General features: G+C 38.9%; 5 protein-coding genes and 1 long non-coding RNA gene across 11 annotated transcripts; 1 reads left to right on the top strand and 5 right to left on the bottom strand.

Annotated features, from left to right (window-relative positions):
* Window positions 1-22,865: 22,865 nt before the first annotated feature.
* LOC135479541 (tumor necrosis factor ligand superfamily member 15-like) lies at window positions 22,866-36,557 on the bottom strand. 2 transcript variants are annotated; one of them, XM_064759420.1, is made up of 5 exons: window positions 36,518-36,557; window positions 26,609-27,632; window positions 25,279-25,321; window positions 25,026-25,097; window positions 22,866-24,346 (listed from the first exon to the last, which is right to left on the bottom strand). In XM_064759420.1, exons 2-5 carry the CDS (start codon window positions 26,957-26,959, stop codon window positions 23,937-23,939), a joined length of 876 nt encoding a protein of 291 aa, XP_064615490.1. In that variant the 5' UTR covers window positions 26,960-27,632; window positions 36,518-36,557; the 3' UTR covers window positions 22,866-23,936. The 2 variants fall into 2 exon arrangements, with proteins under 2 accessions (XP_064615490.1, XP_064615491.1); XM_064759421.1 differs by lacking the exon at window positions 36,518-36,557 and having other exon boundaries at window positions 26,609-27,701.
* A 31,494-nt stretch (window positions 36,558-68,051) lies between these two features.
* LOC135479420 (uncharacterized) lies at window positions 68,052-74,339 on the bottom strand. Its single transcript, XM_064759247.1, has 4 exons — window positions 74,214-74,339; window positions 73,724-73,802; window positions 70,133-70,265; window positions 68,052-68,238 (listed from the first exon to the last, which is right to left on the bottom strand). Exons 1-4 carry the CDS (start codon window positions 74,244-74,246, stop codon window positions 68,052-68,054), a joined length of 432 nt encoding a protein of 143 aa, XP_064615317.1. The 5' UTR covers window positions 74,247-74,339.
* Window positions 74,340-75,693: 1,354 nt separating this feature from the next.
* On the bottom strand, window positions 75,694-77,564 carry LOC135478984 (uncharacterized). Its single transcript, XR_010445797.1, has 3 exons — window positions 77,082-77,564; window positions 76,638-76,701; window positions 75,694-75,770 (listed from the first exon to the last, which is right to left on the bottom strand). It is a non-coding gene; the product is annotated as an uncharacterized LOC135478984 (long non-coding RNA).
* Window positions 77,565-88,031: 10,467 nt separating this feature from the next.
* LOC135479524 (uncharacterized) lies at window positions 88,032-102,787 on the bottom strand. Of its 4 annotated transcripts, none has more exons than XM_064759398.1 (5): window positions 102,671-102,787; window positions 97,899-98,159; window positions 91,147-91,204; window positions 90,587-90,729; window positions 88,032-89,718 (listed from the first exon to the last, which is right to left on the bottom strand). In XM_064759398.1, the coding sequence occupies exons 1-5, from the start codon at window positions 102,776-102,778 to the stop codon at window positions 89,452-89,454; spliced, it is 837 nt and encodes a 278-aa protein (XP_064615468.1). In that variant the 5' UTR covers window positions 102,779-102,787; the 3' UTR covers window positions 88,032-89,451. The 4 variants fall into 4 exon arrangements, with proteins under 4 accessions (XP_064615468.1, XP_064615465.1, XP_064615467.1 ...); XM_064759395.1 differs by lacking the exon at window positions 102,671-102,787 and adding an exon at window positions 99,918-100,475; XM_064759397.1 differs by lacking the exon at window positions 102,671-102,787 and adding an exon at window positions 99,918-100,475 and having other exon boundaries at window positions 90,629-90,729.
* Window positions 102,788-111,362: 8,575 nt separating this feature from the next.
* LOC135479419 (variant surface antigen E-like) lies at window positions 111,363-112,511 on the top strand. The gene is made up of 2 exons (XM_064759246.1): window positions 111,363-111,369; window positions 112,141-112,511. Exons 1-2 carry the CDS (start codon window positions 111,363-111,365, stop codon window positions 112,509-112,511), a joined length of 378 nt encoding a protein of 125 aa, XP_064615316.1.
* An 8,964-nt stretch (window positions 112,512-121,475) lies between these two features.
* LOC135479585 (uncharacterized) lies at window positions 121,476-130,224 on the bottom strand. Of its 2 annotated transcripts, none has more exons than XM_064759474.1 (7): window positions 129,605-130,224; window positions 127,627-127,711; window positions 126,349-126,386; window positions 124,822-124,882; window positions 123,963-124,034; window positions 123,483-123,625; window positions 121,476-121,975 (listed from the first exon to the last, which is right to left on the bottom strand). In XM_064759474.1, the coding sequence occupies exons 1-7, from the start codon at window positions 129,905-129,907 to the stop codon at window positions 121,730-121,732; spliced, it is 948 nt and encodes a 315-aa protein (XP_064615544.1). In that variant the 5' UTR covers window positions 129,908-130,224; the 3' UTR covers window positions 121,476-121,729. The 2 variants fall into 2 exon arrangements, with proteins under 2 accessions (XP_064615544.1, XP_064615545.1); XM_064759475.1 differs by having other exon boundaries at window positions 123,498-123,625.
* Window positions 130,225-140,826: the final 10,602 nt, after the last annotated feature.

The following is a 140,826-nucleotide window of genomic DNA, read 5'->3' as shown; positions in this document are numbered from 1 at the left end:
GTTGTAACCTCAAAGACTCCGGTAATTCAACCCCTTTATCAGTTGTTTTTGAAGGCGGGGCTTCAGACGTCTGTTCTCGTAGAACAAATAAATCGAGTGGCTCTTTGCTATAAAAAAAGTTGTTTGGATAAGTTCACAACAGAGAAAACACATCCCGATGTGCGCATAAGGCCTAACAGCACAGCAGTAGACCCCAAGCACGCAAGCACGCACAGCAGTAGTAATACTTGGAGTCTTTTCTGGGGAATGACTACATTTAGTCGGGGTAAGTCCTGTATGTTAATTCGGTCTCTACTTTCACTAATGGGGTTTACAAATCTGAAGCCATTTCCCAGGATAGACTATTCCAGCTGTACATGAGGTGATGCCTTATATGGCTGAAACAGATGGATGAAGGGATTTCTCATGCAGATTGCTGAGCCACATCGCTCGTGCAGGTTTCACGTTCAGAAGGTTCTTATATACCGTTTTGTTTTTAATGCAAGGTGGAGTGTAAGTCGCTTTGTATGTAAAGACAGTCAGTCTGTTGGTGAAACTTTTGCACTTTTTTCTTGTTATTATTTAAGCCACTGCAAAATATTCAAATGTAAATATGCGTTTGGGATTAGAGGGTATTCTACACCATGTATCATGAAGAAAATCGACGTCTGTTGTGAACAATGCTTGGCCTTTCTTGTAATTAGAACACTCCAGTTACGACATTTTAAAAGCCCTGACGCAAATACTATTAAAGATGTACAGCGTAGGGAGCAAATCCAGAGCAACGACGACAATATGATAGCTGACAAATGGACACAGGTAACCGGTGAAATACGACTCTAGTCAGTTAATAACACAATTTTATATACAATAACATTAATGTGATTATTGACGTACACCACAGAGAGTGAAATCAGAGCAGCGTCGACAGTGCGATAGCTGGCAAATGACCACACGTAACCGGTGAAATACGCCTCTCAGTTAACTTATTAGTTAACTGAGTTAGGGTTTTATTCTAACTGTTCAGGTAAATGCATCAGTAGTAGCAAATTACACGGTTTAGAATTCCTCAAAATACTGTGTTGTCATCACATTTATCATACAATCAGATTAATATAATTAAAGACGTACGGCATAAGGAGTAAAACCAGAGCAACGACGATAGTGTGATAGACGTACAGCATAGTGAGTAAAACCAAAGCAGCGACGACAGTGTGATAGTTGGCAAATGGCCGGTGAAATACGGCCTTTTTATTCTTACTGTTCATGTAAATGCGTAAATAGTAGCAAATTACACGCCCCTAGCAATATGGCTTGAGCAGAATTAGGGGGAAAAATGCAGTGATGTTAATTGAAATTTATTAGGCGTCACTCGTCTAGAAATACTCAAAATGTGTTGTCATCACATTTAACATACAATCACATTAGAATAAGACTAAGGTACCATGCCCCTGGGATACATAGCCTACCAGGATAATCATGGTTTATGCAAGAATACAATACTATAAAAGACGTACAGCACAGAGAGTAAATCCAGAACAGCTACGACAGTGTGATAGTTGGCAATAATCAGTGTTGGATATATTGTCAGTTGTAATAACCAACTGAAAGAGCCAGTCCATTTAGAAATTCCATGCCATAATCCAATCCTGAAACGAAACCATCATATTGACAATTTCATAAAACAATATTTTTAGGCCATTCCATAAGCATATTAAATCGGAAACCTAGCGTATCAGCTCGACACAATGGCCCAGGAGTTTGTTACCAATTACCTGTGGATTCAAGTCAGCTCGACACATTGTCCAGGAGTCTGTTACCAATTACCTGTGGATTCAAGTCAGCTCGACACAACGGCCCAGGAACCTGTTACCAATTACCTGTGGATTCAAGTCAGCTCGACACATTGTCCAGGAGTCTGTTACCAATTACCTGTGGATTCAAGTCAGCTCGATACAATGGCCCTGGAGCCTGTTACCAATTACCTGTGGATTCAAGTCCAACTCATGATGACTTTCTCTCCTGTCGTTCATCGGAAGGTCATGGATAGATATTAAATATGGAAGTCTAATGTTGATATGAAATATGAGGCAGAAATGGGGAATTCTTCCCACAAATCAAGGAGATACCAAATGAGCTATGTAAAGACATTTCGGACAAATACGATATGCCTATGTACCCAAGGGTTCTGCTGGCTGACTAAATCTCTGGGGTCTTGTCCCCATTGCTTTTTCTCATGCAATTGTGTATTAAATCTGATGACAAGACAATATATTGACTAATTCTAGATCACAGTGTAATTAACGTCACTGTATCCTTTTTTTTGATCAAATCCTGCTTAAATAATGGTGTAATGGACGTGTGTGGTACTACTTTATAAGGATCTGCATGAATGATTCTTCCGGTTTTAGGTGACCATATCTCAAGTATCACACTGTCGTCGCTGATCTGGTTTCACTCTACATGTAGTATAATCTAAGGTTATACTGCTGTTCTGCGTATTACGTCACTACCAAAAGGAAAACATACACTAAACGAGCAATCTACAACAAGAAAAAAAAAAGCCAAACATTCGTATACCAGCCGTATACCAATAAGAACGTTCCAGGTCAATAATCGCAAGGCCAATTCCCAAAACGACATATAACACAAACCACTAAAGAACTAGGAAAATATATTCAGTGCGAAAATAGGACGGAATCACCCAAAGAGAGTCAGTCAGCAGTTTTCAGCGATGTTGGAGAGGCGCAAGGTATGTTAAAGGCGACTGAGTGAAATCAGTACCATACTGGAATATCATTTGTTGGTAAAAAATATGTATCAAAGTTGGACATTGGTGCGCAGACGTCTCATGGTGGCATTGATGCGCAGACGTCTCATGGTGACATTGGTGCGCAGACGTCTCGTGTTGACATTGCTCCTGTAATCTGGAAAAACCTAGTTAGTCAGTTGAATGCAAATTGGAGGAAACAAAGGAAACGTGTTTTGTTTCAGGATTAAGCTGCAAAATATGAAATAAATTTTATTTCGGCATTTTAGATCAAGACAATTAGATGCCTTTTCAGCTCACATAGGTATATTATTGTTACTGGTTTAATTTGGTTACAAAATGACTTACTATGTTTTACCTGATCTAACCAATCCTTCAACTAAAACATTTTATCAACAAAAGCCTAGTATGTCAACAGCAGCGTGATAACTTCACTTTATTGCCTAACACATGAACAATTATCAGAGAAATAACACCAAGTGTAGTTTGAATACATAAAACAAGTGTTTTAACTAATCAACAAGATCATGATTTGCTGTGATTTCCAGCCAGAATTTTATCTTAGCCGTGGTAAATAAATCTACCAGTCTGAGACATTTTCGAGGAATAGCAGCAACTGCAGCTTGATTACATATTTAGGAATCACCCAAAGTGTTCAACAAGGTCATCATTGTTGTCATTTACTGGAATTTCCTGCCAGAATTTCCTCTTAGCAGCGGGGAATGAATCGGCCAGTTTCAGAATATTCTGGCGTTTCACGTTAGGAATTCCTCTTGGTTCATTCTGTGTTGGTGTAAAGTCCAGTCTGAACTTTGGTTTAAGAAAGTCAACTTCCTGGTACATGTAGTCTCCTTCAAAACCCTCCTTAAACCACATTGCGCGTGAACCTTTACGAAATTCTGCCACTGATATGGAGCTGAGATGAGGTAGCGTTACGTTCTTGGACTTTCTATTACCGTGACCGTCCTCAAATTCATAAAAGTCATGGTATTGCATTGTGATTGGCTTGATCTTAGTTCCCGATTTGTCACACAAATCTACGAAGTCCTGGAAATTACAAATCTCGGGACATTTCTTCATTTTCCTTCCAATGCAGCCATGGACGCTGTCTGCATGCATAAAAGTGTGTCCCCTTTCAAAATACTTCATTGTGATACTTTGTGGGCCCCAGGGTTGATTGACACACCAACACAACACCGTGTAAGGGACCCAGTTTTTGTTTTGTCCCGTGCAGTTGTCTGCCCAGAATATCACAAAATCTGTCTCACAAAGGCACAAACACTTTATATACGTGGAGGCAATGTCAACTCCTAATCAACCCCTGATAGCCTCATGCCACAAAATAACAAAGTCACCGTCTTCTTTTACTGATGCAAATGTCTCATTGAAGACAACTAATCTGCTAACAAAGAAATGTTCTTTGATGGTCATTTTGGGAAGGAGGATAACCTTTTGCATATCTACAGTAAATATACTGGTGTTTTCCTTATCAACAGCACCATCGTGGTCTTCTCGATAATGGGTACAGAAAACGTGAGAACATCCTGACTGAATTGTCTTTAAAAAAGTTGTCCAATTTGTTGTGATCACATGACCAGAATTAGGTAATGTGATTGGTTTAACTCATATGAGAAATAATTTGACTTGCTATGTTTTTCCCTTTCAATTGATCCAGGTAAAAAGTGTGAAAGCGATTCCTGTTGAGAGCTTTTGATCTTGTAGAACCTAGTAAGTGACATGTAGTCGTACATTGATCTGGAAAAACCTAGCAAGACGAATTACTAGGTTTTCCCAGATGACTATGTGGTATTTTTCCACATGATATTGACTTACTAGGTTCTTCAAGATCAAAAATTCCCAACAGGAGGGACTTTCACACACTTTACCTGGATGAAATGAAAGAGAAAAACATAGCAAGTCCAGTTGTGGGCCTAACTCATTTTTCACCAAAATTTGACTTACTAGGTTTTTCCAGATGACAGGAGATTGGTGCGCAAACGTCTCGTGTTGACATTGGTGCACAGACGTCTCGTGTTGACATTGGTGTACAGACGTCTCGTGTTGACATAAATGCGCAGACGTCTCGTGGTGACATTGGTGCGCAGACGTCTCGTGGTGACATTGGTGCGCAGACGTCTCGTGGTGACACTGATGCGCAGACGTCTCGTGTTGACATTGGTGTGTAGACGTCTTGTGGTGACATTGGTGGGCAGACGTCTCGTGGTGACATTTTTGCAACATAAGAACAATTAGTATCTTATATTCTTTCGAAGTGACGAAGAACATTGTTCATTTTGTTGACGTTGACGGAAAGGATACGACGAGAAATCATTAGGAGTATGTCCATTTAATACTACTGACAATTAAAGCTGCTCCCAGATAGGATGACCAGGTGCTTTCAGTCTGGAGCGCACAATTACCCAGCCTGGATTTGGCGCCATTAGAACAGCGGTGCGGTGTTTCATAGCCGTCTGTGATTTGGTGATGAAAGGATATACTATCAGTCTGAATTCACGGAGGTTCAGATAATGGATGAGTACTTCTGTGTATTAATGTGTATTAATAAACCTGTACGCTGCAATAACAAGTTTAATACGTCTCAGGTGTTCATCAATGTCACATTATGAGGTCAACAAAATTAATCTTCGTCTGCACCCAGGATCTCTGTGAGTTAATATTTCTGCAAATAATTAGAAGAAAAAAAAATAAATGCCGGTGAAAGGAAAACTATTAGTTGGGAAATATATATTTAATTTATTGATGTATTTGATTTTTGTGTAAGGACATGGTCAAGATATGCACACAATACTTCTGAGAGACAAGTGGTCTTCAAAGAACGCTGCGCTGCGCAAACGGCTACACGAGTCTCGCGTGTTTTAATGACGAAGGCTTCACGAACAATAGGAGTGAGGCAATCCACAAGTTCCTTGTCCTTAGTTTAAGTGTGCAGTTTTAGTTCTAAATGTATAGTTTTGTAAAACCTATGTTGAGAGTATCACGCAATATTGTATTGATGTATATGATAAAAATTACATAGCCATAGTAAAATGTAGGTATGTGTACATAGCCTTCGTTAATGAGTTATTGCACCATTAATGACGCACCATTATTAATAACATCCTGTTCGTACTATTTTCTATCAGCTAGAACACCAATCCTGTATCAGCCGACCTTATACCAGCTAGAACACCAATCCTGTATCAGCCGACCTTATACCAGCTAGAACACCAATCCTGTAACAGCAGACATTATCCAACCAGAACACCAATCCTCTAACCTCAGACACTGTATCAGTCAAAACACCAGTGCTGTGAAAGTGGACATTATGCCAGCTAGAACACCAATCCTGTAACAGCAGACATTATCCAACCAGAACACCAGTCCTCTAACAGCAGACATTGTGCCAGTCAAGACACCAGTGCTGTAAAAATGGACATTATCCAGACAGAACACTAATCCTCTAACAGCAGGCATTGTCAGGCCAGAACACCAGTCCAGTAACAGGCAGTCAGAACACAAGTGCTGTAAAAGTGGACATTATGCGAGCTACATGTAAACAAAAGTTCTATGACAACTGACGTAATAAAAGCCAGCAGGGTAAGTGCCAAGTGTTGCCCTCTATACATCCAGTTAAATGCCAAATGGTTATCTCTGTTCGGCCAGTTAAATAAAAAAGATTACAAAAACTAAAAGAAGTAATTATAATGTCGATGACGCGGAGCTTTAAAAAGTCTTTGGATTTCTTTTTTAAAAAGTCTCTGCTTTGAAGAGAGGAAAAAGTTTTTTCATCTATTTAACTATTTGATTAGTACTTTACACTGCACTCACGAGTATTTCACTTGTACGACGGCGGTCAACATAATGTCGGGAGGAATCTGGGTACTATATTTTTAAGATCCGGCGCAACAAGAAAAATGTTCAATATTGTGGCGCCCCGAAATCAGAAAAAAATGTGAGATTGGATTTTTGTACATGAGCTATAACTGAGTGACTGAGTATCCAAGTGAAGGCCAGTAAGCTGGGACGGGGGGTTCGATCCCGAGACAGGTTATATCTGAGACAATTAGATAAAAATCTTCGTATTGCCCAAGCTTAGCGCATATAATAAGATAATAGACAAAGTGAGAATACATTTCTGGGTAATTGTGTAATGTGTTACAGTGAGATAGCACAATAAATATATCAGCATTGGGTACTTTCTGCTACAATTATATGACCGAAGTAATGCTGAAGATTTCCACCCATTAAGACAATTTCCCGCTTTGAAAACAATCCTGTGAAACATGGCCGATGGTTTAATGAAGGATTTACCAAGAGACCATCAACCAAATATGGATAAGAAACACAGTTACCACATGGCCGGATTCACCAAACTTGTATGAAACAAAGGTTATAAATTAGAATGGACTGTTTTTGTGAACAATTACGCCTTTTTGTGCTAACATAAAGTAAAAATTATCTGTCCAAAAGCAAATAGATAAAAGACATTGTCCTGGATTATCTGCATTTTTTCTTGTTATCACCTTAGCTCATTCTTCGTTGTATGTCACCAACTCTACAAGTCAAAGACATAATGTATGTAGAAATCATTTTTAAGATCTGATTGATGAAAGGCTTTTTTCCTTGCCACTTCGATATTAAACAGTTGACCAAGTAAAACACTTTCTGAACGCATGTAGTGGAAGATGAATTAATTTTATGCACGTCAACAGGAAATAAGTAAAAGATGCGATCCTTTCGGACTAAGGATTCATTTGTTTTCCAGAAAAGTCATCGCCATTACTTACAATTAATTCCTCACAGAGAGCATACAGAAAACAAGTCGGTCCGAGTGGTCTGCTCCTTTATTCTTTTTGTAATACGGCACAGCTTTTGTTAGACTGCGCGTGTCAAGCAAGGAGGTCTTTCACAATCACTGTATCGAATGATGCGTTTTTAGACAGCTTGGAACTGGCTTAAGTAGACAGGAAATGTTGAGCGATCACCACGCCCATTTTTTGGGGTAAATTTTTTCCTTGACGTAAACCCTTTTTTCCTGGCCACTTTAAGAGCTAACGATAAGAAGAAAAATGTTGAGAAATCACGAACAGGAGATTGATCCCTTCATGTGCGTCTTTTTGTTTCTGTGAAAAGTTACAGCCAATTCATTATTCTCAGACCGAATTGGTTTCGAACACCTTACTTACAGTGGGTCGGGTTCATACGTTCATATGATGTGCGTGGTTACCTTTGAACCGCAGCCTCGATATTTCCGCGTATTCATTGCTCACGTAATATTGGTGACAAGAAGTGGGCACCTTCGCTCGTCTGACCGTTTTGCTGGTTTTTGCTTAATGTTCGTTAGGGGGCTTTTACCCTTCATGTGCTTTCTTACATCTTTGATGCCTTGTGTGGGATGTTTTTTTGGGAAGTGACCTTGCTGTTAATTACCTGGAATCTTAGCTGACAATTAGTATACAAATGTCTGTTCTGACGCCTAGGTGCAAGACCATTTTCAAGACTAGGATGTGGTTTATGAGACTGCTCGCTCGAATCTAACCATTGCTTCTTTCAATACCCCTCTAAGTCAGGAGCTTTGTATATTGCATGGTAAAAGCATGTTCGTTACTCTGGCTCTCTCTTTTCATGAAACTTTATACGGTATTAAACAATGAGCAGTCCAACAACCAATCAGTCAGTCTGTCCGGCAAGCCTAAAAAAGCCGTGCACATGTGACACAGCCTTCGAATTCTCCTCTCATTTTAAAAGTTAGATCCAGAATCTTAGATATAATATAAAAGCCAAGCACATTTTGCCTCCTGTGAACAATAAACGAAGACCAGGGAGAGACATTTCAGAATAAAATACCACGTTTTTGTGCAACCGCAAGATTCTTAGCTTAAAGAAAACCATGAAGATATCTATTTTAGGGTACAGTTTGCTGTCAAGACCAGTCCAGCTCCTCTTATCCCTTCGTGGAATTGGAAATGCCATAGGTACCCCGGAGCGTTTCGCCTGTGTTATCTCAGAAGACTTAGACAGAGACGGCATTGTACTGCACTGCTCATGTCTGATGGATATCCCGTTGTTTCTCGCTAATGGATGGCACCGTGAGGTGGATCAGTGACCAGACAGAGACGTAAGCCTCAAGGTCCGGCAAGATATGTTTCCTGAACATCGTCTGTAGCCGAAAGCAATCTTGATACCACTACTGTATCTTGTGTCTGTTCTGCATTATACTCGTCTGTATAGGCGTATTGCGTACAGTGTGGTTGCTTCCTCTTGTTAAAGAGAAAATGTCGGTCTTTGATGTTGTGGGTTGTTAGCTCTATACAGTTGATAAGATCTCAGCCCATTAGTCCTATTACCCATTATAAGTCCATGGGCAATTTGGCTTACTGGTTCTTGATGAGTATGTTAAATTATTAATCAGAGTATGTAAGGATTGGTAACCTTATAGTGGTTATCATATTAACGTACTTAGTAACTAGACATATATCACCTTAGGCAAAGTATCTCAATATCAAATATATCTTATATTCTCTCAGACAACAGAGCCATAAACAAAATTGATCAAATAAGAGACAGCATCGTATTAAACAATAATTCAAACTATCTGTCTCTGTGTCTGTATGTCTGCCCATCTCCACAACCGTTCATTCGATCGACTAGTTCCAGGGTGTATTGCTAAGAATCCATGCAAGTGCAGTGTAGGGCATTTCCCAAAGCAAATTGGGCAATTATGACGTCATAAATATTTTCAGTGGAGAGTGACATGTTTCTGTGTTAAACTTTTGCTCATGTTATGACATAGCATTACAATAATATGTAACTGACATGATACACTTCACTCACATGTGTACGATTGTGAGAGAGAATATAGCAGGTTCGATTGATTGGCTATTTCGGTCAGATCACGACTGTAGTGAAAGCATGCTGACACTGTAGTGAGATCGGACCGACCAGTACCTGGCCTCTCGCCTATTGCTTCAGTGAAGCTCGCGATACGCCAAGACTGACAATTTCACAGCCTGAGGCATGACTTGATCCTCACTTGGGCTTCAGTCAGGGAGGTGAACACGTGATTTCTGTATCACTTCAGTTTTGTTTCTTTCAACTTTTTTCTTCAACTCTGATTCTAAAGCTATACAGTCAAATAACACACGGCAAATATTTTAGTTGCTACATTCTACATTTTCTACAAATTGCAGTAGCATGCGTGGGCCGTATTATCAGGAAAATGCAACTGACGTCAAGGGTTAGATACTGCAGAGGTACGTCTTCATGGTAGTTTACGTTTAAGGTGGAATTGCACTCTCTTCGAGGGTCCCCTGCCAAGCAAACATGCAAATTCGAGATTCATTCTAGTGTTGACCTAACACTTTACAGTCCATACCCCTTGCAACTTGGTCCAGTAACGTTCAGCAATGGAGACAAAAGTACCAGTCGACTTGGTGACAGCGAAGTGTGATTAGTTGGGGCGATGTTTTCGGTACTGCGTTCCACTGAGGAAGTATTATGAATCTGAACTTCTAATTAACACAAAAAATTTGGGTCCGTAACCTTGATACCAGTTCCACTGACGTTCAGCGTAGGATAGAGGACAAGTACTGTGACGGTGTAGTGTGATTAGGTGGGGTGTTGTGTGTGGTGTCTTCGGTATTGCGTTCCAGTGAGGCGGTATTATAAATTTGAATTCATAATCAACACAAGAATTTTGGGTGAAAAACCTTGATACCAGTTTCACTAACGTCAGCATAGGAAAATGACCAAGCACTAGGCAGTCGGGTGTCAGCATAGTGTGATTGGGTGGAGCGTCGTGTCTGGTGTCTTCGGAATGGCGTTTCAGTGAGGCAGCATTATAAGTATGAATTTATTTGTCCTACATATATATCAGGTCAAACGCACCTGCCTGAACACAACGTGCAGTAAATTAACATATTTTGCTACCAGATAAAAACACGCTAGAAAGATGTCGATGTGAAAGGCAAAAAGCTTAATCTAGGGCGTTAAGCTGCCCTCGACAGCGGTTACGCTGTATTGGCTTCCAGCACAAAAATCAACTGAGATTTCTAACGCATTTTTATTATTTGGTTTTCCTCTCCAATCTCGTGTGGGGAACTGGCGATGTAATTGAGTTTTATATCGGCAGACTGATGGAACGGCTTATTGGATTGGCCAATGTAGAGATCAGAAACCGTGTGGCTAACACAGTATCTAACATCTAAACCTATAAAGATACTGATTTTAGGAACTCCTTCTTTGTGGATATCGTGACCCATCAAACCTAGGCTTTAGTGGTACATTTTTCATTGGTAGTTGTCTTTCGTTTTCAATGCGTGTTGTATATTTACATATGTACAAGAGTCACAAATTTATAATAATTTTTATGTCAATATTAGCAGCTATTGGCTTTAAAAGATTCCAGTGCTAAGAGCTTTTGAAACAAATGTTATATTATTACGTTACATTACCTTACCTTACCCTACTTTACGTTACATTACATTATGTTACGTTACGTTACATTACGTTACATTAAGCTACGTTACGTTAGTTATGTTACCTTCCATTACATTACATTATATTACGTTACCTAACGTTGCATTACGTTGCTTTACATTATATATGCATAGAAAACAACAGTGATGATATTGGTGGGTTGACAGGTAAATAGTTTCCTTGCTCCGTATGTGCTAAGAGGTGTGGGGTTCTATTGCTTCCTCCCGAAAGCCGTCCAGGTAAAACCAGAGAGCTGGAAACCTTATGTGGCAATTTAACTGTATCCTCATGGAATAATTACTAACAGTTCCATAATTCTACCTTTATAAATAAATGTATCCACTGAAATGTTTATTAGAAAACCAAAGGAACATAATCTGATTGAAATAATACGAACAGAATGCAGGCAAATGTATTGTTTGTACCTCAAATGGGGTCCTTCTGATGAATTTATTTCGTTCTCGTGACCTTCTGAATAAATAAATGTATATACTAGTCAACTAGAGGATTCCTCCTCATTAATTTGGAACATATCTTGATACATTGATACACATATCTGCATTCACCTAGAATTCAAAATAAGCACCGATCGGCTTTTACGATAAACGGTTACCCGGGGTTATGGAACTTGACTACGCCACCCAAACTCTTCGAAATAATACTGTTGTAACATAAAGGCCACACAACTACAGCATGGCGGTGCGTTATGTGGCCTTTGATTGAGCTCTGGCAAAAGGTTTCGTCGATAATGGCATAAAACTAACACACTGGAGGAAGTGAAATTAAACTCTCAGCAAAGTTTAAATACTGCTCAATAAACCCGCTATAAATTCCTTTTATTGAGCCCAATTTTTCTCAAAGGGGTCAGAAGAACCATTAACCAACCAAAGCGCGCTTATAGAACACAGGCTTCAATGGTTGCTGGAGTTCGGTGATTGTTTCACAAATGTGTCAGCGAAGAAGTCTTACTTTTCTAAGAGTACCGACATCAAGCAGAATTTCCAGGATGACGTAAAATGTTTAGATGAGCGGTAACAGTGACGTCTGGGACAGAAATCTATGTCTGAAAAAAACATTATTTAATCGTTGTTTTCACATGGGATGGCCATAATGGCCCGGTGGGGAGTCAATATTCATTTGTGTGAACTGAGACAGTCTGGACCATATGGCACGTGAGAGTTCACACGGCCTGGAGTCTAGGAGTCAAGGCTCTGAACCGAGACAGTCTAGACCACGTGGCACTCCAACACTCACACGGCCTGGAGTCAATAGTTAAAGCTCTGAACCGAGACAGTCTAGACCACGTGGCATTCCAACACTGACACTGTCTGGAGTCAATAGTTAAAGCTCTGAGCCGAGAGAATCTAGGCCACATGACACTCCAATACTCACACCGTCTAGAGTCAATAGTTAAAGCTCTAAACCGAGACAGTCTAGACCACGTGGCACTCCAACACTCACAGTGTCTGGAGTCAATAGTTAAAGCTCTGAGCCGAGAGAACCTAGGCCACGTGGCACTCCAACACTCACAGTGTCTGGAGTCAATAGTTAAAGCTCTGAAGCGAGACAGTCTTGACCACGTGGCACTCCAACACTCACACTGGCTGGAGTCAATAGTTAAAGCTCTGAGCCGAGAGAATCTAGGCCACATGGCACACCAACACTCACAGTGTCTGGAGTCAATAGTCAAAGCTCTGAACCGAGACAGTCTTGACCACGTGGCACTCCAACACTCACACTGTCTAGAGTCAACGGTTGTGTGCCTGAACTGAGACAGTGTACGCCGCGTGACGTTCAATCACTCACATGATCTGGTGTCAATGGTTATGTGTCTGAACTGAGGAAGTGTACGCCGCGTGACGTTCAATCACTCACGCACTCTGGAGTCAATGGTTATGTGTCTGAACTGAGGCAGTTTAAACCACATGGCCCACGAGCGTTCACAAGGTCTGGAGTCAAAGGTTATGTGACGGAACTGAGACAGTCTAGACAACATGACCCAAGAGCACTCTGAAGTCAATGGTTATGTGTCTGAGACAGTCACATGGCTCGTGAGTGGTCACTCTGTCGGGAGTCAATGGTCATGTGTCTGAACTGAGAAAGTGTACGCCACGTGGTGTTCAATCACTTACACGGTTACACGGTGTCAATGGTTATGTATCTGAGCTGAGGCAGTTTGGACCACACGGCTCGTGAGCGTTTACACGGTCTGGGGTCCGTGCTTGTGTGTCTAAACTGAGACAGTCTAGACAATATGGCCCACGAGCGTCCTGAAGTCAGTGGTTATGTGTTTGAACTGAGAGAGTCCTGGAGTCATTGGTTATATGTCTGAACTGAGGCAGTCTAGATCACATGGCTCACGAGCGGTCACTCTGCCTGGAGTCAATGGTCATGTGTCTGAACTGAGAAAGTGTACGCCATGTGATGTTCAATCACTCACACGGTCTGGTGTCAATGGTTATGTGTCTGAGCTGAGGCAGTTTGGACCACACGGCTCGTGAGCGTTTACACGGTCTGGGGTCCGTGCTTGTGTGTCTAAACTGAGACAGTCTAGACAATATGGCCCACGAGCATTCTGAAGTCAATGGTAATGTGTTTGAACTGAGAGAGTCCTGGAGTCATTGGTTATATGTCTGAACTGAGGCAGCCTAGTCCACATGGTTCGCGAGCGGTCACTCCCTGTGGGGTCCATTGTTATGTGTCTCAGTTGAGATAGTCTAGGCCACATGGCCCTCTCACAAGGTTCCGAGCTGTACCTGTCTGGACCTCATGACGGTCAGATATTAACACGGTCTGGAGTCAATGGATATGCGTCTGAACTGTGACAATCTAGACCTCATGACGCTCAGATATTAACACGGTCTGGAGTCAATGGATATGCGTCTGAACTGTGACAATCTAGACCTCATGACGCTCAGATATTAACACGGTCTGGAGTCAATGGATATGCGTCTGAACTGTGATAATCTAGACCTCATGACGCTCAGATATTAACACGGTCTGGAGTCAATGGTAATGTGTCTGGACTGAGAGGATCTAGATCTGTCTGGAATCCATGGTTATTTGCATGAACTGAGACATTCTATACCACATGGTGCTCAAACGCTCATTACATGTCTCAACTGAGACAGTTTAACCGACGTGGCCCATGTGTCTGAACTGAGAACACAAGCGTTCACACGGTCTGGGGCTGCTTGCACATGTTAAACACCTTTTGCGGTGGTAGTTACAATACTACGATCGCATTCTGTAAGACACATTCTGGAGTCAGTCTCGAGTCGTCACACGGTTTAACATGAAGTTCAAAATTAGTCCGCGTTAAAGCCCGCTTTTGTTGTGAATGCGACTTTCAAAACCCTCGAAACGTGTGAGTGAGTGAGTGAGTGCTTGGGGTTTAACGTCCTACTCAACAATTTTTCAGTCATATGAAGGAATCCTTAGGGTGCATGTACGAAACGTGTGAACAACTATACCAAGAATGAAAACGATCAGGTTTTAGAGGTAGAAATTTATTTTCCTCACGTAAGGAAAAATAGTTCCAGCTAGATTCGAACATGCAATCAACAATGAAAAAGGTATAGGTATCCTGGAAAACGATATAGATATACTCAGTCTTAATGCCAATAACTGATCGGTAAATCACCTGAATAACAGGAGCCTGACAACGATTTGTTTTCGGTTGTTTCCTTGATGGCGGTCAGGGTGTTTTTTTTAGTCTAATTGGTAATTGGTTCCTTTTCAGTCATATTGATTGTAATTAACTAATAGCTTCACTTTTGAAAAGGCCGTGAAAACAAATTGTTATCAATCGTTTCCCGACGCCGATTTAGTGATTTATTTACTCGGATTTTATTTACCGCCCTCTTTCAGTGATATTGATTGTAATTACTTAACGTCCTTTTGCGAAAAACACGTCAGATAAACAAATTTCAGCAAATTACGTCTGGGGCGAATTTCAACTGGCTAGTTCACCGTAAGTGTGAGCAGAAATGTTTTTATCTTCCAGGGTGAGGCTGGTAGGCCATTTCTGTAATTGGCTATTAGGCGGTCGACTGCCAGGAGGAAAGCTTTTAGTTGTGGATCATTGACGCAAACCTACGCTAAAAGGTTGTCGTATAAATCTCTCGCCATTTCCCGTTGACCTCTTGTGGGGCAATGTACGAGGTGCATTTGTCACATAATGACTCTGGACCAGGCTGATTAATATGGAGTTAGCTTAGTATAGAAAAACTACCGCATGCATCTGTATCCAAATGTTGAACATTGTTAGACGTTTGTTAGGACTGTCTTTGTATGTCATGAAAGTCTTCTTGCAATATTGGTAGACTAGGCCTATATGGTTGGACATAGGCCTATATGTGTGTCTGTCAGGTATACATTCACTCTGCTATAATGTAAAATTTTCAATCCTGGTTCAACACAACATGTAAATATACGCGCATAGTGTGCTGTCAGAGCTGTACGTGCATATTGTGAGGTCACAGATAAATGTACGTGCATGCTGTCCTGACAACGACAAATGTACGTGCATGCTGTCCTGAAACGGGTAAATGTACGTGCATGGTTTCCTGACACAGATAAATGTACGTGCATGCTGTCTTGACACAGATAAATGTACGTGCATGCTGTCTTGACACAGATAAATGTACGTGCATGCTGTCCTCACACCGACAAATGTACGTGCATGCTGTCCTGATTTCCCCCAGGTTTCATTGATTTGACTTTTACATTGTCTTTTACTTCGTATACTCAAGGATATTTCAATAATACCACCGCGGTCAGCATTTTGATGAGAGGAATGCGCCCAAATGAGAAAAACATGACCATTCTAAGGTTGCTGTCAGACCTTACAACATGCGACCGGAGAAGAAGCCAGCATGAGCTGACTTGAACTCACCGCGATCGCACTGGTGAGACGCTCCTGGGTCAATACGTCACGCCAACATGCTGTCCACTTCGGCCACGGAGCTCCCTCTGTTACAGATACATGTACACTTACACTTAATTACATAAAAGGATGTCACAGGGACTCTACTCTGGTGTCACACACACGTATTTATATGCATGCTGGATGTCACACTTGCTTATTTGCTTCACATGCTTGCTTATTCAGATACTTGCTTACGGACTACATAATAGGCCGCTTTATGTGACTTTAAGTGGAATCTGTAAACCACCATAACTGCTGGCCACCGTCGTATAAGTAAAATATTCTTGAGTACGGTGTAAAACACCAATCAAATATATAAATAAATACTCTAGAAACTTTCTCTGTGTTTTTTTGACTGTTGTTTGTCATACTAAATATTCTGAATGGTGGTAATGAATTATAAACGTTCTTACTGTCCCAATAGCCTTGATGACAATAAGCGGTGTGACCGCTCATGTGGCCGTTTGAACAGTCTGGCGTACGTGAAAGACCTTTTGTCTTGCATCAGTATGGTGTAGACATTTGTGCGTCACATGTGGGAAAGGTTGCCAGTTACTTGACATAGGTCTGTGGTTTATGACGGGTTTCCTCCCAAACTGTCCGCCATCGTATAAGTGAACAATTCTTGAGTGTGACGTTAAACCCAAACCAGGTAAATACCGGTGCATCAGATCAAATTAACTAAATAGCTGGGTAATTTAGAGATTATAGATTTACCTGTGCAGATATATTTTGCTCAGCAACAGTTTTATAAAGCTCCTCACCCCCTATCCTCATACCACACTCACAAACGCATACGATTCCTTCTACTCCTCCCTTCGGTGTAAACCGACTATGATATCAATACATCAATCAAAATTACATATAAAATACTAGATATTATATGCAGGTGGGCCTCCGTGGCCGAGGTGGTTAGCGTACCAGGGCGGTGTAATGACCCAAGACCCCCTCACCAGTGCGACCGCTGTGAGTTCAAATCCAGTTCATTATGGCTTCCTACGTTGGGACATCTGCCAGCAACCTGCAGATGTCATGGTTCCTCCCACCATAATGCTGGCCGCCGTCGTAAAAGTGGAATAGTCTTGAGTATGGCGTAAACACCTATGAAATAAATGAGGAAATAACCATATGCTGAAAAATGTGCTGCATATTAAAAGAAACGACAGTAGAAGGGAGGTAATTTGATAATTATTTTTACGATACTCTGAAGAGTAGTGTCCCTTGTTTTGCACATTTTCTTTTTGTGCATTGGTGTATTTTACAGTAGACGTGTACATTGTCTTTCGGGCGACTTAAACGCTGGTTACAGCAGAACATGCGATCGAATACCAGCTATAAGTCTATGAAAGACCCGTTAATATCACTGTGACTAAACTGATGTAGTGGTAAATGTAACTTAAACGAATTATTTATTTGGCTGTTTGTGTAGTAGACGGTATTGTTACTGGCGCGACAACGATCAGGTTAATGGTTTGTTGAAAGCCGGAATGAGTACAGAGAAAGTCACAGTACCTGCAAAACAGAGGCAGGGGAAGTGTGTGTATGGGTGGGGAACGTTGCTCAGTGGTTCGCGTGCCAGCGCGGCACAATGACCCAGGTGCTTCTCACCAATGCGGTCACTTTGAGTTCTTATCCACCTCATCCTGTCTTCCCCTCCGGCTGTATGTGAGAAAGTCTTCCAGCAACCTGCGGATGGTCGTGGGTTTCCCCCAGGCTCTATCTCCCACCATAAGTCAGTATCGCCGTCGTATAAGTGAAATATTCCTGAATACGGCGTAAAACACCAGACAAATAATTAAATAAGACCACGCCATGCTCTAGGACACCCCAGCTTTGAAATGTTACACCCCTCACGACATGAAAAAATAATAGTATTATTATTTCAAATTGTTGGGACCGTCCCCGATAGCACAGTTGGAAGAGCGTCCGCAGTTGGAACAGTAGTTCTATGATCAATCCTGGTTCGAGTCACACCTAATACTTTAAAAGAGGAAGTTGAAACTTCAGCAGGGGCTGGTTGAACCGCATCAGTATAATGGATTCGGGCGGGGCAGCTTACTTGCCTTCGGTAAGTCTTCTCAGTGAAGCATCCTAGATGAAATCCGTCCTGCGACAAGGAGGCACTTTACATACACCCTAATGATTCCTCCGTCGTCATATGACTAAAAAGTTGTTGAGTACAAAGCCCAAACACTCACTCAGTTATCAATAAAATAACTGATGACCATTATCAAAATTGCCTTTAGTCACTGAAGCGTAACTAAAGGGCTTTAGGCCCTATACATTAGTTTTCTTCACATCTGTATTATTAGAAAGAAAATGCAATTACGACACTTTTACTGATTCATAATGTTAAACTCCATAAGCTCTTTTTAGACACGAAGACTTCATTGTCTCAAATGACGTCATAATTATTCAAACACGACTGGCATGCCAGAATCCAGTGTTTGACGGAGAGCGACACCAGTCACCTGAACCGTGATCGACTTTACACTAAACCCTGTTTCTGAGGCTACCATTTTTGAAACTGTTTAAAGTTTTAGAACAATATAACATTAGTAAATGTAATTTATTTTATCTCTTGTGGCTATATGATCTCATGTCAGTTTGGATTTAGAATAAAATGGGATGAAATTTTGCTGTAAAAGAAACAAGACCCTTTAAGAATGTAGTTCATACTTTGTTACTGCGTGGAGTATTTTCTAACCGCGTGCAGTGCTGCTATTGTAAAACAAATTACTCTCCTCGCCCATTGTCCATGTATAGTATTACGTCTGGCGAAAAAAAACAAAAACGAATTTAGTACACATTCTAAAAGTCATGTGGTCGTTCGGAATTTTGAAAAGTAGTCAGTTGGTTCGGAATGTCTCGTGACGGTGGGACTATTAGTCTATATCGCTGTTTCTCATTGACTGACAGTTGAGTGTTGTTATATTTTATACCTAATAAGATTACATTTACTTATATTTGATACTCTATTTGTTACTTATCGTGTGACAAATCATTAATGGCACAGAGTAGTGTTTTTGATCGTTAGACGGCCACGGGTAAACACCCTGCCACGTGTCACTCTCTCATTGGGCATTGGTTGTCTTGGAGTCAATATTTTGTGATGATCTCGGCATGAATTATTCATGAATTGACGTTCGTCAGCAGATATACCATCTGGTTGGAAAGGTTTCTGAAAGAAACGATATATATCTTAACTGCATGTATTTATGGGTTATATCTCAATAACTGTATTTTTAGGAGTTGAGTCACAATTACTCGAATAGGGATTGGCTAGCGTCGCTAGCTTAGTTGGACCAATTACAAAAGGAAGTGAGAGAAATACCCCATCCGACTGCTTAGGCCAGATTGGTAACACCGCGGTATTTCCACATTACCGTAAATGACCATAATTTTCATTTGACCATAATTCTTTTGGTTTTCAGGAACAAAAAGAAATAGAAAGGAAACTGATATATTATTTCCTTTCTCGTTAATCACACATCTTTAAAGCCAACATAGTCCCAGCATCTCATACCAGTGACGTATACAGGGCTACACACAGAGCAATTATGTTGTTTTATTTATAACTCGATCAGCCATTCATACCAAAGACGTAGAACCTAGTACTAGGGTTCTGCTCCAGTACGCGCGAAATCTTCGTCTGAGGACATCCGGGCTAGGAAATGTAATGCCCTTCACTACAGGAAAGTCGTATAATCTGTAAAAATCGGTGGCTTAAAGGGTTGTTTGTTTCTCTCCCTCGGCCAAATTTGAATCTATTTTTAGACATATTGTTAACTTGGATAGGTTATTTTTATATCTCAATCAACTACTTATACCAAAGACGAAGAGCCTGCTTGGGACTAAAGAGCCGTTATTTTTGTATTGACTTGGTCAGTGGATGTTCCAGGATGTAACAGTTACTGTGTCAATGACTCAGTACGTCCTGCGTAAGTTTCAGTTCCACGGTGAAGGGTGCGGAGTGTACCTTTTACAATCACGCCCCACCATCGGATAAATGCACTGTATTTATTTATTTGATTGGTGTTTTACGCCGTACTCAAGAATATTTCACTTATAAGACGGCGGCCAGCATTATGGTGGGAGGAAACTAAATGCACTGTAAAAACTGGTATAAATTTAGAACCAAAAGTGCTCTAAATGTATGTATCTTATTTATTATTTGATTGGAGTTTTACGCCGTACTCAAGAAAATTTCACTTATACGACGGTGATCAGCATTATGATGGGAGGAAACACGGCCGAGACCGTGAGAGACACACGACCATCCGCAGGTTTCTTCCAACTTATACGACTGGAAAGGAAGCCACCATGAGCTGGACTTGAACTCACAGCGACCACTTTGTGAAAGGCTCCTGGGTCACTAAATTCGTCTGCATACATCTGTAACGATGTAAAATAAATATGTAGCAACTGTCAGTGTATATACAAAATAAAAAATTGGCGTATATATTATGTAAAATGATTTACGAGTCCAGAGTTACGCCAATTTTTCCTATGTATTCTGAGACATGTTTATTTTACACCACTGCTGTAGACATACAATCGAATCAGGTAGTATCAACATTCCCAACAGTTAGCTTTAGGTCGCTAAATGTACAGCTGTCTTCTTCATTTTTTTTACAGTGTGGCGGTATTTTGAATCGGCAAGACTTTAGTGGGGATAAAACTAAAACTATGCGATGTAAAAGCTGTAAAATAATGAAATGTTTCACCGTGGCCATTGAGTATATAAGTTAAATGCGATCCTAATCTATCCTCACCAGATGTGATCATGCAATGTTACTCTCAGTCCGTAAATGTGTACTGTTTTTATGTAGCTCTCAGCGTAAGGAGGTATGTGTACCACAGATACACAATTTGGTACACAGTTAAGGTGTAGGTACACAAAGAAGAAGTATGCATGCTACACACTAAATGTGCCTTGAGATATTTTATTTACATCTTGTGTGTGTTTTGTCCATAGAGAAAAGGACCGCAGTTCGCAATGTAATAAAATACCTACAGCACAGAGAGTAAAACCAGAGCAGCGACGACAGTGAGACAGATTTTTTTGCATGTAAATGCTAAATTTGCACCAAATTACACGCCCTGTAGCACCATAGCTTAAGCAGGTTAACTGGTCTAGACGTCCAGACATCACTTGTTTATAATTACTCAAATTCATTGTCATTACATCTAAAGGAGAAAAAAAGGATCCGGTTTCAGATGAAAGAGCATGAAAAGTTATTTGCAAATATGGACTTTTTGACGAGAAAAGGGTATTTGAAAATATTTCAAAATATCCCCGCAATCAAAACTAGGGTATGCAGCATCTAGTTTTAACTGATTCTATATATGAACTTAAGATCTCTGTATACATTTACTTATTAGTTTTTATTTATTACATTGGTGATAGTGGGAAAGTACCTGACACACCTCCGGACTTAAAGCCACAGCCGATACAGCGAGTAATACATTCGAACACGCGACCTCTTTGGCTAAGGGTCTGATGCCGGTCACAGGATCTAAGCCTCAAATCCTACATTCCTACAACACTCACAGACCATGAAAGGGTAATCCTGGTCGACAATCGATCATTCAGAGACTAGATATTACTTTATTTGTTTGACTAGAGTTTAACACTTGTACTCAGGAATATTTCACTCATACGACGGTGGCCAGCATTATAGTGCGAGGAAATCTGGCACAGCCCGCGCAAAATCCACGACCATCCGCAGGTTTTTGACAGAACTTCCCACGTACACCTGGAGAGGCAGCCAGCATGAGCTGAACTTGAATTCACAACGATCGCATTGTTGAGAGGCTCCTAGTTCATTGCGCGGCGTTGACACGCTAACCACTCGATCACGGAGATCTACGTGTAACATAAAACCTGGATATACGAATAAATACATGCTACTTTATTTTTTTTTTAACCAAACGCCATACAAATGCTAAATAGACGAGTTATACACAACTCACAAAATACATCGTATTCACTGTTGGTCAACAGATTCACTTGAGTCGCCCGCGGGTCGACAACAAATGAACTGTTTCAAAAATGGAAAAACTGTAAAAGAGTTAGTAAGTGACTGTGAAAAATAGTTAAAACAGCCAAGCTAAGAAGTAATTGCAAGAGCTAGTGAGAAAGGAAAGTGGAAAGCAATCGCTGCGATCCGGTGAAATCAATTGCTTCCAGAGGTTTTCATAAAACTGAAAAACATTTCATAAATGGTGTCAACACCACAGCGTGTTGGGGTATATTTAGTGTATTAACATAACCCAGCCCCTAGGATCACGAAGCTGTGTTTAGACTTAAGTCATATTACTCCTGTATATATATATATATATATATATATATATATATATATATATATATATATATATATATATATATCTGTTTTGGTATCTATAAATAGGAGAGCAGGGTGAGCTGTTTTATCTACCTTGGTGAAGATATTCGCCTGGCTTACTTAACGTTTAATGCTGGGGAATACCCTCCACTTCACGTCGATATACTGCTGGGCGACACAGGCGGATATTAATACCTAGTACCTATCCCTTATTTTTAGATATCTAGGTAATGTTTGTGGATACAAGATAAGCCCATTTATATAACACATAAAAGTACAGGACTTTCACGTGAAAATGAAATGAAAATTCAAATGAAACTGACCAGAACAGGCATACCAACCTATTATATATATGTGTGTGTGTGTGTGTGTCTCTCTGTGTGTGCGTTTTTAATATCGTATATGCCCCTTGATGTCTACCACATCAAACGGCATATGTAACTGACCACAGTAGCATACTCTCTTGAACATTTCCAGTTTCCAATACAAATATTCTCCATTGTTTACAGCAATATAAAACCTATACGAGTCAGTAGAAAGTCCATTAAAAACTGTTTCTGAAAATATCTTCACTCCTTTAAATAGACTACTTTTAATTAAGCTACTATCAAATAAATAAATATATACATAAAGCTGTAAGAAGACTTTCTCCTTAAAATATAAAAGCATTCTGTACACATTCTTGTTCAGCCCATACTTCAATCATAAATAAGTATATGTATACATGTATGTAAACAATTCTTTAAGGAATAAATTAAAACAAATCCACATTTATAACCGAGAACGAACATTATTAAACTCCGTGCACCACCTAAATATTGAGTGTTGAGAGAAAAATGTCCTCGTGTTTCTTATCAGAAAGTTCGTGGATTGTACAATCGCTTAAATCGTAATGTAAAGGTAAATGTCTCGTTCACTCGTACTCGCTTGTCGCATTTTCACATTCCTTAAACACTGCGGTTTGGAACAGAATTAATATTGTAGATGCACCCCCTGTAGTTAAGCACATATGCTGCATGAATACATTTGGCACATCGAGAAGAAGCTCAACGTTTCCGGCAAATCACTGGTATGGACTTCTTTGCCCTTTTACGGGTTTATTCTTAGTGTATCACAGATCTTCTCTCCATACCTTCAGGGTTGACTTTGTCATTTGGTGGGTACTTCGAAGTTCCGTTGGAATACACGAAGCACCAGGCCGAAGGAACTGCTGCGACCAATCAGAGTGCTCGTCCTAAGTGTACATGGCTAACTTAAAGTCTCATCATCACTTGACGCATAATAGGAAAGATAGCCAGTGTGATCATCTCATTGGATGACGTACTGAAGACGGGACAGTGACTGGCTCGAACTACATGTAACTACAACGTTGAAAGCAACCAAGAGATCGTCAGCATCGAGGAGGAAAAGAACCTGAACATTGTGAAGGCGCTTACTGTTTTGACAAGCCGAAGTAGCTGTCTCCATAGGACGAGAACACAGATGAGATGTCAGACACGTTCACAAACAGCGTATCACCGCTGTTGACGTTGATCTCCGCCTGGAAATACGACGGCTGGAGGGTTCTGGCGTCGGTGACGTTCATCTTAGTGGTCTTCGAACAGATGACGACTTTTCCCTCTTCCTGGTGCGCGCGCAAAAGGAACAGACAGTGTATGTAGAGGGTGGGACCGGATGCCCTGGGTAACTGGCGAAATGTCACCTGACTGTATACCTTGTACACGCCGTTCTCTGGGACGATCAGTCCACCGTATTTTCTGTTGTACTTTAGAGAGTCAGACAAATGACCGGTGCCTTCGGAAAATGGTGTCTGTGTGCTCCAATGCATTGTATCACCCATTTCTGTAACATACAAAAAGTTAGCAGTCAAATGGATTTGAAATCCAAATCTGAAATCACTGCAATATGCCTCAATGTCATATTGTACTCCAGTGAAGATTTAGTTCAAGACAGCTGTTCTAATAAAGATCTGATAGGCCGTTCACGGATAGAGAATTCCACGCTAGTCTTTAGTCTTAGGAAATTCAGATTCTGGAGTTTTTTATTGACAAAGGCAAAATTTAAAACCTCTATACAAAATAAAAAAAAACTACAGCATAAAGGGTAAAACAAGAGAAGCGACCACAGTGTGATAGGAGGCAACTGGTCAGACGATAGCGGTGAAATCCGGCCTCTTGTCCGTTTACCTCAGTTAGGGTTTTATGTTAGCTGTTAAATACAGAAATAGTAGCAAATTACACGCCCCACAGAACCATGACTTAAGCAAAATTATCTAAAATAAGTATGCAGAGATGATAACTGCAACACATTAGATGTTACTGGTCTTGAATTACTCACTGAGTACGGATTACGGCTAAAAACCCAAAGCCGTACGGCTACGGCTTTACATCAGGGGTTACTATCAGTTACAAGTTGATGTGCGGTAGATTCTTCTTAGTAAACAAGAGACCATTGTTCAGCTAACTGCAACCATTGTTCAGCTATGAATTTGTTTATTCCGACGTGAAAGTAGTTTTTTTACCTCCTGTTTTTGGGTAGTCCAGAAACAGAAAAGCTGACGGCCTGCTGGAAACACTTTGATGGCATGGTCTGTCTGGAATAACATAAAAAATATCATGAAATGAAATGTAAGAAACCTGAATTTCAGACCGTTATTTCCGAGTAAAGGTAAAGGTACATAAAACACAGTCATTCCACCCACGGCATAGCATTTCGATAAAACAAACTGTTAGCACAAATCCAGTTATTTAGAAATCATATGAAACCAAACTTACCTTTCTTTTCTTGTTCAAGAGCCTGAGCTGCTTTGCTGGAAAACTATAAAATAAAATAAAAAAAAAACAAACAAAAAAAAAAAACAAAACAATAAAAATACAGATAAAAAGAAGGCTGTTATCATGGAACAAAGAACAATTAAAGACCATTATGTTCACAACTTGTTTCAATGACATTTACAAGTTGAGTTGGATAACAAAAAACAAATATATGCATTATACATGATATCGATATTAGTACCTGTCATAAAACGTCGCTCTCTGAATAAACAAAAGTTGTGATCGACATAATTATTATGTTATAAGGTTTTTCAGGAAGTATTACGGTATAATATCATTACAGGCATAAATAATCACGAAATTATTATATATATGGTATAACTGTGTATCTGAAAATGCGATCGGTAAATGGTTCAGGGACTTAACAGAGTATCACGTCCTTTAATAGATTTCTGCAAATTAAGGTTTAACTAATCAGGCACCCCCCCCCTCCCTCTCCAACGTAAACCATAGCAACACGTTTAAACGGCATTGTCATCAGAGTGGGAAAGCGTGGGCATACCATTTCTATGATAATGAATTAAGTAGTTGTTAGTATTTATAGTATTGAAATGACTTGGGGGGAACCCTGATGATCAAACTCCAAGGGTCGATTCCACGAAGATTTTTTTATGACTCTTATATTTAGTCGTTCGGTACTGGAAATTGCTTAGTTTTTGGTACTGGGAATTCAAATTTGGCGCATTTGTATAAAGATATATTTATTTGATTGGTTTTTTTACGCCGTACTTAGCAATATTTCACATATACGACGGCGGCCAGCATTATGGTGGGAGGAAACCGGGCAGAACTTGGGGAAAACCCACAACCATCCAGAGGTTGTTGCACGGCCTTTCCACGTACGGTCGGAGAGGAAGCCAGCATGAGCTGGACTTGAACTTACAGCGACCGCACTGGTGAGAGGCTCCTGAGTCATAGTGAATGTGTATAAAGATAACACTGGAGAGGTGGCATGACGAAAGAGTAAAAAATAGGCTCTAAAGTCATATTTCAAATCCTGGCTTAAATCTTCAGTAAAGTTCAATAAGCAGTTTTTGATCCCAGCTGTTCAAAATTTGACGGGTGTCATAAGACATCGTACGAGGGGTGGTTAAATCACATTGTAACTTTAACTTTACAACTGCCTTTGTGTAGTCGACACCAAGTCGCTCTAAAATGTATTTGTTTACTATTTGATTAGGGTCATACGGTTTTCAATAAAAGGCTCACTTATTTAACGGCGCCGAGATCAACGTAGACAAATTACCTCACTCTCTAACTATTTACTTACCGAAGTATAAGGAACTTGGCTACTTCCTTTGCTGAAGCAACACAACGGGCCCTGTACATGATGCCGTTTATGTCCAACTGCCTCTGGGAGTGTCACCCCTGCATCCTTACACGGTACACACATGAGGTTTTGAGGTGCCGAATAGGAGTCCGTAGGTCCGTGGGACCTTCTAATGCTTTGAAAGACTAGAAAACCAACAACGCCAGCCAAGAGCATCAAAACCAACGTCAGTAAGATGCAGCGTACACTTTTGGTGTACCAAGGTTTGTGTCTAGGAGTTCTTCTGCCAACACGGTCTTGTTCCACATCGGTATCTGCCGACAACGTCTGCTGTCTATCATCCATTTCCATATAGAGGAAAATAATTAATTGCCTCAAACTATACTTTCGTCAGACTTTTCCTTCCGAAAGCGAAACAATTTCGTGACGGTTCAACGCAGTCTACCTGGCCTTTAATCCATCCACAACGTAAGAACGGGAGTTTTATCCGATGGCTTTCTCTTACCGGATCGAATCTTTGGAGTGCTGGGCTGCGGGGCTGCTCTGGCAGATGAAATCCTTGTTTATGATCCGATAACACCTTCAGCAGTATTTTACTGTTATGTGCCACACTATATATAACTGAAACAGTTAGTCAATTACTGACCAATGGCGGGCCTTTCAGGCGATTACGGATTTGATGAGCCCTTTCAGTATGTAATTGCGAAACGTTAATATCGTTGGTGTAAGTCAGTTGATGATGACACTTCCATGCAGTTCCTTGTTTATATCTGGGGGATTACTCCGGCATATGTGGGTATTTCTGTGACAAATCACCGTATAAATGGAATAATTGTAAACGTGTTAGTCTTCTCCTTCCTCAACATTGTAAAGGTAAACTCCTGAAAAGCTCCAGTTATTCGCCAATGTGCCAGCGTATGCCCCACTGAACCTCTGTGGTGCTCGGGTGGTATATATAGTCCGCTACCAACAATCTCTAGCGGGACGATATGACTGCCCGGCCTCTGTTAGTTTTGACAATTTACTGCAACAATATCAAAAGTCGTGCGTAAGTGACAACACGCGAACGCGTGGGAAATTCTGAAGATAACCTTATTATGTGATCACACCAAAGGACACAAATGAGGGGATAACCCATCTCACTGCTATATTTATAACTTAGTAGGGAAAAAAGGGGGGAAGCCGGAAACTACATTAGTTTTTCTCTCAGGGCATTCCTTTCTTCAAACCAGTCAATTCATCCTCGTCACTGCCTTACGGCATTAATGTTTCTACCCAGTGTAGATAGACGTTTAAACATTTAAATCTTGTTTCGTTTCTAAAATGAGAGTTCGCAGACAGTAATTTTGATTACGTTACTCCGATACGCTCCGCAAACACCTGACAGCAGCCAGTTAAGGCGTTTACCACTTATCAAATAAATACCTAAATATTTTAAGCAATGACTATTAAAACAGGGTAAAACTGACCTTCAAAGATATATAATGATGTCATATGTGTACCCTTTCTTTACATAGCATGACTCTGTGATCAGGCCACTGCCTGTATGGTATGGAGCCTATCAACTCACTTCCTCTTAATGTATACTATATTCCGTCGATTTTTAAATTATGGAATGTTTAAAACGAGACGCCCATCGCGAGGGAATTTTTTTGTCAGATTTGTAAATATAGTTCAACCTGTCATAGACTTATTTTTAGGCTCCTTAGTAACACCATTTTTGAATGACAAAACAATTCGTGTTTAAGAAGCTCTACCAATTGTAGCATTCAGCATTTACTAAAAAAAAACGAAAAAAAAAACGGCACGAATTAAAGCTATAATAGTTAAAGATTAATTTGAAAATCAAATAAAATATTTATGATAATTTATCTACATAAACGTCATACCCATATGACCACTTCCTGATATGCTGTCTGAACGAATTGAATGTATTGTCTGCCATGTATACAATGTTAAAAAAATGTTGGAAAGTTTGCCGAAGCTTAAGTCAGATCTAGCACAGAATATAAACTGTAAAAGATTAACATAAAAAAGACAGCATCAGCATGGAGAGCAAAATCAGAGCAGCAAGGCGTGTGATCTTTGGCAAATAGCCATGCAAACGTAACTGATGAATTTCTGCCTCTAGTTAGTTTACCTCAATTAGAGTTTTATTGTTAAATGCTTACATAAAATACAACCCTTAGAAAATCACCATGAATTCAAAAACGTAAGTAACAATTCGAAGTACTATATTGTAATAAGAATTTACATGAAAACAATGTAAAGGGAAAACTGATTTTTTATCATGCTATTAATCTTATTCTAAAGAAATGATCTACTAAAGAAGAATACCACGTGACTAAACAAGAATACCACGTGACTAATTTGGTACTAAATGGTCCCATAATTATTTCACGTTGATATATGTCGGCGGAACAGCACGCTTACATTTGATTTTTAGTATGAAAAACTAACCATAAATGTCAAAAAATGTAAATTTTGTCATTTAAAGCAGACATGGTAATCTAAATGAAAAGTGGCTTGTTTAACGCAAGCTCACATTTCTATATTCTACTCTATATGGATGGAAATGTTTACATTCAAGGTAAGATTCTCATTTAGGCATGCGGGTTTTACTTTAAGTGAAAATAATTGTCCACTTTCAATCTACGAAATTTATTATAAAAATTGTAATATAAAAAAACGATGGACTCACGTAGCCGGTGAATTTCCGTCGGTCAGTATACCACAGTTACCACCCCACTAATAACCAAAAAGTGTTCAGGCGAGTTTATAAGTAAATTTAGCGGTTGACGTCGATCGCTGGTAGTGCAGTTTGACTGTGAACCATATGACTACGTAATTAACTGGCTCTAAGGCATTTGAGCTAAATCAATTGCCATTTAATAATTTTCATTTTTAATGATTTTACTCGCCAGACAATATATTTTATTCGTTCGTTTATCTATTTGATTGGTGTTTTCCGCCATACTCGAAAATATTTCACTTGTACGACGGCGCTAAGATAACGTTTAATTTTGAGATATTGGTTATTTCCCAAAACATCTTGTTCGAATGATTCTTTGTTGGATTTAAACACAAAGTAAAACACCTGAAACAAATTAGTTAATTACTGTTTTATAGCATTGTGTTAAAGTACAGGAAGCATGTGCGAGAGCATACAGGGATGAGCTGTCATGTTTAAACCCTGAAGTAATTACCTCCATGACGTGTCGATTGGTAAAAAATAATCGGCAATTAGTTTTTGTGATTTTAATTTATTTGTGGTGTTGGGTCATTCTATTCAATACACAGGTTTTCAATCCCTATAGATAAAGCATAACTTCCGCAAGTGCTCAGCAGACTACAGCGCCGTGTGGCAGTGGCTGGATTTACATCGTGCGGCATGTGACTACCTCAGGAAAATATTTCTTCCCAACTTGTTGACAAATTGTCATAAATGTGAAACATCAACAAATTTTCCTGCCCAGTTACTTGATCCTATACAACTCGTAAACCAAAGAAAAAAAAAAAAAAAAAAGAACGTTTCAAGTCAGTAACCACAAGGCCCATTTCCAAAACAATCATTAACTCCTTTATCAGTATAGGAAATATAGAAAGCTAGTAAGCTCCAAAAAATTAATCTTTATATTTGTATTCTGCTCTAACAGCAGATTATTCTGTTAAATGTAACACACATATTCTGTTAATTCAACACAAAGATTCTGTTACACTAACAGAATATTATGTTGAATACGACATAATACTGTGTTATAATAACATAATGCATTCGAGTATCACTCACACAAAAGACTTTCTGTTAAAAACAACAGGGGGCCTCCGAGGCTCAGTTGGTTAGCTCGCTAGCGCAGAGTAATGCCCCAGGAGTGAGTGAGCTCAAGTCCACCTCATGCTAGCTTCCTCTCCGGCCGTACGTGGGAAGGTCTGTCAACAACCTGCGGAGGGTCGTAGGTTCCCCCGGGCTCTGCCCGTTTTCCACCAACCATAATGCTGACCGCCGTCGTATCAGTGAAATATTCTTGGGTACGACGTAAAACACCAATCAAATAAATAACATAGTTTGTATGAGTGTAACATATAAGAGAGAGGCATTCAATTAGTTTTCAACCTTGAAGGAAGGATAGTTGGCATTTTAAGCTTGAATTCCGAATAAATTTTCAGGATAATGGTGTTTCAGACACACTCTGATCATACAAGCACCGCGCTGATGTAATACGCACGGATACTTCCATAGCCCTTATTAGAATAGAAATAAAAGTTTGATATTTTACTTTTACTGCCAAACGTTTATGTATTAATTTTACCACATTGCATCGATACGTAATGTTCTATAAAGAAAAACATTAGCTTCACTGTTTCTGTGATCGCACGCACCAATCAATGTGTATTAAGGTGCGTATAGATAAGGCAATCCGGATATAAAGAAAGCATGGTATACTTTCCTCTATTTATGTACTTCTGGTATTATTAATGAGAAATTACAAGTAATAAAAAAACAGCGAGACTTATATTCGAACACACAACCGCACTGGCCAAGGACTTGATAGTTGTAGTGGACCAGTGCCAAGCACCTTATGAATGAAAGTCTGTAAAATAAGCATTTATTGACTCCCTCGTTAATCTAACGGTGACTAGTTTTAGTGTACACTAAAACAATTAATGACGAAATTCTGTCAATTAAATCTTTGCTAAGAACTGTTGTATGAAGTGTGGAAAGAAGAATGATATATTATATTCTACAAAGATAATGAAACAAATGGAGATTTAACAACAAAAACAAATAAATAAATAATTATAAGAGGAAATAACAAAAAAAAACCCATGAAGTCTCATGTATGATTGAAAATGCAAACATAAGGATAAACTTCACAAGGAGGTTTAACTTTTAATTAAGTTTCTTTATGATCTTTAAATAGGTTATATCGGAGATTTGTTTGCAAAAATCAATCAGTGCAGATCAAATCGAATCTTTGCTATTATTTTAGAATTACTCAAATAATGACAAAAATAATTACTTTTTACAAAAATATCAGCCTCGTCTGTGCACCGTGTTACCGTTCAAAATCGGTAATAAAGTTCCCAAAATGTAATAACTTTCACACTTTATAATCATCTAACAGTACAGGTTGTAAAGGTAAGAATCTGATATTTACTAAAAGGCAATAATTTGACATATTCTTGGTAAGCAGAGAAAATCTGATTAGATTAACGAATATGAATTGTTTGCCAAAAATATCCGGTGTACAGCCTCTTTAAATTTATTTTCATGATATTTAGGTTTCTGAGTAGTACCAGGTGTTAAAATAAAGAGATCTGTATGAATAATCCAGTTGATACCGGGGAAACTCATTTGATTCTAAGACATGCTTTAGGAAATACTGTCAGTCGAAAACAACTGAAGTAAATGGTTCCTGATTTTGTAGAGTGTATATACATTAACGTTACACAGTATATACATACATGTCTCTTAGAGTCTAAGTTGTCAGAGAAATAGCTGTGTCAGAGATCATAATACCATCGTCAGTCTAACATAAAATAGGGTGTGCTGACCTTCTTTCTCTCCTGCAAATTGCCAAGGTCAAAACTTGAATTCAGATTCAAATATAATAAAAGACCTACGAGTAAAACCAGAGCGGTGACAACAGTGTGTAGTGAATACCAAATGGCCTCAACTATTACCACTTGTCAATTTATATATTCACCTCAGGGTTTTATTATAACTACTGATGTACATGTGTAAAGAGTAGTAAAGTACACACCCTCTAGCACTCAGTGAGCGTTTTATTTGGCAGTTTCGCTGAACAACAGCCGTGATAAGCGATGTATAAAAGAGTTATACACGAATGCAGATCACAAATTCAGGCCATACCGTTGAGACGTAAATCCCATGCTTTCTGGCATATACTGCCAAAGGAAATAAAACAAGTAGAGAGAGATAGTAGGCTTAAATTATTAGCGTCTTTCACACAACCGACACTATTCCTTTTATAAAGAACCAATTTGCACCTTTCCTCATATCCTCTGGAAAATCTGTAAATGACCCTGCAGTCTGATACGTAGAATTAAGGTATTTAAGCGTTGCCTAATCTCACATATATTTTGTATTCTATAATAATTCTGTGAAAACCTAAAAATAATATAGATGCACTACCGCAAATGTACACAACATATATAAATCCATGAGGCCGTGAGTTCAAGTCCAGCTCATGCTGGCTTCCTCTCCGGCCGCACGTGGAATGGTCTGTCAGCAAACTGCAGATGATGGTGGGTTTTGCCCGGGCTCTGCCCGGCTTCCCCCCGCTGTAATGCTGGCCGTCGTCGTATAAGTGACATATTCTTGAGTAACAAATCAAATAAATAAATAAATAAATCCATAAGTATTTTCAATTTCTGATAGGTATAAATGACCATATAGAACATTCCTGTGTCTATCTATGGCACTACATTTGACAAAATGTTACCGAGCTAACAACTAGCTAATGACTTAAAATTGCCAGAAAAATCCAAAATGCTCGTGTAGGGATGTAAAATTAGGCTTGTTTTATGTACGTAGTCGTGATTCTGTGTATCCCATGTACTTTGATGGTCATTTTAATGGGTAGGTTGCTGTCCCATTGTCTGGCAAATGTGGATATTCTTACTCATAATTTCATTTGTCATCGGGTTCCATCTATACTGATAGCTTCAGAGTCCCTGTTCTTCTCTTAGACTCCTTGCATAAAGGTTTTGAATTTGGTGTCGCATTGCTTACATCATTTCTGTACATACCTGACGAAGCCAAACTGCCTTCCTCTAAATAAAGCTTATATTCAAGAATTCGAGATTATTTCTCATGCAAACGCATGTCCTAAAAACTGTCCCTAGAAAATGGGCAATTTTGCATAAGAAAACACATCAACGGCGATTAATAGCATCGTTTTGCAAATATTCTTGAGGTATTTGATTTCGGTTACACGCCTGGTAAGCGATAACACAATAGACCTTGGGGCTAAAGCGGAGGTAAACAGCTTACCAGCCAGGTGCATAGCAGCGAGGAAACGCATGAAGCTCAGGCGATAACACTTACACTCCGCCTAGAGACCCGTCCACAGTTTTAATCACATGTCGTGCCGAACAGCTTACATGCCTTCACAAAGATAATAATAAAACGGCTGTCACTTCACGCGCAAATACAGAAGAAGGAAATGTTTGTATTATGTTCGTCGTGATGTTCGGGCAGTCAGGCGATATCTATTGAAGCCTTTGGCTGTGGTTAGTTTGTGTACTGCCGTTTCAAATGTAGGTCAGGGAATCCCACTAAAGCTAAAGGTTTCAGATTCGACCTAGTTGTGTACTAGCCTAGATATGACGTCATACGGAAAAATTCGGATCTGGTGACCTCGTTATATGCAGTCCCCTTCACTTTTACTCACGACCCTGGAACGAGGCGACCTGGATGACGTCACAGCCATTAGCAGTTCCGAGCCAAAGCCGGTAACATCTTGTAGCTGCCTGATCATGGACACATTACCTCAATATAGTAATGCTGCAGGTTTACAGAGGGAAGGGTTAGGCTTAGGGTTATTTCCCTCCCTTCGCAGAAGTGGCAAATGACTAAACCAACGTAATATATAATATCTGTCCCGATAAGAGAAATTACTAATTACTAATTAATTTACCCATTTCAACCATAGACAGAGGAAGTCAGCAGATACACAAATAACAGCACGAATCGTAATATATTTTTCCGGGTATTTCTCAACAAACTGTTTTGGGTTATAATATGAAATAGCTAAATATGATCACGAACGTTGACAATAAAATGTGACGTCATTAGAGGGAATATCATGACAGGTAACAGCGCAAATACTGACAAAAATACATTTTTCATTCTCCATGGTGGAGTACCACACGACTTGGTTCTTGCTTCCATTCAGTTTCTTACCGACAAAAAGTACATCACCACTTCCTTCGGGTTATTACATTTTGGTATCTTTATAGTAATGAGGCCAAAGTCAGTATGGCGTTTAAAACCTAATTATTGTCTAAGGCTGTAGTGTGAGGTAAACGTGTGTCTTAGAACACATATGCACTCGATTAGGTCAACAAAAGAAGAATTTAGTCACTTATTATTCGATTATGCGATGGTTGTTTAAACGCAATATTCTTTAAAAAATCTTTATGCGCAGGTGATCATCGTTTCATGGCCTTAGAAAACCTGGGTGTCGGGGTTAAACCATGGACTGGGTAAACTTCAATGCCGTGTTACTGGAAGACACGTGGTCTTCAAAGAAAGTTTGACTGCGCGAACTATCACTCGAGCGAGGGTTTGACGGACATTGAGAAAGGGGAAATCCACAAATTCCCTGAAAATGAGAAAAACCCTGACCATTTGGATAGATCTACCTACTGCTGAAGAATTACTAAATCACTTAATATCTATGGAACCACTTCCCAAAGGGAGTTTTCACTTAAGTAAAAACTTGAAATGTGATTTAAACTCAAGGCTAAAAAAGCCAAAGCGCACTTGATCAAAGTAGACTTTTGTGAAATCAGGCCTGGTCATATCATAGAATCTCCATAACAATAGTTGTAAGTTGTGAGATAAGTTGTAAGGTAATGTGTAAGATAAGCTGTAATATAACTTGTAAGCTAAGTTATAAGTTAAGTTGTAAGATAAGTTGTAGGATAAGTTGTAAGAGCAGATAAGCTAAAGTGTACGAGATGTTGTAAGGTAAGCTCTAAGATAAGCTGTAAGGTAAGTTGAAAGATAAGTTGTAAGATAAGTTGTAAGATAAGTCTTAAGTAAGCTGTAAGATAAATCGTAAGGTAAGTTGTAAGATGAGTTGTAAGGTAAGTTGTAAGATTATTTGAAAGGTAACTTGTAAGGTAAGTTGTAAGATAAGATGTAACATAAGCTGTAAGATAAACTGACAAGACTTTGTAACATTTACAATGTGAAATGTGTAAAATGTTTAATTTGTAAGGCTTTAGAAAGTGTTAGCCTGACATTATAAGTGCTGTCTGTCCACCATGGTCAAAACGTTGGATTTAACATCAATAAAGTTACTTATAATATTTTAGTACAGTCAATCCCAACGACACTTCATGTAACCGTCATCGCGATTTTGTAAGGTAAGGTACGCCCCTCCTCCAAATAAATTTGATCGGATCCCTAAAAGTCCCTGAAGTAAAGTCGATCGGATCCCAAAAATGTTCCGCGTCTGACCGTTCCACATGTTTATTTTGGAGCAAGAGCGATAGGTACTTGATGCATTTTGGTATGACAAAAACGAAAGAAACGTCACTGCTGACTATGTTAAAGCTGAAATACTGAACATGTAGAGTGCTTTCATTGAAAGTAATTTAGGCCAAGACAAACGAAGTTACATCGTAATACTACGCAACAATGGAAACGCAATGCAACCACTCGACAATAATAACATAAGAAGAAGCCAAAACAAATGGAGACAGGACAAATTGCGGAAACAGGCTTCCGTAAATATGTACATTATACCGGAAACTTAGGGATACAGCAAATGTAGCCAGTATAAGCTAAAGATATGACCTTAAGTTTATGTATTTAAGATATTTGACAGTCTAATGGCACTAAGGAAAATTAAAAGCTCACGAAGCTATGTAATAAAACTATTTAACAGCTGAATTACATTTCTAAATAACGTTCGAAGTCCATAAGTTTTTGCCGCAAAACTACATGAATTTTACACTTCAACTGCATCTCTCTGGGACGCTAAAAGTTCATAAAATTATGTAAATATAAAAAGACGGTTCAATTAAAGTTCGAAGAAAAACTAAAAGTACTGAGAGTTATATAGTGAAACTATCTCACAGTTCAAATACATGTCTTCGGCAAATTAAAATTCCATATATTAAGAGCAGCTTGTAACTTAATATCCAGCTTACCTGACTATCATCAGGTTCGGAGCAAGTCTGTCAGTTATCATCTGAGTATTGACTTTGTAAGCCAGAGCTGGTCTGTTATATGAGCTGTGTGATTCCCTCCTCCCCCCAACTTCCTCTTCCTTGGAATGGGTCATAGTCGCTCATATGAAGTCGATGTTAGCCATTAGCTGAGAGAGAATAGGCGGAATTCCCTATCGCGATACACACGACTGTTCTCAGGCAGTCATTGGCGGCTCTGTTAATAAGCAAGAGCGCTGGTTTCTGAAATTCCCGAATCAGAATAAATTTCAACGGATGTATAGGGATTCTGGAAACCATCAGAAGCAGTACCCACAAGTTTCCATGGTATCACGGAACTATCACGTATCAACCAGTGGGAATGCACATTGCTTTCTCTTCCGAAAGTACCATAGATTGCATATCTTGGGCGACAATTAGTCAGTATACATGGATACTCGCAGTTTCACTTTTGTTTTCTCCTCTTTTCAGATAAATATCAGAAACTTTCACTTCTGTAATAAAGTATCCGTATAGTCTCTGTATGATTATTGGTTCCGATGATTTAGTCATAACAGTCGTATGTATAAGTTTGCTTCGTCTCACGGTATAATCGCATAAGCTCAAAGTGCACTGGCGGGTCCAAAAAAAAAAAAACAAAAAAAAACCCCCCAAAACACATGTTTCATATATTGTCAAGGTACTCATCACATTCAAGAAATGCATGCCAATAAAAATGTACCTGGAGGTAGTTACCTTTTAAATTTTTATAAAAACATACACTTAAAGCTGTCAAATGTAAACATAAAATGGAGGGTTTTACTGACCATCTTGTTTTCTTTCTACGAACATATTCACGTGTGCATTACATTATTGGGATTCGTATTCATTTTGTTTACATCTTCCAACGTACAACATGTTTTTTCTGTCATTAAACCGTCTGCTGGGGTGGCCAAAATAAAAAAGTGAACCCCATATACAGTTAATTTTACTACATTTCCTTTGGTGAAACAAAACAAAATAAAAAAAGATATTTTGAGACATAGTTTTTGTTAATTCAACCAATTTGAATGGTATTTTCCCTACAACGGCATCGCACTTTCTTCGAACTTTAACATTTGAACTCATTTAAAATGGATAGACCTATAGCGATGCGCAATCATACCATAGTTCTGGTCATGGGAAGTTTTGATCAAGCAATCAAGGTTATGGCGCAGTTTTAACTATTGTGCAGCCCTGATTTTGGAGACGTTTTTGTCTTGGCGCAGTTCTCAGTGTGGTTTAGTTCACATTATGCCACAAACTTGGTCATGGCACAGTTCTGGTCATGGCACAGTTCTGGTCGTGGCACAGTTTTGTTACGATGGAATTTGGATTATGAAGAAATTTTGATCATGATACAGATGGTGTCATGGTACTGTTCTCATTATGGTGCAGATTAGATAATGGTGCAGATGGTGTCATGGTACTGTTCTCATTATGGTGCAGATTAGATAATGGTGCAGATGGTGTCATGGTACTGTTCTCATTATGGTGCAGATTAGATAATGGTGCAGATGGTGCCATGGTACTGTTCTCATTATGGTGCAGATTAGATAATGGTGCAGATGGTGTCATGGTACTGTTCTCATTATGGTGCAGATTAGATAATGGTGCAGATGGTGCCATGGTACTGTTCTCATTATGGTGCAGATTAGATAATGGTGCAGATGGTGTCATGGTACTGTTCTCATTATGGTGCAGATTAGATAATGGTGCAGATGGTGTCATGGTACTGTTCTCATTATGGTGCAGATTAGATAATGGTGCAGATGGTGTCATGGTACTGTTCTCATTATGGTGCAGATTAGATAATGGTGCAGATGGTGTCATGGTACTGTTCTCATTATGGTGCAGATTAGATAATGGTGCAGATGGTGTCATGGTACTGTTCTCATTATGGTGCAGATTAGATAATGGTGCAGATGGTGCCATGGTACTGTTCTCATTATTGTGCAGTTTCGATCATGGTGCATTTCTTGAATCACATTTATACTTATGATTTAATTCAGATGGTGAAGTCTAGAGTATAAATTATTTTGATTATTATCTACAATTGGCGGCAGTGTCAACGGACATGATATAATTAAGCAGGATTGTAATTGTGATATATCCTCCCACCATAGTGCTGGCTGCGGTCGTGTAAGGGAAATATTCTTGAGTGTGGCGTAAAACACCAATCAAATAAATATTATTATATGTTATCTGAACCGTTGAAGACATTGTCTCATGTGCTATAGTGGTGGGAATCTAAAACCATTCTGGGGATGCATTTGTAACAATGCTCTTCCCACGCTGTAAACGTTCTCCAGAAGGTTAAGTGGGAGGTCACTCATATATTTACCTTTAGTCAGAGCTGGTGATTGTCTCACTAAACTCTACTGCGGCCTTCACATTCAAAACATATTTATTGTAAGTCACAGAATGTCTGTCTCTTCCGCAAGAGCATATGTCACAGAGATTGACATGGGAATAAAGGCATAAATCATCTAGCAAGTACGAAGTACATGTGGCATTCCGATTTGAGTCTTGGCCAGTCAGGTCAGTTATACATTCAGTCAGTCGACTGTTGCTTCTACGGTGTGTGCAGCGTTAAACGTTATCGCTTTGATTTCTGAGAAATATAGGCAGTCGTAGAACAGCAATTTAATGAGGTTATTTCCGCTAAAAAGATCTGAAAGCAAAAATCTGATAATAAATATGTTAATAGTTTAAACAATGCAGTGAAATAAGTAGTAAAATTGCCTCTTCATTCTCAGCAAGTGAAGGAGACACGTGATGCGAGTTCAAACCATGGTCAGGAATTTTGCCGATTCCCACGCTTCTACTGTTTGTACGGCCTGAATGATACTACGCCGCTGACGACGGCCTTAAAAGATCACATCTATCAGTGTGGTGTGCAAATCTGTACGTCAAAAGCGGGGAAGATCATCGGTACCATGCTGTAGAACCTGCCATACCCATTGGTTTTAACCACGCATAAAACTGATAGCCTTTAATAAAAGTTAATAATCCTTGAATATGGCGTCAAGGACAATCAATAATGCTATATTGTGGAGGACACTCGATATGACCTGGATGAGTCCACCGCACATAGCTGATGAATCTCACATGACTTAAAGCCGCAGCCTATGTCGGCAATGTTCACAATGAATATTTGTGCGCATTGTACTGGGATCGTTTAATTTCTTGCTAATCAACTACGAGTCTACGAGTGTAGTATATTTAATTCGACTAGGTCTTTCTAAATCGCGTTCACCGGTAGCGACTGTTCTATTTCATACGATTTGCAGCTTTAGGGCTAAAATGTTCGTTAGTGACATACGATTTCAACTGAATTTGTGATTGTTTTCCCCTTTTGTTTGTACCCGCAACGCGCAGCACGTAATTTGCTACTATTTTGGTATTGACACGAACAGTCAGAATAAAACCCTGACTGAGATAAATTGACAAGACTCCGTCTTTCACCAGTTACGTGCGACCATTTGCTAACTCGTACATCATACTCGTTGCTGCTCTGGTTTTATTTATTTATTTATTTAATTCCCAGGAGCCTCTAACCAATGTGGTCGCTGCGAGTTCAAGTCCAGCTCATGCTGGCTTCCTCTCCGGCCGTAAGTGGGAAGGTCTGCAGCAACCTGCGGATGGTCGTGGGTTTCCCCCGGGTGGGAGGAAACCGGGGGGAAACACACGACCATCCGCGGGTTGCTGACAGACCTTACCACGTTCGGCTGGAGAGCTCTGGTTTTTCACTCTATGATGTATGTCTGTTATATTCTACATATACATGCTATTAGGGCCACTTGACATTATATTAGCATAGCCAGTCCATCGGCTTTTAACACAAAAAAAAAATTACATAGAATACTAACTTTTTATAAACAAAATGATTTTTTACATAGGAAATTATTTTATTATTCAAAAAACATTTTTACCGCTGTGGAAATAGGTTTCTTCGCGATTGAAATGTTTCCATCGATGTTAAAATATTTCACTGCGATGAAAATATTTTCGTAGGCAGTGGACGTAATTTTAAGATGCTATACCCGGTCCAGAGAGTTTTGGCGAAAATTCCATATTTGCTAATGAAATCAAATTTTCTGTAATTACCAAGAAAAACTCAAATTATTGCGTTTCACTAAATTTCACTTACCATTTCAGAGTTAAAATGAATTTAAAATGAAGTTTAAAAAGAAATAATGGAGCCCGCCATATAAATATAAGGAACTTTATTATCGATTCTACTGATGAGGCTAATAGTTAGTGAAAGGCTTGATTTGGGCTATTCTAAAATAACAGCAAAAATTTAATTAGACTTACGATGATCGAGTTTTTACCAAAAATTTGAATCCCGGTGAAAATAATTTCAACTGTGTATAGTTATACTAAGGTGAAAATATGAGTTTCACCTGTACAGTAAGATTTTCTGTGTTGAAACAAACAGACAAAAAAAAAAAAAAAAAACAATAATGAGAGCGTTTGTAGAAATAATTTTCTCTAAAAAGCTAATTGATAAACTTTACCTATAAAGAGTTTTGTGAAATGTTGGAATGTATATATATATATATATATATATATATATATATATATATATATATATATATATATATATATATATATATATATATATATATATATATATATATATATATATATATTGTATATATATATATTGATATATATTGTTACTTTTATATTCGTATTTCCACATGTATTATATATCAGTTCGTTTGACTCGTTATATAATCAGTTATATCAGGTTTGTATTGGAAAAAAAAACTAAGAAGGGCCCCTTTTCCCCCGAGTATTTATAATCGGTATCAATGCTTGTTTCTTTAAATATGGGCTATTCGATTATATGCTCTGGAAATTTCCTTTCATCGAATAGGGAATGTATATGCTGTCTAGATTTGGACACTACTGCACTCAGCATTTAGAAAGTTTCCTACTAAGAACTAGATGAGTTTTCAATTGGTGAGAGAAAATATAGGGTTATTGACTATCTACGAGATTGATGAATATACACGGAGCTGTGAACCGCAGCTATCTAACACAGACACACATTGTGTTTCAAAGAGTTCACAAATCCATTTATCAATAATTGCTTTATTATGTACATGGCACAAACCAGAACAACGATTTAGACTGAAATGGATAGTCATTAATTTGCACAACACACAAACAACCAACCCTGTCTATGCATTGAGCCTCGCTGCGTGCTTATTGGCTAACACCGTTTTATAGTTAATTATTACGTCATGTTTGGGATTCCATGGTGTGATTATTTTTAGTGGAGGTATAAGGTATACACCCGAAGACTTTTTTGCGGTGCAGGATATATGATGCTGATTGGATGGTGGGGGTGGGGGGGGGGAGGAAGGGGGAAGTGTTGATGGGTGTTAAGGGAGGGGGAAGTGTTGATGGGTGTTAAGGATACCAAATCTACGTATGAGAGAAGTTACTAAAATTAGTTCACCATTTATTTCAGAGAAATTTTCTCCTTAAGACCCCACCCCCTCCCTCCGCCCTCAAAACCCAGATAATCATGGTGATTTTGTAACAGAGATGGTTACTAGACATCAGGCTAGGAACTAAAATAGAAAATTATAACTGGTATACTAAAAAAAATAAACATTTACTATGTTGACCGTGATAGTTTATCACCGCAACGTCAACGTAAAATATATTATTTTTCCAGTAGTCCAGTCTTATAATGTTTTATTATAGTGTTATAGTGTTCATAATACCTGAAATACAGAATGTATGAGGTTAATAAAAAAGTAAGCCAAAGGAGACAGTGTTTTTCTTATGTTCTAAACAGTTCACTACGACATGAATTTTGGCGTCGGAATAACAATCTTAATTTTGTACTAAATGATTCGAATCTGTTTCTCATCTAATGAAAAAGAATGATGGGGAAGTTGAATCCGTAATACATTTTGTGACTAAACGTGTCTGAATCCAAAGATCCGAAGTGCAATTTTTGTTTATACCACTTGTAGACCATGAAAGGGTTATATTCAATATATAAATAGTAAGTAACCAGGTCAAATATAAATAAAAAAGGCACACTGATGTAATAAACGTGAACGTTTAGACAGATAATTGACATAGTGAATAAGACAAAGGCCCATTTACAGCCTTCAACCCACATTGGGAATTAAAGACAGAAAAATGTCCAAAGTTTCCAATGAAAATCTGTGGATACCTTATCCGACATCCAAATCACATCAGCAATTATTTTTCAAATTTTAACCAAAAAGTCTGAAATAAGCCAACTAGAGTAAGAATTCCTCTTTCCTGATATTGTCACTATGTTGAGTAAGACACCATTAATATTGAGCAAGACACCATTATACTGAGCCACACACCATTATATTGAAACAATCTCCATTACACTGAACCAAGTACTATTATATTCAGCACAACACCATTATATTGAGCCAAACACCATTAAAATGAGCCAGACACCATTATATTAGCTGCCGGCCATACAACTCAGCTGTGTCTGCTGCCATCATTTATAACTTGAGATGACGAAAATGATATTCCGAAGTAAATCTTGTTTTCACATAACAGTGATAGTTACCCGGATGTTTGTTCTGATGCTATATATATACCATAGCACAGCATTTAACCTGGAGCTAAAGAGGCGATACATTAATATTGTTGAAGCGAATCTGAGATATTTTACTTAACAACTACTTATGCACTAAAATAATACACGAGTTGGAAACTGATTAAATTTTTTCGTCTAGATTCCATGCTTGCCTCTTTTCTTTACAACTGAAAACAGCTGACTGCTTATCGTAAAATGAACCTGTCCTAATTTCTTACTGTATAGTCTTTCTTAGTTCCTTGGTGGTTTGTGTGCAGTGTTGTTATGGGAATTGGTCTTGCGATTATTAACCTAGTTCCGGAGTGGGATAACTCTCAATTCAGCAACTCATTTGCGATAGTTATACTATGAAAGACAGCCCCTAACGGTTGGGATTTACTGTGGGGAACATTTACCACTGTCAAGACGTGCATGAAAAAACAATATGCGCATGACTAACTTGCAGTATGAGTCCCAAAACAGATGTGACGAGAGAAAACCGTTTACACTCTCTTCGTGGAATTGTCTTCATCATTGCCCTCGTCCTTCGTTGTGTTGTCTGCATTGCACAGCCGCCTCAATCATCTGCGCCCCCAATTGCATCGGTTTATTTTCATAACACAAGACGATATATTTGTCCTTGCCCCTGTCCAACCCGGCATGCATTCTGTCCCATGAGACAGATTAAAATATCGAAGAGCACTTGACAGAGCCACAGACGTCTCCCATAGGACGTATAAAAATCTCACTGGGGATTTCACGGTGAGAAATGAGCATGGGTTCGGCTGACGTCATTTTTCTCTTGGGGGACGCTACGTTTCCTGATGCGTCACCCCACATCAACGCTGTCTCAAACGGATATCGGCCGTAAGTGGGAAGATCTGCAGCAACCTGCGGATGGTTGTGGGTTTCCTCTGGCCCACCATAACGCTGGCTGCCGTCGTATAAGTGAAATATTCTTGAGTATGGCGTTAAACGTCAATGAAATAAATAGATAAAATAAATCAAGTGGATATTCTGTGCTTGATGGCTCAGCTCAAATTTATAAGTACTAAAAAGAGTTTTCTGTTTGATAATATAACATGGATGAAATCGACACCCGAGTTGTGATAAAGTGTTAATCCCCATACACTCTTCACAACACGCGGTTTGTCACCGAATAACTAATATTCCAGCTCTCGGCTTGTACGTAGGATGGTCAACTAACAGCCTACAGATCGGGGGTGTGGGGGGGAGGGGGGGGGGGGGTCTGCTCGACTCCACCCCCACACATTCCAGTGCTGGTCGTAAAACACTAATCAGATAGTAAGTATACATGTACATATATCCCAAAGCGGATGTTTCCTTTACGGAACATGCGAGAATGGGGACGTTACCCGGACTTTCGTTATAAATCGTTATGACGTTATCTTTTCTAAGCGTGGCCTAACCTATACATAGCAATTCTAACCTGATTAATAGCCGTATAAACTTAGCACAATTTTAATATCACTGCTGTGTTTTATGAATAATTGCAATAAAAGCGTAACTAAGACTTTTTCTGACTTCATGTCATGATATTTTGTGTAATACAAATAAGAACCAATGTTTAAACATAATGCTTTTCGGACTATATATTCCATTTGACGCGTTTGTTGTCTTTTAGACATCATTTAAAACTGCCGACGACTTATTCGTCCATGTAATTATCTTTTGTTATGATTTGTATACGTCTCTTACATCATTTTAAATTTGACTGGCATGATCATCCTGCATTTCAGTGATCAGATCCGGAGATAAAAACGGTATCCACGGTAGTCTTTTGGAATCCAGTGGGTATCAGTAACATCAGATTTGTATTTTTGGCTCGAATTAGCGGGTTTCAAGCTTATTCGGTGAATGTATGTATATGCGCTGTAATGCAGAAAGTCTAATAGCCTGTGTGCATGAAGTGGGACACGTTTGATGTGACGTCACAGGTGCCAATATGACCAGGAAAGGCAATTGCAGAATCCAATGTTACAAATGTTAAAAATCACCCAGCCGAAAAAAAAAATATTTCCCGACTCATGCTCAGTTCACTGGGCCTCCATCTGACACATACTTCGTGCCACAAGTTTTCTTTGCCCTGAAGGGCTTGTAACTCCCCACCGCCAAACGGGTGTGTAAGCTCTCATAACAACATAAAACACCAAAACGGCACAAACCAGGCGATAACCCGGAAAACAAAAGCTAGGCAGAGTGTTCCCCAGTTATCTAGAAGTTTAGAATCATTGCACACAGCATTTCTGATTTGTAATCGGAACAGTGTCATTTAGCTCAACGAGTTTGTTTCATTTCTAGGAAATTTGATGAAGAGAAGTATACGCTTAATTCCTAAATGTTTATTGCAGTTAATCTACACGCATGAACCTATATTATGGTAACAGCAATAAGTCTGGTAAAGTGTAATGAGTATTACATGAATTTATGTGTCGAAACACACATTCGTATACCAGCCGTCAACGTTCCCAGTCACTAATCGCAAAGCCAATTCCCAAAACGACGTTCAACACAAACTACCAAAGAACTAAAAAAGTGTGTAAAGTACGAAATTAGGGCGAGACTACACAATAAAGGACGAAACCACGCAATAAATGCTGCATTTGCGCACAACAGACACCAACCATCGGCATTTGTATATTACAATATAAACTGGTTTCAGAAGCTAGAGCGCAATATAGTTAATGGAAGCTTTTGCTCCATACAGGAATATACGGGCCGCGATAGCTCCGCTGGTAAAGAGCCGGCCTCGGGGGCGGCAGGTCCAGGATTACTTCTGGGTCAGGGTCAATTCTGGGTCAGGGTCAATTCTGGGTCAGGGTGACACCTAAGAATGTAAAAGAGAAAGTTGTAGCTTCCTCGCCTGGCGTTAAGCATTTAGATAGTGCAACAACTGGTTGACCCGAATCAGTATAATGGCTCGGGCGGGGCGGATTACTTGCCTTCGGTAACTCGCCTCAGTGAAGCAGCACTAGATAAAAGAGCGGTGGAAATCCATCCTGCAACAAGGAGGCACAATACATGCATTTTAAGGACTCCTTCATCGTCATATCAATGAAAAATTAAGTACGACGTTAAACCGCAAGCACTCCCTCACTTACTCCAGACCTGAATATTGCATGAAATAATAATGGCGACCCCGATTATTTGCGGGTAGCTCACGAAAAAAATTAAATAGTGATACAAAATGTGAAATACGTTATTTTTCTTGCTCCTGGTTGTCATTTTAAATGATTTGGTATTAGCATGATCATCTTGTATTTGGTCCGGTACGGGAATAAAAACTTGATGCTCTGTTTTTTTGCCATCATCATGAATGTCTCTTATTGTTCAGCACGGTAATTTGCTTTTATAAATTTATCAATAACGGAACTTATTTTCACAGGTTTAAACAAAAAAAGAATACTAACATGAAGTAGTCCCATGGCATAATCCGTTGGATTCCAGTAGGTATCAGTGGCATGAAATTCGTATTTTGTACTTGGTTTTAAGTTCATTCTGTGAAGTTTTTTATACATACATGTATGTATAGGCATTGTGAATGCAGAATGTCGAGTATTCTGTGTTAAATGGCAAAAGAATGACATGTGACGTCACATATGTCAATATGATGAGACTCCAATCATTCAAAAGCATTTTACTCAACTGATAAAAAATGAAATAATATGCTGGCTTCCTCTCCGGCCTTAAGTGGGAAGGTCTGTCAGCAACCTGCGAATGCTCTCCCCGGTTTCCACCCACCATAATGCTGGTCGCCGTCGCATAAGTGAAATATTCTTGAGTAAGGCGTAGAACACCAATCAAATAAATCAAATAAATTAAAGGTCGTTTATCTGACACGTGCTTCATGCGATGTATTTTCTTTGCCCTTTAATAAGGGTTTGTAATTTCTCCCTGTCATAATTCATATTCGTTAAAATGACACAAACCTGGCCATATCACAGGCAGGGTTGTCCCAATCCTCTAAACGTTTTGAATCGTTATACACTGCAAATATTGACCTGAAATCGAGCACCTGCTCCTAGGTTAAAAACAAGCTTAGTTACTCAGAACAAAAAAAAAAAAAAAAAAAAAAAAAAAATCCGGCAAGGAAGTTAATATAAAAGTTTCTCTTTCATCAGTTTTCCTTCCATGGAACTATGACGGTGTTACGCAATGAGTCTGTTTCATTTCTAGGAAATTTGATAAAGAGAAATATACCCGAAACTTGGCCTATTGATTTACCTATTTCCTAGGTGTTTAAATCCGCTGTATTAGTTGGGACTTATTACAAGTGTTCAACATGCTTGAACCTAGGCTTGGGTAACAACTATGAGGCTGGTAATACACGAGACAACAACAATATGGTCTGTCTCTATGTCCGCAGACCGCGGGATCAAACTCGGGTCGAGTCATACCAAAGATTTTAAAAATGATACTTGTTGCTGCCTCGCTTGGTGCTCAGCACTGAGAGGTAAGACCAAGGAAACAGGACTGGTTGACCCGGTGTCAGTATAATGTGATTGGGTGGGGTGTCATGTCTGGTGTCTTTGGCGTGATACTTCAGTGACGACAGCTCTTTGGCGGCATGAGCTCGCTTTGCCACAAGAAAACACAATATATGTACACACACCTAATGACTCCTCGTCGTCATGTGACTGAAAAATTGTTAAGTACTGTGTTAAACCCCAAGCATCCATACATACATGTAATAATAAAAGGTTAAGCTTTCGCACAATAGACACCAACCATCGGCGTTAGGGGTTGTATATTACATTATGAACTTGTTCCAGAAGCTAGAGCGCAATATATTTACTGATTTTGATTTTGCTGCACACATGAATATTTCATGGCATAATAACGGTGGTGCGCATTATATGCGGGAAGATCACACAAAACAATATATAGCGATATGAAAAGGAAAATGGGTTTTGTTTGTTTCTGCTAATTGTAATTTTATGATGTGATTGAATTGGTCTATATCGCTACGTTTACAATTAAAGCAGGCATTCCTTTCGAAATGCAAATGACAACATTCAACACAAAAAAAGACAATGTTGGCCCACAGGTAACCGGTAAAGTCAGGACTCTTCTCAGTTTAGTTCAGTTAGAGTTTTAGTTTAACTATTCATGTAAATGTTAAATTAACAGCAAATTACACGCAACCGCCATCAAGAAATAAGCAGAATTAGTCACAAAAATATCCCACTTGCAATTCGTGACATCACTGGTCTGGATTTCTTCAAAATGCTGTGCTGTTCACACAATTAACGAAAAAGAAAATGAAAACAATGCAGTCATTTTAATGCAAAAAATGAGTTCGAAAAGTCCACTTTATAGTTTGGTGGAATACGAACAACTAATTGAAAGTTTACAGTAATTTATAACAAGCACAAATTTAGTTATCGTCAAGGGGTTGCCACTTTAAATAAGTAGTCTTTAAGTAGTTTCGCAATTAGCTTAAGGACCAATTATCTGAGAATATGAACGTTGCGTCGCATAAGAGGTCGTTATGCAACGGAGTATGGTTCAATTCGACCCAAGTGCTAAAAATGTGTTGCTTGGCAACTTTGTGTATCTTTACCGAGGGTGGTCGAGGGTGTTATCACGCCAGCACGGAACAATGACCCTGGAACATCTGACCAATGCGATCACTGGGAGTTCAAGTCCAGCTCATGTCGGCTTCCTCTCCGGTCATAAATGCTTTCCCACCATAATGCTGGCCGCCGTCATATAAGTGAAATGCTCTTGAGTACGGCGTAAAACACCTTTCAAATAAATAAGTAAATAAAATAAATTTTAGAAACCTGTTGTACTACTCGCCTAGTCATAGTTGTGAACCCTGGAGAAATAAATAAATAAATAAAATAAATTTTTTAGAAACCTATTGTACTACTCGCCTAGTTATAGTGGTGAACCCTGTCGACAGTACCAATATAGATTATCAAGGACTGGGCTATTATGTATGAAAAATCTTTCAAACATTCTAGCAGTGTTTTATTTTTTCAGTCGTTATTGCAAAAACTCCTTACGATGAATTGGAAATGTTATCTGATGGCAACAACACACCTGGGTGGCTTCTGAAACTTTCTTCCAAGAAAATAAATCTTGTGAACCCACTGGTGGACCATATACCTTTTCTAATGCAGCAATCAACATTGTTTCAGTTTTATGATTTTTTTTTTTTTTTTTTTTTGATTTGTGTTTTACGCCGTACTTAAGAATATTTCACTTATACGACGGCGGCCAGCATTATGGTGGGTGGAAACCGGGCACAGCCCGGGGGAAACCCACGACCATCCGCAGGTTGCTGGCAGACCTTCCCTCGTACGGCCGGAGAGGAAGGCAGCATGAGCTGGTCTTGAACTCACAGCGACCGCATTGGTGAGAGGCTTCTGGGTCATTACGCTGCGCTAGCGCGCTAACCGACTGAGCCACAAAGGCCCCTCAGTTTTATGAAGATGGTCTGATTTATGAATGAAAGAAGCTTGAGTTATCGGAGCGCTCAAAACTGCACGACGAATGACTCTTAAAGACTTATAGAAAAACACACAATATTTATAACAATTGAAATGTATTAATCGAAATATAATCGCTATTTGAATTTCAACGATTTGCTTTATCATACCCATGTACATCCTCATCTTGCTCAAAACGGATATGGTTTGAGGCTAAACATAATGAATAATGTACTAATAAAGTACTTTAACTAAAAATAAAATAAAATGTTTATTAAGCACATGTAGTGTTACAGTTTAAAGGTAAAATAAGCATTTGCAATGTTTAGAGGCTTTTTTGGGGGAAAGTAATTGACACCAAAGTTTTATAATTTCATTTTTAATTATAATTATTTAACATAATATTCAAAATTTCTGATCTTCAGTGTCATTTAAAAAGAACAAATACTTTTCATATATCATCTGCCGCTATATACATACATATATATCCTTATTTTAGCCTCAATCAATCAATGTTGCAACAAGGTGAGATACTAGCTGAGGATATTAATATTTTGAGGCAAAGTTGTAGCCTCTGTAACAACATTGAAAACTGCTGACTGCTTCTCTTTGTATGATTCCGTCCTATTTTCGTACTTTATATACCTTCTTGGTTCATTGGTGGTTTGTGTTGTATGTGAATGTTGAAAGAGGTGTTGAAATTAGAACATAGTGCGAACGAATGGGATGCCGCATTTCTATTTATCCGAATATTTTACACCATATTTTCGGAAAGTTTAGATCTATGTACCCAATTATTAATCTCAACTGATTTGATAGGAAAAGGTGACCTATTTCACATGATGTGCGAAATGCGAGAGATGAAGAGAGCGATCGCAGGAGTTCGACAACATATGTTTATTTATTTATTTATTTATTTGATTGGTGTTTTACGCCGTACTCAAGAATATTTCACTTATACGACGGCGGCCAGCATTATGGTGGGTGGAAACCGGGCACAGCCCGGAGGAAACCCACGACCATCCGCAGGTTGCTGGCAGACCTTCCCACTTACGGCCACTTTCCAGCATGAGCTGGACTTGAACTCACAGCGACCGCATTGGTGAGAGGCTCCTGGGTCATTACGCTGCGCTAGCGCGCTAACCGACTGAGCCACGGAGGCCCCGACAACATATGTGGTCAAAAGTGAGCGATGTGAGCTATACTTTATTGAGTGTATTCGGGACTGGAATATGTTACGATGCCTTGAAACTAGAAACCTTATATTGACGGATCAAACTCTGGCATCAAACATGCGGGCGGCTCGATAATGTGCAAACGCATTAGCTAATTAGCGTATAGACTTGTTTCGCGGGTTGCCGTGCCGTGTTACATTTATTTGCGTTGGATTCAGAGATTAATATGGAAATGTGATATATTATACAAACGCGACAGCCACCGCATTGCCCAGTAAAGCTTCTACTTTACCCACCAAACGATGGCCAACAATAACACAAGTCCCAAACGCCCCTCCGTTTGAAAATAAAGAGGCATCAAGACGGCCCAGATAATTGGACTGGAGCTTGGTGTAGTTTGCTTTTAAGGCTTAGGCTAATCTGGTGACTTTCGCGAGGTAATTTTAATAATCGCAGATCATTTGGAAATATTCACATATTAACTTGCGTTAGATGGGAGATTCACGGCCTGATTCGAACGGAAAACATCAGATCAGATGGAAAATTCTTCAAGTTATCAATTAAGAAACTTTTGGATAAATGGCCTTGAAACCAATGACACCTCAGCAACTGAATTTTTATCCGAGGGATAAATTCAGATCCGACTGTTTGTGCGGCAAAATTTAAACGATTATATGTGAAAGTAGAAACCTTGCCAAGGAGAAAGACTGCGACGAGTATAAATCTTTTCTTGATACGGTCGTTCAGTTGAAAAACTGCCTTTTCGCACATTGCATTTGTTTGGAGTATGAAGAAATTGGACATTGCGAACCTCTTATTGTCATCGTACAGGCATCTTGCCCAAAGTACCAAACAGATCAGGAAGAAAAAAAGGGGAGACATCTCAAAGGTGGTGAAAACATAAAAATGACATAAAGTTCAGATGAAATAGTGCGAAAAGTTAAAGCTAAATATAGCTGTATGGTGTGTATTTGGGACCACCTTTTGGTATTTATAATCTTTGTTTAATAATGTCATTATTGAGGATGTAACACAGGTTTAATAAATATTTTTGCACTAGAATTTGTTTTTTTCAGCTAACAAATGTGTCAAACCTCAATTTGGATCATGTTTGTATTTTTAATTTATTCATAAATATTATAATAATTTAGGTTAAACGCATATGTTGATATGAACAACAAATTTACATTCAAATAAAATTAATTAAACAAGCATCACATTCTTTTTTAGAACATTATTATGCAACAACGATAAATACCAAAAGTCCTAAATATCCACCATGCAAAAATATTTTCAAATACCTTTTTCTCTTGAAAAAAAAAGATCATATTTGCAAATAAGTTTTGACCCTCTTTCATCTGATTTTGGCATCATTTTTATGTTTTCTTTTCCATTAAAGACAGAAGCATACAGCAAGTGAAAATTCCACTTGTTGGAATCAGAACAAATTCAGAGAACAGATGACTACCTAAAGACACTTAAAGCAGCTTGTGAAGTAAAGAAAACGGGAGTGGTTTACCAAGTTCAGTGTATTGCACAAGTCTCTTTAAAAAACCAGAGTAGAGCGAAAATAACAACAACCCCCCCCCCCCAAAAAAAACAAAAAAAAAACAGAGACACAGTTAAAATAAATGCGGATAATAAAGGTTTAGGTTTACAATAAATCCAAGGACAGTTGCATGCTGCTACCAGAAAGATACAAAAAAAATAGATTGTGAAAGTCACCGTATGGTCATTCACAGGACGATGTCGCCATTTAAATTTTCCGAGTACATATGTACCATGCTGAACCCGCACAAAAATAGAGCAGACTACGTTCATTACTTGCAAAGTATACTGCATACAATGTAAAAAAAAAAACACTGTTTGCAAATTACAGTAGTCAAATCGCTATACCCAGCAAAGTACATAGACCTACACGTAAGTAGCGCGGGAATCAGTGCGTTGTATCCGTATACTAGCCGTCAAGCAGGATGCTGTTTCAGGTCAGTAACAGCAAGGCCAATTCCCAAACACGACGTATCATACAAATTACCATAAAACTATTAAAGAAAGTATATAAAGTAAGAAAATAGGACGGAATCATGCAAAGAGAAACACCCATGAGTAAGATGTTCGTCTTGAGAAAGATATGAGTCATGTTTCCCAGGAAAACAAGTCAACTACCGGTACAGAGTATAAACCCTATGAGTGACGTGTGTGTTGTTTGAATGTCTCTGGTATGAGGAAGACATGTATATTTACGCAAATATATAGAGCGCACCTGCCTCCTCACTGGTCAGTGTACGCCCATGCAGTGTACGTCTTGGCTGAGCGTTACTTTGTTTTTACACAATATACATGCAGCATACGCATTCCGTTGTGTCTCCCGTTTTAGAAATTAGTAAATTGATCCCTAGTGTTAAAAATGATTTAAGTGAGCGCGGTGTTTCAAGGAAACCACAAACTCTCCAAGTAGCACATCTTACCTGGAGTTTCATGAGAAGTGTACTTGAGCCCGTATCGGAGTTCGTCGTCAAATGCAATTCGTTCTATATAATCAACGAGAATTAAGTTAATGATTCTTCGGTCCGTGTGTGGTATATAGTCTGGGATTTACTTACATATGTCTGTGACTAATTGAAAATGTTCTTAGTTGCTTGGAGCAGGTGCTGGAAGATCATGTTTCCAAACTAGAGATCTCTTTTCCAAATGCGAAAAGCTTTCACACTCCTTCCGAACTGTAATACCTAAAATCCCTTTACTGTGGCAAATTCTCTCCGTGTATCTATTGCCTCTTGTAAAATAATATGCTTCAGATTAGTGAGAAAGTGATCGCCTTTCAGAGAAAGAAGGTTTGATTTGTAAGCCAGTTTATCCAGCCACACAGTGCCGGTTTCCACCCAGGGTTTGGCCTCAAACTCCTTTTAATTTTCCATAAGCGACAATGTTAACGTTTAGCGCTATAGCTCAGACCCAAACATTCCGTGGCCAACAAGCACTGGTGCCTACCTTGCCCAGCCTGATGAAAGCAGCCTTTAAAATCTTCAGAATGGTAGAACGACAAAATCTGGACCCCTTCCCATGCCTTGATGGTTGGTTGAGACTTATAGATTGAGCTGGGAGGGGTAGCTAGCAACATCAAGGGTACGTCACTCACAGTCTCATCACTACCGGGCATCTCAAGCTTCTATCAGTAAAACTCATAGTTTGTACACCAAAAATATGGGAGCAAAAAGACTTTATACCCTAAACTACACAGAATTACATTCTCCTCCTGAAAAAAACGGACGTTGTAATAGAGCAATGATTTCAAGTATTTACTAAACAACTAAGTGGCGATTACGACTTAACCAAAACACGTAGAGATGTCATACTTGGTACCCAAAGACTAGTAAGCAAGCAGTATAAAAAGGTTTCGAATGTCATGGCGTCTAAGGTCATGTAATTTTTGTGAATTTCAAATTTAAGTAGCCAGAAAACATTATTTTTATTTTCGATTGTAGACAAATTTTAAGCCTTTTGACTTAACCTAATTGCTTCCTGTAAAATGTGTTATAGTTTACAGTCAAACATATCACGTTGACAACTAAGGCACACTTAGAGATGCAGTCACAGTCAATGCGTATTTACAGCTAGCCTGTTAGATCTGTTTTCTGGCGACAGGTGCTACCCAATCAATGGCATACTCCTTACACATAGGTAGAACTTCACATACGTCACTGGAAATAAGGTCAATTTACTTAGAAAATTCACCAAGTATATACATTCACAAGAAAACAGATTATTTCAAGAAATGTCACTTCATGAAAAGGTTGGAGGGTTTTCTGAATAGGATTGGTCATGGTTACAGTCATTATCGGCAGTGACTGCAACCACAGCGAATGATATACCGGTACGTGGCATAGACCTTTCCTTCTCCCTTACACTGCAGCGACACAGCCCGCATCACTGAGAGTTGATCACGGCAACATTTGCTCCGGTATCGGAAAGGCACGTGAAGAATTGGATTAAACGAGACCAGTGGGACTGTCTTTGATTTCGGGCAATAGCCTTCGCATTTGGACATCAGTACGTTCTGAAAGTAAACAAGTTCACAGGTTTATTTATTACCGTAAGCGTATCGCTCATCGAATACTAAAATCATAAATGTAGTTATACAATGGCAGAAAAGTAGTATACAATACGACCTCAACCAAAAACACCTCGTAGGTGAGATTTACATATCTTGCTGAGAATCAGGCGCTGGAGGAGAGAAGAGTTACTTTCAGGGTTTACCTGCAGCAAATAAATGTTTCAACAATGTGAGTAACACAGATACATTATTGCTGGGTAAAAGTTGTACTAATGTGAAACTGGATAGTTTGGTTTGATATATATATGCATATTTCATGTTCGATGACCTTAAGCAAAATACAAGACCTCACACGATAAGCCACGTTACATTGTTCAATATGTCTCATTATAACGCCTCTCTGAAAACCAAGACGATGATAAATTGGAATACTTCATTCGCCCTTATTATCAGGATATTTGACAAATGTTGAGCATTCCAGTATCGATGTCGACCTCCGGTGTGAGTATTTATTCATTTATTTATTTGATTGGTGTACTCAAAATCTTTCCTCTATGTGACATCCATAAGCCTTTCCGCCTGAATATAAGTAACAAAAATACTCTTGAGCACATGCTTTAATGCAATTCAGTGATGATACTGATAGTGATGATTATGAAGTGCTTTCAATGTTTACCTATTCTTGAGACTGTTTTCTTGTGACCTTTGGCATACAGTGACACTTGCCACAGTCACTGGCGGCACACCGAACTCCACACGACGACGAGGAGTCGTTAGGAGTGTGTACATGTACTGTGCCTTTTTTGTGGTGGGGCGAGTCTATGCAACCATTGAAGAAGTATCATGCTGAAGGCACCGGCCATGACACCCCAGGCAGTCCTGTTTCCTTGCTCTAACCTTGGTGTTAAGTGTCAAACAAGTGTCAAACGTTTTTAAAGTTTTTGGTATGACATAGGTACGATCCCAGGTCTTTCGACTTCGAGGTTCAGATGAATTGAGAGACATCAGCTGTAAATTTTGGTACTGAGCAAACCATCGGAAATGGAGAGTGTCGTTGTCTACATCAGTTAAGTTCCGCTTTTGCGTGTACAACGGCTGACAAATCAATCTATACTATGACGGCACTATTATGTGTGCTCGACGCTGAGTACTTCATATGTGTTTGTTTTGCGCTCTAGTATTTGCAGACAGCATGTATTGTGAGAGCGAGTGAGTAAGTGCTTGGGGTTTAATGTCGTACTTAACAATTTTTCAATCATATGACGACGAAGGGTGCATGTACGTGTATGTACTTAGGGTGCTTAATTGAGACGACTTACCGAAGGCAAGTAAGTCGCCCCGCCCCAGCTTTTATAATGCTACGGGTCAATCAGTCGTTGCACTATCCCCTTAATGGTGAACGATAAGCGAGAAGCTACAACTTGCTCTTTTAAAGTCTTAGTGTGACCCGACCCAGGGTTGACCCTGGATCTACCATTCCCGAAGCGGACGCTCTACCAACCATGCTGAAGGGGCCGGTCGAATGTATTTCCTGAAGAGGAAATCTCAAAGCCGAGTATATGTTTTACTTTTAAGCGACAAAGATATAATAAAACAGCCTGGAGAGTAAATCGAGAAGTGACAACACAGTGATAACTGGCAGATGGTTACAGGAAACCGGTGAAATACGTCCTCTTGTCAAGGGTTTTACTTCCCTTGTTGTCGGGATTGTAACTTTCTCACTTGGCTCGGGCGGGGCGGTTTACTTGCCTTCGGTAAGTCGTCTCAGTGAAGCAGCAATAGATAAAAAAGTGGTGAAAATCCGACCTGCAAAAGGGAGGCACATTACATGCACCCTAGGGATTCCTTCGTCGTCATATAACTGAAAAATTGTTAAGGACGACGTTAAACCCGACTCACTCACTCACTAAATAATAGTGACTTAGAGGCCTCTAGTACAATGGTATTCCCCTTTTCTTTGTCCATCCCCTTCCCCACCACTGAAGCATTAGTTAGTGTTCAGTGCTGTTTTATTATCAAAGGAAGTCTGCATATTCTGCCCAGATACTACTTTACACCCACATCTCCAACCTGCTCTCTCTCCACTTAAGCTATATCTTTTATGTCTGCATCAACAGCAACCGTTTTAGTCATTTGCTCGTTTGACGAGAGTTGTATTCACAGCGACACACTTTATGGTTTTACTTTACACTCAAAACCAGATGTGAAATGGATTAAATGTGAAAAGGTAGACTCGTTAACAAGCTAAGAACTTTGCTAGCTTACCCCACCAGCTTTGGAAGACTGAGTTCCACTGAGTTCGCATTTGTATCAAATATATCATAGTTCTGTCATTAAGCAAGCGATGACGCTACTACACGAGCTATCAGAATGTATATCACGACATTGTTATTCTCGGTGTCTTTTAACTCGTCACCTAAATGAAGTTCACTGCAAAACAGCTCTTACTTATTACCAAAATCGCCTTCCGTCGGAGTGACATGAAAACACGCGATCTACACATCGATATGTTTGGCATCCACATCATTGCAAAGGAGGAATAATTTTTTGTAATTAATAATGTTAACCTCGGTTAGATTGCTTTCTAGATAAAGACGCTATTGCCGTGGGTGACGTAATAGGCGGAGTACAGTATGTTTTGGCGGACGGTGATACTAGTTTCCTAATACGTGATCGTCTGTACTTGTGAGCCCCGTTTCTAACATTGCCATGTATTAAATGTTCTCAAGCTTTGCTATAAAAAAACCTTAACGAATGAAACCATTTTAATGTGCTGTAGTATGTCTTTTGAGCGATGTTGTTTTGTGTTTGGAAAATTCTTACAATAAAAATAACAGAAACAGTAGTGTTGTCTTTGTTACTTCGTGGAGTTTGTTTTGGCCTTGGAGTGCTGCTATAATAATAAAAAAAAGACAACGCCCATTATCCAGTATGCCACTTCTTTTTGAATAATCATGATTTCACGCGAGGCTACGAAATCGCCGTCCCCAAAACAAGACAATGGCGTATAACGTAACAAACGTGGTTGTCAGTACTGTAGCATTGGAACTCTATAGGAAAGACTATCATAAAGAATAAAACCAATGCAGCGACACCAGAGTGGAAGCCCTTCCAACTGAAACATATACTGAGAACTCAATCCCACAAGAACTTATCCAATCCACCTATCTAATAGGAAGAAAACACCCCAAATAATGGCTAATCAAATTGTCTCTTTGTTGCAAGCTTTCAGCTTTTGAGTTCTGTTGAATGAATACTATAATTGAGTCTCATCTTGTAAAATCATGGAGATTTTTATATGTCGATATTAGATGAGAACACCCTCCTGTACACACAGAAGCTTTGATTTGGTATAAAATGCAGTTCACTTACAGTTTAATAATTAATCTCCTACCGGTACCAAAAGTATATAAAGGGCTTATTCCGCGTATGTCAGTCCGTCACGAAGGAGTTTTCTGGACATTTTTCATATAACGGTTATCGTTTTTAACACGAAACATTGAAACTTTGTCAATGGTTCAACACACCGTGATTGACAGCGTCTTGAGTAATTCTAGACCAGTGAGGTCTAATAAATTGCAATTAACATCACTACATTTATTTTTCTTACCTAATTCTGGTTAAGCTATAGCTATAAAGGTGGGTGTGTAATTTGCTACAATTCATGCATTTACATGAAAAGTTAGGATAAAGCCCTAACTGAGGTAAATTGACAAGAGGCCGTATTTCACCGGTTACGTATGACCATTAGCCAGCTATCACTCCGTCGTCGCTGCTCTGGTTGTTATGTCTACGCTGGACGTTTTAATTATATTTGAAAATTTGTGGACTATGGTGAAAATGGCTTGACACAATGAAAAGATATTTGGTAGGTGGCCGTGACAATAGCAGGAGAATGTAAAACCAGGGCACTGACGACAGTGTGACGGTTGGCAAAAATGGTCACATGTACACCGGTGTTATTTTGCCTCAGTTACTACAAACCAAGCAGAACTAGGTAAAAAAAAGTGCAGTGATGTTAATTACAATTTGTTAAACGTCACATTTGTTAAGTTTCGCGTTATTTTGGTTATTTCCACGGTGGGCCAGTGTGGGATTGGCGAGGATTTGGCCCACTTCAGATAAGACGTGGGCTCAATTTTATCATGAGACTGATAATGCTGATAATGCAAAACTACTAGTATATGACATTGACGGCTGCCACGCATGTACCAGCATTTCGAAAATGCACCTCTCGTTCAAACTGGCAAGAAGCAAACAAGAAGGATTCCTCAATGACAAGAACGTCCTTCTGCAGGGATGCTTGTCGCTGACAAAAAAGAAGCACTGTCAAGTGCCTAAAATGTTTTACAAATGGGTTAAAAGCGAAATTTGCGAAAAATACATTTGCATTTCCAAGAAAGAAACCCAATCCACCTAACCTGTGAAATACAGCCCCTAGCTCCTGTCTGCAGCTACCATGTGCAGCTTGTGGTTAAAATATCTAGCTTGTGATTTCCATGCCGAACTTCTTACAATATCCACATCGTGATTACTATCTATGCGTCGAATGAATAAACCATTTGCTCTTGATACATATAAAAACTTTTATGCGTCGAAACAGACATTCGTATACCAGCCGTCAACCAATAAGGACGTTCCAGATCAATAATCCAAAGGCGAATTCTCAAAATGATCCATAATACAAACTACTAAAGAACTGAGAAAGTATATTCAGTGCGAATGTAGGACGCAAAGAGAGTCAGTCAACAGTTTTGATGCTGGATAGACACAAGATATGTTCTAGGCGACTGAGTAAAATCATTATTCAAATTGTGTACCATGTTAGAATGAGTTGTCGGAAAAAAATATTTATCTCAGTTGCGCTTTGGTTGCATCTGTTCATATATTCAAAGTGGTGAGCATATTCAACACGATAAATGTACAGCTTCTAGTCTCGCGTTAACCGCAATTAAGCATAATCATGAAGTAGATTTCCGGGGATTCTGCAAGCTCTGCCCATATTTACATACAAGAGAATTATACTCATAGTAAAACTTTAGAAACTTGGAGTGAAGATGTTTAATGGAATAACCTTGACACAAGTTTTTGCAGTAAAAACTTGTGACAGTGGAAATCCTCACACAAAACGCAGGATCCAACAAATCCTGCAAGGCGAGTCATGTAAACGCCACATGCAGGACCCTTCAGTATATTCCTGTCCATGCAAGGATAATTTGCAAAATTGCAGCTATCCCAATTGTCATAAAGTCTGCGAGAGAGGAAATCGTTTTGGTCCACTTTGTTGTTAGTGGGTCTACAACGTGGTTACTATATCCACTTGTGGTTGTAACAAGTAGCTTTTGTGTAACATGCCAAGCGTGTAGTTACAATATCCAGTTTTGGTTACTCTATCCACTTTGGGGCTGTAACAAAAAGCTTTTGTGTAACATGTCCAGCGTGCAGTTACAAGTCAGGTTTTGGTTAATATATCCACTTTGGGGTTGTAACAAAAAGCTTTTGTGTAACATGTCCAGCGTGCAGTTACAAGTCAGGTTTTGGTTACTATATCCACTTTGCGGAGAGTGTATCCAGCGACTAGTTACAACTTTCAGCTTGTGGTTACAACCTCGAGCTGGGCTTAACTTGTACTTAACACCCACCTGTCATCCTTATGACGACCCTGTTTGTTAAGTCGCGCCCCTGCCCCTCCCGTCACCCCCACTCCTTCCTGTACACCGTGAGTCAGATGTGTCAACATTACTAGTCATATCGGATTTTTTTCGGTCTTTTCTTCACCATAATAAAGGTTACTGCTTTTAAAACTACTGTGTCTATAGGATACTCGATCAAAATCTTCATGCCAAGTTTCTATACCCTATTATAAGGTGGGTATCTCGCTCTCATTTGCAAATATGAAAAAAATCTTTGAGGAACTCTGGCGTTCTGTTGTATAATGGTAACAGTTGTGCCGAACTCAACTTAGTGCCAGTGTGTGCAGTTATAATCAAAGCTGTACTAAGATACCTACAGGGCCACAATCTTAGGCAGTCTGCTTAAGCTTTTTCTAATTCAGCTTAACCACGGGCGTGGGGACTGTATATTCATCGTGTTGAATTATATTGCCCCGTTGGGTATATGAATAATTGCTATCAAAGCACAGCTGGAACAAATATTTTGATTATCGAAAACCTAGTCTACTATATCACATAATTCGGATACTGAGTTGATTCATTCGAACAGAACATTCCTTGCGTCTTTCCACCATTAATGAAAACTGTTGACAGCTTCTCTTTGCATGATTCCGTCCAAATTTCGTACTTAATTAGAATATAAATGAAATAAACTCACTGACGCTGCTCCCAAATCATTTAATTCAGACCGAATCTCAGCGTTAACCTCGCTTGTAATATTGTTTTTTTTTTGCGTAAACATCGTTCACATTTTATTCAAAAACATTATTTTCTTGTGGTTTAAAGGAGGAGGAAACAGAAAAATAATGCAGATATCAGATGAAAGACCGTGAAAAGTTATTTGCAAATATGGTCATCCGATTTATTCTTTCAGGAGAAAAGGGTACTCGAAGATATTTTTGTATGGCGGGTGATTGAGACCTCATTTCAGTGTATATTATCTTTTCATTCTAATGTTCTAAATAAGGGTGTCATGGATGTTTAATAAATTTATTTCAATGTAAATTTGGTATTTATGCATAAAGTCATGCATTTATTTTAATCATGATAATAGTTATAAATATATTAAGTTGGCCGACATAAAGACATAATTATGTATGATAAGAAACACATCCAATTTAAATGTTCTTACGAACAATTTACTATAGAACTGTGTCACAAGGCGTGAAGTCAGAATTTGTAACCAATAATCCATCTATAAAATGGAATAAAAAAAGTAAACGAACAAACCTTCAATTCACAGTCCTTTGTTGGATGCTTTATAGTTTCCACAAAGTAATGTCTCATGCATTTGTTCGCGGGACGAACTGCAGGTATTCTTGGTGTAAGATGACACAAAATGATACAGAGCACGATGTAATCCGTACAGGCTGCCCGTCGGCCCCTTCGTGAATTCATTCCGTTTTTGAGGTCCTATCCATTCCATGAACGAAAACGTCACTGAGTTTGCGAACTGTAAGATAAATAAAACGTGTTGTATTGTACAGCACGTACGATTCCGCGTAAGATTAAAATACATACAACTACACGAAGAGTTTAAGTTTCTGCCTTACAAAGATGTAGAACAAAGCAAACGTTACAAATGTAAAGAAAATTAAACTTCACAGAAAAGATCACCTTGCTCACATATCGCAGCGAATAACACTATTCTTCAATGTTTAAGAATTTTGTAAATAAGACCAGTGTACTTTTGGCTTATCTTAAGCGATGACATTTTCAAACCTTCAGCAGATAAGGTTTATTAATGGCCAAACATATCAGACGTGTCTTACTACGGTGTCAGATGCGGCACTTAACTCGTCTTAGCGGCTTTAAAACTGGCCACGATGACACATTTATCAACAAGCGACGCAGATATAGTATGCGATAGGTGAAATTCTGGGCAGGTACTGGATAACCAATAACAGATTACCTTGTTTGATAATCGATTAGGAAAAAAAAGTACTTATATAAGAAAAGTGTAATCCCCCCGTCACCCGTAATATCAGATGTTACCATTTGATGAGTCAGAATTTAAGACTATTAGTTATATTTTAAAGGGTGGGAAGCTCTTGGTTGATGTGTTTAAGGAGGACCACTTCATACCGTCTAAGTGGACCTCCGTGGCCCAGTGGTTAGCGTTTTAGCCCCAGGAGCCCATCACCAGTGGTATCGCTGTGAGTTCAAGTCCAGCTCAAGCTGGTTTTTGGTGACGTCAGAGCACGTAAACGCCGACTAAACCGTCATACCCAATTCAACTCGATCGTTGAAACTGAATGCTTTTAACTCTCCTAACACATGAACAAAAACCTAAAGTATTTTAGACACTTAGTTTGCAGTTGTCCGTGTGGTAAACCTTGTTACATTTTTCAGCTTTCTCATACTTAAAATAAACTTAACAATGAATAATATTATGGTAGTAACGCAAAGTGATGGGCTCCGAATTCAAAACTTGTGAATACGAATAAAGAGTAAATAATTCTAGAGGAAAGAACTTACCTTACATCCCCTTCTATGATGCTTGCATTCTGGCCGTACAGTAATTCAGCTGTCAGGTTATTCCGTCGGCATATGCGGTAAGCCAAGGGTAGTATAAAACTTTTCAACCCTTGCGCTTAAACATTCTAAGGAGGCAGTTCACTTGCTCAAACTTTGACACAGGCCGTCAAAACATCGCACACCATCACCAGCATCATAAGTCCGGGCGTCATCTCAAAAGAATTTATCTCCGTTGAATTTAAGCGATTTAACAAACAATGAGGAATGCAGTATATTGCTTTTAGGGATTTCTTCATAACTTTTTACGGCCATGTTGTCCTTTGCCAAACTCGAAGTCTCCCAGTTGTTTTTGAAAGGGAATTAAGCTGTTTTTTCAATGCTGGTAAAACATCAGGAGATGTCAGTTTTAATACAGAGATGCTTGATGTGTGGACTTGTCACAAGGATTAGCGATTTTACAGTTCGGTTTTATTACCTCAGTCCCATCAAGATTGCAGAGTAATTAAGTTTTGCAGGTGGTAGCTACAGCATCACAGGCCTTTGATATCTCTCCTGGTTTGCGTACGAGTCAGTTCGCCATCTAACGGTCGCCAGCGGGTTGTCATTAACACCCATAAAACGCAGAAGCTGAACGTTAGACCAGACTAGCATTGGATATCAATTTCAAAATGTATCTTCCCAGCTGTTGAAGAAAACACACCGGCATATAAAACTGAAAAGATTATTATATATTCACTGTATGAGTATAAGCGTGGTAACTTATCTCATAGCGTCTTCATTACATTAGTCGCAAATTAATTCAACAAAGAAGCAAACCATTCGTACTTGTCATCCAACAAAGTCATTCAAATTCATCAATTAATTCAACACATTTATGTATGGATCAGTAACTCGGTTGGTCAAAGAAGTCGTGAAAGTTAAAAAAAAATCGGTTAAAAGTTTCCTTGCCTCTCCGCTGGCTTCATGGTATGATATCCTGCCTTGCCGCCTTCTCTGCCCCCCCCCCCCTTCTCCCCCTCCCCCCTCCCCACTTCCCCGCGTTCAACGTTCAGATAAAGAGTGTAAAACCTACTTGAGCCGCTTCGCGAAATTCCTGACACCAAAGGTAAACAGCTTTGTCTTGAAAGAATGAGGTGTTATGAGTTCAAATAAAACACCTCAATGGAAAGTAAAAGCAGAGTAGCGACGACCGTCTAGTAATTGCCAACGTGTTATATCGCAGAACAATAATTCGGGAGCATGCAGTCGCTTTGTGTGTACGTCCAACTCATGCTGGCTTCCTCCCCCGGCCGTACGTGTTAAGGTCTGGCAGAAACCTGCGGACGGTCGTGGATTCCCTGGGCTGGTGGTTTATCCCGCCGTATTGCTAGCCGTCGTCGTCTGCCTGAAATATTCTTGAGTATACGTTGTAAAAATCAAAGGAAGTAAATCAAAGAATAAATAAAATACTTAGATTTCTCCATCGTATCCATTTATTTCATCCATCTGTAAATCCATTTTCTCAGTATAGGGATTCCTATATTTCCTATAATTTCCTATATTTAAATCCTATTAATGCCATATATTTCCAGAAATATTCCTATATTCCCTCTAATTTTGCTTCTATCTGGTGCAAAACAAAATTATCGAAGTGGTTTAACCCTGTGGGGCTGAAAGGCCAACACGGAAGCGGGCTACAGGAAATAATTGAAGACGTACAACATGGAGAGCAAACTCAGAACAGCGACAGTGTGATGGCGAATGGTCACACGTAACTTGTGAGATACGGCCTCTTGTCAATTTACCTCAGTCAGGGTTTTATTCTAAGTGTTCATGTAAATGCATAAATAGTAACAAGACTGCCCACGTTCATGCTTAGGATGGCTCAGCGGTAGATAGATTTGAGGTGTGGTAGATCCAGGTTAAATTTTGGGTCGGGTCACAGCTAAGACTTTAAAGGAGAAGAAAACATAAAAATGATGCCAAATTCAGATGAAAGAGCGTCAAAACTTATTTGCAAATATAATCTTTAATATTTTTTTTTTTGATTTTTGTTTCAAGACAAAAGGGTATTTGAAAATATTTTTGTATGGTGGGTATTTGGGACCACAATTTGGTATTTATCGTTGTTCCATCATAATGCTTTAAACAAGGGTGTGATGCTTGTCTAATAAATTTATTTGAATGTAAATTTGTTGTTTATATCGAAACATATGCATTTAATCTAAATTATGATAATATTAGTGAACATATTACAAATAAATATATGATCCAAATTGAGGTTAAATACATTTGTTAGCTGAAAAGAACAAATTCTAGTGCAAAAATGTTTCTTAAACCTGTGTTACATCCTCAATAATGACATTATTAAACAAAGATTATAAATACCAAAAGGTGGTCCCAAATCCCCACCATACAAAAACTATTTTCAAGCGTTTTTTCTCCTTTAGGAAAAAAGCGGACAAAATATAGACCACATTTAGGAATAACTTTTGGCACTCTTTTATCTGAACTTTAGGTCATTTTTATTTTTTCTCCACCTTTAAAAGAGGAAGTTGTAGCGTTCAGCATTAACGTTGCACGAGCTCATTGATTTTCATTATTGTGTATGTAGTAAATCTGTCAACTTCAACCTTAAAAATATATATGCTTTAACTTTCGCGTGGTACAACATCTAAAAAAATTAACCTAACATGCATGGCGCACATGTTTTTGAACTGTGGTAGCTTGAAGTGAACTCATAGCATTCTTTTACCTTGCTAATTCCCAGAGGGGTAGGAAGTAACACTAGCAAAATAGTTTTCCGAAACAGACCCAATTCTGATATATTCTAACTAGGCGCAACCTAAAATGTCTGTATGGCAGTATCCCCCAATCAATGCTCATACACTCTTCAGTTCGGAGGCAAATCTTGGAACCAATTACCTGAATTGCGCATGTGTAACGTTAATGGGTTAGTGCAACAACTTGGTGACCCGTATCAGTATAATGGCTCAGTTGGGCGGCTTACTTGTTTCTGGTAAATCGTCTCAGTGAAGCAGCACTAGATATAAGAGCGGTGAAAATATTTATTCGTCCTGCAACAAGGAGGCACATTACACGTACATGCACCCCAAGGGCTCATATGACGTGATATGACTGAAAACTTGTACGACGTTAAACCGTAAGCACTGACTCACTCACTTGTTTAGCCCGCCAGCATAGTTAGTAAAACTAGAACAACGACCACATTGTGATACCTGACAACTGGCCACACATAACGGGTGAAATACGGCTGCTTCTCAATTTATCCGTCAGGGTATTCTAACCGTTCTTAAATGCTTAAATATTACCAAATTAAACGCCACCTAGCACCAAGGCTTACCCAGAATAAGCTAAGAATGCTGAGAAGTTAGTTGCGGGTCCCAAGTGAATAGATGTGATCGGTCTGTAATTACTTAAAATGTTTTGTTGTCATCACATTTATCATGCAATAGCATCAAAAATGTTTTGTTGTCATCACATTTATCATGCAATAGCATCAAAAGTGTTTTGTTGTCATCACATTTACCATGCAATAGCATCAAAAATGTTTTGTTGTCATCACATTTATCATGCAATAGCATCAAAAGTGTTTTGTTGTCATCACATTTACCATGCAATAGCATCAAAAATGTTTTGTTGTCATCACATTTACCATGCAATAACATCAAAAGAATGCAAAAGGAGCAGGCGTGGGGAAGGCTTAATCCTCCCGCAGAAATAAAGGACTACAGCATAGTGAGTAAAACACGAGAAGCCCTCCTGTCAATTTCCTTCTGTTAAGGTATTATTCTAACTGTTCATGTAAATGCTTAAATAGTAGCAAATTACATGCTCCCTAGCACTATGGGCAAAAGAAGGTAAAAAAAACCGTACTGATGTTAATTGCAATTTATTAGAATATAATTAAAAACGGACAGTATAGAGAGCAAAATTATAGAGCAGCAACGACAGTGTAATAACTGGTAAATGGTAACACATAACTGGTGAAATACGGTCTCTTTGTCAGTTTACCTTAAAGTCAAACTTAGCAAAATGCACCTAAAAAACTTGATACGAGGTGAAAAATCCGCAAAAGTGTGGTTTTGTTTGTCTGCATTGTGACCATTTCTGCGCTTGCGCATTGATTTGCTTCGGAAACTTCTTTCAGGCTTTTATGACATGTGGCTGTCACGAGAATCGAGACCGACGCCTTCAACGACTGAGCCAGGGAGTGCCCACAATTTGTGAAGAGAAAGTCCGCACAGCTGTATGTTACTGTTTCCAACTGCTTTAATCAGTGCAGACTGCGTTTGGCTACACAAAGATTTTTGCTGACATAGGAATATAATATGACACATGTAATATATACGGTTTAACTTGTTATATTTGTGCGCATGTGCAAAGTACATCCGAGTAAAAGAGACATGACAACCACGTTAACAGATCACTATATCACTGTATTGATTTAATACATAGTAATAGGTTACAGAACTTTAAAAACATCTGACAGCAAAATTTGTTTACAATTCACTTGGTTGTCAAGGTGGAATCACTGAGGTTTTTCCTCTGATTAATCCTATGTTGGACATTGTGAGTTGAGAAAATTTATTGTCACCCTGTCAAATACGACCGGAAAGAAAAGAGCAAAAAGTGTCGATCTGTCAACAACAGTCTCATTACAGTTTGAACTTAAAGTTCCAACCACCGACTAGATTCTTTTAAATGTTTTGCACACTTATTTGCACTTCAAGTGTTAGTCTAATGAAATATTGAATTCAATTCCTTCATTGTAAAGGTTTCCCTTGTCATGGCAACTAGACTTTATATGATGTTTCGACTGATTTAAAAGGCAGCTCGCAGATCTCCTGGAGATCACAACTTGAGTGACTTGGCTTGTCGTATAGTAAGCCAACTCAGCGAGATTGCTGAATGTAAAATGGGGCAGCCACAAGTGTCTTCAGAGCCTTGATCGAGAACCCCTGGAGTTCCGCCCCGTTACTCCCTGATATAGCACACCATACTATGTCGCGGTAGGCCTAATGGAGATACCAAAAGACGAGAACGATCCAACGGCAACCGGTTCAGCTGATTTTAACGACCCCAAAGTAGCTGTAACGTTGATCTACCATGTAGCGATCAGAATGTGAGTATTCAGTGGTTCTTACTACCAGCTTGTCGTAGGCGCTCAGATGAAAAACGCCCATATGAGACAAGGTGTCCAAAGGATATATCAGATTGCTGGCGTTAGAATATGCATAGTGATGTCCCCTGAAACAGAAATGAGACAAGATTATCTCCCTTTTCTGTGATATTTATTTTTAGCTGCGAAATGTTAGTACTGTAGCCAGTTATTGTTATTTTTTGTTGTTTGGACAGTTTTTCTGCACTGGCTGTGACCAGAAATAGAATCGAAATTTTCAGGCCCCTCGTTTTCTCAATAGACTAAAAAGTGTTATTCTAGCCGAGCCAGATCTTCTTGCTGACCAGTGAGGCCCCTGATTACCATGCAGCTTTAAGTGAGAAGGTTTCTTAGGTTTCTAGGGTCAGTGAGGCGGAGAGGGCTAAGTTTTCAAATTAGACTAGGGTCCAGGATCACGAAGTGATCTTAAAACTTAAGTGAAAATGTCAATCATTAAACTTGGTATGTTTCTTTCAGTTATTTTAGCTGAAATTTTTTTCACAACAGCTTACCGAGAATTTACATTGTCAACAAATATTTTGACCTTGTTACGATACGTACGAAATAACAATTTTAAAATGACTTATGTCTAAGATCACTTAGTGATCCAGGGGTCTCGGATTTCCTGTTCCTCAGGTTTTTGAAAATCGTATTTTCTTTAGTCCACGTGTAGTTAGTTGTAGCGGAAAGCCCGATGACAAACCTGCTGTCCTGGGTGAGAACGCTGGTCAGGAGAACAGTGGTGTGTTCACCCCGAATTTTCACCGTTTCGTGGCCACAAGAAGGATTAAAACTGCTCGATCCGCTCCTGTACCTATGAATGACGATAGTCATTTTAGTATCATATATAAATATTGCACTATGGACAATACATTGAAGCTGTAAGCCTGATGTTTTAAAGTGATTGTGTATTAAATATGGTGACAACACAGCATTGTGGGTAATTCAGGAGCAGTGACCTCTAACAAATTGCAATTAACATCACTGCATTTTCTTTTTTCCTATGTCGGTTTCAGTCATGGTGTATATGGGCGATTACGTTGTGAAGCATTTTGAAGCACATACAAGAACAGCAGATATAAATTCCAGGCAAACCGAGGTAAATTGGCAAGGGGGTGGATTTCACCTGTAATATGTGTGACCATTTGCCACTTATGACACTGTCGTCACTACTTTGGTTTTACTCTCTATGCTGTCGTCTGTTATATTGAATACATGGGCATCTTTCAACGAGCTGTCGTGTGCGTGAATTTATTACAATAATGTATTATTTGTTAATTCGATTGTTGTATTACGAAGTACTCGTAATATTTCCCTTATACGACGGCATACATGCAGCATTATGCTTCGACGAAACCGGGCAATGCTAACAACTTGGTCATAAGGCCCCAAATGTTACACAAATATATCCAGAAGAGATAGTTCATTTATTTATTTATTTCATTGGTGATTTACGCCATACTCAAGAATATTTCACTTATACGACGGCGGCCAGCATTATGGTGGGAGGAAACCAGGCAAAGCCCGGGGGAAATCCACGACCATCCACAGGTTGCTGACAAACCTTCCCATGTACTTTCCAGATCCATATGGTGGAACTGTATCATTTCGTGACAATTAGCGCAAAATCACAGGAAAAAGTTTATCAATACGAAAATTAGAGTTTGTGAGTACGGCTGTTGTCAGTGAGATTGTCAATCTTAAAAGGCTGTGTCCATTGCCGGATTTAAACAAAAGCCACAGCCGAAGGCCTAGAGCCCACCGGGGCCTCATGAGTTTTCAGATTATTCTTTAGCTATATGTAACAATGCATGCGGGTTAAAAAAAATCATTCCAAGGTAAACCCCTTTTGACACCTCCTGTTGTAAGGTATTGACATGAAGCCTCCCAGCTGCACGTTTATTCATCCAGTACCGTACTCAGTTCTAACTCTGCCACTAGTAATGTCAAAAGGAGAAAGGTAAAGTGAGTGGATAATTTTACCTTCTTCCGTTGACAGCTATTTGAGAGTACACAAAGTAAAATCCTGCTTCCAGCACCTCGATTATACTGTTTGTTCTCAAGCGAAATCCACCTGAGTTAGAAGGATTTGGTTCTTCCCATCGAAAATGAGTTCCTGTTATAAGAGAAAAAAACACATTGCCTTCCTTTACCAAGGGTTTGATGATGCATCACATCAATGTGAAAAAAACCCTTGCAACTAGATCGGCTCCTTGTCGCTCAGGCCGATTACCAAACTACTCACAGTGACGTGGAATACGGGTATGCAGTTGTTATAAGTATAGCAAATCATTGCAGAGATATGTCAGCTAATATTATTCGTTACTAACCATATACGAACCTATTGTTTTTTTTTTTTTTTAAAGCTCTAATGTCAAGGTACCTTCGTCTCTGGTCGTACCTTAGGATGATCGTGGGTTTCCTCTGGGTCTGTACATTTTCCTCCCACCATAATGCTTGCCGCCGTAATATAAGTGAAATATTCTTGAGTACAGCGTAAAACACCAATAAAATAAATCAAATAAATACATGGTCTTATGTCTTTTCTGGCCAGATCTGTAAGACACTGGCTTTTGAAACAAGTTTTGGCTTCACAATTGTGTCGTGAATCAACTGGGTCTTACCTGAACATTCGTTAAGAAGGTGATCTGATGTAGGGGATTATCCCCCGATGTAATTCTACGATACGCTGACGCATAACACGAGGTAATTCGGATCGTACTAACTAGGTGGACACCACGCACATATTTCTGGCTAGAATCAGCTTATATTGGAAGTATGTGTAAACCATCATCCATGCATATTTATTATATTTGGAAACTTATCTCAACTAGTTTTTAGTGCGGTTTAAAGATTGTCTCTCTTACTCATCTTAAGCACTAAAACGTACAATGTTAAGTGGGGCACATGAGCCGACAGTGATGAAATATAATGGTGAATGTATAGCTCCAGTAGCTCTAGCAACTATTTCATATTTTTGAAATTGCATGAACCAAATTAACACTTTGGAATAGTTTACAACTGTGGAAGTTGATATCATATATACACAACCAGTTCTGTTTAATTATACTTTTACTATTATGAAAATCCCCCCATAAAATGCTTGAAAGTGAAGAAATGTGCATTAGATTTTACTTTTGTGTTAGGATAAGAATAAAAATATGATTCACATTACTCCAATTTTTATAAATATCTTGTATAATAAATGTGCGTAGGACTGGTTGAGTAATTTATATATTTTTTCTCTATATGCGGCACCCAAGGGTGACGAGTTATCATCTGGTTGCAAGGGGTCTTTTCTGGTTGCAAGTGGTCTCTTGACACATTAAAACGGCAATCCTCATTGGTAGAAAATGTTTAATTTTTCTTTTTAACATTTTCTCTTTTTATTTACCACAAACACATTTCAATGAGCTTCACCACGCGTCAAAATATAAAATATAAAAGAATACAGCATAGAGACAAAAACTAGAGCAACGACGACAGTGTGGTAGCTGAACACACAACGATTCATCCGGTCACTGTACAGTGACACCAAGCCAGCAGACGTGATTCATCCGGTCACTGTACAGTGACACCAAGCCAGCAGACGTGATTCATCCGGTCACTGTACAGTGACACCAAGCCAGCAGACGTGATTCATCCGGTCACTGTACAGTGACACCAAGCCAGCAGACGTGATTCATCCAGTCACTGTACAGTGACACCAAGCCAGCAGACGTGATTCATCCGGTCACTGTACAGTGACACCAAGCCAGCAGACGTGATTCATCCAGTCACTGTACAGTGACACCAAGCCAGCAGACGTGATTCATCCAGTCACTGTACAGTGACACCAAGCCAGCAGACGTGATTCATCCAGTCACTGTACAGTGACACCAAGCCAGCAGACGTGATTCATCCAGTCACTGTACAGTGACACCAAGCCAGCAGACGTGATTTAACCCTACTTCATAAACGCTAATTAAAGACCTGATAAGTTATAAAGATGAAGTTGTAAATAAGTGTCGGGATATATGTGTTGAAGCAGACATTCGTGCTTTCCAGATCAACAATCGCCTGGCTAATGCCGAAAACCACATTAAACACAAACCAACAAAGAGCTTAGAAAGTATATCGTGCAAAGAGGTGGAGTCAACAGTTTTCAGTGAGGTTGGAATATATAACACGATGAACATTTCCGCGCCTAGACATTACCTGACCGACGATCCATCCCGGGGTCGCAGGAAAAGAGGCTCCTGGACGAAGCCTCTCTGACACCTGGCCTCTTGACACTGTTTCTAGGTAACTTATTATTAAATACCGAGAAAGCACGTTTCAAATAATTCTGGACCGGTAGTGTCAATTATAAACTGTTATTATATAACATCTTGTTTTACCAACACTTCTTTACTCCTGCTTAATCTATTGGTCGAAAGAGACATTCGTATGGCAGTCATCAACCAATAAGGACGTTCCCGGTCAATAAGGCCAATTCCTCAAACGACGTCTAACACAAACTACCACAGAACTAAGAAAGTATATAAAATACGAAAATAGGACAGAATCGTACAGGGAAGCAGTCAACAGTTTGATGATGTAGGAAAGACGCAAGGTATGTTCTAAGTGACTGAGTGAAAATCAGTATTCAAAGCTGGAATATAAGTCGTCGATAATAAAATATGTATATCAGTTGGGCTTTGATTTCAACTGTTGATGTATTAAAAGCGACGATCTAATTCAACACGATGAATATACAGTCCCTAGACCCGGGTTAAGCGGAATTACAAACAATCATAAAGTAGAGTTATAGAGATTCTGGGCGGTCTGTCCATATCCAAGATTGTACTCCTTGTAAAACGTAAGAAACTTGGAGTGAAGGTATGTGATGGAATAACCTTGTTACACTAGTTATTGCAGTAATAACTTTTGATGCTGATTGAAATCGTCACACAATTCACAGGACCTAATAAATGGTAGAAGGCGAGAGGTAGGCGAGAATTGACCGACCAGGATTCTCCAGAAAGGAATAATGCACAGTGACAAAATCCAAGATCCTTTTATCTCTCGTATTAAAAGATGGCGGGACTAAATCGAACTGATCAGGATCAGTTATACCGGGCATACTTTATGTACACAACCAAATTAACAATTAAACAGTGATACTCCTACCTTGATAACGTGCGCTTTGCCCAATTACGAGAAAAAGTAACTACACGATACATCAAAACATATACGATGCACAGCATATGGAGTAGAACCAGAGCAGCGATAGCTGGCAAATGGTCACACTTAACCTGTCAAATACAGCCTTTTGTAAATATACCTCAGTTGGGATTTTATTCTAACTGTTATGTGTATGCTTAAATAGTAAAAAAATTACACGCTTGCAACCCCCCACCCGCCCACCCACCCCAGCAATATTGCTTAAACAGAGAAAGTTCTCCAACTTATTTGTGACCATTTTGCCAACTGACCACACTGTCGTCGCTACTCAAACTTTACTCGCTTTAGTGTATTCTTTTTCAATCATCGATCCCCACAAAACGTGAAACCGTTATATCCAGAGTTGCAAACTCTTCTATATGTGCTTACCAGGCCCGTGGATGATGTTACTGCCTTCTCGACCTTGCAAATGAATGCCAGGCCCGCCGCCGCTTACAGAGTCCTGCACCTGTAGATACAAACACACTTCATGTCATCCTGTCACCTGCGATCATTTTGTCGAGCTTTCCCTGAGGCTTATGTTTTGTAGAGCAAAATATGGATTCCGTCATAAAATATTTGTGTCCAGTTCACAGAAGCACGAGTCTCTGTGCCTTTGTTACGGTGGTTACGGCGGTTACGTCTGCCTGACAACTTTGGAATCCTAATGACTAAATGATAATGAACAGACGATGTCCAGTGTTACAGCAAATTGTTGTCTCTGTCTCTGGGTGATTGTGTACTTAATGTTGAAATATCTCCTTTCTGTGCAGAAAATAAAATAAATATTTTAAAATCAACATCAATATGGACCATAAAGGCCACTTTAGAAATGAAACATTTTGATTGCTTTTAATATAATGGAAAAAAACTGACTTACTATTTCTGGAATACGAGCAATGGCCTCATTCATGGTTCCTGCATGAAACCAGAACAACAATCTTTAGGTACAAGTTGTAGGAAAAATGTTTTAGTAGAAGGGACTCAAAATGTCAATGTTACGACGATTTAATCATTTGATTTGTGTTTTAAGCCGTATTCAAGATTATTTCACGTATGCCACGCCTTTCAGCATTAAGATGGGAGGGAACCGCCCCGCTAACCCAGGTTACTGAAGACCCCTCCCACGTACGACTGGCGAGAGGGCCAGCATGGGTGAGGCTTGAACTCACAGCGACCACATTGGTGAGGCGGTTCGGTTAGCACGCTAGCCACTCAACCACGAAGACCCCACAAGTTTTAATACTAGTAATAATAATAACTAGAGAAAATTTCTAATTTTAGTTTCAAGGAAAATATATGTACATTACATCACAATGCCGGTTACTTTATGAATTGAAATGAAGATTGCTACTTTTTGAAGCCCTTTATTACATTCAGGAGACTAAGAAATCTTGTCTGTTGGAGATTTGTAAATGCAATAAAAACTCATCTCTTCATAATTAGATTTGTAAATGTAACAAAAACTCATCTCTTCCTAATTAGATTTGTAAATGTAATAAAAACTCATCTCTTCATAATTAGATTTGTAAATGTAATAAGAACCCATCTCTTCCTAATTGGATTTGTAAATGTAATAAAAACTCATCTCTTCCTAATTAGATTTGTAAATGTAACAAAAACTCATCTCTTCATAATTAGATTTGTAAATGTAATAAGAACCCATCTCTTCCTAATTAGATTTGTAAATGTAATAAGAACACATCTCTTCATAATTGTTACTGATACACAAAAATAAAATGTACACCTCTCCGTTGCTATTATTCCTGTAGAAGAAGACCAAGCTGAGAATTGTTCTGCCATTCATGTGACATGTAAAGAATATAAGCGTAGTTGCTAAATTTTTTTAATTGCTGTATTTGAAAAAAAAATGCATCCAGGTATTGAATTAAGCCGTTTTATACTTACTCTGCAAACTGGCTATGCGGGAGTTGCATTTGCACCTTCCTCCTGCTTATAGAAAAACTCATGTTAGTTTGTTATTTTTTTTTTTTTTTTTTGATTTGAGTTTTAGGGGTGGTGTGATCAGAAATGGCCAGACCCACTGTTAATGATGAGTATGTCCACATGTGGCATGCAGGTCTGTACACCATTTAGCTCTGGGGAAGACAGGTAGCGAACGAACGGCCAGATGAGCCCCATTGACCGTTTAAGGTAAATAAATCTCCACGAGTACATATCACCTCTTCAATTCGCAGTTAAGTAACTAGAGATATTATTGAAATGCAATGCATGATACGAATATATGCTAGTCTGCGTCGATGTAGAGCCGATAGTCGTGTTGATTACAATAATTAATAATTATTAAGTAATTAATACATCTTGGATAAAATTTATACACTCATGCAGAAATGAGAAAATGGATTTATACTATTTCGTCGATTTCGCTTTCCTAGCAACCGTCTGGAAGACCAGCTCTGCTCGCCAATGATTCCGTCTGCAAAAGAAAAGTCTCCTTTATAAGATCAGTGATAAAATAAAAAAGCTTATCATTAAATGATAATAACGCTGGAATCATATTATCTCGTTATTCGAGAATAACGAGAAGCATCAGATTCGAGAATAACGAGAACAAGAATTCACTCGGACAGCCTCCTTTTAACTTCGCAAAGCAGCATTTCAATATGTCCCCGTTGATATCGTGGCCCAAATCAAGATTCTCTTTTTTCACAATAGCTGCTTATTTCTGGACAATTCCTAAACTATCTCTTTGAACTGACCCTTTTAAAGCTGTAGTTTGAAGACAATTCGATGACAGCAAAGCAGAAAGTGCTAGATAAAGCACAGCATTACTCTTAGGCAAATGGCACAGGAGCTCGAAGCTGATATATAAACAGCCCACACTTTTAACTAAGTACTTTTGCATTCCCACGCTTCTGTAACAGAACACTATACTCCGCTGGAATTAGCTAACTCTCACAGGGCCTTCTCAAGGTCTCGTATTGCCTCTACCAATCGAGTCGTGGTATGTTTGCATAAGGTGGTATGTACACGCCTTCACTAAACACCAAGCTTTGGGTAACATTATGTATCAAATTTAACTTAATTTGTTTTCTGAGTGATACTTGAACCGATTACGTTACAGCGGCGTTGTGTAGACAACATAAAGTATTTTGTTACACGTACAAAAGTATTCTGTTGGAATAACAGAAAAAGTCATGTATAACATAATACATTGTAACAATAATACAATCTGTTCTGCCATCAGTTAGCAGTATTCCGTAAATTCAACAGGTAAATTAAGAGCGTAATAAAGCATAATAAAGAACGCTGTTTCAAGCAGACATCATTACGTGTTATTTACCTCGCGCGCGAATGTATGACAGATAACCGTCATGATGGTCGACCTCACGAGGGAGCCCGTCAACCTGGATAGGCAACAAAAATAGTATAAAGTAAGAATATGATTTCTCCGTTTCGATCATTCAGAAAATTAATAAAATAGTCAGCCGAAAACTAAAACAACGAATCCTCAGCCCATGCCCACGACGTGTAGTTGCTCCTCTATTTAGTTAGGACGGGACAAAATCTTCGATGATAGTTCAAGGGAGACAACTCTAACGTGACCACTGTATCCTGAGTATTGCGTTAGCAAGTTTTGAAGCAACTCGTCCGCACTGTATCCATGTACTAGTTTACTATGAATATTACATCAAACTATGCATAATAAATAAGGCTTTGTTGATAGTGTGTAGATATCACATAGGAGCTTATCACATCACATATCACATAGGAGCTAGGTGCTTACCTGTGGGGTGTCGTATTTCTTTGGGTCACGTGCACCGTCGTTCCTGCTCCTAGCGAAACCAACCTCGTCCTCCAAACGCCTAATGACAGCCCGGTGCTGCGCCATCTCAGTCTCCATTTGTGAATATTTGAAACTCAAAAATATAATTGCTGACGTCTGGATACACATAAGCACAATTGCGAATGCATACATCAAGTACGTCGGCTGCTTAAGATACGGCTGTGAGCCGGCCTGCAGGCTGGTTTTGCACTGGGGGAGTCCCTGATCCCGCTCGCCTCTCCACCCCCGTGGGAGAACATTGTCCTGGCAGGGGCTGTGGCAGTCAAGCAGCAATCTGTCTACACAGTAATATGTTGCCATGCTATTTTCTTGCAGAAATGACTTTAAACGCTGTTGTCCCGACCTATTTCAAGTGTTTGGGTCTGCAGGGCTACCAGCTGGCCATTAGACGGAGAGAGCAGAGCACTGTTCCCGTCCGGGTTTACCCCCTGTAAGGCAGATCCTCTGGGCAGGCCGCCGGCATGGACGAAATAAGACATAAACCAATATCAATAGCTCTATTTCCAGGTGCGTGTGTAAGAAATTGTCATACAAAATGACACCTGTCATTCAATTCTCTGACATATCTCTCGAGAAAATCTATAATTAGATGGTATATATAAAGAAACAGAATTAGCCTTTGATTCCTTTAGGCTAAGTTTTCCTTGCCAGGGAGGTTTGTTGTTTGAAGAACCTTAACGGGTGTGCCCAACGCAATGAGACAATGCCGCATGTAGGCCCCAAACATAAACACGGATTGTGACCTACTTGACTTTATGGGTCATTTCTTAGAAGTGTAGATTATTATCGGCAAAGTATGTCAGGTGGGATGTGCTACATTTGTATGATTAAAAGTTAGGCTGCACGAAAATACACGGTGCATAAACAGATTCGAAGCGCTCTATATCAGTTCAATAAACGTGCAACCAATGTAAACTGCAGTGTCAGTTCTGTTGCAAGCACAAATGAGATTACAAGTTGACCTGTATTTTGTGCAGAGCAGCGATGTTAGCTTGCGGCAGGATAGGATTACCTCTGTTAACGGTCAGGGTGGTGGTGGGTGGGGGGGGGGGGGGGGGGCTAAGATTATTTGTCCTGGTATGGATACGATGACTTATGTCAATAAATACATCATCAATTGTCTCAGTGAGAAATAATAGACTTGTCTCTGGATAGGGTGACTAACGTAGGTACGATGACTTCTCTCCATTAGGAAAGGGCGACTTGTTTCAGTGATGACAGGATATTTATTTTATCTTTTTGTTAATTTATACTGTTGTCGGCCTAAACATAGCCTCAGACAAGATAAATTAGCATTAGTTTCCGCAGAAATGTCTATAACTAAATACACTTAAGGGAGAAGTTGGACAAAATTCATAGACGTCCAGAAGACACCGGTAACTAATTAAACAAAGATATGCCCCAGCCGGTATCAAAATATCCATAACAGAGCAGTACGTGTCTTTTTTCAATTCCATTTAAGGATTCCAAAACATCTGTGTTTAATTTTCAGTTTAAAAAGACACGTGCACAGGGGATGACACTGATTGGGGGATTGATGTTTTGTGCCTTGCTGAAGAATGTTTCGACATCATTGAAAACTGTTGACTTCTTCGTTTTGCTGGATTCCGTCCTAATTTGGTACTTCATATACTTTCTTGGTTCTTTTCTGGTTTGTGTTAAACGTCGTTTTGGGATTGCCCTTGCCAAAATTGATCCTGGACGTCAATTTTGGTTGAGGGCTGGTATACGATATGAGTTTCTGGATAAAGGAAACCAGATTGCCAGGTGTAAACTTCATGTACTGACCCTTACCAGCTACGAGGAAGTGAAATTGACTATACTCACACATCTTTTATATTTCAATTAAAGTGGGCGTGTCTCTGACAACCCGCCTATGGGCGGACCTCCAGGCTTTGCGCGAGAGACACCTGCATCTACAACTTGCCACTCCAGTTTATACGCTGCATTCCTTTCTCGAAAACCAAAACAAATGGAAAATCTGATAAAAGCAGCTTTTGTAAAACTGAGAACGATCATTATCGTGATATCAAAATGGAATCAGAAAGGAAAATATAGGGTTAATAAGAGTATTAAAACGATCCAAGCACCAAAGGACCTGGTATGGTAAGGAGGGCTACCGGTTATAGTGAAAGAAACTGCACCTCGAGAAAAGAAACTGACTATAGCTGTGAATGACAGCTATAAGCACACACTCGTAAGGCCACTTCTTTTTCCAGTTCTGTTTTACTCTTTCGTTCCTTTCCGACTTAGAAAGCTTCAAACATGCACTGAAACGATGTATAGGATATTAAATGGAAAAACGGTAGTCTACTCCTGACCAGTCATGCTGAGATATCTTTTCAGGCATTTAGAAACTGCAAGGCAAGGGAAAACACTCGACCACACATATACGATACTGAAAAATTCTTGAGCCAGCAGATATGCACAAATCAATTAAATAAATATATAACAAATGTAACTTTCATCCTATACTTCGGTTAAGCGTAACGTATTAGTGTTAATGATAGACGAGCATTTGTGCTCTCAGCTGGAATTCCGGCATGATTTCGCTATGGTTTCCACACGTTATGTAATACTATATATTAACAATTATACATTTCAATCCATGCTAACACTTATTTCATGAAAGGCGACCTATATCTTTACTCACACAAAAGTATGTTTCCAAAAACAAAAGAAACAGAACAACAAAGATTCGAACTCTTTCTCAAGGAGCAACCTGTTCTCCGGAGTGAGTTCGTTAGTTCACTATACTATGAATGACACTTGAGGGTCTATGACTGAAATGTGTATTTTAAACTTGCCAAATTATGACAAAATTGACCACATTATAATTTATGTTTTACATATGAAGACAAACCTTAATCAAAACGAAACTTCGACAACACTTGGAAAAACACACATGAATTTTTCCTTAAACATATTTTTCTGGTTAACGTTGATCTTTATACTGCAAATTAAAAACACAGTGCCTGGTTTGAGCGAAAAACTTTCGTTTTTGATTGAGAGCGCATTTTTGGCAAGTTATTACTGAGCAACCATCTCTTTTATGGCCATATAGCTTTTATGAATACTTCGACCAAGTTTTATACTTCCAGTTCCAGAATTTTACAGCCTTATGCTGGAATTATGATTTTTGCACTTTCTTATCGTACCTTTCTGGAACCGATTCCCCGCCTTACCATACCAGGTCCTTTAGCAACAAACTCTGCATCTGGTTTTAGCCAAGTGGCCTTAATTCTGTGGTTTATTTTGCTAGGTATAAACGCCTTAAAACTTCATGTAAGACCAGCGTAACTTTCTATCGACCAATACTCTGCCCAATGCTGTCTCTGATTCAACACCATCACGCCGCTTGCCATTTACTTACACGAACAGTTAAAATGAAAATCTGGCTAAGGCCGGATTAGACCCGTTACTTGTGACCACCCGCTTTGCAACTGTAACGCTGTCGTCGCTATTCGGGATATACTCTGTAGGCTGTAGTCTTTTATAGCAATATTCAATTTGTAAAAAATTAAAGAATAATAAAAACATATCTTTTTCATGATTGTTTGCCTCAGAGAATATGGAATTGGTGCTTAAAAGAGAAGAAAGTTTAGACATTGATACGTTGTATTCTGGATATCGTCAATGGTACGTTAAAAATGTGCGGTTTAATGTTGTAGGCGGTGTTGTTGAACTGTCTTGGAGATCCCCTAATTTTGTTTTGGAACAGGGGAATTTTCCACGAGAATCTAATCGGATTAGGCAAACATACCTATGGATTAAGGAAGTTGTGACGTGTAAAAGCCTGCCGTAATCCGAGTTGATCAGTACAATGTGTACAGAACGAGATGACACGCAATGTTGAACTGTTTTTTACTGAAGAAAATCGAGGAGAAGACATGGGTAAAGTAAATTACTTTAAACCAAGTTCATGTAATTTTTTTATAACAAAAAAATGAATCATGTGCACTGTGTGTCCTTTTACAGTCCTAGCAATTTTCAGAGCACTAGATTTTGCTGTAGCAGGGGACAGCAACATCACTATACAGTATACATTAGTGTAAATCTATAAGGTATCAATTACCACAGTTACAAAATACTATGCACTACCATAGTTACAAAGTAAAGTATCCACTACGATAGTTTCAAAGTAAAGTATCCACTAACACAGTTACATAGTAAAGTATCCACTACTATACAGTAAATACAGTAAAGTAAAATAGCTCATGATTAGTGTTTTGTGTCTACACTGTTAAAAAAAACACCCAACACACGACCGTAGTTACAATGTTGGAAACACACTGCTATAGTAACTTTGTGAAGTACCGGTATACATTATCATGGAAACAATGTGTCTACATGTTCATAGTAAGGCGCACAATACCTTAGCCATAGAATAAAATCCATAATATTAAGGATTTGATTGATTTGATTGGTGTTTTACGCCGTTCTCAAGAATATTTCACTTATACGACGGTGGCCAGCATTATGGTGGGTGGAAACCGGGCACAGCCCGGGGGAAACCCACGACCCTCCGCAGGGTGCTGTCAGACCTTCCCACTTGCGGCCGGAGAGGAAGCCAGCATGAGCTGGACTTGAACTCACAACGACCGCATTGGTGAGAGGCTCCTGTGTCATTACGCTGAGCTAGCGCGCTAACCGACTGAGCCACGGAGGCCCCCGTAATATTAAGGATGAAAATGGTATAAAATAAGACTGGTTATGTTCTTTATGCTTCAGTGTCGTCTGCACGTTCCACAAAACCTTTCTCTAGCCTTCAGTTTAGGAGAAAATTAAAGTTTACCTATGACGTATAACATAGGTAAAAATAGCCTCGCCAGAGGGGTTGTGATGCCTCATAGGGCTCACCGTGAGATCGTTCAGTTATGTTAAAATTATTGTAGAAAAGTTTTGAAGATTCGGTAAATCGAACAAATTCTTGCTCTAGGATTTTCAGGGAGTTATTCTTTCTCATTCTTTGTGAGGCAGACACCTCATGGCCAGTTTACACCCAGATAAACATACATAGGCTTTCAAGAAACTTATCTTGCAGCGACCGAGTTCACTAGGTAGTACAGCTATTTTTATTCCCGCCTTTGTTTTCAATGTTTACCAGCTATTGCCAGTCGCTACAATCTTGTGACTACTAGGTAACCGTATTCTGTGAGAACCACCCGTCTAGAGCCTCAAAAAAACGAAGGGGCTTCCCCATGCTCTCCACACCTTCATGACCTTGAAGCGATCAATGGGCATTATATCACAAGCACTACGTTAAAACATGCTTGCTCATATGTATCGTTGGGTTCCACGTTGTACTCAACAATTTGTCATTCATATGACGACTAGGAGTCATTAGGTATGTGTACATATGTTGTGTCTTCTTGTGGCAGGGCGAGTAGCATTTTTTAAAGTCTTTGGTGTGACCCAACTAGGGTTTGATTCTGGGGTCTCCCGAATTCGATTTTTTTTTTTTTTTTTGATTGGTGTTTTACGCCGTACTCAAGAATATTTCACTTATACGACGGCGGCCAGCATTATGGTGGGTAGAAACCAGGCAGAGCCCGGGGGAAACCCACGACCATCCGCAGGTTGCTGCCAGACCTTCCCACTTACGGCCGGAGAGGAAGCCAGCATGAGCTGGACTTGAACTCACAGCGACCGCATTGGTGAGAGGCTCCTGGGTCATTACGCTGCGCTAGCGCGCTAACCGACCCCCGAATTCGAGGAGGACGCTCTAACCGAAGAGGTCCCAACTTTTCATTCACACCTGTGTGACCTTGTGACCTTATTATATCACATGCAGCACGTTGACAGACATACTTCATCTACTAACGCAGTATGAAAAGCAATGCAGGTTTCAATAGCATGAATTGTACAACACCCAAAACATGATTCAGTGTTTCACTTAGAGAGATATAGCAGGCCTCTCCGGTGTAGAGGCGATACGTTTGTAAACAGAATCTCGAATCTGTATTATGTATGCTTGAGGTTTAAAGTCGCATCGAATTTGTATTAAAGGAACTCATTAATTTGCTGTAAAATTAGGGGAATTTGGTAACATTTGGGTATTTATATGTCTTGGGCAGTTAAAATGAAACACTAACTGAGGTGAACAGCTGCTCTGGTTTTACTCTCCATTTTGCTGTGTTTAATATCAGTTAATAATTTGATATAATTTGATAACTCTTAATGTGTCATTGGGGCGATACCAGGCCCTATGGTTAAGCTAGCTTGTGAAATGGTACTGGGCTGGCTGTGGTAATTTCAAACTCAGCGGCCAGAAGCTAGTGACAACGTTAGAAACTGCCTAAGGTGTTCAAATAGCAAGCTAGTGGCATATCAGCATGGTAGCTCTATCCTCATGTCCATAGGGTACACGTTGATTAACAGTTGGCCTAGGGTACTCCAATGTGTCAGCGCAAACCTTAGAACCACATAGATTACGACCAAGTAAATGTACCTTATTTTATCAAGGGTTATATGGAACAAGGTCAACTCTTAAATCATTTGTATTATCACTTGGCCCCAAAGTGCTATATTTATCATGCCTGGTAACTTTTGTTAGAGCATAAGACGACTTCAGTATACGCCATGAGTGCTTTAGAATTAGCGTGTCAAGCATACTTTATAAAAACTTCCATTCCAAGATTACGCAAAGCACTTTTAATTAGGACGGTCAGGGATTTTGAAGATCTGTTTATCAGTTGTGTCTAACACGCCTCCATCCTATGCCCAGGCGTTGTATAAATGTACCTTATTTTATCAAGTGTTCTATGAAACAGGGTCAACTCTTAAAACTCTTGTATTATCACTTGACCCCAGAGTGCTAATCGGCGATTACCAGCGGTATTGTATGTAAATGCGTGTCTTTGCCTGATTATCTTTTTTCATGACATGGGTCATGACAAGCGATTTCTGAGATTGTACATAATCACAACTCATACAACAATACAACAAAGTGTCATGTATATGGGGCACATATTTATCATGCCTGGTAACTTTTGTTAGAGCATGAGACGGCTTCAGTATACGCCATGAGTGCTTCAGAATTAGCGTGTCAAGCATACTCTATAAAAACTTCCATTCAAAGATTAAGGCAAATCCCTTTTATTTAGGACGGTCAGGGATTTTGAAGATCTGTTTATCAGTTGTGCCTTCATCCTATGCCTGGGCGTTGTATAAACACCAATGCTTGCACTTTTCATCGGTTCTGATGTGGACACTGACATTACAGTGGGAGTGAGAAGTTTTCTGGAATAGCATTTTATCGGGGTTGCAAACGGTCTTTCATGACCGTCGCTCCCCTATGGATAACGAAGTGGGATTTAATGTTTAGATCTATTATCCTTGAATTCGGTCATATACAGGATCTGAATCTATCACGCTGTTGTAAGAGTCTACCCAGAGCCGAATTCGCAAAGCTAGTTTTGACTCCAGTCAATGTTTTAATTTTAATTCAAACACCTATTTTGTCATTAAAACAGGGAACACATCATTTTTTTACTACTCTTTCAGACAAATCTATCAGAATTAGAACTTTTGTTGCAGAAAAAGCGTATTATATTGTGTGAAGGTTTAAACATTTCAAAATTGGCTGTCCTGTTTAACATTTTCTACGTTGTTGGCTAGTTCTATCCCAAAACAACTACTTTAAGCTGTATCTCTCCTGCATTCTAGTCAAAGTTCTGTAATTCATTGTCATCTTTGCAGCCTTTTAATTTATTTTTACTTCAAGCATGTGAAATAAAGAGATGAACCAGAAATAATGTGCATATATTGCCTTTAATGCAACATTTTAGCCATACAATCCAGAAAATATGAAATATTTTAGCCGCACAATGTCCAAGCCATGCTATCTTAATACCATTAAATTCAAAAACTTTGAAATCTTTAGCCATACCATTCCGAAATCTTATCGGTATGCATTGCCCATACCATGCAAACTTTTGGCTATGGAATCCCCAAATCATTCAATTGTTACCGCCATACAATCCCCAAAGCATGCAAACTTTTGGCTATGGAATCCCCAAATCATTCAATTGTTACCGCCATACAATCCCCAAAGCATGCAAACTTTTGGCTATGGAATCCCCAAGTCATTCCATTTTTACCGCCATACAATCCCCAAAGCATGCAAGCTTTTAGCCACGGAATCCCCAAGTCATTCCATTTTTACCGCCATACAATCCCCAAAGCATGCAAACTTTAAGCCATGGACTCCCTACATCATTTAATTTTACCACCATACAATAACCAAATCATACAGTCTGACAACCATATATCCTCAAACCACGCATTCTATTTGCCATATAATTCACGAACCATGGAATCTTTAAGCCAACAAATCTTTGATTCATTAATCGGTTTAATCAATCAGGGGTTTTAGAAACGAGACAATCCTCAAGTTTAGTTAACCACTTTGTCTGCATAATATATGATAATAATTTGCACTAGAACTACACCAACTGTATGTTAGTCAACAACGCGCATAACGATTCTTTTGCATTATATCCGTTCCTTTGCAGTTTAAGCGATTAAACTTGCAGTTGTGCAACCATGTCATAAGTTGCCTTCCTGCGCAACTGTAATTTTGTGAAATATTGAAAAGTAAACTGGCAGCTGTTTATGTATACTACAGATCTAATGCAGCCGTCACGCTTTGTTCATCGTATGTATACATTTCGAAGCTTCTTAACAACTACAAGTTCGCTGTGCCCTCATTAAATGACATACATTGACTGGGCCGAAAAATTCTGCCATGTGTAAGCGTTATTAGTATAACACACACAGTCTACTTCTTTCGCTAGATATCCCAGAGAACTGGGTAACAGATAAATGATTTCTCCCTTATATATGGTTTTTCACCTGTGGATGTTGTATGGGCGGAGGAAAACTCCTTGTCATTTACTTACACATTCCTTAACAAAGGCTGTGAAAAGAAAACATATCCTGCTTCTACAGGAAACAACAGAGATGCTATGTCTTGCATTTACTTAAATCTCTGTACTGAGAGAAAAGTTTGAGTTAACTGACAACTGATACTAATTCGATTCAGAGCCGTATGACTAGGTCAGCTGAGCCGTGAACGATTTCTGTGAGGTTTCCGACTAACCAAATGAGTCACAAAATAACGCTACGAGTTTCCTGACTCAGCTGATCTGGTAATCTGACTCAGTTTTCTCGGTCGAATTAGCTATATGGTATAATTCAGACTTTTGCGTCAGTTGACCCAAACTTTTTTTATCAGAATATTCGCCACATTTGAAACTATCCTCATTTAAATACCAATAGAAAATTTGTCAGTCAATATGACGCTAGTTCCAATCCCACGTGGCCATTTATGACAAGTCAAAATTTAAAGCATCATCACACGCTTAGTTTTCGGTGCTGAAAGTTAAAAGTTTGACATATTTGTCAGGCTAACATTGATTAAGTGGCAAAAAGGCCCAGAAATAAAGCACTTTTTTAAACGGTTTTGTGGAATCGACCCTTCGTGTTCTTCTTCACCAGTATTTCTAAATCCATTTGACTTGGCGGTTGTATATTAAAAAATCGTCGTCTTCGATACATGAACATTTGGAATCAAAGCGCAATAAAGATACATATTTTGGGATTAACAACAACTTATAACCTTGCATTGTACACAAATTCGATTCTAATTTCATTCACGTATTATAACATTCCTGACATCTTTGTGGCATAATTGAACAACTGTTTTCTGCTTTTCTTCACAAGAATCCCTTCTAGTGTCTTGTGTACTTTTCTTAGCTCTTTTGTAGTTTCTGTTGAACGATGGTTTAGAAATTGGCCTTGCGAATAATAGCCGCGAACGACCTGTCTGGTTGATCATTTGTAAACGAATGTCTGTTCTGTAAATTTCTATGTTCATCCAGCATATCATTTCTGAATCCTGAAGTACAACTTTTGTGAACTGGACTGTTCATTTTTCTATATTTATGTCAATTACAACAAGTATGGGCATGTAAGGGGAATAAAAAACTGATTTTTAAACAGTGTAATGGCGTCCATGATACTTGTCAACCTTTCTTCTCTTTGGCTCTGAACGGAAATACGAGCCAGTGTTTTTTTAATTTTTTTTTGGCTCAGTTTGTTTTCTGAGTGTATTACGTGACATAAAACATTATTTGAGATTCCTTACGACGCAGGTTTGTTCTCTTTATAGCGCTGCCTCTGTGATATGCCATGTTGAGGACACCAATCTCGAGGCGTAACCCAGTCAGAGTACACCTGTACCTACACCCACATGGCGATTATAATTTCAAACAATAACAACCCCCTTACCGTCTCTTTGTGCAAGCGGCGCAACGTACTTTCATAATCAAAGGTAAACTCAGTTGTAGGGTTTACAATCTCTTTGTCCCAGCGGGCCCTGAGCCCAGTTGTTCGAAAGCGTATTAGCTAATACTAGTATTAAGCCATATTTTATATTTCAGATTTAAGTCGAATTCAGCAGCCAATAAAGTTGCTCAAAGTCAAAATATTACAGCAGCGGATTTAGTTTATGTTTAATATACAGGTATGCAATTGTTTTTCGGCAAAGGACAAAATTGAAGACATAGGTTAACGTTTAATTTGAGGTTAAATCTTCAAACAGTTTTTAACAACTGGGACGTGGTTAGCTGTGTCGCATCCTCTACAGTCTACAACATTCCGTACCCGTACGATAGATTATTAGGTCGTCACAACACAAATTAAGCGAAATATCGTAAATCGACAATTTCATACTCTTACACATATTTAGAAAGGGTAATTAAAATACCATTTTATACCTTTTCTTAATAATAATATCAGACGGACCTTTTCACATAAACAATCTTTTCAGTCAAATTCACCAAAAACAGGTTCTGCTGTGAAACCTACAGTGCCTGTATGTGAATCAGTCTCACCAAAGATCATCAGTCTTTTTGGCATTGCGTTAAACAACAACAACAAAAGGCATAAACAAATCGAAGACCGTCCGTGGAAACTCAAATGAAGATTTACCTACAATCATTAATGGTCAGCTGATAACACGCTTTCAACTTACATAGCTACGATGCAAAAACATACATTTATTAAAGGTAATTTATTTCGCAACCGAACTGCACACAAAATATATACATCTTCAATAGAATCTTATACAAGTTGATGTACAACAGCTCTATAGTCATTTTTATTGTTAAGACAACTGTACTCGAAAATTATAGACTATGGTTTTATGAAACTCTAGGCGAATTCGCTCAGTAGTTTAGGGTGAAGTCACTGGGAACTTAACAAACTTTGTAAGCTCTTTAGTAGAAGTGGAAATTCCATTGTTCCATGCACGAACCGAGATTGCCATGATTTCGGGAAGTTAACACAATGATTAATAAAAGCTACATGGATAAGATACCAACCTTAATAAGAAGCAGTTATGCATGACAGTCTTATTATTGGTAAATACTTCACTTCAACATTCAATTGTCGGAGTATTACAATAATGTTAATGACTATAAACGTTACTATGGGGATTCCTGTGGGGAACCGTTCATTTAGAGCCCTTTTTTGACTGAAAAAATGAATAATTTATAAAGTATACTGGCTGCAAGGTCACAATGCTTGGCATTTATAATATTGGATTTCTTACGGTGGATAATTCAAGTTTTACCGGGCATAAGTTTGGATTATACAAGATTGCATATTCAAATACTTCGGAAAGTTCAGAAAGATTAGCCATGAAAAATAAAATACAACAACAACAAACGAAACGAAAAGGAAAAAAAAGGATGATAAAGATAAAATGTGGAAGTAAAATTAACGACATTTAACCATTTCATAAATGTAAATAAATCTAGGAAATATACTTCCATCAATATGTATCACAATATTTAACATGAATAGTTACTTGGTGGGGTCTTGGACGCTTCGTACCCTTCAATCATATTTCAGCCGTTATTAAGTTGTATTGTCAAATTACCCCAGTGATATTGTAGTTTGATGTTCCGCTCGCGGTAGTATTTGCGACAACGGTAGTGCTAGTTTAGTTGTGTTGAAACAACAAAAGAACATTGTGTAGATTTAAACCACCTACACAAGCACCCGCTAGTTTCCATTACAGAAGAAACCAAAACCGGATCTGACGACTGCACCAGCCTCTCACATCCTTGGTAGCAAAACTGATTCTGTTTTACACGACAATAATCTGTTGTGAGAATTTTGTAACGACTGTGCCTGCTCTCCTTTATTCCAGCTTGGCCAGTGATATGGTCTAAGCTCTGTTATAGGTTAAAGCATATACAGCCTAACAATGAGACAAGATTTCTCGCGTGGTACACAGGTACTAACGGAGCTTGAACATACCTAAAAAGGTATACGCGGGCTCAAAATGTACAGCGCTACCTTGTATCTTATTTTTTACATAAATTTTGTCCTTCTTCTCCACGAGGACAAGATTTGAGGTGTGACACGTCCTCAGGATGTAGTTGTTTGGTTTCTCATCGGAGTGCTTTGGTATAATAATACAACAGCTGATCTCCTCAGTCACGTTACCATGTTTGTTTTCTTTCATAATGGCGAACTCGTGTGAAGAATGCCCGCTGAAAGTTACCTGAAAAATTGAAAACAAGGTGGCGTTTTATTTCGTTTCCGAATCTCACCTATTGCTGTTGTAAGTATCCAAAGCGGACCTTGTAATATGTATCGGACACTTTAAAGATATCCACCACAAAAGATTCAAAAGAAAAAGTGATATAAAACGCATTAAAGAAAGCAAAACTGCTATTATTATTTATTATTGGTTTATTTATCTGAGACTTGCACTACTTTTCTGAAATATGCACCACAAAGGATTCAAAACAACAATTATTGAAGTGACATAAAATGGATTAAAGAAAGCAAAGCTGCTATGATGATTTATTTTTGTTTACGTATCTGAGACTTTAAAACCATGCACCCAAAAGATTAAAAAGAACTATTATGGAAGAGATATAAAATGGATTAAAGAAAGCAAAGCTGCTATGATTATTTATTTTTGTTTACGTATCTGAGACTTTAAAAACATGCACCAAAAAGACTAAAAAGAACTATTATGGAAGAGATATAAAATGGATTAAAGAAAGCAAAGCTGCTATGATGATTTATTTATTTTATTCTTAGTCATGTTGAATATTCTTGAGTGCGGCGTAAAACACCAATCAAATGAATAAATCAAATGAATAAATGAAGTGCAGTGATGTCACCTTCACGTGGGTTTTTGATAATTTACATATTTATGTATGATTAATTACAATTCTTCTTAACTTGACTTATGTTAACTTACAAAAACATCATATGTCGCATTTATTGTAGCCAAAAACTAATGTGACGTCATTGTCAGTGTTAAAATGTAACAGGGGATTTGCTTATTTGTCTGCAATTATTTCCGAGGGAAAAATAGCTTTATGGCTATTTTGAATGGGTTTTCCCTTAAAAGTTACCTGAACAAATATATAATAGAGCCCATCCTTAGGAATGATCACCTTTCCAAGTTCATTCGTTTTCACACCAAGTTTGAATTTATCCTTTATAGCCTTCGTAGTTTTGTTCCCCCAGTCAGCATACACCCAATGAGTGAAAATGTCTAAAAGTAAAATTAAAATGAGATGTTATATAACAGACTCACGGTAGTAGAATTGCCAATGTTTTTCTTTTAATTTAAGAGTTACATAACATATGGAGCTTAAAACAACGCATTATACCAGAGCCGTTTTGTTCAAGAATGTACGGCCAGAAAATAAGACAGCCCGCAGAAGTGAATACGTTCCCAACTGAAAGCCCCGTCACATTCGACAACCTTGAATTCTATCAAAGCATAACGATTAAAAAGGCTACAAATAATTTTACAGATTTAACAATAATCCAAGCAGATTGTTCTGCAGTTAAAATATGACGATGGAGACCCTTGAAGCAGCGTTCTTTGCCATTCCTTAGAAAGAATCGTTTGCACTATTTGAAATGTGTCATCTTGGTAGATAGCAGAATATGGAAGTTCACATGCCTTGTTTACCTCTTGGATTCTGGTAACCCGCTGCGGTTTTCAACAGGACAGCTTGGGTCTGACGGTAGAAAAGAACAAGGCAAAAGTTAGCAATATTTGGGGGGTTGTTTCAAAACAGAAAAAGAAGATTACAGTCTAAAGCATAATTACTTTAATAGTAATTAACATCAAGTTACTGTTATCACACAGTTTTTCTCTTGATCATTTACACCAGAAATGCTGAAGTCAGTGATCAAATAAGCATTCCAAGTGTGTCTTTGTAGTCGAAATTACACAAATATAAAGGTTCTAGCAGGTGATACAGTCTGATGTTACTATATGCAGAAGGACGACAAACAATTTCTGCGAAAATCAGAGGGAATTTCCCTTGCGTTTACACTGGGTATATGAGAAAGGGATAACTTTAAGTCTTGGTGAGTTTTGTCTTGTCATATTTCCTGTACTGTTCTGATTGGTCATTTTAAATTTAGCAGCAGTTGAATATCCTGAAACTAGTTTGTTTCACACAGTAAGGATTACCCGCCCTATGCAGCAGACGCTGGCAGGTTAATCGGTAAGAAACTTGCCATTAATTTCTTCTTTGACAAAATGACTTTCTTTCATACAGGACTTAACTTAATATGACCATATAACGCAAGTAAATGTGGAAAGGCAACGCCGCATGGTATAGTGTAAAAGACAACAGCATGGACAGTATGTTATCTGGCAAAAAGTCACATGTGACCGGTGACATCCGGCCTCTGCATAGTCGGTTTACTCCAGTAAGGGTTTTATTCTATGTAAATGCTTAAATAGTACCAAACCTTTGGGCCAATGTGTTTAAATGGAAAAGGGACGCATTCTGGATTGTATTCAGTGTACGAGCCTTTGTATTTATTTTGCCGAGTTCCGTTCACTAAGCGCTATGTGGGTGTGTGACTGAAATATTTAGGACACCTGGTCTGCATTTTTTAGCGAATACAGATGTAATTATAAGAGGAATACATAATTTCTCTTTTGTCAGATGGCTATATTCAACCTAAAGTACAAAACATATACATCTTTGCTTTTCAGAAAAACTGAGAAAGAATTTTTTGTTTTCAACACTAACAGTATCTGTTCTAAAGTTAGAAGAATTACAGTGTTTTCTGTGTAGTCGCATGAACAGTTACAATAAATCCCTCAGGTAAATTGACGAGGGGCATTTTTCTGTTAGAATGTGAAATTATAGTCCATTTGTGACACTGCAGGCCATCACTGCTCGTCAGTTGCTCTCTTCACTCCTTACGTTTGTTTGTACGTCTTAATTATATTGCATTGATATACTGCGTGATATCGGTATTAATTTTGCTGATGCTGCTTTTAAAGCTAAGGATACATCTTTGCCAAATATATGATGTCATTTTATGATAGGATTTAAGGAGCAATATATGGCGAATTCAGTTTAAATGAAGCACGACAAAAATAGGTGAGGAGCATCTATGGCTTTGTGTACAGTTAAGAGTTCAAGCTCCCTATTCCCTCTAGTACAATCCTTCTGAAATGTCAGAGGCATTTTATGTAGTTTAAAAAAGCCTATTTGTGGTTTACGAGTGGTATATGAATGTCGGTCTTGACACTCGTGAACAAATTACCTTAACTGAGGTAACTTTACAACAGGCTGAATTCCACTAGCCATGTTTGATCATTTGCCATCTGTAACATTTTCGTTTCTGTTCTGGCGATTAAATGCGTTGGAATATGCTGGTTAGTTGTCCCCTTGCCCTTGGCTAAGGTACCTTTATAACATGATGTCTTGTACCATAAAAATATGGATCTTTTCAATGATTTAAATGATGTGTTGTGAACTAGTACTGGATTTGATGTATCAGTTATTACACACCTGTGTCTATCCGGCGTCACTGTAAACGGCTCATTGCTTCTACTTCCAGGTAACTGTCTTCTGTTACAATTATATTTAACAGTAAGAGATGGTGAGGCTAATTTTATTGATGACACTGGTCTCTGTGAATTTAAACTTTGATTTTGTTTCTTTAGCGGTTGACTACCAAAACTGAAATTTGGATATACTCGACACATTATTTCCGGAATCATTGAAAACTGTCGACTGTCTACCTTTACATTAATCCGTCGAAATTGCTCACTTTACGTTATTGTTTTGAGTCATTTGGGGGTTGTGTCGAGCATTCTTTTGTGAGGTTTGTCTTGCAAATATGATTGCGTTGTCAGTGATCAGTGACGCCTAAAAGTCATAATTAAGTTCATAAATAAAGAGCACGCGCATGAATCATTATTCCGCTTTACTCTCCCATTCTACGAGTAATTGAAAACAAATATGTAAGATATTTTTCGGTATCCATGTTATGTCGATAGCGAAAAGCATCAAATACTGTTATGTCACATGCACTGACAAAAAGAGAAACTGGTATAAAATTATACAGTATTATTTATAGGTGTAAGCACAGATACGATTCTTCACTTCGTTTGTTCTTTTTTTTTCACTAGGAATATTTACGTATTCATAATGAGGCCATGCCGGAGATTCTGCAAAACACCGATCGGCAAAGATTCAATCGAATTTTTGCTATAATTTTAGAATAGCCCAAATATTCACAAAATATCAGCCTCTTCTCTGTACGTATTTATCGTTCAAAATAAAGTTCCTACGATTTGCGGATCGTATTATAAATTGCCCACACTTTAGAATCGTTTTAACTTCATAAATATTACTGTAATAGCCTGATTATTATTAAAAGGCACAATCTAATTTGGTATATTCTTGGTGAATACAGAAAATTTGATATGATGAGCGAATATGAATATTTTGTGCCTCAAATATAAAGCAAAACAAATCAATCAAACTAAAAAACACCAATCAAATAAATCAATAAATCAATAAATCAAAATAAAGAATTTGCTAAATAAATTCGAAACTCTGAGATTTTTTGTTTTGCATAAAACAATAGGCCAGGGAAAACAAAAGTGGTAAAGTATCGAGTAGAAATTCATTAGTTACAATGAATTTTTTTTCAAATTTAAACTGCTCTATCCACTACACAGCTATTCTGGGCACACCTGTGGCGATGTCCACACGAAGTATTGAAAAAAATCTCATTTATCATCTGCTTAGGGTGGGTAGGAGAAGCGCGCATCGGTTCTTATGCAACACTTAAAGCCCGGGACATTAGCTTTTTTTTCTTCAGTATAAACCAGATGCATACAACCTGGGAATAGTCGATTTTTTTCAGTGCAATATCTATTACTCAATTACTCAATCGTTAGTCTACATTTCATAAATTGTTTACATTCTAGTTATCATAGCAAATGTTATGTTAAAAGCACAGGTGTATATGTCAGTCAGCTGTCTGCAGCCTTTGTTTCATCTATAATAACTTGAGCGATATATGCAGAGCGTTTTCTATAGTTTCCCTTACTTCCCTACGCTACGAGTTACGGTGTATTCATTACTTATTCTTTTATCTTTCACATTTGCAATGTAAGTTTATATTTTTCCTTCTGCTTTAAAGACAGTTTTTTTCGAGGCTTTTAATTACTTAAAATGCAAGAAAGGACGAATATTGGCAAAAACCGTGGAGCGGTAAATTCTGGCCTTTCAAGGGAATAAACTATTCTTCATAATCTTCATTATGAAGAATTTTTGTCAGAATAAGAAGATAACTGATGACAATTTCACTTTCTAATCAATCCTGAATGTTGAGCACTTTCAATAGTGACCGTAGCAAAATGGACATACAAACCCATCCCCATCCTAAAGTGTACAATTTGAAAAAATATTTCGTTCAAGTCACCTATGGGATGTATCTGCAGTTGATATTTCCACTGAAAAAATCACAAAAAAGATACTGAAACTCAAAATAAATTTCCAATCATTTTTGAAAAATTGTGAAAAATTTTAAAAAATTACCTTCAGAGATTTATTTTTTCAGCGATTAGTTTTTAGGGGTCTCAGAAAAAATTTCCGATCTAACGTCACTGACGTGCTTATTAGTTGAAGTAATGTTGAGCTATCTGTGTATCGCTGGTGAAATATATGCAACATTTTGTCATTTTGGGCAAAATGTTTCTGATCTAATAGACGAATTCTAATCCGCAAAACTCATTGTTTGCACAAAAGTAAGTGGATTTCAGAATCATCTGAAAAATTCACAGCAGTTTACAGTGTAAATCATACAGTATTTAACACGAAGTATATTTTTCTCTTTTGCAACTTTATTATCATCAGGGCAAAATCAATAAGAACATGTGATCAAGGTAATTTGTGATCAGTAAAGTTGACTACTAAAGAAACCTTGCATGTGACAAAGCTAAAATTTTCTTCCTGCGTCATTATATTCTGGCTGTGTAAGCGCTACCCGGTCTTAGCCAACTTCGCCGTGAACACACCGATGTGGATACAATGCAACATCGACCCTATAACATAGCTTCACACTTGAGCTGACAAAGTAGACGTTAAAGGCCAAGTAGCGACAGTTTTAATGTTTTAATTTGTCGCTGTAAGACAGTTTGATCAATCTATGCGTGGAAACACACATTCGTGTACCAACCGTCAATTAGCGTCAACAAAAAAATGGACGATCTGGTTCAATAATCGCATGGCCAAAACTCATTACGACACTGAACAAAAAAATCGCCAAAGAACTAAGAAAGTGCATAAAGTACGAAACTATGACGGAATCAAGCAAAGAGAAGCAGTCAGTGGTAATGAATGATAACGGAAAGACCTAAGGAATGTTCTAGGCGAATGAATAAAATCAGATATTCAAATCACGTTCCATGCTAGTATATGTTGTCGATAATCAAGACATGCAGTTTATATGTCACCATAAGGATATGTCCATATAGTCAGCTTAACATCCATCGTGAATTAGACAAAAATACAGGAACAATTTCGTTTGAGTTGTATATTAAACTGTGTACCGAAGGATATTAGATTGGAGATTTAAAGCCATTCAATTTTTGTTCATGTTGAACAAACATATAGTGCATAATGTAAACTGTTATACAGTAACAAATAATTCATTCCACAGACACTGCTACACCACTGGCCATACCGTACAGGTAACCGTTAGATCGCATGAAAGATTTACAGTTAGATCTTCTGTGTTTTTAAAACATTTTTGCACTTTAATGTTAACTGGAATAAGACGCCAATGTTTCGTTTTTCTTATTCGTAATAGTGGTAACAGTAAAGAGTACAATGCAGATCTTTTTTTGAGCCGCCATGTTTTACGTGTATTAACTCGTAGTGCACCGAATGATACAATTTTGTAAAATTCATGGTGCTTTTATTTTATATTTCTGAACATAAACAGTATACAATGATGAAGGTTTGAAAACCAACTATACACATATACAGACTTGTATCTTGCTATGTGTACGTTACTGGACACTTAGAGATTACAATAAGTTTCATCTACAAACTATTATTTGTAACCAACTGACTGCATCCATTTCCTTGAAATTTTATCTATATTCATACTTTACAAAATTCAAATATATGACCAGACTTATAGCTATATCGCTAAACACCACCTAGATGCAAACTTAGTGTGCATATCCAATTTCTAAGTATATCATTAGCTTTGTTCTGGGGCCAGTCTAACTATGTCCTCGAACATTATCAATTATGAATTTAACGAATTTAGAGTGAGTGAGTGAGCGTTTGGGGATTAACGTCGTACTTAACAGTTTTTCAGTCATATGACGACGAAACGAATTTAGACTAAATCATCTTTACGTATAGAAAATTAACTACTTTAAAATATTACTATGACAGCTCTAAATTGTGTTATTTTGTTATATCCCTCTTAAACACTCTTTTCTCATTCCATATTTCTGAGCACATTTCGTTGAAAGTAATAAAAATGTTCCTAAAAACGACAAGTTTAAAACTGTATCATACCAAATCAGTATGATGTGCCACAAGTTCGACGATAAGCATAGAGCTTATTGGGAAGCTAAACGTCAGTTGCGTAATTATGCATTATCCGTCTTATCCGTGATTTTGCAGCTCATTTTCTTGTCAGGTGTAGAATAACAAAATTGTGTTATGCGAAACAAAATACCAATGGCTTTTGAGAAAGAGACAAACTGTGGATTTAGGTTACTGCTTTACGGTCTAGCAAATGATACACATCGTCTGAAGTCTACTCGAAACTGTTTCCCCCCCCCCCCCCCCCAAGCGTAACTGTTCAGTATCAGCAGGGGAGGGCCCCATGCTGTGTTTCCGGGTGATCTTATCACGAAGATCGCAACTTTGTGGCGAAACTTACTTGGGGTGGGTGGGGGTGGGGGGTGAGGGGTGGGGGGGATCTGAGTTACTACTATTTAACCATTTATATGATTCGTGAGAATAAAACCCTAACTTAGGTAAACTGATAAAGGGCCTTAGTTTACTGATTTGCCTTTTGCTCTCACACTGTTGTTGACCTATTTTACTCTCTACGATATAGTATTTTATAGTACAATATAGGATGGCTGTACTTGTATTTAAAAAAAATATACGTAATTGGAAATCGATTCCTGTACAGACACTTGACATGAGTAAACAAATTAATCAATTTTTGTAAAGATCTTAAGAGACGTAAGATGACATCTTGTCGTATGATGTGAAGTTATATATGTGAAGTGAATACGTAGATTAAGGCAGCTACAACTTAAAAATGTTAAATAATAATAAAAAAAAAAACGCTTAATCGTCATAAACTCGGGTTTTAGGCACTTATTTCAGACTATAGAAATTAAATGCTTACTCTGAACTTTCTTTTCGGCTTCTTTTGTCTGTTTTCCTTGGGTTGCCCTGCCCTACGGCGAGAGCGGTGATGCAGCATTCTCCATAACAAATCATGAACTTGGTTGTCTTCCTGGTTGAAATCAGAATTCACATGATATGCATTTATGTCCTTGTTAGCAATGTTCTTTTCATCGCCATCATTGTCATCATCATCTTCTTCATCATCACCGTCATCGTCTACATTTGAATTACTCCCTTCACTCCCCAGGTAATGGCTTCCCTGAAATTATTACAGTGAAAAGAGAAGGTTCGTTGGTGAGTGACGTTTAATAAAACCCTAAGGTAAATTTAGGTTACAGCTTTTTCAACCGTCAGACTGTCATCACTGTCGGGATTTACTACCTCTAATATTACGCAATTGGACCTCTTTTAGATTTCACTTCAACTTTTATTAAGCCATCATTCAATTTGAACATCTTAAGTATTGAACATCATGGTGTGAATTTAAACCAGCGAAGCGTATGGTTTGCAGATCCAGCACATAGCCGTTGTTATTCCACTGTATTGTGCGCTAATGGTATGCTCGTTTCCTTACTTGTTGTAAATGGAAGTTAACTCTTCATGTGTTGTAAAGGAGGTGTAAACTTTGTTGATAGATTGCTGCCTACGGAGCCAAGATTACTTAGGAAAATTGACTGAATTTAGCTTTCTGAAGCATATTTCCGAAGACAGGAAGTTTGTATTTCAAAATAATCAAAAGTTGGGTATATGTAGAGCGCTCAGATAGAAAGTAAAATGAAGATGTTTTTTTCCAATATGCATTCTACAAGGATGCAGTGGGAAACACTGGTTTGGTATCCTTTATACCAACATGATGTTTATTTATTTATTTGACTGATGTTTCATGCGGTACTCAAGAATATTTCCCTTCTGCGAAAGTTGGCGGCATTATGGTTGTAGGAACACCAACTGTATATCTATTACATCTACTCAATACTCAGTCAGTTCAACATGTACATATATATGCATACAAGCCATCCAGTATCGAAGTACTGATATCAATAAATGAACGATATAGTTTTTCAATATTGATGAGTTGGTTAAATGTATCTTCACAGTTCGTTTGATGTTTTGATTTTGAAAATGCTCTTTGTGTTTTGGAGGCTGTTAACTATATGGCGGATCATCTTTTCAAACTATACAGTTCCGTGTTACAATCTATCATATTTTAATGCGTTGGGCGCATGCTCCGTGCTGAATGACACAATGTTTATATGAACACACAGAACTGTTTCTGGAGGTATGAAACCCTAGCTGAGGTAAACTGACAGGAAGCCGCATAACCTAAAATACATAGGTTCCGTTTGTTGCCCCTGCTGTTTTAAGTTGCTGTTTTTAATGTAGCAAATTAAGCCCCCTCCCTCCGGCACCATGAGTAGGTGCAGGCAGAAGTCGTTACTTGTAATAGATAATATTGGTTGAAAGTTTTGGCGAAAGTATGAGACCTTAAGGCTTAAACAACAAATAAAATTTACAGGAACCCCCAAGAAATATATGCTATATGTATGCCAAAATACAAATTTCATTTGCATAATTTGCGGTCTGCGCAAAGAGAATGCATAAAATCTGATAATTTTTACTTCAGCATTTTAGCGGCATGGACTCGCCTTGCAAAAGAAGACACAGTCTATGTAAACACACCTAACGACTCTTCATCATCATATGAATGAAAAAATTTGAAGGGCGACGTTAAACCCTAAGCATACATACACACATGTATAACAACGTTACATTTGCATGTATATTTGTATACGTGTCATCACATATCACAATACCTATGTTTATTTCCGACGAAAAAATATTTTATTGTTTTTCTTTTCAGTTTTCAACAGAATGATTAAATGCAACATCAATATAATGGGTTTAAATTCTAGCCTTGCATTTTTGTTTCCAATACAGAGTCAATTTTCTTTTATTGACTATGCAACTGTAATGCATAACATAAATTAAAACGATAGGTAAGGCTGACTTTACCTACCTCGGTATTCTTACTCCTGGTATTTAGTTTTTTTTGTAAATCGAGAACATCAGAGCGCAGGGCATGGACTTCATCATGCAATCTCTGCATCTCATCGACAGTCGCGTTGTAAAGTAATACTGCTGACAAACAAGTCAGAAAAACAGCACATGCGGTTACCGTACGTAAAAAGGCGCAGTTGTTATCGGAAGTCATGGCTAGCACAAGTGAACTTGCCCCGAAGGTATCACAGTGTGACTGTGCAAACACCTGCACTTATATTTACACCGGCAGCCCAGTTACACGCAAGACAGTCTCTTTTTAGTCCTTCCGATTTTGAGATTTCCGCCTCTGACATAAAACTTCCCAACCGCCTGACCTGGTTTACCGTCTGTCTTGTACGAATCAGATTTAAAGGCAAGTAGTCTAAAGACTACACGTCATAAACCATATATCATCTTAAATATCCACGCCCTCAGCTGTCAATCATAGACAGGGAATGCATAATTAATCATTTCCGCGAACCCTGACTAGTAGTTCCATGAAATACAGATCGTGCCTGTCATTGCGCGTGTACTGAAACTGGTACCCAGTTAACAGTCTAGTCCGCAGTCTTGTGACAACAGCAAGTGAAGCGAGAGTCGTTTTGTGTAAGATCGACTGACGTTCACCAGTATAGCTCGCTTCAATAGTGTTATCTTCTGCACATCTCAACAGGTACACATTGAAGCTTTAAACTATAGCGGTCGTTCTCCCTAGAAGTATTTACGGTGTTTGTAACGCCGCTTTGCCTCAGTGTCAGACAGTATAAACCTATGCAGACTAACTCACGCCCACGTGATATACAGTTTGCATTATTTTCATTACTTGATTAAAAACACGAATAGTGTCTCTCGGATTATTATATTCCCACAGCAATAGGATTCGTCACGGTCTGATAAAACAGTGCGACATGTACAAAAAAAAAATCATTAATTTTGTTTTGTGCGAGAAAGTTCTCAGGTGAGGCTTCAAGAGGGCTGAAACTTATTCTCACGCCCTGTTCTCAGATTGCAGATAAACTCAGCTGTAGAGATATATAAATCGGCGACCTGCCAGGCCATTATTTCACAGCTCACTTTTTCGAACTTTACTTTTATGTAAGTTTAGGTTTGCCTTTGTTATTGCACCGTTTTTCTTTGTTGTTGTTTATTTTGTGTTTGTCGATCAGTTGTCGATTATCAACGGATAGTTGTTCTGCGGAATGACTGAAACAAATCAATATTTAAACTTTACTCCTGATTCCTAGTTATGCATATTTATAGCCTTTTATCTACAGTCTTCTTTAAGGGTAGTCTATTAGCCACCCACTAGCCTTTTATTTGTTTTTCCTGGGGGGGCAACTGGGAAACCAGTGAAAAGATTATGAGCATAGATAGTAAAACCTAAGCAGCGAAGAACATGTAACGGGTGAAACACGGCCTTAATTTGCCACAGGGTTTTATTTTAACTGTAAGATGTAAATGTTTGGAATTAGGTCGACGAAAATGCATTGATGCTAACTGCAATTTATTATATAGACGTCACTGGTCTAGAATGACCATTTGTTGTCCCAACTGACGTGTAGAGAGTATCACGACAATTCATTATCCACGATGATCTGACGATCAATCAACTACTTTAGACAACGAGACGTTGATACAAATTCACATAACACCTGTACCGTCGCTATCAAGATATTATGGCATCTATTTATCATATACCTCTTTATTTAGCGAACTGAACGAGAATGAAATAGCAAACTTACCCAGTTACTCGTTGATCCCAGTCGCGAGCAAAGATAGTTTTCGATAATTCGAAAATGTTTATCTACATTTTCACTCGACACTGTCTGACAAATAACAGACAGTTTCAAACCCGATCAACACGTTTTCATTTCATATCAATACACAACGCCGAATGGGCTATAAATAGTGCTGACGTCACCGCACAATGCGTCGATGCATTATGAGACGGTGTTGTATCGAATGTCGTGGGTGAATAGCTATATGATAAATAATTTGATTAACAGATCGCTTTGAAATGCCAGAAATGCCAGAAACTTGCAGCAAGTTCGCTAGTGCTGAGGTACAGTAAGAAACCTGCTGAAAGTGTGCTAGTGCTGATGAGGTACAGTGAGAAACCTGCTACAAATGTTCTAGTGCTGATGATTACAGTGAGAAACCTGCTACAAGTGTTCTAGCGCGGGTGATTACAGTGAGAAACATGCTACAAATGTTCTAGTGCTGATGATTACAGTGAGAAACCTGCTACAAGTGTTCTAGCGCGGGTGATTACAGTGAGAAACATGCTACAAATGTTCTAGTGCTGATGATTACAGTGAGAAACCTGCTACAAGTGTTCTAGTGCTGATGATTACAGTGAGAAACATGCTATATGTGAAGAGGAATACTGAGAAGCCTATTGCAAGTGAGCTAGAGGTGATGAGACACATTGAGAAATCTGCTACAAGTGTGCTACGGGTGATAAGGTACACGGAGAAGCTTATGACATGTGTGCTAGAGGTTTTGAGGCACAGCGAGAAACCTGCTAAAAGTGTGCTAGGGATGATGTGGTACACAGAGAAGCGCTCTACAAATGTGCTAGAGGGGATGAGACACGGTTAGAAACCCGCTTAAGTATGCTAGGTGTAATGAGGCACACGGTGAGAAGCCTGCTACAAGTGTCTTAGTGGCGTTAAGACAGTAATAAACCTGCTACAAGTGTGCTAGAGGTGATAATACTCAGGGAAAAACCTGCTGTTCTGGGGGGTGATGAGTGAGACGCCCGATGCAAGTGTGCAATGATCGCAAATCACTGAGAGTTCTGTTGGTCATTGTTAGCCACTTTCCCAAGGACTGCATTCCAAGAAATAAATGTTTTCCAAGCTGTTGGCGTAGTGAAAAAAGTATTTTTAACATAAGGTATACGCATTCCGAATAGTTGACCAAAGTAGCTGTATGATTGTCAGATGAGGAATTAACCTATTTAATCAAAATCCTCGAGTCAGTCTGATAAGAGTTTTTTGATGATTTGGCATAATTGTTAACAAGGATATCAGAAGCAGAATCAGCTGGTAAAGAATGCATCAGCAATTTAGCAAACCTGTGACGATAGCTAGAATATGGTAAATCCAGGATCGCATTCTGTACCAGCAAAACAGCATGCCGCTATCAACAGAAAGTCATGCCCATATCAGCAGAACGGCATGCCGTTCCTTCATATGAATAGCCTTTGTGTATATAATTAACTTTTCCTACACCATCAAGGTGCAGAATTTAGGACGTTGTATATTTCCTTCGAAATTTCAAATATTCCCGACGTCCATTTTGAAAGAAGTTCTTGTCAGACAAATGGGGTTCACACACGGGGTCCCGCAGCAAATAACCCCGAACATGTTTCAAGAAAAGATGGGCGGAGCATCAACAACAGCAGGCCATAGAGGAAATATGTTGCTTATCCAAAAGCAAGTCGAACTGACGAGAATGACCATCTACTGAATGTTTTGTGAACTCTTATATGAGAGGGTCATCCAAATCGATTACACTGAAATTGGTCAGTTTTCCCTCACTTCCACATAGGTCGTATTCAATAAGGCGTGGCCTCCTTTAAGTCAGGCCCTTGCACCCCTGACCCTTGACCTATCAAATGCATCCTCGGGTTAGAAGTCAAATATTCAGTGCGAAAGACGAAAACCCTTTGTCTTTCACGGATTGCTTATGAGAACGCGTTTGATAGATGTGAGTTTTCCTCAAATCCAACAGATATTTTTGACTCCCAAAATATGAAATGTTTTCAGCCAAACTTGTACAATGTAAGGAGACATAATTCTTGTTCTTTTTATTTTGTATTTCGCCCTGTCGGGAGTTATTTATTTTCCTGATTCAAGAAAGGGAATAACCACAGATTTCACCTTCTCTAATGAAAACTGAAGCCACATTGGTACTCATCAAGTCCATTATTTCGACCTAAATTGGTCTTATGGCAATGTGTGGTCACCTGACAAGTGCACAAAATGGCGGAGCTCAAACTCCCACGGCGAGTCTGTTCTTTTTTGATATAGCTGAGTCAAAGCTCAAAGAAGTTGTGGGTTAATATTCACTTACCAGGAATAACGGTAAGTGTGAAGACCTTTGAATGGCAGTGGTTCCTTGTCCAATACGATGCAAAGAAACTTGAAGAAACATGAAAGAAATTAGTTCAGTTATGTCCACGACTGTGTTTCAAGTAAGGATAATCTCCGGGAATCTGTTGGTGGGTTCATACACACAGTTTATGTTTTAAAAATATTACCTTTCCTGTCTAATCTTGTTCCTCCAACCCATTCCGCCTGGACTGTCGGCACACAGCAGCCCTGTCCACATTCACATATCTTGATGTGACCGACTCTCTCCCATGTTGACTATGAAATATAATTTTTGTAAATCTAATTCATAATGCGCTTAATTATTATAATAATCAAGCTGATTGTGCAAAAAAAATCCATCTGGCATTTATTTCATAACATGTTAAGCTCATAGATTTATTTTTAATAGAACAACTTGGAAAAATCTCGAAAAAAAGTAAATAAATATAAACTTGAGATTGTTTTGATATCTATGCCACTCTGTGCAACTCTGTTTTATTGCACATAAGGTGCAAAGGGTGGCATAATTTAAAAACAAAAATTGAAAATCATAGTCATTGGTTTGTTCTGACACAAAAGAACTTTATTTAAGAACTGCATCTTTTTGTCAGAACTCCTAATTTCTTTTTCTACACATCGATTTCAAAGATTATTCAACGTAGTCTATCGAGTTCAAAGGTTTTATTTGAGACAAGATGCATCTTGTAAGCTAGGTTGAAAAAATATTAAAAGTGACTGATTTTTCCCAGAAAACTGACAACTCTTTGTCTTAGGTTTTTAATGAGGTTATTAGTATCACACGGCGTGGTGCTTCAAACTGTTGTTCAGTGGTTATATATGTTACAATGAACAAAAAAATTACCATTCACATCCATGTGGGCAAATTGATTGAATGTGCTCATGAACAACCCTGTTGTAACAAGCGGAAATATTGTAAAACATATTCTAACTTAAGGTTTCTTGTGTCAAATTAATATCATTATGTATCATAGTATAATAGTATAAATTTGCTGCAGCATAATATCTGTCTAACCCCTACAACAACATCATGTCAAATGACACAACTCGCTGTTTGTAGACTTGATGTTTAAGATCAAAATGTTATGAGTCAAAAAAATCACAGAAAATTGTTTTTAATCACATGCAAATTGCACAGGGGGCACCTTATAGTTATATGGATATTTTACCTTATTTACCTATAAAGACATTAAAACGAGAGCAGTATCGATAGTGCTATAGTCGGTAAATTGTCATACGTAACTGATGAAAACGGGTTTGTCAGTTTATCACAGTTAGGGTTTTATTTTAACTATTCATGCGAACACTTAAAAAAGCACCTCTTTTACACCCCTCCAACCAGCACAACGGCGAGAGCAAAATGACATTCAAAACAGGCGGTGATGTTAATTATAATTTAACACGCATCATTTCAATTACAGGAAATGTTGTGTTGTTACATTTATTTAACTCACACGAGAACAATGCAGATGGATCAGGCCTCGGGGGAACTATAGTGCATCATGCTGGCTAATGCAGGGAAACAACAGCGTGGCTAAATGTACGATAATTATGTAAATGAATTCCTTCTACCTTAGCATGTTTTTGTTCTAAATTAAGTAAGTAAATCTATATTACAGCGTAAGTTTTATTCATGGACTACGAATTTGAACTTTGATATGAAATTCATGCCTGGAATATCCACTGTCTGCCCGTCATCACTGAAAACTGATGACCGCTTCTCTCTCGTGTGTTACCGGATTTATTTCCTATTTGTATAATTTCTTACATACCTTTGTCTTTGGAAGCTAGTGTTAAACGTTGTTTTGGAAATGGATCTTGCTTATATCGCTTATATCATGTCTCCTCATCATGTCTCGTCTTCCTCGCGTGTCCTCATCACGTCTCCTCCCTAATCACATCTCCTCCCGTGTCACCTTATCCCTTCCTCGATCTCTGTCACCATGCAAATAAACAATAACGCTAATCATAACCACGTGATAAAATTAGTTTGACGAAATTTCGTAGTGTTTTAGACAAAAGTTTTCTGCCTTCAAGTCCTGAAATTATTGGTAGTACCATCTAAACAAGATTATGTACAAATATGCAAGTGGTAAACATGTCATTCATATGTTTAACAACATAACATTTTGAGTAATTCTAGACCCACGACGTCCAATAAATGCCTAATTTCTGCTTAAGCCATGGTGCCAGAGGGCGTGTGGATTGCTACTACTTGAGCATTTGCATGAACGGTTGGAGTGAAACCCTGACTGAGGTAGACTGACGGGAGGCCGTATTTCACGGGCGGTGTGTGACCATTTGTCACATATCACACTGTCGTTACTGCTCTGGTTTTACTCTCTATGCTGTACGTCTTTAATTATATACACGTCAGTGCGGAAGTGTTACACAAATTACACATATTGTATACATCTGGTACGTAAAGCTATGTGGATGTGCACTTTAGCCATGGTGCTGCTTATCGAGATTTTAACAAGCCATAATAAATTTCTAGAGACGTGCATTGGGATGTGTGCGACCTTTGGCAATTTAATTCCTTGTCCAATGAATTTTGTTTAAATAATGTAGGTTAACAAGGCTCATGAATGTTTGGGACATACATGTGTTCAAAAATCTTTCAGGTTAAGTTTTTTTAAAAAATTAATCAGCGGGACTTTATATCATTGTACACGATGAATTCTGTTGTTTCTATTTGGTTGGGGTTGGAATTTGGGAAATCGCACCATTGTCGTACTTTTATCTACCTATCCACAGTTTATCACTATTGCATCTTTTATCCATATAGGTACACGCCATTTCCTCTTGGTAAGTGGGAAGCTCTGGGAGATACCTGCGGATGGTGGAGGGCTTCCCCTGGGCTCTGCTCGGTTTCCTCTCACCATAATGCTGGCCGCCGTCGTATAAGTGAAATATTCTTGAATACGGCGTGAAACACCAATGAAATAAATAAATTATTTCCTCTTGAGATTTCTGTTGTGTAAAGATTGAATGTATTGAAGAATTTATTATTCTATGTCGTATGTTCAGACAATACAGTGGATATTTTAAATGCGCGTTAAAACTATTTGTTAGCAAAGTACTTGTTGACACAGGCATTCTGTTGAAATTTACATTTCATTAGTCAAATATTCTTGAGTACGGCGTAAACACCAATCAAATAAATACATGAATTCAGATTCCCCTCAATTTTCAGAAAACTGATTGGTAAGTTTCTGCACAAATCTCAGCTGTTGTCTACCAGTGAATGTTGGTACAGATTTATTTAAATCTTAGAAAATATTAATGCATTTACATCTCTTTACTCTGCATTGTATGTACTATTTACTGCGTTTTTGACGAGTACCTTTCTCGAACACTCGCATCGCCTGAAGGTGAATACCGTAAAACCGGGGATTCTTTGCGAGCAGAAATTTGATGTTATTGTGGCACCGATTGACATACTAACATGAACACCGGGTTGAAATTTGTTTAAACTCATATCAAAATGACCTATTTCTTGTGCTCTATTTTGCAGTGAGAGACGAACAGTGTGACCTCAAGTACAACCATGGGGCATGAGAATGGTGTCACCATGACCATATACGGCAATCGAACAGCCAGGTCACCATGGGAGCACGTGTTACCCGGGTAACGACCTTTGACCACGTGGCAGTGTAACATTTCACAACATGTGGTTAAATATCTGTGTACACATTGTATATGGTCATGAAAAGCTGATCGATATGCTGAAATAGATACATCAGTTTTACTGTGTTATAATTTAACTTCATGCATTACAAGTCAAGCCGAGAGACAAGTTTTTATGTTATTTATTACAAGTAAATATAAATATCACTATATCAAAGAACACATCAACTAATTAGTGTACTTTGATGATAATACTTGCTTCGTTTCAGAAAAAATCGGTTGCTTAGGGCAACGTCTTGTACAAGGGAGGCTCATGAGGCTGGGGTTCAGTCGCCGTCGACAAATTCTTCAGGCACAGTTTTGGAGGTCACGTCGTGCAGCAGGTGTGCGAGGAGCTTCAAGTGGTGAGAGATTGAGTGACCGGTACGGTAGAGTTATCCGCCCTTTGTAATGAACTCCTGACCTGGAAAGTTCGGAAATTCCAACAAAAAGTATAATAGGGATCAGTTCTAACAGGGCTTGAGATGTTATTCATGGAACAGCTTTGAATACCCAATTTAACATACACAACACGTACTCAAAAATTAGATGTATTTAGTAGGACAAATTGCCTATAAATAGGTTTACAGTCGCAATGGCTTCTGCCAGCAATGTGTATAGGCTCATTTAAGGGCGTAAACTTCGAGTACTAAACAGTATTTCAATTTTAAATAAAAAATAAGGAAAACTTCAGAGTATTTTAACAATCAAACAAGAAGTACACTGTTTTTGTCTGTAAATTTCATACATACAAATCTGCTTAAAATGTGATTGTTTGAAAGCATCGTCAAACTCTAGACAAGAAAAAGAGTTGACGCGTAAACTTTTATAACTTTAAAATGTATATAACGTTATAATTTATACATAAAAATATTTCACAAAGTCAAAAACAGGCTTCCAACATAGAGAGGAAATCCAGAGAAGTGACAACAGGATAATACTTGGTAAATGGTTACACGAATTACAAGTGAAACCTGGCCAACCGTCAATTTAGCTTAGTTAGGTTTTTTGTTCTAACTGTCCATGCATATGCCTAAAAAGCAACAACTCAAACATCTCTTGCACCGTGACTTAAACAGAATTAAGTAAAAAAAAAAAACAAAACAAAAAAAAAACAGAAACAACAACTATTCTTAGGCATCGCTCAATCTGTTGAAAACGATGCAAAAGGGATAACAATATTTGTTAAATTCTTGTTTTGTTTTTTTTTGCAAAAAGGTATGTCATGGTAGATGTCAGGGGGCGTCTATGTTTCTACTTTGTAAACATTTAGCCAGAATAAAACCATAACTGAGGTAATCTGAGGCCGTGTTTCACCGGTTACGTGGGAATATTTACCAACTAACACACTGCCGTCTCTGCCCTCGTTTTACACCCTGTGCTGTTGATGAATTTCATGGACAATTCAGGACAATTTTTCTTCATAAATTGTTATTTCCCCTTCTTGAGAAATCTTTAAAAATTTACTCCTTTATCATGCGGATTTTTATGGGCAGAAATTTATAAAATATAATAACATTACCTTCATAGTAGTTTCTCTACTGATTTTTTAATGCAAAAGACTGCAGTACACAGAAATAGAAAGGAGCAGCATCGGCAGTGTGAGGCAAATTGTCACACGTAATCGGTGAAATGCAGGTTCTTGTCAGTTTGTTTCTGCAGGTAGCAACTTACACATTCCAAACACCACGGCCTAAGCAAAATAAGACAAAAAGTAAAAAAGATAACAAAAAGAAGAAGAAAAAACAATGATGTTATTGGCTATTTGTGAGATGTTACGGGTCCACAATTGTTCAATATGCTGTATAGTCGTATATTTTCTAAACAAAGTGACATCAAAATGAAATGCAAAGGGACTAGGTCTTGTGGATACTTAATTCCATCTGGGCAGACTCGGTTTATGACGGCATATGAAACCTTTAAAAATACATTCTTTTTTCAATCTGCGGCTGTTTTGATCACTTTATTTTAAAAAAAAATACATCCCTCCACATAGCTCTCCAGTTATTGTTGTAACCATAAGCTTCGTAAAAAACTGGAATAAACGTCTACAGATCATCACATTTACTTTGAGTTAAAATGTGTTGTTGTTGTTTAGGAGTCGTTTTACTAAGTACGACTAGTCATATGCCGTCAATCATTCTCAACGAGGCAATCTCTTGTCTGTGTTAGCTTTTATATTTAGCACATTGATGTCTAACACTGCCTTTGTTACATCTACTTTTGAAAGATGTTAAGTAAAACACAGTTATTCGTAAATTTTGCGTATTTGACTCGAGTTTGAGATAGATGAGCTAAGCTTGCGTACGTAAAAAACGTTACGTATATGTGTACTTACGGCCCGCAATGAAATCTGACTGACCAGGGCAGTTTCCATGTCCTTTATTCAGTGGTGCGGACGTGGCTACCCTTTCTCTTCTATGTCTGCTATCAAAAAGGAAGAAACCGCAGATAACTGTCGACTTTCGTGGGGGTTTTTGGAAAATCCCAGAACCTCGCCATTGGCTGGTCTTTAAACGAGTCTAAATCGAGCACCAATGAAATTCGTGGTTGTAAAAAGTGTAGGAAGTATATGTACGACCTGATCAGATAACTGGAAAATCCAGATGGGAAGCACATGTTAATTAGCAAAGTCTTCCTTACCTTGTTAAGTTTATTCCCTGAATAATCCTACCAAGGGGGTGTTCGTTCGTCTCGTTTATGAAGACATATGGCCTACTACAACTGGGGAAATATAGGGCCTACTACAGCTGGGGAAATTCACAAGGCGCTCGTAAACATAGTTCATCGAACGTGCCACTCGCGTATGAATTTGTTCGTGTGTTCTTTTTTCCCTCCACTTAGATTATTTAACTATTTCGCTCTATACCTCAATATGGTTTTACCAGTGTGTGCCAAATGACTGTTTATAACTCATCAGAATTATTATATGTCAAATGAACTGAAAAGCATATTTAATGAATAATAAATCGTCTCTAAAGGCACATGTATTTATACACTGGTTTCCCCCAACAAATACTAAACGTGTCGTGTTAAATGTTAACGAGGCTTTAGGCTGAAACGCTCGTGAGCTGATAGGCTGGTGGATTGAGTCAGAAAACGTGTCAGTTCTTTGATCTTTTCTTCCACCTGCTACACGTATGTTGTTGTAGCAGCGATAGATTTGGCAGTTTATGAGGTTTTAGGTAAAGAAGTTTGTGAGCTGGTAAACTGGTAGACCGGTAGACTGGAGTCAGAAAACGGGAGTCAACTCTTTGATCCATACTTCTACCAGTTATGTCCCTGTTATAGAGATAAAAGTAGCAATTAATAGTAGAAGCAGTAGTGGTACAAGTAGTAACAACAGTAGCAGAAGAAGCAGTAATAGCTGTAGCAGCAGTAGCGGCAGTAGCAGCAGTAGTAGAAGCGGTAATACCACCAATAGTCGCAGTAGTAGTAGATCTAATAGTAGTAGAAAGAGAAGCAGTAGTAGCAGTAATAGCTGTAGCTGTAGGAGTAGTAGTAATAGCAGTAGGTGTAATAGTAGCAGTAATAGCAGTAGTAGCAGTAGATGCAACAGTAGCAATAGTGGTAAAAGAAGAATTCGAAGCAGTAATAGTAGTAGAAGTCGTAGTGGTAGTGGTAGCAGTCGTAATATGCGAAGTAATAATTGTAGCAGTAAAAGTAGTAGCTAAGTGTCCGATATACAGGTCAAGTCCCAAATGTCAGTTTAGTTAATAAATCAGCATCACAATGTCTTAAAAATATACATAATTCTGACGCAAGGTAGCTACCTGGAAGTAGAAGTAGCCAACAGTTTCCATAAAATGTCGAAAAGACACGTGTGTAATAACATTAATAGTGTAACAGTGATAACAGCTGTCGTTCTGGTGGTAGTACTACATAATGATGCTAGTTATTAAGCATTATTGACCTGGGGCGTTCTTACTTGTTTACGGCCGGTGTACGAATGTCTGTTTTGACACATAGATTACTACGAACTAGATGAGAACCCCGGGTTAACAGACTATAGGACCAGTTTAGATGAGAACCCGGGATTGACAGAATATAGGACCTGCTCAGATGAGAACCCCGAGGTCGACAGACTATAGGGCCAGCTGAGTTGAGAACCACGAGTTGACAGACTATAGGACCAGCTGGGATGAAAACCCGAGTTGACAAACTGCTGGACCAGCTGGGATGAGAACCCCGAGTTGACAGACTGCTGGACCAGCTGGGATGAGAACCCCGAGTTGACAGACTGCTGGACCAGCTGGAATGAGAACCCCGAGTTGACAGACTATAGGACCAGCTGAGTTGAGAACCACGAGTTGACAGACTGCTGGACCAGCTGGGATGATAACCCCGAGTTGACAGACTGCTGGACCAGCTGGGATGAGAACCTCTGGCAGTCAGACTTCTGGACCTGCTGAGATGAGAACCCCGAATTGACAGAAGGCTGGACCAGCTGGGATGAGAACCCCGAGTTGACAGACTGCTGGACCAGCTGGGATGAGAACCCCTGGCAGTTAGACTTCTGGACCTGCTGGGATGAGAACCCCGAGTTGACAGACTATAGGACCAGCTCAGATGATAACCCCGAGTTGACAAAAGGCGTGACCAGCTTGAATGTGAACCCCAGGCTGACAGACTGCTGGTCCAGCTGGGAGGAGAACCCCGGGCTAACAGACTGCAGGACGAGCTCAGATGATTACCCCCAGCTGAGAGATTGCTGGACCAGCTCAGATGAGAACCCAGGGCAGTCAGACCTGCCTTCTGATTTGACGGTAGGCAGGATCAGCTGAGATGCCACCTCCAGGTTGACACACTGCAGGATCATGCTGGGATAAGAACCCCGGGATCACAGATTATATGGCCAGGTGATATGAGAATCCTGGCTTCACAGACTACAGGACCAGCTGAGATGAGGACACCGGGCTGACAAAGTTCAGGACCAGCTGAGATGAGAACCCAGGGTTGACAGAATACAGGAGTTCTCATCTCATCTCCGGTTTACAGGCGACAGGACGGGCGGAGTTTAAACCCCGGTTCACAGACTACAGAACCAGCTGAGATGAAGACACTGGGTTGACAGGCTACTTGGCCTGCAGAGATGAGAAGCCCGGGTTGACGGGCTACAGAACCAGCTGAGATGAGAACCCCAGGTTGACTGACTACAGAACCAGCTGAGATGAGAGCGCCGGATCCATGGATTGCAAGAGGGCACGAAGTTAGAACATCGTGTTAAACAAAACCAGCCTCAAGGGTTAACAAACTTGCGTACACGGGTAAACCGAAGTGATACAGGGGTAAACAGAGGTAAACAGAAGTAATTCAAGGGTAAACAGACGCGATACAGGGGTAAACAGAAGCGGTACAGGGGTAAACAGACGCGATACAGGGGTAAACAGGCGAGAAACCGGGGTAAACAAAAGCGATAAAAACAGAAGTGATGCAGGGGTAAAGATTTTAGGATTCCCCCATCAAACTAAAGGATTGTTATACATTGTTTAATTATACGATGGTGATCAGTTTATGGGTAGAGGAAAATGGAGTTCCGGGGTAAAGCACTGACATATAGCAAGTTAGTGGCGAATTTTTTCACGTTTGACGTACAGATATGCTCACCATATTGGTCTAAGGCAAATAAAACCACCGACCTTTCTCAAAGTTACTGGCGAATTTTGACCCTGGACGCATATGCATATCGAGACAAATAAAACCACCGACCTAAGGCAAGTTATTGGCTAAGTTTTGCACGTTTGACATACAGATATGCACACCATATTGGTGGAAGACAAGCAAACTCCCCTCACGTCCACAAGTCGTCCGCTTTATTCTCAGCAACGTCCCGCGAACAGTGACAGGGGGAATGCATAAACTCCCCGCCAAGGACCCGGCTGAACCCGCACCAATGTGACCTAGCCTTAAAAGAAATTCGTCTTAACTACTCCGTCAAAACGGTCTCCAATGGCAGAGGTTTCCATCGTCCATCTGTTTAATCTCGATTTGTCTTTAAAGGTGGAGAAAATAGAAATTACATAATGTTCAGATGCAAGACTGCGAAAAGTAAGTTGTAAATGTGGTCTTCAATACTTTTTCAACTTTTATTTAAAGGTAAACGGACACTTGAATATAATGTTTGTATGGTGGGTATTTGGGACCTGCTTTTGGTATATATAGTCTTTGTGTAATAATGTTATAAATTAGGTTGTAGCACAGGTTTAATAAACATACTTGCACTAGAATTTGGTCTTTTCAGATAACAAATGTGTTCAACCTGGATTTTAATCACATTTATGTTTTCAATATTTTCATAAATATTAAATTCATCATAACTCATCATAACTCAGATTAAGTACATATGTTTGGATGTAAACAACAAATTCACATTCAAATAAATTTATTACACATGCATCACATCATTGTTTAGAGTGGTATTATGCGACGACGATCAAGACCAAAAGGTGGTTCCAAATACCCACCATACAAAAAAACTTTTAAATACACTTTTCTTCAAAAAAAAAAAAAAAAAAAAAATCGAAAAATATTAAAGGCCATATTTGCAGATAAGTTTTGATGCTCTTTCATCTGATTTTAACATCATTTTTATGTTTTTTCTTTTTAAATGTCAGTACGCTACTTGGCTGAGGGGGTTAGCATCCCAGCGAGGCGCGATGTCCGACAAGCCTTTCAACAATGCGGTCGCTGTGAGTTCAAGTCCAGCTCATGCTGGCTTCCTCTCCGGCCGTGCGTAGGAAGGTCTTCCAGCAGCTTGCGGATGGTCGTGAGTTTCCGCCCAGCTCCATAATGCCGTCCACCGTCGTATAAGTGAAACATTCTTGAGTAGGGCGTAAAACACCAATGAAATAAATAAACAAAGTTAAAGATCAGTAAAGGGCAGAAGGTCATATCCATAGACTAAACAAGTTGCTGATGTCAAAACTGAATAAAAAAGCTTAAATACAGATGCATAAATTTCCAAATGTCTTGCTCAAAGGTTTACCAGTAAACAAAAGTCATGTCCATGAAGTAATAACGTTAGGGATGTATGAATTTCTGAATGTCAGATTAACAGACTTAAGCAATGCCAAGGTCATGTGTGTCGGCTCGCAGGCGATGTGTGAAATAGTGAAGGTCAAGTTCAAAAGATTATCCATGCACTGGAATTAGAACTGTGAGTCAAATAGCTAGAGATTTTTTAGTCCAAAGGCTAATGTTCACAGGCTTAAGCAATGGTGGGGTCGGATGTACAGGCTGATAGGCGATGATAGGGCCCTCCCAAATGCGGTCGTTGTGAGTTCAAGTCCTGTTCAAATTGGCTCTCTCTTCAGTTGTACGTAGGAAGGCCTGTCAGCAATCTGGATGTTCGTGGGGTTCCCCCGGACACTGCCTGGTTTACTACCACCTCAATGCTAGCCGCCGTCGTATAAGTGAAATATTCTTGAGTTCGGTGTAAAACGCCAGTCAAAAATATAAATAAATAAATAAATAAATAAGCAATGCTGCGCTGAGAACAGTGGGTTAACATAGACGACTCTTATCGCGCCTATGTCGCCATGTAACAGGCCTACCCTAACGTCCACTTTCCAAAACCTTTGATGCTAACTCGCCAAAGTTAGGTGGTTTACCCTCATGATTCTGATTTTCAATAGCCCTAAGATTGATTACCATCACATAAGAAGCTAAGCATCAGTCGTTGTTCTTGTCTAATTAAAGGTTCAGTCTACGTGATGGCCTTATGAACGTTGCAGTCAAGAATTTCTTTTATTCGAAAGCGTCAGGTTTATAGCTGAACGAAACCAAACCACGAAACGACTGGCATCGGTGGAAAAGAGATAGATTTCATGATATACCTGACTTTAAGCCGAATTCGAACACTTGGCTTCAGCGGAGAAGGACAGAAAGATTGAAGCTAAATATATTCAATAGAAATCATATTGGAGCAAGGATAAATGATGTAAAAGTTGTTTGTTGCTGTCATTTCCACGCACTGGACAATCAACATGAAAGGACACTTAACTTTTGTAAAAATATTAAAAATTCTTCAACTCATTTTAATGTCTCAAACAAATATTCCCACAAAAGTTTATACTTAATGGGAGAATCGATCCAGACAGTGTTCCATTTGACTGTCAGTATGGCATTATCCGTGCGTCGAAACAACTGATGTGGCCGTTCCAAGTAATTCAAGTCAAGTATATATATAAGCGTCATGTCCAACATTCGCATACCATTCGTAGTCCGTAAGGGGCGCTCCAAGTCGATAATCGCAAGATCCATTTCCAAAACAACATTTAACACTAGCTCTCCAAAAAATTGTAATTAGGACGGGATAATTTAAAGACAAACACTCAACAGTTATCAATGGTGTTGGAGAGATGTTGGAATGTTCTAGATGAATGAGGGGGAAATCGGTATTCAAATGGTTGTACCAGGTTAGATAATGAAATATGTATATCAGTAGGGCTTTGATTTGAACTGTTCATGTACTTAACGTGGCGAAACAAATTAAACAGGATGAGTATACAGTCCCTAGCCCCGGGTTTAGCGGCGTGAGACGCAGTCATGAAACCAAGTGCCAGGGATTCTGGACGCTCTTTACATATTTACTTGAAAAACTTAAGAAACTAAGTGAAGGCGTTTGATGAAATAACCTTGACACGCAAAGTTTTGCAGTAGTAACGTGATTGAAATCGTCTAACAAATGTTACGAGGAGAGATACGTAATCTCCAAATGCAGAACCCTTAGGTATCTTGCTGCCAAAGTGAGGGTAATTTTCACGTCAAAAATTGAAAATACTGCGGGTAAAGTCAGCGGGAGAGGAAACAAGAAATATCCAGATTGAGTGTTTAGCCTCTGCCCATATTCGATAGTCTACAGTATCGTTGGCGATATTTTCATGAAACATTTAATATGGCCATTTGCCAATATCATAAGATGTAGTCGGTGTACAATACCCCCATAGCTTTAAAAATATTTGTCTCACCACTGCGGTCGTTGTGAGTTCAAATCCAGCTCATGCTGACCTCCTCTCCGGCCGTACGTGGGAAGGTCTGCAGCAACCTGCGGATGGTCGTGGGTTTCCCCCGGGCGTTGCCCGGTTTCCTCCCACTATAATGCTGGCCGCCGTCGTATAAGTAAAATATGCTTCAGTACGGCGTAAAACACCAATCAAATAAATAAATAAATTAAAAATATTTGATGTGGCTTTACAAATCTGACTTTATTTTCTTAATTCGATTTTAAATGCCTCCTTCCTTTTTTTGGACAGTTGTTTAAATATAGACAGACAAAAAGTCTACCTGATCCTTATATGTGCTCGCACCGACATAGCTGATATACTGCCAGTGTGGCGCTAAACTCCATTAATCCATTCAATCATTCATACATACATTTATTTAATATCACAGAAACACAGAACACATAACAACCATTGCTCTTAATGAAAGATGATGAAACAGTTTATTTACAAATCTGCAATGAGACACAATGTCCTGCATTTCACAGTACACATGCAATATTCCAAACATGTAAAGTGAATGTACGCACACACAAACATATCGCACAAATGTCCTCATGGGAACAATGTTCGTTGTACGCATAATAAAATACCGTTACATAAGCTTAACCGTCGTGCAAACAGACACGAATGTAAACATATTCACTTCTACAAACCCGTGCATATCACATCCAAACCTTTGTAAAGACTTATGTTCATTTATCGTACCGGCAGTTTAAGTAAACTATGCAAACCTTTATAGTTAATATACACCTGTAAAAACACAAAACACTATATATACTTAAATATGTACTTGATGTGTCCTTGAAATAAGCATAGAACCTAAAATTTGAGGTAAATTAATTAAAATTGGTCCAATATGTTACAGACAAGCACACCGGTTGATACCCTCGGTATACAAGAATAATTAAATGAAATTCGTAAAACAGTGAGAGGAGCTGTTAAATTCCGGGCTAGTTGTTCAGATATGCTGATTTCCAATCTTTACTTATAGGCCGTATTTTACTGATTGCTATTAACTTTTGTTTAGACGAAAATTCTTTTGCCAGAAAATGTTTGGCTACCGTACGTTAATTTTGCTAAAATAACATCTTATACACAGTTAAGGAATTCTCTTGGGTTGATAATTGCGAAGCACATGGAGAATAAGATCTCACCATATAAAAGACTACAAACATAAGAAACGTAAGTATGTGATCGTACATGGTTGGCTGTTTTGATGAAGGGCTGTTTGAAATTCACAAACCATAAACGTTACCAACAAAACATAGTTCTGCTTTATAGACTCTTTAATGGCATATAAAAAACACAATAAACCATGATACAAACATAACCAATTTAGCCGTAGGGTTGAAGACAAAAATGTACTGCTGAAACAAAAGAAAAAAAGACTACTGCTTTGATGCCTTCGAAGTATTAGTGAGCGTTGATCTGTTTGCATGGAGATTAAAGTCACTTTTATCTTCATATAGGTCAAGTAACGAAGGTGTAAGCTTGAACCAGGTTTGTCGAAATGCCTATATATTTGTAGTTCTGTATCACTTGGAACGCCATGTCAGACACCAGACATAACACCCTGTAACAAATTACATTGTACTGGCATTGAAGCGACCAGTACTGAATTTTCAGCTAAGCTGAAAAAGCATAAGAGAGGTGTACGGGCAGATTCAATCAGCCATTTCTTTCTTACCTGAAAATTTGACATGGGATTTAGAGCATACGTTGAGCATCAAAAATTAATATGTGACCATCCCATAAATGTTGTCTTTGGACAAGTATGCCAACATTTTAACTTCCAGTACCAAAAAATAGGCTCTGTAACAAGGTTTTAAATTTTGAGCTCAGTTAGGCATGGCATCGGACCGGGATACTTTAATCTGGATACTACTCGACTCGACGGGTTTCGGTTTTCCACGTGAGACGGGTTCCGGTCTTGCACGTAAGACGAGGCCGTTATAACGATATGAATAATCTATCTGTATCATATAGAATGATGGACAATGTATATTTATTATGCTTGGAGTTATGTGCGTAATAAGAAAGCAGTTAATCATACATTGGACACTAATTACACTACATATCCTGCTTCAATAATTATTCATGTACAAAACAATCCAGTTCCACAAATATTAAAAGTAAAACTATGTACAAATTATGTACAGTCATTCAAAATTGCGGACCATAAAGATGCATCTTCAGATGAATACATATAGGGTGCACAACAACAACACTGGTATAGGGTAAGTAATGCATTATATGAGTAAGCATGACATAATACATATAATATAAGGTTACAAAATATAGGAGAGAAAATCTAAAGTGACTAAACACAAACAATACAGGTTATATAATTCCAAGTCATGTTTTTGTAACAACACAAATGTCATACTCACAGCAATATGACAAAGCGTACATGGAACCTCATGTTTATGCTTTGCAGGGCAGTTGTGTAAACTGTACATTATTAAGGTGCGATATTTGCAGCAGAAGCACATCTAGCTTTACACAAAATAGCATATCCACAGAAAAAGCAAAGTGAATCGCACACAATGCTTTACAACAGCAACAACATAAATCGTACACAAAGCGGAAGATTCAACGACAATACCTTGGGATTCTGTCGTACATAAAACGTCGTGCTCGTAAGAACATCACTGCTCCACCATACACAAAACGACATTTAATAGGAACAGCACAACTGATCGTACACAAAATATACTCACATCAACAGAACAATAGATTGTAAGCAAAATCCCCTATTCCTAGCAGCATCTGTTATTACTAGGAAAGCCTGCAGCAGAGTAAAACTAGTTGTCAAAAGCCATTTACCCCCAGTTAAAGTTTTATTCCATTGCTAATAAAGAAACATATCTTTTCGATAAGCGATAAGTTTTAAAATTACTGGAGCCATTCTAGATAACATATGTAATTTTACGCAGCAACAATATCTTATGAAAGTTGAACCAATAGCGATCAATGAATATAAAGTTCAAACAAGTAGCAGTGAGAATTTCGATCAAAAAAAATGAACTAAGTAAGATGGTAATAAAGACTTGTCTGATCAACACGGCTCTACTAACACATATGTAAACACTTTCTTTTAATTTGTTCTGTCAGAAAATCAATTGCGCATGTAAAGTTTTTAAATGTCTCAGTGTGGACTAGTTTATTTATTTATTTGACTGAAGTCTTACGCCGCAGTCAAGAATATTACACAAATGTCTTCCACAACATATTGTTGTGATACAAATTCCACAACCATGCATAATTACACAAATCCTTTTCACAACCACGCCTTACAACACAACACCATACCACATACAGCCCTGTTTCTCATAAAAAAAAACACAATGGTACCAGTGGAGACACAAAGCCATTCCAATTCATTTTCAATTCTCAAAATAAGATTTTTCGAATACCTAATGCCTATTACCGTACGCAAATAGACAGATTAATCAGTTCAACAATATTGTAAGGGCGGAGCGGGGTGGGGGGTTGTGGGGTGGGGGGTATAAAATGGCCAACAACATCTGCAGATTAAAACGGTGAGACAATCCATTTACACCTGATTAATCTATAATACAAGCCTGGTTTATTTAATAATAAAACCATCAATGGTAGACCTCCGCATCATATTTCATTGTGAAATGACACATATTGACTAACATCGACAATGAGGCTTACATTATCTAATGGCGTACTCCCATTATACATCGGGGCCCATAATGGAGTGCTTCAATTATACATCTGGGCCCATAATGGAGTGCTCTCATTATACATCTGGGTCCATAATGGAGTGCTCTCATTATACATCTGGGACCATAATGGAGTGCTCCCATTATACATCTGGGACCATAATGGAATGCTCCCATTATACGTTTGGGACCATAATGGAATGCTCCCATTATACATCTGGGACCATAATGGAGTGCTCCTATTATACATCGGGGCCCATAATGGCGTGCTCCCATTATACATCTGGGCCCATATTTATCAAACATCTTAAGACAAAAGTTCAAATAAAGCTACAATGTACAATTAAAATGCTTCGCTCCAGAAGTTTAAAATTTATACGCTGACTATCTTCTGCAGAACAATGTACCAACCGCAAGTTGTGTTCTTTCCTGTTCTGAGTTGGTAATTTAAGTCTTAAGTCTTGAGTTGCTTGATAAAAACGGGCCCATCACGTATGTAAGCCAAAAACACTGATTTGTGCGCTCGTCTTCATTAAACCAGCGATCGTGGTGACAAGACCATGTGTCCGCTGTGAATGTGCAAAATACCCGGTATGAAATATGCTTGATGGATACAGTAACTGCCTTTAACATTGTTAATGCCCTCTTTGAAACAAACAGGGTGGTTTAATATTAAAGTCACTTAGAAATAAACTTAGAAAAAGACTGTGGCTTGACACACACGAAACGTTGCATTTCAAAGTAACAGCTGAACTGATATACACGAAATGATATACATTTATGTGTGAATATAAGTTTAAATTATTTAAGAATTAAGAGATAAATTAAAATTTACTCATTCATCCGAAGTCATTCTGTGGGACTGCAAATATAGCTATAATATATAATATAGCTAAAATATTCGATCACAATCCATAGGGTTGATTGTGATCGAATATTTTCTGAACTCTCTCTCAATACAAGTTACGAAGATATATTCCTTGAAACATCATTAAATCCATCTATGGCTGACATAGCCATTCCGATCAGGTGACCTCCTCAACAGAAAAAAAAAATGCCCGGTGTCGTTTTGAGCGATATTGGCGCAAAACGAAGCCTACCACAAAAACTGATTGCCTCAGGGCACAGGGAGTTCAAATCTTACGGTCACAAGAGGTTTCTGGGATAGTTCACTTCCGGAGAAAACCTATCAGGACTGGGCGAATTTGTTTGACGTACGTTTACACGTAATCGCCATGTGCCGAAGGCCCCACGATGAGCTTGGGAATGATGTTAAAGCTTCCCCTATCTGTTTCACGGGGAGAATTATTTGGACATGTAAATCAGGCCGAAGTAGGTGGCGTCCTGTTTAAGGTCTATCTGTGTGCCAGGGTAGGGGAACTTGACAGCGACTTTCTGATTGGCTGACAGGCTAAAGACACCACTGACGCCGCACGACTGATAACTGACGTCATACATCTGCTCGTTTGAACTCTCTGTGCATCTCATTACACTTTTGCCGTCAACAGTCACCTGGAGGCTAGTCCGATATGACGACTCCAAGAAGGTTCCCTACGAGAGAAGAAAATGACATTGTATTATGACATATTATAGGTGGGGTAAGATTTAATTATGAAAGTGCCTTATACAAATGAGCCAAACCAAACAGTAACAGATCATACAAAAACAGAAATACATCCTACAAAACAGTAACAGATAATTTATATATATATATATATATATATATATATATATATATATATATATATATATATATATATATATATTTATATATAAATTATATATATATATATATATATATATATATATATATATATATATATATATATATATATATATATATCAAACAGAAATGCATCAAACAAAACAGAAACATATCAAACAAAACAGTAACAGATCATACAAAACAGAAATATATTTAACAAAAACATTTTACATAAAAACAACAACATATACAAATCAGCAGCATTTTATACAAAACAACAACATTCTATACAAAACAGCAACATTTTATACAAAACAGAAACACTGCTGCTGATAGATATTTCTCTCTGTAAGAGTAACATTTCTGGGTTTGTGTTTGTACATGGGAAGACTCTAAGAAACTATTTATTAAGTAAGGTTTTTGTATAAATTTAAATTGTGTGCACAAACTTAAACCACAGGTTCACAGGTCTATCCGTGTTTTTTCAGCGCACTTTAATCTAGACTATACTGGGGCCGGGTGTTCCAACTCAATAATTACAAGATACACCAGAAGTAATTACAAGATACACCAGCAAGTTTATCTTATAACACTACAGGCAGTTACCAAAGAAATGTGTAAGAAATAATACATAAATAGTGAATAATTCTAGGTGTGTAAAACGGAAGTAGTTTTCGGTCATGTCAGAAAGACAGTCGATATTCCAGGCATGGCATCCAATTCAGATTTCAAACTCGTAGTCCATGGATAACTTCCAGGTCGAATGTTCATAACCTATGTCTGACGTACTTTGACAAAAGCTGTTTATAAAAATCAGTGTGCTCATGTAATAAACATGCATGCTTTTTGACCCGATTTAAACACGTACTGGGCTAAAAACATTTTTTGTAAGAAGGCACAATCGTCTTCATATTTATGAAACCAAGACTCTAAACATTTACCATGAGTTATATCTGTTTAGTTTGGCGCAAATCCCTGTCCGAATTTCACAACTCTGTCCAGTTTTAGGTTATGTCGTTTATTATTGTAAAGGAAGTGTCCAAATCACAATTTAGGTTCACAGATATTCGGTACCCTAAATTGTAATTGCTAATACGTACTGAAATAAATACATTTATAACTTAAATAACTAGCAGAAGACAGGACAATTGATTACATTGGTATCCTTTTATAAACTTTCATCGTGACTTAACAAATGATACCGTATGAATATTTTCAACCACACAATTAGTCCAACAGATATTGACGGTAACATTAGCTGAAACTAGTTCAGCAGAAACTTAAAGAGGTTACATCATTGGCTCAAGTTATATTGGAATTTGTAACCGGTTTTCCATCTCGAAATGAACGCACCTGTAGCAAACGTACCTGACTGTAAATCAGATATTGACCCGTCTTTTTTATGGTTACAAATTTCCCGTCCGTCAGTTCCATTGGTGGTTTCTTCTTTATCTTCGTGGACGACATAACCCAGAAATGTCGCATAATATCGGCATCTAAAAGTGGAAATGAAGAACCGCGGTAACTATCAGAAAAGTTTGTAAATACGTTTTCTTTTAACTTTTTTCGGTGGTGTCGTAAACGCTAGAACAATTGTCGAAAGCCTGCACTTGTTTTTTCAAAACAGAAAATGGACAAATAATATTAACAACCATGAACTATAACAGTTTTACTTAATCTTTTCAGCACAATTTCATTTTCGTTTATGTATATTTGTCTTCAAACACAGCAATTTCAACATCTTGGTTTTGAATTATATGACAGGAGAGCAAATCTCTGACACCAGCCCCGCTTTGTGACTTACGCGATATTGAACAAACAAAAAAAACTAACTTTGTTCACGTTGGATAGCTGTTTGGTTTCTACAAATCAGGGTTTTCCTTTCATACTCAACACATGGCATACCTGAAAAAAAATGGAAATATGATTCATTTTGCATGCAGTATACACAGTTTTCATAAGCTTGATAAGCTACCCAAAAGCTAAAACTCAACAGGTCTTATCTTGGTAGCGTATAAAATATTAAGAAATTTTTCAACATTAACATTCCAACAGGAACTCACCTACATTAAGTAATCATGTATTTGTTTAATTGGTGTTTTACGCCGTACTCAAGAATATTTCACTTATGCGACCCTATATTAAGTGGGGAGTGTGTTTTACGATTATATAGTATGGCTTACAAGATGCTATTGGCGGTACAACTCAATGAAGAATTAGTTTTGCTACCAAGTAAATGTATGGCGCAGCCTCAGTTGTACACCTTACTAAAGGCTCTAGACGTAACGCCTTACCCATTTACAGAAAGCTCGGCGTAGGCACATGTCCCTTCCTCTTGCTGTCTTCCTCTGTGATCGTACCGTACGCGGGGAGGTGTGTCAGCAACGTGCAGATGATTGTGGGTTGACCCAAGCTCTTCCCAGTTTCCACCCATCATCATGCTGGCCGTCGTTGTATAAGTGAAATATCGTTGAGTACCGCGTAAAACACCAATCAAATAATCAGATAATTAAATGCATACCTAAAGAAATATCATTTTATCCTGAGGCCAAATTAGGAAATTATGTACCAAGAATGTGAGTATTTATATGTTATGTAAGACAGGTTTTAGTATGAGCCCGCGTTACACCCTTCAGCAAGACATCGTGTGTTTTGGCATTTTAAATGAAGTGAACAACTGATAATGGATTACCTGGTGCAAAGGGCAGGTCTCCGGTGCCTTTTGGAACAAAGTGTGAGGCCAGTACACGGTGCTGTATGTACAAGACAAAACAACATCATTAGATATATCTCTTGCTAAATTTGTTGTGTGCATATAGGGTGCTTCAGCGCGCATGAACTGGATGGCTTCGCTGCGAGACAAACAAAACACGTGGCCAGGTTAAGAGATTGTAACTGTCGGCAACCACGCACTATTCAGCAAATATCTTGCATCTTATAAGAGTTTTTTTTTCATACGTGAGTCTTTACTCAAGCATAGCTGCTCTCAGAATGATTTTGGGTTGAAAACATAAATAAACTACACATAAAAGACCAAAACTGAGCTCAGTCTTAAATTGTAGCCAAAATCTGTTGCACCATGGCCATGTGAAGATGAGCCACTACTATGAGTACTCAGGACATTTACATCATATACACCAGTAGGTTACTATGACAACATATGAAGTATGCTCTCAACATAGAACAAACAAGTTCTTACGTGCAAATGAGGAAGAACTAAAAGCCGTGAATAAACACTGGCGATGGACCTTGTTGAATGAACTTTGTAACTACATATGGTCGAAGATAAACTATGCGATATGGTGAAGAGACATGATGAATATACACTATGAGATATGGTGAAGAGACATGATGAATATACACTATGAGGTATGGTGAAGAGACACAATGAAGATACACTATGAACTATAGTGAAGCAATATAATGAATTCACTCTATGAGGTATTGGGAAGAGACATGATGAAGATACACTATGAGATATTGGGAAGAGACATGATGAAGATACACTATGAGATATGGTGAAGAGACATGATGGATATACACTATGAGCCATGGTCAAGAGACATGATGAATATATACTGTGAGTCATAGTGAAGAGACATGATGAAGATACACTATGAGCCATGGTCAAGAGACATGATGAATATATACTGTGAGCCATGGTCAAGAGACATGATGAATATACACTGTGAGCTATGGCGAAGTGACATGAATATATACTGTGAGCCATGGTGAAGAGACATGATGAATATACGTTGTGATATATGGTGAAGAGACATGATGAATATACACTGTTATATATGGTGAAGAGACATGATGAATATATACTGTGAGCCATGGCGAAGTGACATGATGAATATATACTGTGAGCCATGGTCAAGAGACATGATGAATATACACTATGAGATATGGTGAAGAGTCATTATGAATTTGCCCTATGAGATATGAAGGATACGCATGGAGAACAGACATGAGGGAAGGCATGGAGAACGGACATGAGGGAAAGGCATGGAGAACAGACATGAGGGAAGGCATGGAGAACAGACATGTAAACAGTCATTCCTTTATGGACAAAGTCATGTTGTGCGATTAATGGCCGATTAGCTGCTGCGAATAGACGAGATTGAATATACATGGTATACATTATAAATTTGTACGCCTATACGGACATGCCAGACTGGGTATAATGCAAAGACTTGAAGAACAGAAAGTAACTTACACTTTTGGTCTTGCACCGTCGTCGGCATGGATCACTGCCTGTAAGGAGAACCCCTTTTGACATGAGTTCGGAAATACTTCGCCTAATATACTAAGTGTAAAATGTAATAAGTTTTATGAAAAAAGGAATGGCAAAATCTTACACAACACTGGCAACGTCATGTAGCGTACCTGTTTTGTATCAACGTGAATAAATGATCCGGACTTCGCACTGCCTAAGGAAAAGGGAGATAACTTTATTGTAAGAAGGGAAAATTTCCAGAATTTCTAAATGAAGGATCTATCCGATAGACCCAGCGCCTGACTGATTAATTGTAGGTTAATGGAATCACCAAGACAATCCACCGAGATCTGGCAACTTTGCCACGTGTGAAACACCTTGTGAGACCATAAGGACGACGTTATCCAAAACGCAGTTTGAATTTCAAGGGAGATAATTTGGATGAATTTATCCCCGAACTGTAGGGAGAAGAAAGTGTTCAGCAGATCTCAAATCTTCTGTGTACACAGACAATGACTTCCATTAAGAAGTAGCAAGATAGCAAAGTACAACCAGTAGTACTTTCTGCCTGAATAGTTTTTATTCGGCTACACAGTTTAGAATTCACAAACGGCGAATTGCTTCTGGACAGCTGGATGTGTGGGTTAATACTATGCAGTGGATTTTGGCAGATGGACTTGGGAGTTAAAAATATGCAGTGGATTTTAGCAGCTGAACTTTGGAGTTAAAATACGCAAATGAACTTGGGAGTTAAAAATACGCAGTGGATTTTGGCAGTAACTAATTTACCTAAACGTTTTTTTCAACTGAAAGTCCAGATAACAAATGCTTGGCGTTTGATGAACTTAATCCAAAAGATACACACTGGATTACAGCAACGGACACTGGAACATAGTTTTTGAATCACAGTGTAATCAGTACTTATTTGTGTAGGTCTACTGTTTCATAAATTGTGATTTTATTTACTTATTTATGTATTATATATCAAATTTGATTGGTTTTAAACGCCGTACTAAGATGACGGCTTTCAGGTTAATAGGTGGAGGAGTGAATCACCGACCTTCACCTTGACAAGCCTCCAGACTCAAAGAGATGGATTCGAACTCGTGATGGTCACAGCGAAACATCCATCTCAGCAACCCAGACTCTCCAGCAACGTGTAACAATTGTTAGCTAAAATGCTATTGAAATGCATGGAAAAGTGTGTAGAATATTGGGGTAAGCTTGCCAGGGAGAGAGAGTTATAATGAATTTTCATATTAAACTTAGCATGCTTGCCTCTGTTTTTCCCAGATTTTCCGTTGTTCTTGTTAGCAGCCCTCTTCAGTATTTCGTGGAAAAATTGCGGATTATTGCGTCCATCCTGCAGGTCACGAAGAAAAACAAAAACCCAATGTCACAAAATGTTTAGCAAGGAATAAACATTAATAGACAAGAATATTTAATAACAGGAAGTATTCTTTATCGACATTTTCCGGTACGTACATTTCCATTTAACTCCAATCGTTGATTTGTTAAGTACGGATGTATTTTAATGATTTACAGCGTAGGCAGGGATTGATGGCTCTGTCACTTTATATTCCTCTACAAGGCATTACATTGGAAAACGATGGAGGACACCTCGCTACCTCGCCACCTTGGCCTTTCTAATACATGGTAAGGCAGCGAGGTAACGAGGTAACGAAGCGAGGTAACGAGGTAAAGAAGCGAGGTAACAAGGTAAGGAAGTAGCGAGGAGGCGATGCGAGGCTGCGAGGTAGCAATGCGAGACACCGACGTAGCGACATAATCTCGCTACCTCGCCGCCTCGCATCGCTACCTCCCTGCTTTAGACCTTTGCAAAGGACGAGGCAGCGAGGCAGCGAGATAGCGATGCGAGGCAGCGAGGTAATGTTACACCAAACGGCTTACCTATACCCAATACTTTCAATTGCAACTTTCGTATAATCCACTGGATATAGATATCGATGGATATCGATTAAATGTTCATAGAAAAAGTTAATCTAATTATTCCTCAAGTTATACATTCGAACCTGCACGGACACGAAGTGCTCATCCAATGTACAGAATAAGGAACTTATCGAAGTTTTATAAGAAAGTAATAATGCTGTATTGATGAAAACGATGCATATTTACCCTGCGCAACTTAAAACAACCCAAGATATCGTGGTGTGCTGTAGAATTCTTATCCCTTACATTTGACCACCTATTACACATTTGGAAGTTTTGAGTGTGTCCTTTATTTGACTTTTTAGACTAATTAATATAATGGTGTGTATAAAAAGGTATTAGGCCTGTTTATAGCAAATATGCCAGTTGGAAACATAGTACATCTCAGTTGATAAGACTGAAGTCCAAAACCAAGACCAAAAGCAGAACTTAATTGTAATTTTTTTTTTTTAAATAAATTTTTGGTCACTTGATTTTTGATGGTGAAGATCCTATACACAACCCTCCTATAAAAATAAGGACGATAGCAAAGATCGTCTGTAACATCTCAAAGGGCGATGGTTTACTATGGGCACCCCGTTTGCTTTTAAAAACTTCAATAATAAAACTTCCCCAATAATAAACTTGTATCAATTAAATGAATGATTAAATGCACATAAATCATTCAGCCGTTTTCTTGCTGAAATAAGAAAATTCTGGTACCCCATTTTGTACGTCTGTATTACCGTTCTAATTAAATATATAAACAGAAATATTGTATTTGAAGAAGTGCTTCAGTTAAGAGTCTAAACTCTATACAGAACCGAGGCCTCCATGGGTCAGTTGGTTAGCGCGACAGCGCAGCGTAATAGCCCAGGGGTCTCTCACCAATGCGATCGCTGTGTGTTCAAATCCAGCTCATGATGGTTATCTCTCCGTAGTGGCGGTTCGCGGGACGGTCTGACAGCAACCTGCGGATGTTCGTGGGTATCCCCCGGGGCTTTGCCCTGTTTCCACCCACCATAATGTTGGTCGCCATCGTATAAGTTAACTATTCTTGAGTACGGCGTAAAACACCAATCTAATAAATATCTACACAAAACTCTCCTATAAAATACAAATAAGGTTTTTACTTATTTTATGTAATCTTACTCCGATAGTTTTTCTCAAAATCAGGCCGACTATTAGGTATACAGTTAAAGTTACATATGTTTCATTACGTTTACCAACCCCAGAAACTGTTATAAACTGAACCCAATTAACGAACCTACACCGAGAGGGTATATTTGTTTATCGAACCAAAAATGAATGAAAAACCTGAATATACCTGTCGGGTAGGCGCTCCGTTCTCTTGGCTGACGTCTGCAGATGGTGAAACTGGGAGACTTGTTGACAGCCTGCCTGGGCGCGATATGGTGCAAGGCGTGCAGCCTGTATTCAGCGCCACGTAGACAGACGTGATTGTCGACAAGACGAGCGCCAGAGTGGACAACACAACAGGCAGGGGTAGACTGACGGCTGATCGACAAGACCTCGATAACATGCACGGTAGTTCAGATTGACTTGCTACACAAAGGCAGTTACCTTCGGTTTTATGTTCGGATTTTACGCCGCTGTCTTCTGCCAGCATCGTGCCACTGGACCTGTTCCTTGGAGTAGGTAGCTACAGCCTACTAATGGCGTACTGTTTTCATAGAAGATTTGATGTATCTGGGACACACAGGCCCCAGAAAACTGATTTCTTCAAAACGAAAATGAAAGGTGCATCGACATCAACTCTTTGTGAAGTGAGCGGTAGCCGTCATTATGTCGGGGATGCATATATCGTCTTCTCGATTTAAAGATCGTAGGAGCATCCTATGGCACCCGGGCATGTGGATTTTGTAGAAAGCTTCTCCCAAGGGTTGAAGTCCGAATTCGAACCTACCCGTGACTACAAGTACACGGATCAGTGCAGCCGCGATATTGTGCACACTTCTGCGGTCCCCGTTTGCACATCGTAGTGTAAATAAATTGTGTCACTAGGGAAATGTAGGCCGGCCTTGGCACGATCTAGAGCCCCCAGCCTGGCCTATCAGTAAACTTGGACTGTGTTTATCCTGCGTATTTTTGTCCCACCCCAGCTCGCTCTAAATACTAACATATCTTATGCTAGTATTTAGAGCGAGGTATGCAGTGATTTCGTCGGGACAAATAAACTTTTGTTGGCACAAATAAATAGAGTGTTGATGGGAGACTAGATAGATAAATTATGAATGCTCGAAAAGCGATCCGAACAAGTACACGAAACGCATATCTAGACGTGTTTATGCATGGGGCAAACAGCTAGGAAGACTTTATATACATGTAGTGATATCTTGTTTGACTAAAGAATTCGAAAACATATGATCTCAGAGAATTCACCGCTTATTGTCAGTTGTCAGTCCCATTTGCATTTATTGCGCACCTTAGACATGCTATGACTCGCTACACTTCATGTTTCGTTCTTTTTTGAAAATATTATATTGCTTAAACGGGGTATGGCTTAGTGAATTGTAAACCCTAGGCGACTTACCGAAGGCAAGTAAGTCGCACCGCCCGAGCCATTATACTGATACACGTCAACCAGTATATCCCCTTAACGCTGAACGCCAGGTGAGGCAGCTACAACTTCCTCTTTTAAAGACTTAGGTGTGATCCGACACAGCATTGAACCTGGATGTGCTCATCCTCCCCACCCCACCACACCTAAGTGTATGTATTTTGAAAATACGAGGTGCTTGTTAATACCAGTGTTTGTAATGTTATTTATTAGTATTTGTTTGACTGGTGTTTTACGCCATACTCCAGGGTCACTGCGCCGCGATGGCCTCATGTTTGTAATGGGGTGAGTAATACTGAGAGATTTGAGGACTCGTTTCTACTAAACAGCTACTAAGTTCGTAGCTTTGACCCCACGTAGGCGAGATCATTTCTTATAAAATGTCCGTGCTTCTTAGAAATCTTTAGTTAATAAATTACTCATGTTAAACGTAACTCAACTTAATTCGGAGAAATACCAAGTTACGAAAGTTATTTTCCAAAAGAGAAGAAAGAAAGAGTTAACTTGTACGCGTTACAATTTTTTTAGTACCGCGTGAAATAAACAGTAAAATAAGTTAAGTCAAATTGATCAGCCACATGAATCAGCCCCAAATTCATCTAGCAACATAAATATTTTGTTTTTCGAAAATTTAGCGTTTGCACTAACGACCTACACAGACAGATGTCTCTCGTCAACACATATTAATAAAATAAAAACATACGAATGTATGAAGGGGCAGAGAGTGCGATACACCACGCCTATTATTGGGAAAAATAGCTGAAAATACACGAGGAATGTCGATGAACTTTTCCTGTAATAAATATTGCTAATAGAGGTGATTGCTTGAGACGCACATTTAAAAGCCTGTGTAGGTAAATTACAGAGGACATGTTGGACTGTAAGTACAACATGCTAACAGCCTTGAACCTGCAGGGTGAATTGATCCCCCGTTTCCACTAAGCGATGTTCAATTCACAAAAAATCGTGACAAGCGACATTCCATCTTGGGGAACTGGTGAATGCTTCAGTTTGCATGATTCCAACCTGTTTTCGTACTTTATATACTTTCTTAGTTTGTATGGTAGGTTGTGTTATACCTAATTTTGGGAATTGGGTTTTTCTTCTTGGCTTTCTTTCACTTGTGCGGCATAAGTTTTTGCACGTCATACTGGGCGTGAGAGCAAAATATATCCGTCTTTCGCCCACTGAATGTCGTTGTTGTAGTAATGCTAGGCGACACCTGATATTATTCAAAGGTTTCTTTAGTCGAAGTCAGTCAGAGTATGCGAAGTATCAAAATCACAGTTTAGGCCGTCAACATTTACAACAGTATTATTGAAAGCCAGACACGGAAAAACCATTTGCGTTAAGAAAATTAGTGTCACAATCTCATATAATTTCAATAGAAGATGTTACCAGGAAGTAAAACTTGTCAACAGTTTTCAGAACTTTGGTCGGAGCGATTATTGACCCAGATCGTCCATTTTGGCTGACGGCTTATATACGAACCGCCGATTTTAGGTTTTCTCTTGTCAGGTAATGGGAAATGATTGAATATCTACGAACATCTGTGATGAGACAAATCGCCGGTGTGGTGCATGCAGCATTTGTATAGGCCTATATTTAGTGAATTGCAATACTTATAGAGCCATGCAAATGTCACTCTATTAAAGAAACATACACACGTTGCCTGAATCAGCCACGGATGTGTTTAAGCTCAATTAGACCATTCTTTCCATCACCAGTGAGTAAGCCTCATGCGATATCACGACCACGAGCGTTTTCATAATCTCTGAAACGAATCACACTGTGCATAAACCAATGGTGCTGTCATTTTCCACTAAACATCCCCGAAAAACATCATGAGTTAATTATAGACCAGTGACGTTTCATAAACTGCAACTAACATCACAGCATTTTATAACTTATTATAACTGCGCTTAAGCCATGGTGTTGGGGACGTGAAATTTGCTTCATTTAAGCATACACATGGTCAGTTGGAATAAAAACCCCAACTGAGGTAAATTGACAGGAGAGGGGATTTCATCGATAATATGTATTGCCATTTGCTAAATATCACGCTGTCGTCGCTACTGTCTATGCTATAGTCTGTCTAAATAGATAGTTAATTTTTACATCCATTAGTACCGTTAATGATAACCTCACAATTACATTAAACTACAGATTTTTAACATTTAAACATCTTATAAGAGATAATAAATGTGCTTACTTTTTCATTGTAACCGACCTAAACATGTTTATCCAGGAACTGACAATAAGACCGCTGTATAATGTTGATCATATACATTAAAAACTTAAAACTCCGCTTTAGGAATAAACCAATTTACAAGTGATTGGGTGTATACAAAAAATGTAAGTATTTACAAATTGATCCATTTAATCATAAAATAAATAAATGTATTTGTGAAACAAACGCTTGTGTTGAAAAGTAAACACACCTTGAACATGTTAACCGTTAGCAGTTATTACAGTGTAGATCGTCTAGCATTAACTTTTACGGACTTTGGTGTCTTTATAGGTCCACGGCGCAGAAAACTATTTTCCCGATATCGCATAGTGGCAAGTAATATAACAAAGTACAGTATAGAGAGTAAAACTATAGCAGGGACAAAAGTGTGATAGTTGACTACTGGTCACACGTTAACGGTGAAGTAAATTAAGTGGAGATCACAAACCTCTGGCAATACCATCACTATTCCGAAACGTTTGTTCGTGTTTTGTGCGAATCACAAGACCTAAAAAGAAGGCACACGGAGAACACAATAGACTGCGAAAAGCTAAGTGTAGAAAGTAGCATAAACAGTTATACAAAAGGAGCGATATTCTGTTATAGATGCTATTTCAAGGTAAAAGCAAAAATATGGATTTATGTCCTATCCGGCAATAATGAAAAATCCTTCAAAAGTTGTCTGGATTAGAAACCGGATTCCTGTCAACAACAAAACATAACGGAATTGATCCGAAGCGAAATTCCAAGCTGTCCACAAAATTTCTTCAAAAGCCCTGCATAGCTAATTTTGTAAGTGACAAAATAGACAAATGAATGGCGCCATGGGATCTGAAGGGTTTTCATGTTGTTTTCATGTTTTTAACATGTTGTTTTTCTTTGCTAGGATGGGAGGAAGTGCTTCTTGGTTGTACTTGGATGGGACGTGGAAGGAGAGATGATGTAGTTTGACATGGTTGGGTCGGGGAGAGAGGAGATGTGTTATGTGACTGTAAATGGTTGGGTCGGAGAGAGGGGAGATGTGTTAATGTGGCTGTACATGGTTGGGTCGGGGAGAGAGGAGATGTGTTATGTGGCTGTACATGGTTGGGTCGGGGAGATGTGACTGTACATGGTTGGGTCGGAGAGAGGGGAGATGTGTTAATGTGGCTGTACATGGTTGGGTCGGGGAGAGAGGAGATGTGTTATGTGACTGTACATGGTTGGGTCGGGGAGAGAGGAGATGTGTTATGTGACTGTACATGGTTGGGTCGGGGAGATGTGACTGTACATGGTTGGGTCGGGGAGATGTGACTGTACATGGCCGGGTCGGAGAGAGGGGAGATGTGTTATGTGACTGTACATGGTTGGGTCGGAGAGAGGGGAGATGTGTTATGTGGCTGTACATGGTTGGGTCGGGGAGAAAGGAGATGTGTTATGTGACTGTACATGGTTGGGTCGGAGAGAGGGGAGATGTGTTATGTGGCTGTACATGGTTGGGTCGGGGAGAAAGGAGATGTGTTATGTGACTGTACATGGTTGGGTCGGAGAGAGGGGAGATGTGTTATGTGGCTGTACATGGTTGGGTCGGGGAGAGAGGAGATGTGTTATGTGGCTGTACATGGTTGGGTCGGGGAGATGTGACTGTACATGGTTGGGTCGGGGAGAGAGGAGATGTGTTATGTGATTGTACATGGTTGGGTCGGGGAGAGAGGAGATGTGTTATGTGATTGTACATGGTTGGGTCGGGGAGAGAGGAGATGTGTTATGTGGCTGTACATGGTTGGGTCGAATTTCTTCCCTCCATCCAGGGCCAACTTTCATGTCTTCACAATACCGTAAAATGGGATGAAGTTGGGCAGCGGGTGAATTCGGACAGCACGTGAATTCGGACAGTGGGTGAATTCGGACAGAGGGTGAATTCGGACAAGGGCGAGGTGAAAAAGATACATGTTACATTCTGCACCATTTTGTGCGAGAAAATCATACTTTTCTTTTTCAAAAATTTCCATCAAGCGCATACTTTTTCCTAGGGTAATTCAGATATGCACACAGGTTGCACAGTGTTTACTCTGATCGAGCAGCTGAAAACACGCCTTTATTTTTCGCTGCTTTCACAATGTGGCAATCACAATATTGCTAAGTCCTATCATTTGCGCCTGCGTATCTTCCGATCTAAAACATGAACTCATACATCTGCAGTAACTTGAGTGGTAATCATTGCGCATCTCTTATGCAATATTTTAATCTCTTGTCGTGGGGCATGTTTGTACGGTATTGTAGTGTGGGGTTCATTCAGACATTCATGATATTGTGCTCCGAATATAACAGAAACGCCTTGGTAGAAGTTTTATGAATACTTCTGACCAGGAAAATCTTAGCTCTCAGTGCAGTGAGAAATAAAACAATGACGATCCGGAGAGCGCATAATGCCCTTAACTGTCAAACGCACAACCCTCGCTGACCATGCAAAGGGGCAAACATACCCAAAACAATGGGGACTGCACTAACTGCACTATCCACAGAAGCTGAAGAGGTTCTTGTTAATTGATTGATGTTGTTTGCATATTGGGGATTTCCTATGATACTATTTCATCTCAGTAAGTGTTAAGATTTATGTGGACCGCCGAGGATTAGTAGTCAAACGACTCTGTAACAATTAATTTATTTATTTATTAAATGACGCGGTACTCAAGAATATTTCACCCAGCAGGGGAACCCACGACCATCCGCAGGTTGTTGCCAGGCCTTCCAAAGTACGGACGGAGAGGAAACTAGCATGAGGTGAACTCATAGCGACCGCATTGGTGGGGATTCTCTAACAACTTAACAAGGTTAGAAAAGGTCAAATCATTCATGTTTCCCCACATGGTTCAATGCCCGAAAGATTGCAACAGAACATAAAGTTAGTAAGAGCAGAGATCGGCCCTGAAACTATTAGAGCTTTCTCTACCAATCTAAGAAAGGCACTCTAGTGGGTATCACCCAGCAATATTGCCAATTGTGACTAAACGAAACTCACTGATGACACTGGACGGCAAAAAGTGACAGTTAAACGTGGTTTCAGGTTTCCGGAAAGAGTTCAAAACTTTTCAGTGTTCCACTTTTCGGATGCTTGAGATGGCACCAATATGAGTTTCATCAAATTTCGAAGGGGAACCCCCTTTTCCTCCCAACATATCACGTGACTAATACGTGATATGTGATTGGCGTATTATCTAATTTCCACTTGGAAAGGTCTGTAGATTCTTAACATAATAAAGAACATATTTTGTAACGATCACGTGATATGTTGTGATGAAAAGGGGGTTCCCCTTGGGCTTTAGGTGAAACATACTCAGCCACACTCATCGTTAGCCACACTTATAGTTCAACGAAACCAAATCTAACCTCATCATCTGCTTATTAAGGCCAAGTTACTTGGTGACTCATATTGGCTAATACTGGCATAATAACCATCATTTTCAGGCTAATCTGGTTGTGCAAAACTACCAACATGTGAACATTTATACTCTAATAATTTAAACATCCTTGTGATGAGACGACGAGTTTTTTTCCTTGTTACGTGCGACCATTTGCCAGCTTTCACATTCTCATCGCTGCTCTAATTTGACTTTCTATGCTGCAGTCTTATTTACTGGATCCCTACATGAGCCGGGATTCCCACCTTTGGGCTAAACATCCCTGAATCCCGGATCCTTGTGTTGTTTTCATGCCATTGTATATTAAATGTGATAACAACGCAGAATTTTGAGTAATTCTAGACCAGGGGCATCTAATAAATTGCGAGTAACACCACTGTAATATTTTATCTCATTTTATTTTAGCGATTGTGTGCATGTAAATTGTTGCTATTTACTCATTTCAGTCTCTGTGGAATTTGCGATCTTTCAGCATTAACGACAGGTGTTTTATTCCAGATGTCATGTCGTCTCGGGTGTCGTTGCTTTAATCAAACGAAGTTAACTGGTCCACTTGATAAAGCTCAAACCAATCACAGACACTATTACCAATAGAGGGTATTTTTTTATGCAAACAGCAGGCACGGGTTTTTTTCTTGCTAGCCGCAACCTGGAGCAATACATTTCATGGTAAATATACTGAAAAGTATACACGGCTGACTCCTGAAACATGGTTATCCGAAATCTTCGATCTTTTCAAACCACGTGAAGATAGCAGGTGGTCCTATGCAAATGGTGACTGGTAATAAGAGATAAGCATACAGACGGAAAGAACACATTTCTGTCAGACACTGTAAATAAGTGTTGGCGTCACTCTAAATATTCTCCGTATTCTCCATGATACAAAAACAAAAAGCTTGGAGAAAAAAAGAAGAAAAACAGATAAGCGGCGAGTGTTATCGTTGGTAATCAGTCACTGGTAATAGCTCAGGTACGGCCTCAATTTACTTTAGATGGGGTTATATTCTAACTGTAAATACTTAAGCTGTAGTAACTTATACCGCACTGAGCAAGATGGCTTAAAGGCAAAGACCACTCTAAAATGAAATACACATCAGATAAAATACCATTAAAACTGTCCAGGAAAGTAGTTGGATTTAATTTGTTCTAACCGAGTAAAATTGTGTTAAAAGATCAGATTCTACGGTATTCTGTGGTTACCCAGAAGGTATCAATTACGTCACATCCATACTTTTTTCCTGAAATAATTCGTTTTAAGATTGTGCATTTTACTATGTTAAAGAATTGTATAAAGAACAAATCCAACCATTTTTGCTGGACAGTTGTTAATGGTCTTTCATCTGATACATAGTTCATTTTTTGTGGTTTCTTTGCCTTTAAGCAATATGACGTGAAATGTGCAGTAATGTTAATTGCATTGTATTAGACATCACTGATCTAGAATTACCCAAAATGCTGTGTTGTCATTACATTTAATGCACATTTACCGGAGAAAATGCAACGTGACTAAGCTTCGGCATGGCAAGCGTGAAAAGTAAACTGAATTTCAATAACACAAGAATTCATAAAATTTGCACACCTTGGCACACAAATAAATGCAGAGAAAATAACAATGCTGAGTTTATAGCTGCCATTCTTTCATATAACGAAAGCAAAGAAATTAAAGAATATTAAAATTCAAATATGCTTAGAAACATTTCAAATCGATCTTATATTTCTATGTCTTTAACATAACCAACATAATTTCATTGGCTGGTTATGCATACATAGGCGGAAGTGGTAGTGGTGTGGTAATGTATGAAGTACTAGTGGTGTGGGAATGTAGGGATTAGTAGCGTTGGGGTAATGTAGGAAGTGGTAAAGGTGTGGTAAGGTAGGAAGTGGTAGTGGTGTGGTAATGTATGAAGTACTAGTGGTGTGGGAATGTAGGAATTAGTAGCGTTGGGGGTAATGTAGGAAGTGGTAGAGGTGTGGTAAGGTAGGAAGTGGTAGTGGTGTGGTAATGTATGAAGTACTAGTGGTGTGGGAATGTAGGGATTAGTAGCGTTGGGGGTAATGTAGGAAGTGGTAGAGGTGTGGTAATGTATGAAGTGCTAGTGGTGTGGGAATGTAGGGATTAGTAGCGTTGGGGGTAATGTAGGAAGTGGTAGAGGTGTGGTAAGGTAGGAAGTGGTAGTGGTGTGGTACTGTATGAAGTACTAGTGGTGTGGTAATGTAGGAAGTGGTAAAGGTGTGGTAAGGTAGGAAGTGGTAGAGGTGTGGTAATGTATGAAGTGCTAGTGGTGTGGGAATGTAGGGATTAGTAGCGTTGGGGTAATGTAGGAAGTGGTAGAGGTGTGGTAAGGTAGGAAGTGGTAGAGGTGTGGTAAGGTAGGAAGTACTAGTGGTGGAGTAATGTAGGAATTAGTAGCGTTGGGGGTAATGTAGGAAGTGGTAGAGGTGTGGTAAGGTAGGAAGTGGTAGAGGTGTGGTAATGTATGAAGTGCTAGAGGTGTGGTAATGAAGGAAGTGGTAGTGGTGTGGTAATGTATGAAGTACTAGTGGTGTGGGAATGTAGGGATTAGTAGCGTTGGGGTAATGTAGGAAGTGGTAGAGGTGTGGTAAGGTAGGAAGTGCTAGTGGTGTGGGAATGTAGGAATTAGTAGCGTTGGGGGTAATGTAGGAAGTGGTAGAGGTGTGGTAAGGTAGGAAGTGGTAGTGGTGTGGTAATGTATGAAGTACTAGTGGTGTGGGAATGTAGGGATTAGTAGCGTTGGGGGTAATGTAGGAAGTGGTAGAGGTGTGGTAATGTATGAAGTGCTAGTGGTGTGGGAATGTAGGGATTAGTAGCGTTGGGGGTAATGTAGGAAGTGGTAGAGGTGTGGTAAGGTAGGAAGTGGTAGTGGTGTGGTACTGTATGAAGTACTAGTGGTGTGGTAATGTAGGAAGTGGTAAAGGTGTGGTAAGGTAGGAAGTGGTAGAGGTGTGGTAATGTATGAAGTGCTAGTGGTGTGGGAATGTAGGGATTAGTAGCGTTGGGGTAATGTAGGAAGTGGTAGAGGTGTGGTAATGAAGGAAGTGGTAGTGGTGTGGTAATGTATGAAGTACTAGTGGTGTGGGAATGTAGGGATTAGTAGCGTTGGGGTAATGTAGGAAGTGGTAGATGTGTGGTAAGGTAGGAAGTGGTAGTGGTGTGGTAATGTATGAAGTACTAGTGGTGTGGGAATGTAGGAATTAGTAGCGTTGGGGGTAATGTAGGAAGTGGTAGAGGTGTGGTAAGGTAGGAAGTGGTAGTGGTGTTGTAATGTATGAAGTGCTAGTGGTGTGGGAATGTAGGGATTAGTAGCGTTGGGGGTAATGTAGGAAGTGGTAGAGGTGTGGTAAGGTAGGAAGTGGTAGTGGTGTGGTAATGTATGAAGTACTAGTGGTGTGGGAATGTAGGGATTAGTAGCGTTGGGGTAATGTAGGAAGTGGTAGAGGTGTGGTAAGGTAGGAAGTGGTAGAGGTGTGATAATGTATGAAGTACTAGTGGTGTGGGAATGTAGGGATTAGTAGCGTTGGGGTAATGTAGGAAGTGGTAGAGGTGTGGTAAGGTAGGAAGTGGTAGTGGTGTGGTAATGTATGAAGTACTAGTGGTGTGGGAATGTAGGGATTAGTAGCGTTGGGGTAATGTAGGAAGTGGTAGATGTGTGGTAAGGTAGGAAGTGGTAGTGGTGTGGTAATGTATGAAGTACTAGAGGTGTGGAAATGTAGGAATTAGTAGAGTTGGGGTAATGTAGGAAGTGGTAGAGGTGTGGTAAGGTAGGAAGTGGTAGTGGTGTTGTAATGTATGAAGTACTAGTGGTGTGGGAATGTAGGGATTAGTAGCGTTGGGGGTAATGTAGGAAGTGGTAGAGGTGTGGTAAGGTAGGAAGTGGTAGTGGTGTGGTAATGTATGAAGTACTAGTGTTGTGGGAATGTAGGGATTAGTAGCGTTGGGGGTAATGTAGGAAGTGGTAGATGTGTGGTAAGGTAGGAAGTGGTAGTGGTGTGGTACTGTATGAAGTACTAGTGGTGTGGGAATGTAGGGATTAGTAGCGTTGGGGTAATGTAGGAAGTGGTAGAGGTGTGGTAAGGTAGGAAGTGGTAGTGGTGTGGTAATGTATGAAGTGCTAGTGGTGTGGAAATGTAGGGATTAGTAGCGTTGGGATAATGTAGGAAGTGGTAGAGGTGTGGTAAGGTAGGAAGTGGTAGTGGTGTGGTAATGTATGAAGTGCTAGTGGTGTGGGAATGTAGGGATTAGTAGCGTTGGGATAATGTAGGAAGTGGTAGAGGTGTGGTAAGGTAGGAAGTGGTAGTGGTTGTGGGTAATGTATGAA

The sequence above is a fragment of the Liolophura sinensis genome, chromosome 12, assembly GCF_032854445.1.
Source record: "Liolophura sinensis isolate JHLJ2023 chromosome 12, CUHK_Ljap_v2, whole genome shotgun sequence".
Classification (NCBI taxonomy): domain Eukaryota; kingdom Metazoa; phylum Mollusca; class Polyplacophora; order Chitonida; family Chitonidae; genus Liolophura; species Liolophura sinensis.
Note: the sequence above shows the minus strand (reverse complement) of the source record. Positions and strands in the feature narration are given on the sequence as shown.

Excerpts from the sequence above, each read along its gene's own strand:
- LOC135479524 (XM_064759395.1), bottom strand. The coding sequence starts at position 100,112 with ATGACTTCCGATAACAACTGCGCCTTTTTACGTACGGTAACCGCATGT. Across the intron at positions 98,160-99,917 it reads CCAGGAGTAAGAATACCGAG|GGAAGCCATTACCTGGGGAG; the intron begins GTAGGTAAAGTC and ends TAATAATTTCAG. Across the intron at positions 91,205-97,898 it reads AGCCGAAAAGAAAGTTCAGA|ACCCAAGCTGTCCTGTTGAA; the intron begins GTAAGCATTTAA and ends TTCTACCGTCAG.
- LOC135479420 (XM_064759247.1), bottom strand. The coding sequence starts at position 74,246 with ATGAATGAGGCCATTGCTCGTATTCCAGAAATA. Across the intron at positions 70,266-73,723 it reads TAACATCATCCACGGGCCTG|GAACTCATTTTCGATGGGAA; the intron begins GTAAGCACATAT and ends CTCTTATAACAG. Across the intron at positions 68,239-70,132 it reads ATAGCTGTCAACGGAAGAAG|GGGACATCACTATGCATATT; the intron begins GTAAAATTATCC and ends TTTCTGTTTCAG.
- LOC135479585 (XM_064759474.1), bottom strand. The coding sequence starts at position 129,907 with ATGCTGGCAGAAGACAGCGGCGTAAAATCCGAACATAAAACCGAAGGT. Across the intron at positions 124,883-126,348 it reads GACGGTGCAAGACCAAAAGT|CACCGTGTACTGGCCTCACA; the intron begins GTAAGTTACTTT and ends TTGTACATACAG. Across the intron at positions 124,035-124,821 it reads AGACCTGCCCTTTGCACCAG|GTATGCCATGTGTTGAGTAT; the intron begins GTAATCCATTAT and ends ATTTTTTTTCAG.
- LOC135479541 (XM_064759420.1), bottom strand. The coding sequence starts at position 26,959 with ATGGAAATGGATGATAGACAGCAGACGTTGTCGGCAGATACCGATGTG. Across the intron at positions 25,322-26,608 it reads GCCAAGTTCCTTATACTTCG|TTTTCCAGCAAAGCAGCTCA; the intron begins GTAAGTAAATAG and ends TTTATTTTATAG. Across the intron at positions 25,098-25,278 it reads TCTTGAACAAGAAAAGAAAG|ACAGACCATGCCATCAAAGT; the intron begins GTAAGTTTGGTT and ends ATGTTATTCCAG.